The 124,061-nt window shown below is 55.6% G+C and overlaps 5 protein-coding genes and 2 long non-coding RNA genes across 40 annotated transcripts in view; 4 read left to right on the top strand and 3 right to left on the bottom strand.

Annotated features, from left to right (window-relative positions):
• The first annotated feature begins 6,445 nt into the window (after positions 1–6,445).
• Positions 6,446–70,325, top strand: CHKA (choline kinase alpha). 15 transcript variants are annotated; one of them, XM_045039642.1, is made up of 13 exons: positions 6,446–6,942; positions 32,546–32,657; positions 45,000–45,053; positions 52,962–53,075; positions 56,014–56,147; positions 56,400–56,504; positions 57,198–57,256; positions 59,103–59,190; positions 59,948–60,056; positions 62,778–62,884; positions 64,279–64,360; positions 64,721–64,807; positions 69,060–69,292. In XM_045039642.1, exons 1-12 carry the CDS (start codon positions 6,590–6,592, stop codon positions 64,778–64,780), a joined length of 1,377 nt encoding a protein of 458 aa, XP_044895577.1. In that variant the 5' UTR covers positions 6,446–6,589; the 3' UTR covers positions 64,781–64,807; positions 69,060–69,292. The 15 variants fall into 15 exon arrangements, 14 of the variants coding, with proteins under 14 accessions (XP_044895577.1, XP_044895576.1, XP_023095915.2 ...); XM_045039641.1 differs by having other exon boundaries at positions 64,670–64,807; XM_023240147.2 differs by lacking the exon at positions 64,721–64,807 and adding an exon at positions 43,946–43,975 and having other exon boundaries at positions 69,060–69,268.
• LOC123380662 lies at positions 7,941–10,338 on the top strand. The gene is made up of 3 exons (XR_006586730.1): positions 7,941–8,251; positions 9,067–9,129; positions 10,298–10,338. It is a non-coding gene; the product is annotated as an uncharacterized LOC123380662 (long non-coding RNA).
• A 1,310-nt stretch (positions 70,326–71,635) lies between the features above and the next one.
• TCIRG1 (T cell immune regulator 1, ATPase H+ transporting V0 subunit a3) lies at positions 71,636–83,022 on the bottom strand. Of its 3 annotated transcripts, XM_023240142.2 has the most exons (21): positions 82,899–82,977; positions 81,726–81,790; positions 80,396–80,516; positions 79,943–80,021; positions 79,067–79,287; positions 78,884–78,969; positions 78,237–78,363; positions 78,073–78,155; positions 77,826–77,919; positions 77,533–77,745; positions 76,878–77,022; positions 74,563–74,702; positions 74,328–74,485; positions 74,155–74,245; positions 73,466–73,584; positions 73,161–73,374; positions 72,756–72,884; positions 72,507–72,611; positions 72,310–72,427; positions 71,886–72,063; positions 71,636–71,787 (listed from the first exon to the last, which is right to left on the bottom strand). In XM_023240142.2, exons 3-21 carry the CDS (start codon positions 80,510–80,512, stop codon positions 71,709–71,711), a joined length of 2,496 nt encoding a protein of 831 aa, XP_023095910.1. In that variant the 5' UTR covers positions 80,513–80,516; positions 81,726–81,790; positions 82,899–82,977; the 3' UTR covers positions 71,636–71,708. The 3 variants fall into 3 exon arrangements, with proteins under 3 accessions (XP_023095910.1, XP_023095909.1, XP_044895560.1); XM_023240141.2 differs by lacking the exon at positions 81,726–81,790 and having other exon boundaries at positions 82,899–83,022; XM_045039625.1 differs by lacking the exons at positions 81,726–81,790; positions 82,899–82,977 and adding an exon at positions 80,859–81,303.
• On the top strand, positions 81,306–84,334 carry LOC123380661. Its single transcript, XR_006586729.1, has 2 exons — positions 81,306–83,464; positions 84,108–84,334. It is a non-coding gene; the product is annotated as an uncharacterized LOC123380661 (long non-coding RNA).
• A 1,232-nt stretch (positions 84,335–85,566) lies between these two features.
• Positions 85,567–89,955, bottom strand: NDUFS8 (NADH:ubiquinone oxidoreductase core subunit S8). Of its 3 annotated transcripts, none has more exons than XM_003993710.5 (7): positions 89,859–89,955; positions 88,719–88,776; positions 88,578–88,628; positions 87,656–87,745; positions 87,384–87,556; positions 85,821–85,949; positions 85,567–85,738 (listed from the first exon to the last, which is right to left on the bottom strand). In XM_003993710.5, exons 2-7 carry the CDS (start codon positions 88,774–88,776, stop codon positions 85,607–85,609), a joined length of 633 nt encoding a protein of 210 aa, XP_003993759.1. In that variant the 5' UTR covers positions 89,859–89,955; the 3' UTR covers positions 85,567–85,606. The 3 variants fall into 3 exon arrangements, with proteins under 3 accessions (XP_003993759.1, XP_006937646.1, XP_019668339.3); XM_006937584.5 differs by having other exon boundaries at positions 89,802–89,898; XM_019812780.3 differs by lacking the exon at positions 89,859–89,955 and adding an exon at positions 89,516–89,650.
• A 1,204-nt stretch (positions 89,956–91,159) lies between these two features.
• Positions 91,160–109,663, bottom strand: ALDH3B1 (aldehyde dehydrogenase 3 family member B1). 16 transcript variants are annotated; one of them, XM_045039635.1, is made up of 14 exons: positions 107,210–107,311; positions 105,880–105,932; positions 103,798–103,960; positions 100,988–101,065; positions 100,515–100,625; positions 100,284–100,404; positions 99,933–100,018; positions 99,355–99,436; positions 97,258–97,644; positions 96,039–96,205; positions 93,224–93,323; positions 92,976–93,038; positions 91,960–92,026; positions 91,718–91,859 (listed from the first exon to the last, which is right to left on the bottom strand). In XM_045039635.1, the coding sequence occupies exons 1-13, from the start codon at positions 107,216–107,218 to the stop codon at positions 91,995–91,997; spliced, it is 1,452 nt and encodes a 483-aa protein (XP_044895570.1). In that variant the 5' UTR covers positions 107,219–107,311; the 3' UTR covers positions 91,718–91,859; positions 91,960–91,994. The 16 variants fall into 16 exon arrangements, 15 of the variants coding, with proteins under 15 accessions (XP_044895567.1, XP_044895565.1, XP_044895561.1 ...); XM_045039632.1 differs by lacking the exons at positions 91,960–92,026; positions 107,210–107,311 and adding an exon at positions 109,511–109,642 and having other exon boundaries at positions 91,160–91,859; XM_045039630.1 differs by lacking the exons at positions 91,960–92,026; positions 107,210–107,311 and adding an exon at positions 108,371–108,472 and having other exon boundaries at positions 91,160–91,859.
• An 8,409-nt stretch (positions 109,664–118,072) lies between these two features.
• UNC93B1 (unc-93 homolog B1, TLR signaling regulator) overlaps positions 118,073–124,061 on the top strand; it is a 10,431-nt gene continuing 4,442 nt past the window's right edge. Inside the window, exons 1-8 of the mRNA XM_023240134.2 lie at positions 118,073–118,261; positions 118,467–118,608; positions 119,118–119,271; positions 121,555–121,716; positions 121,921–122,053; positions 122,385–122,478; positions 123,033–123,157; positions 124,013–124,061. The exon at positions 124,013–124,061 is cut by the window's right edge and continues 134 nt beyond it. Coding sequence (XP_023095902.2) covers positions 118,166–118,261; positions 118,467–118,608; positions 119,118–119,271; positions 121,555–121,716; positions 121,921–122,053; positions 122,385–122,478; positions 123,033–123,157; positions 124,013–124,061 — 955 coding nt within the window. The 5' untranslated portion in view covers positions 118,073–118,165. The remainder of the gene's footprint in view (positions 118,262–118,466; positions 118,609–119,117; positions 119,272–121,554; positions 121,717–121,920; positions 122,054–122,384; positions 122,479–123,032; positions 123,158–124,012) is intronic.

Here is a 124,061-nt window from a genome sequence, read left to right as displayed (position 1 = left end):
CCGGAGAGGGTCGGCGTCTCCGGCCCGAGCCCCGAGGCCGCTGCGCTTGGCGGGCGGGCGGGCGGGCGGGCTGCGCGGGTGCTCGGCCCCGGTCGCAGCCCGGAGTAGTCCCGCCCCCGGGGACCGGGCACCCTTGCCGGGTCACACGCTGGCGCCGCAGCCTGGGGGCGGTACCTTGTTCCTGCTCTAAGTGCTGCGGCAGCCTCGACAAGCCAGTCGGAGGGCCAGCCGTTAGCGGCTGCCAGGCCAACGTTGGGGGGCGATTCGCGCCGGGTCGGGCGGGCGTGGGGGACTTGGGGGCGCTGTCGGGGGCGGCCCTGCCGCGGAGGGACCCCAGGGGCCGGGGGACCATCCCGCGCTCTGCGCACCCCCGCCCTGCCCCTGCCGCGGGGCCCCGCACCCTCTCTCGAGGAGGGGGAGTGGCGCAGGAATCCCGTCGGGCCGGATTCCTCACCGCAAGGACAGCAGCTGGCCTCGGAATTTGGCCCCCGGCGGCGGCGGCGGCGGGGCTGGGGGGAGAAGCGTCTGGCCACAGCCTCCCGGGACCCAGAAGATCTTCCAAAGTTGCCTTCCCCTTTCTCCTTCCTTCTCTCGCTCTGCCCCGGTACTGGGACCGGACAAGGTCACACGGAGGGCCCCCAGTGGGGTTCCACCGACCTCTGGGCGGCTTCTTCAGGCCGGCTGGGGTTGGGGGCTGCCAGCTTCCTTGCTTCTAGGTCGGTGGGGACAGGGCTAGGGGCACGCGGGCTGGGGATGGGAGGCCCTCCCAGCAGGAAGAAGCCAGACCCTGGGCTGGGAGAATGGCAAGTGGGGTTGGCACAGCAGTGGCCATAGCATCCTGGGTCAGCACGGTCACTCACTCCCACCTGTGACGCTGGATCTCAGCTTACCCATCTGCACAGGGCATCCCTGGATCCTGCTGGTCTTTCTACACAGAAAGGAGAACTGTCCCAAAGCCGCCTGGCACCAGTCCAGCCTCAGAGCCCGGGGCTGACTGGGGAGACAGGAGCCCAGTAGGCTGCAGAGTCTGAACCAAGGCTTCCGGGCCTCTAGCCCAGAAGCCTCCTCTCCGTGGTATGACTTTCATCATACGTAGGATCTCTTTAAAAATGCATTTATGGTGTTACAAAAGTAATGCACGCAAGGCACACACACATACACACACACAAAACAAAAAACCACAGGGCAGGTTTGCACCAAATTTGGAAAAGTGAGTTTGAAAGGTCTGCTCTAAAACCCAGGCTCTGGGGGCACCTGGGTGGCTCAGTCGGTTAAGTATCTGACTTCTGATTTAAGCTCAGGTCGTGATCTCATGGCTCATGGGATGGAGCCCATGTCGGGCTTGGCACTCAAAGTGTGGAGCCTGCTTGGGATTCTCTCTCCCTCTCTCTCTGCCCCTCCTCCACTCTCTCTCTTTCTCTCTCTCAAAATAAATAAACTTAAGAAACCCCACCCCCACAGGCTCTGGGGACACAGCATGTGCTCTGGGAGGGCCGTAGGGAATCACTTCCCATAGCTGGATGGCCACTGCCCAGGTTCTCCCACAGGGATCTCGGGAAGGCTTTACCAGCCCGTAGGACCTCAGATTTAGATTTCTGCTGTCAGCTCTAAATAAGGACAACCAGATGCTCACAGAGACGGGTGGCCAGGCTCGAAAGACGTTCTTCACGCTATGCCCCTTCCCACGGTCACTCGTGAACAGTAAAATGATCTTGTACGGGAAGTTTTGCATGTGGGATACAAGCATCGATTTGTTCAGTACAAGGCCCATATTGCCAGAGTTCCCGCGGGCTTTGCTCTCCTGGTGGCACCTGGGATGGGTTGCTACAGGTGCATCCTTCCTGACCGCAGGTGATTATGGTCTCCTCCAGCCTCTGGGAATCCAGCTAACAATCAGTTGAAGAGCACAGCTACCCTTTGCGGGGCCCTGACTCTGTGGCCAGGCCTTTCTCTGCCTGCATCAGTGACGCTCCCCACCCCCACACCCCTGCAATAATGCTCTAGGGTAGGAACAATTATCTTCATCTGGCTTAGAGAGGTAGGTGACTTGTCCAAGGCCACACTGTGAGTGGAGGCACAAGATGCAAAGACAGGTTTTTACCCTTAATGCTATACTCAGGGTCCCTGCAAATGGAGGATGGCAGGAGGGAGGGCCTGTCCCATCCGCCAGACACGTGGGCATTCAAGTCACCTGCTTTCCTTAAACCCTCTGGGACCTAAGCCCTGCCTGTGGCCTTCATTCACTGAGGCTGGGTGCATGGCAGGAGGCCACCAGGGAAGACCACACTCGCTCTCAGTGCTCAGAGGCCTCCAGGAAGCTGCCAGGCCTGCCCAGTCTCGAGCTAGCTGGCAGAGCATCCTGGGGTGGGGTCCAACCCAGGTACTCCGTGAAGGGGCCCAGCTCTGTTACTCTGCTGGCGGGGGCTGAAACCCAATCGTGAGCATGTAGGATTTCAGCCTGTTGGCCTGTGAGTACTCACATCAATATTTTAAGGCTCAGAAATGAAGTAAGGGAGCCTGGTCCTGGGGACAGCCTGGGAGGGGGTGGTGAGCACAGCCCAGCCGGCCCTCTAGGGAACCCCCACTGCGCCCAGCTTCTGCTGCTTCCTGGGCCAAAGGTGCTTTTGGTGCTGACAGCCAAGGCTCCCCTGTATTCAGAGGAAGTCCTGGTGGGTCCCCGGGTTCTGCCCTTCCTAGCTGCCTGCTGGAGATGGAAGTGTTAATTACACTCACTTCATTGCTAGTTCCGAAACCTCAAAAATGCCGCATACAGGTAAAGGACACAGCATAGGGCCTGCTCCTATCAAGTGCTTGACAAACGGTCCCTCCATTTCCAGGGAGGCAAACTCAGAAAGCCCTTCCTTGGAACAGGCCTTGCGGTTGCACTTGGTGGCAGGGCGGTGGCCCGTGGGACCCTGGTCTGCCTAGTGGCCCTGGGGACTCCCCTGGCCAGTCCCTCAGGCCAGAGGAATCAGTCTGCGGGAATGCCTGGGACTGGACAGGGGCCTCGAGATCTACTGTCTCCCCGAATCCCTATTGCTCCTAAGGCCGACCACCCACACCCTCTTTGTCTGCTCTCAGAATTCAGCATCAATCAGAGCTTTTGGAAATTTTTTCTTCCTTCTTTTTTTTTTTTTAAGATTTTATTTTTGGGGCACCTGGTGGCTCCGTTGGTTGAGCGTCCGACTCTTGATTTCAGCTCAGGTCGTGAACTCACGGTTCGTGAGATCAAGCCCCACGTCGGGCTCTGGGCGGATAGCACGGAGCCTGCTTGGGGTCCTCCCTCTCCCTCGCTCTCTGCCTCTCCCCGGCTCGTGCTCTCTCTCTCAAAATAAACATCAAAAAAAATAAATAAATAAACTACAGTGTAGTGGAAACATAACTTTGATATATGGCACCGGGAAACCAAAACATTCATTTGAGTCACTTCACTGTGATACTTGCTTTATCACGGTGGTCTGGAACCGGACTTGTCATGTCTCTGAGGCATGCCTGTGATCCCCATTTTAGAGCCGCGGAAACTGAGGCTCAGTCCCAAGTCATACAGCTACTTAGTGAGGAGCCAGAACTTCATCCAGGCAGAAATATTTGACTGTCTACAATCAGGGCCTGCTGGTCAAGATCTCTCCTGGAAGTCCCATGTGGGGAGGAGACTGACAATACACAATAAACAAGCGGGGATGAGGGGAGAGGCACAGTGTGGCAGTGGGGGGGACAGTGTTGCTATTCTTGATTGGACCGGGAGCCAGGCGTAGCCGTTTTCCTCATTAACCCGTGCGGCCAAGCCTTATGACTGGTGCACTGAAGGCACTTGAGAAAAATGGAAAATGAACCCTTCCTACCACCTTCAACCCGGTCGCGTTTCACTTCTGTCTGATACACGGACATGTGGGCTCAACATCTTTTTTTTTTTTTTTTTAGTAAACTCAATGCCCAGAGTGGGGCTTGAAGCCCGAGATCGAGAGGTACACGCTGCACCAGCTGAGCCAGCCAGGCGCCCCTCGGACTCAGCATCTTTGATACCCCAGTCCAGGTGCCGGACAATCATTCAGATTGTTTCCAGCCTTTTCCAATTACGGATGGTGAGGCAGTGGACAGTTCAACGATGCATGGGGGCTTCATGCTTTGCATGACTGCTTGGGAGAAAGTCTTGGGAATGGGGTTGCCAGGTCAAGGGTCATGAGCAGACTTATCACTCTGGGTTTCTCTTTGTGGATCGTGATGGGTCTGGAACTTTTCTTGAGTGCCTACTGCACGCCAGACCCCGTCTTCGCTATGCATCCTCACAGGTGACTCTGGAAAGCGGACTGCGTGGAAAATGCCTTCTCAACCCTCTAAAGCCTTGCTCAAGAGGCAAGGCTGGGGAGGCTTCCCCTACTTCTATGGCAGAATTAGTCTTTAGCGTTACTCTAGGCCAAGCTTCCTCAGTCTCCCCTCCGGTAGTTTTGCCCCAGCCCTGAGGGTGGGCCCTGAGTGGCCAAACGAAGGATGAGCTAATGAGAGCTACATTCAGGACTTTAGCTTGCCTGCAGGGGAGGGAAGTTTTATATCCTCTTGGAAGTAATGCTCTTTCTTCACACAAAGGAGCGGGGACACCTGCCCTGGCCTCTCATCTTAGCCGAGGGGCCTCAGCTGAAACACGCAGACCCTGCAGGACTCAGTCTCCACATCTATAAACGGAAGCAATAACAGATAAAACTTTTCCAACACCTTTAATAAGGCATCGTTTTCCTCCCACAGGGAACGGCAGTCCCATAAAGGCGCCTGTGGGTTCTAACAGCTCAAACCAGCAGACGCCAGGGTTATTTCAAACAACAGAGACCCAACCCTTACTTCTAACGCCCTTTCCTCCCCGCCAGGTTTCTGGCATTCCTGAGATTACTAGGCGGGTGCCAGGGGGACAAAAGGTCTGTCACCTGGGTAGGCCATGGACACGGTCCCACCCCTGCAGTGGTATTTTTAGACAAAGTCCTTGGCTACTTTATCTAAATGGCCTGACTGAAGACCTTGAATTTTCAGCTTTTCAAACATCCAATGGGACTCCCACCCGGCTTCCCTTCTAAAACGCCCAGGCTACTCCCAGGTCCTCAGTTCAGTGCACAGGCCCACCTCTACAGCTGTCTTGTCAAAGGCCCCTTTTCATTATAATACTTTTGTTCAAAAAGTCCACTTTTCTTGGAGCAAGTTCAGCCAAGCACACACGATCTAAAAAGAGATGTTTGCTTCTGGCCGACTGTGAAATCCCACACAGAAGCCATTTTCTGTAATCCAGGCGCTTAATTTCCTAAGCAGCCTGGGAAACCTCTTGTCCCAGCTCACGTCCCGTAAAATAGGATCTGTAATTTTTATATTTATCTGTAACCCCCTACCAGAAAGGATCGGCCACGGGCTCAAACAGGAGTGAGGGGCAGAGGCCGGGGTGGCCAACTGGAGAAGGGGCCCTCGTCCCCCTCCGCGGGCAAAGGTGCGTTAGTCACGGTCACGCGGCTGCCTCCTGCGCGGGGGCGGGCGGGGCGCGTCCACAAAGCCAGCAGCCCCGTGGCACTCACCTTTGGCCAGTGATCCGCGTGGCTGCGGCGGCCCCGCTGCGGGATGCCGCCCCGCCTGCCCCGAGCCTTCAGTGCCCGGCGTCCTCAGCACCAAGGACAGGGAAACTGAGGCTGCGGGAGGGACCCCCCCCCCCCGGAGGGCGGGGTCCCTTGTTCAGCCTTGAGCCAATCGCCTCTGCCCTGTTTTCGGACCCGGGGAAAATAATTCCTCCGGCTCTGGGTTGTTCGGAGCGCGGCCGCGCCTCGCAAGGAGCCGAGCCGGCGCTGGGAAGTGTTATAAAAACACACCCACGGAGCAGCAGAGAGAGGTGCCTTGCCCCAAGGTCATGCAAAAAGAGAAGCCAGCCTGCAGGCACTAGCTTCCTGCCTGCACCCTGCCAGGCCCCGGCTTCAGATGTCCTGGGGTTCCCAGGGGTCCGAGCGAAGTTTCGGCTCCCAGAGCCAAGCCCGGGCTGCCCGAGGCTCAGGGGCCGGAGGCACCCACCGGGCCCCCGCGCCGCTCTCCGGGCGCCCCCGCACCTCAATTGCTGCTCTCCAACCCGGCGACCCCCGGCTCCGGCTCGACGCCCCCGCCCCCCGCGCCGGCCCCGCCCCCCGCGCCGGCAGCGCCCGGGGCGGGGGGCGGTGCCGCAGCCAATAGGGAGGTGGCGTGGAGAGGGCGGTGGCGGCTGTGAGGCCAATCGGCGGCGGCCGGCGGCCAATCAGCGGCGGGCTCGAGGGCGGGCTGTGACGCGGGCGGCGCTCCTCGTGCGGCGGCGGTATAGGAGCGCGCGCCGCGGCCAGCCGGGCCCGCCGAGCGTCTCAGCCGCCGCCGCCGCCGTCCGCTGCTCGCTCGCTCGCTCGCTCGCTCGCTCCCTCCGCGCCGCCGCCCCGCGCCCGCCCGGCGCGCCCCCAACCGCCGCTCCCGCCCCCGGCCGGCCGGTCAGCGAGCCGGCGGGCGGCCTCCGCGCCCGGCCTCCGTGAGGGGGGCGCCCGGCCGGACCCTGAGCCTCGCTCTCTCGCGCTGCGGCCGTCCGCGCCTCCTCGGCCGCCTGCCCGGCATGAAGACCAAGTTCTGCAACGGGGGCGAGGCGGAGCCCTCGCCGCTCGGGCTGCTCCTGAGCTGCGGCGGCGGCGGCGGCGGCAGCGCGGCCCCGGCGCCCGGCGTGGGGCAGCAGCGCGACGCCGCCAGCGACCTCGAGCCCAAGCAGCTGGGCGGCCCGCAGCCGCCGCTCGCGCTGCCGCCGCCGCCGCCGCCGCCGCTGCCGCTGCCTCCGCCGCCGCCGCCGCCGCCGCCGGCCGACGAGCAGCCCGAGCCTCGGACGCGGCGCAGGGCCTATCTGTGGTGCAAGGAGTTCCTGCCCGGCGCCTGGCGGGGCCTTCGCGAGGACCAGTTCCACATCAGTGTCATCAGGTCGGTGGCGGCGCCCCGCCGGGGTGGGCGCGCAGGGCGGACGCGGGGGAGCCGCTGGCCGGGGCGGGGGCGGACCCCGTGGGAAACCCAAGCCCCCCCCCCCCCCCCAGACCTTCCAGAAGACCGGCTGTTGAACGGATCCCGGTTCCATGCGAAGACAGGTCTCCTCCGAGCAGAACAATACCGTTGAATCATCACAAAGTGCGTTTTGTGCAGAAGCTCGTGAAACCTTGCCAGGGGAGGCCCTGCCTCTGGGGTTCAGGGCCTTGAGTGAGGAGGGATGTTGTGAGGGGCTTTAAAAGAAGACCCTTGGTGACTTCACTGCTAGTTCCTCGCGTCCGCGACTTGCTCCCCGCCCCCCGAAATTCACTTGTTCGTGTCGGGGGGGGGGGTAACATCTGCTCGTTCCCCGCTAACGCTGCTCAGACATAGGGGTGTCTCCGTGGTCCGAGTTTAGGAGGTGTGGCTCCAGGAATGACGAGGAGCGAGGTGGAAAGGGCCTCCCCTTTTCTTAAGCTAAAAATATGTAGCCATATATTTAAATGACCGGGAAAATGTCCGCGTGTGTTTATTCAGACGGAAGAGGAAAAGGGGCTGCCTTGATTTTTGGGGCCACTCTGGTCCCAGGAGATGACCGTTTAACATTTAGCGTGGGGCCTATTTATTTATTTATTTATTTATTTAAAAAAAATTTTTTTTTAATGTTTATTTTTTTTTTCAACGTTTATTTATTTTTGGGACAGAGAGAGACAGAGCATGAACGGGGTTGGGGCAGAGAGAGAGGGAGACACAGAATCGGAAACAGGCTCCAGGCTCTGAGCCATCAGCCCAGAGCCCGACGCGGGGCTCGAACTCACGGACCGCGAGATCGTGACCTGGCTGAAATCGGAGGCTCAACCGACTGCGCCACCCAGGCGCCCCTGTTTATTTATTTTTGAGACAGAGCGAGACAGAGCATGAATGGGGGAGGGTCAGAGAGAGGGGGGCAGGGGGTCCGAAGCTGGCTCTGCACCCGACAGCAGTGAGCTGGGTGCGGGGCTGGAACTCACGAACCTCGAGACGGTGCCCTGAGCCCCCCAGGCGCCCCTAGACCTTTAAAAGTGCATTTCTTTCTCTGCCCGTTTTCTTTTAGCTGGTTGACTAGGCTGAGTGTAGTATCTGGAAACTGGCCGGCTGCCACTGATAATCCCCAACTCCAGTTTTAGTCATTTGATTCCTTTTCTGTGCCCAGTCTTGCAGCAGAGCTTCACTTCCTTGTTGCGCCTCTGGCCCCTCTCACAGATTTGCTTACGAGCAGTAGGAGCCAAAGGTGGGAATCAAAAGAGTTTGCCCAGTGAAAGGCTTTTTATATTTTCATTTTACTTATTAAAATTTTTTTTTAATGTTTATTTATTTTTGAGGGAGACAGAGTGTGAGCAGGGGAGGTGCAGAGAGAGAGGGAGACACAGAATCTGAAGCGGGACCCAGGCTCCCAGCTGTCAGCACAGAGCCCCACGCGGGGCTCAAACTCACCAACCGTGAGATCGTGACCCGAGCCGAAGTCGGACGCCTAACCTAACCGACTGAGCCACCCAGGCGCCCCTACAGTGACAGTTTTAAGCAAAACACAACAGCTTAACCGACCAGTGACACTCCCCTGAAAGGGCCCACAAGGGAATGTCTTAAGGCTGGATCCCGGGTGTCCGAACATCCTCACAGGCGACAGGCAAGAGCGCTGGGGCAGGAGTGGGGTGCCAGAGACCCAGTCTCTCAGACTCTGACATCAGCGAATAGCCGCTGCCCTCCAGCCCCTCTAGGTTTCTCGTTTATACAGACTGATGATTACATGGCCTGGGATGATCTCTGTCACCCTTTTCTTTGAGAATTTTCAGGCCTACCTGAATGTCATCGTTTTGGAGACACTTACATTAAAAAAATGAATAGGGGCACCTGGGCGGCTCAGTCGGTTAAGCGTCCGACTTTGGCTCAGGTCATGATCTCGTGGTTTGTGAGTTCGAGCCCCGCGTTGGGCTCTGTGCTGACAGCTCGGAGCCTGGAGCCTGCTTCCGATTCTGTGTCCCCTCTCTCTCTGCTCATGTTCTCTCTGTTCCTGTAAGAGCATTGAAGATGTTTTCTTTTCTCCAGGAATTGGTACTCGCAGAAGTAGTCTTGGAAGCTCTCCTGTTTAGAGGACCTTTTAAAACTATGGTATACATTGCCTCTTAGTCCTGTTTTTTGCAATAGAATGTAATTATGGAACGGGTCTAATGAGAAAAGAGGTGATTTAGCACATGGGAAGCGGGTGATGCCTAGCTTTAAAAAGGGGCAAAAGAGGTGGGCCCCTAGGTGGCTCAGTTTGTTACACATCTGACTTTGGCTCAGGTCATGAGCTCTTGGTTCTTGAACTTGAGCCCCGTTTCGGGTGAGCTCTGCTTCTCTCTCTCTCTCTCTCTCTCTCTCTCCCCCCCCCCCCTCTCTCCCTCTCTCCCCCCCTCTCTCCCTCTCTCCCTCTCTCCCTCTCTCCCTCCCTTCCTCCCTTCCTCTCTCCCTCCCTTCCTCTCTCCCTCCCTTCCTCTCTCCCTCCCTTCCTCTCTCCCTCCCTTCCTCTCTCCCTCCCTTCCTCTCTCCCTCCCTTCCTCTCTCCCTCCCTTCCTCTCTCCCTCCCTTCCTCCCTCCCTCTCCCTCCCTTCCTCCCTCCCTCTCCCTCCCTTCCTCCCTCCCTCTCCCTCCCTTCCTCCCTCCTTCTCCCTCCCTTCCTCCCTCCTTCTCCCTCCCTTCCTCCCTCCTTCTCCCTCCCTTCCTCCCTCTCCCTCCCTCTCCCTCCCTCTCCCTTCCCCCTGCCCCCTCCCCCCTCCCCCACTCTCTCCCCCCTCCCCCACTCTCTCCCCCCTCCCCCACTCTCTCCCCCCTCCCCCACTCTCTCCCCCCTCCCCCACTCTCTCCCCCCTCCCCCACTCTCTCCCCCCTCCCCCTGCTCCTTGTGTGATTCTGTCTCTCTGTCCCTCGCTCACTTGTGCGCGCGCTCTCTCTCTCTCTCTCAAAATAAGGTGGGGGGCAAAAGAGGCAGTTCAGAGCGAGGAAAGGGATTCCTCTGGGTCGAAATCCAGTGGCCCTCCACAGGCAGGTGGCACTTCCTGTGTCTCTGGCTATCGTGTTAGTGACACTTCACAATCTTTCAGCTTTTTACTGAGTGCTGGTCTGTCCGCAGGGGTTTATCAGACCTCACCACCTCGACTCAGTCCGTCTAGACTGTCCCACGTTTAACCCTTTTGCTCCTTCCCACCCTGGAATATGCTTTTGCTGCTTTCTGTCTTGGAGTTGAAACAGCAGCTGGCCAGAGCTGCAGGACCACTGCCACCTTTGCACTCCCCCACAGGCCCCTCCTCTGCCTGCAGTGACAGCTGAGACCTGGTGAGCCGCTTTTGCCTTTTGCGTTCACACCTGCTGTCTCCTCTGTTTGCTGTTTCTGAAGCCAGGAGTCCAGGCCTGCGCCCTTGCTTAGACCCTGTACCAGGAGGCACCTGTGGATGTCCTTGCACTTTGGGTCCCCCCCACCCCCATCCATTCTATATCTTGTTGCCCGGTATTTCTCAAATATTGTTATTCTTGTTTAAAAAAATTTTTAAAAATTTTTTTAATGTTTATTTATTATTTTTGAGAGAGACAGAGCACAAGTGGGGAGGGGCAGAGAGAGAGGGAGACACAGAATCCAAAGCAGGCTCCAGGCTCCGAGCTGTCCGCACAGAGCCCGACACGGGGCTCAAACCCACGAACTAGAGGTCATGACCTGAGCCAGAGTCAGAGGCTCAACTGATTGAGCCGCCCAGGCACCCCTGTTCCTTTAGCTTTAAAAGTTTACCGTGGCTTCCTGTAGCTGGAGATTAAAATCCAAACTTGTTGGCGTGCTTTCAGCTTGGGCCCCAGCCTCCCTTTTTAGAGTGGTTCTTTCTTGTTGTCGTTGCTGTTGTTTAAAAATCGCTCTCCCCCCCTTGCCAGCAACAAGGAACAGGGAGCTAGTTACACTGGACCCTGCGTTTCCTGAATGCGCTTTGTGTTTTCAGTCTCCAGGCCTTTCTTTGCGCCACTACTCTGCTTGGCAGCCTGGTGTCTGCTTCTAAACTTCCTCCTTCGAGGCCTGGCTTAGGGAGAAACAGAATTAATTTCTTCCCTGTTTGTTTGTCCTCCATAGCACTTCATATACATACACACCTTCACGGCAGCAGCACTTACCGCATCTGTGTGTTTATTCTTTGACTCCCATGTTAGATTGAATTAATTCCTAGAGGGCATTTCCTGTTCATCCTCGTGTCTCCAGCAGTGGAATAGTGCCTGACTCGTGGTAGGCACTGGATTTTAGCTTAAATTGGCCTCTTCACTATCCTTTTAATGTGATTGATGGCAGGGGTCTCTGGAATCAGACTGTTGTTTGCCTGAGTTCTTTAGCAGTGGTATAGGGAAAGATAAGAATTACCATAACATAGGGGTGCCTGGGTGGCTCAGGCGGTTAAGCCTCCGACTTCAGCTCAGGTCATGATCCCACGGATCGTGGGTTCGAGCCCCAAGTTGGGCTCAGTGCTGACAGCTCAGACCCTGGATCCTGCTTCAGATTCTGTGTCTTACTCTCTGCACCTCCCTGCTCGCACTCTCTCTCTCTCCCTTTCAAAGATAAATAAACGTTTAAAAAAATTACTATAACATAGAAATTGTCATTAATAAACTGACCGCTCAAAAATTTTGTCCATGCCCAACTGTCACAGCTGAACACTAACTTTTGTCCAGGCCCATCAAATCAAGTGTTTGTTATTATCACTCTTGCTGCTGATTGATAAAAGTCACAGTCAGTTGTGAAATGAAATTGCAGATCTCTGCAAGATTTCCTGAAGTTTGCTGGAAGAAACGCTTGAGAGCTGTTAAAGTTTCACACATACCTGTTGACACAATATATCCCACAGACCCACTAACAGTTGAAAATTGATGGGGAGGATGATACCATGAGCCCTTCACAATAGAATCATTTAAACATCAAAAAACAGAGAGAAGCCCTTGAAAAGACTGGCCAAGTCCGTAGATGTATTTGCAGAATGATGCAATAAAAGTCAAACAGGGAGTGAATTATGGTTTATGGTGTCATCATTAACTTTTTGGTAAAATTATGCCAAAATTCCCTACCTAATTTCCTTTTTATGTGCACGGTTGCATTATAACTTATGTTATAAATAACTTAGTTTCATTTTCCAAGATGTTTCATTTATATTTTGTTTTTACTGTTTACTGTGAAAATTTGGTCCCTTAAGGGGTCTTACTTTTTTAAAAAATTAATAAACTTGGAGCATAGGACTGGCTTAGTGGAGCATGTGACTCTTGATCTTGGGGTCGTGAGTTCGAACCCCACATTGGGCATAGAGCTTACTTAGAAAAAATAAACTTAATTTTTTTTAGAACAGTTTTAGTTCACAGCCAAACTGAGCAGAAAGTACAGAGAGTTCCTGTATACCCCAGTCCCCCACCCCACCAAAACCTCCATCACTGTTGACATCGCCCCCCGCCCCCCACACCCGAGTGGTACATTTGTTAAAATCCACGAACCTACATCAACACGTCACCGTCACTCAAAGTCCATGAGTTACTTTACGCTAAGGTTCACTTCCAGTGTTGTGCATTCTGTGGGTTTGGAGAAATGTATGATGACGCATTTCCACCATTGTAGCAACCTGCAGAGTAGCGTCTGTGCCCTGAAAGTCCTCTGTCCTCTGCCTGTTTATTTACCCCTCTCTCCTCCCAACCCCTTTTCTCAGATGTCGTATGATGGGAAGCACGAAGCATGTAGCCTTTTCGATTGGCTTCTTTCACTTAACAGCCTGCATTTAAAAGTCTCCTTCGTGGCTTGATAGTGTGTGTCGTTTCAGTACTGAACACTATTTCATCCGGATGGACTACGGTCTGTCCGTTTACCTACTGCGGGACCCCTTGGTTGCCTCTAAGTTTCAGCGGTTAGGAAGAAAGCTGCTGTAAATATCCGTGTGCAGCTTTCTGTGCGGACATAAGCTTTCTCCTCTTTTGAGTAAATATGAAGGGGTGCGGTTGCTAGCTCGTGGGGTAAGGGCATGTTTCGTTTTGTTAAGATACTTCTGGTCTGGGGCGCCTGGGTGGCTCAGTCGGTTAAGCGTCTGACTTCAGCTCAGGTCATGATCTCACAGCTTGTGAGTTTGAGCCCCACGTCGGGCTGTGTGCTGACAGCTCAGAGCCTGGGGGCCTGTTTCGGATTCTGTGTCTCCCCCTCTCTCTGCCCTTCCCCTGTTCATGCTCTGTCTCTCTCTGTCTCAAAAACAAATAAAAACATTAAAAAAAAAAAAAAAAAAGATACTGCTGGTCTGATCTCCAGGGCTGCTGCTCCGTCGTGTCCCGGCAGCTGTGAGCGAGAGCTCCTGTCGCTCCGCACCCTTGCCCGCATTCGGGGTCAGTGGTCTAGATTTGGGCCACTCTAATAGGTGTGAGCTGGTGTCTTGTGGTTTTAATTTGCAATTCCCTGAGGACATGTGATGTATATGCTTTCTTGTCCTCTGCCTGTCTTCTTTGGTGAGGCGTGCGTTTAGGGTTTTTGCCCATTTTTTAAGTTGAGCTGTTTATTTCCTTATTGTCGTGATCAAAGGGTTCTTTGTATCTTTTGGCCGATAGTCATTTACGCAGTGTCTTTTGCAGGTATTTGCTTCCAGTTTGTGGTTGTCGTCTTACTTTCTTGAATGACGTCTTTTGCGGAGAAGTTTTAAATTTTAATGAAGTCCAGCTTATCAATTATTTCTTTCATGGATCATGCCTTTGGTGTGGTATCTAAGATGTAATCACCGTAACAGGGTTGTTTAGGTGATTTCCTGTTATAGTCTGGTTTGTCGTTTTGCATTTTACGTTTACATCTAGGATCCATTTTGTGTTGCCTTTGGGGAAGAGTGTAAGGTCTGTGTCTAGATTTCATTTTTTAAATGTGAATGTCTAGTCATTCCAGCACCATTTGTTAATAAGACTGTCCTTTCCCTACTAAATTGCCTTTGCTCTTTGTCAAGATCAGTGGACTGTATTTATGTGGATCTATTTCTGGGCTGTGCAATCTGTTCCATCGATCTGTTTGTCCATTGTTTTGCCAACACCACACAGTCCTGATTATGCAGCTTTGTAGTAAGTCTTGAAGTCAGGTAGTGTCAGTCGTCTGACTTTGTTCTTCTCCTTCAATACCAGATTGGCTATTCTGGGTGTTTCGCCCCTCCATGTAAACTCCAGAGTCAGTTTGCCAACATTGGGATTTTGATTGGGATTTGTTGGATCTACACAAGTAGGGAAGAATTGACATCTTGGCAGTATCGAGTCTTCCTATCCATGGGCATGGGCTAGTTCTTCATTTTATTTAGTTCTTTGATATTTTTCATTAGAGGTTTGTATTTTTCTTCTTATAGATCTTGTTCGTATTTTGTTACATTTATACTTCAGTGTTTCATTTTTTGGTTGCTGATGTATGTGAGAATAGGTCTTTGATTTTAATTTGTACTTGTTCATTGCTAGTATAGGGGACAGTGATTGACTTTTATGTTAACGTTGTATCCTGCAACCTTGCTATAATTCTTATTAATTCCAGGATTTTTTTTTTTTTTTTTTCAGTCTAGCCTCTTAGCTTGTCCAGCTCTGATACCGATGCCCATGTTCTCCTTCTGGGTTTTTCCCTGCAGTGGAACCCTGGCAGCCAGCCTAGCCCCCTCCACTATCTCACCATCCTCTATCAGCTGGCGGAGAATCTTGTCCTGCCCTTGGACAGCCCTTGTCTTTAGCTTTTCAGGGGTCTGTTTTGTATCTGCAACGAGGTTGTACTGTACATGTCTTTCATAAGTTGTGCATGTGTGTAAGCAAGCTCTGTACCCAACCTGGGGCTCACACTCACAACCCCCGAGGTCAAGAGTTGTATGTTCTACTGACTGAGCCAGCCAGGCGCCACTCCTTGTCATTCATAACATATTTACACATCTCACTGTGGCCGGTGCTTTTTCTGTTCAGTGTCCCAGTGACCCAGGGGCTGATGATGAAACAGTAAGACAATAAGGCCTGGGAGGTCCATGTGAGCTAGGAGTGATGTGGGAGCCCTTTGTGGAGAAAGTGGCAGCACCCCTGAACTCTGAAAGGTGCAAGAACCTCTCTGGTGAGAAAAGCAGGAAGAAGCATGCTACCTTCCAAGGATGCTAAGAATAGTGGCTTGAGGGGCGCCTGGGTGGCTCAGTCGGTTAAGCGGCCGACTTCGGCTTAGGTCATGATCTCACGGTCTATGAGTTCGAACCCCGCGTCGGGCTCTGTGCTGACAGCTCAGAGCCTGGAGCCTGTTTCAGATTCTGTGTCTCCCTCTCTCTCTGAACCTCCCCTGTTCATGCTCTCTCTCTGTCTCAAAAATCAATAAAGGTTAAAAAAAAAAAAAAAAGAATAGCGGCTTGAAATGGGTATTTTAGGGGGGGCGCCTGGGTGGCTCAGTCAGTTAAGCATCTGACTCTTGGTTTCGGCTCAGTTCACGATCTCACGGTTCGTGGGTTCGAGCCCCACGTCGGGCTCTGCACTGACAGTGCGGTGCCCGCTTGGGATTCTCTCGCTCTCCCTTTCTCTCTGCCCCTCCTCTGTCCGCTGTCTTTCTCACAATAAATAAGTAAACTTAAAAAAAAAAAAATCGGTGTTTTAGGAACCCTTTCTGTGGGACACGTGGATTACCACGACTGGGTGGTGGTTGTGGTGGTGGCACTAAGGGGATGTAGTGGGTGGAGAGCAGGGATACCGCTAACCATCTTACAGTACAAAGGACAACCCCTCCTCTTCCTCCAGCAGAGGATTCTCAGACTCCGAGTGTCAACAGTGCCAAGGTTGAACAGCCCTTGGAATGCGGGACTGAAGACCAGCTTTCCTCTTCCGTCCGTTTGGCCCACTCTTAACACACGCACCTTTGCTTTACCGTTGCTCCTGGTGAGCAGCTGGCATTACCTGATCATCACAAAAACCCCTATCAGATGCTCCTGCATTATTTTATGGTGAGAAGACAGGCTTAAAAGGCATCGAGTAACTTGCCCAAGGCCACACAGCTGTCTGGGAGCCAGCAGCTCACCAAGGTCAAAGGCTGTTCTCTTAACTCTGCCTCCAGGCTCGGGGTTAAGGCATCTGTTCCTGATTACCACACACTGATGCTGGCATTTCACTCTGGTTTTGTTTTTTTTTTCCCCTCCACCTGAGCTATGATTATTTCAAGTTGAGTTTTAGATGGTCAGAAGAATTTTGCAAAAATCCACCCCCCCCCTTTTTTTTCCTTATTCCGTTTGTGCTCCAAATTCATTGGCTGTTTTGGTATTTCACTGTCTTCTATTTTCTATGTATCCAGTCCTTTGTTCTTGCCAGTCCTTTCTCTGTGGAGATAGTGGTTGTGTTTGAATTCCCCCCCCCCTTGCCCCCCAGTCATTTGACTTTGAGAAAAAGTGAAACCTTTTGTTTCCAGGCGGCGAGCCCCAGGGAGACTGAGTCTGCATGCTGGACTTGATGCCCAGTTACTTGTGGATAATTTGCAGACATTTCAGGAGCTTTTTTGCTTTTTAGCAAAATACGGTTGGTTAGGTGCGGATCAGATAACTCCCCATCTTAGTTTGGCAGGTGAAAATCTTTTGTTCAAGATTTCTCTGGAGCAGGCAGGTTCTTGGGTTGATCATTCCCTGAACATTGAGCTGATACACCTGAATATGAATCCTTTTCCAAACAATTAAAGATATACAGATGTTTTTGATGGATGAATGGATTAGCAAAATGTCCCATTTACGTACAATGGAATATTTGTTAACCTTAAAGGAGTCTTTTTTTTTTTTTAATTTGAGAGCGCGCACTCGAGCCAGGGAGAAGGGCAGAGGGAGAGAGAGAAGCTTAAGCAGGCTCCATACTCCGTTTGATCCCATGACCCTGGGATCATGACCTGAGCCTAAATGAAGAGTTGGACACTCAACCAACCGAGCCACCCAGGCGCCCCTAAAAGAAGGAGGTTCTGACACATGCTACCACAGGGATTAACCTTGAGGACATGCTAATAAGTGAAATGCTTGCCAGTCACAAAAAAGACCTGTATTGTACGATCCGACTTCTGTGAGACCTCTAGCGGAGTCATATTCATACACACAGAGTAGATGGTGGTGGCGGGGGTGGGGGGAGAACGGAGCGCTAGTGCCCAATGGCTCAGTTTCAGTTTTGCAAGATAAAAAGAGTTGTGGAGACAAATGGTGGTGGTGTTTGCAAAAACAGTGTGAATACACTTAATGCCACTGAACTGTGCACTTAAAAACGGTTAAGGTGGTAAATTGATATGTGTATTTTATCACAATTTAAAGATTGGAAAAAAATAGGGGTGCCTGGCTGGCTCTTGACTTCAGGGTTGTCGGGCGAACGTGATAACCACTACACTACGGAAACCCTTGACTTCAGGGTTGTAAATTCAAGCCCTGCGTTGAGTGTAGGGATTACTAAAAAAAAATGAAGACGAAAAAAGGGGTGCCTGGGTGGCTCAGTAAGGTGAAGGATCCAAATCTTGATCTCAGCCCAAGTCTTGATCTCACGGGTATGAGTTCCAGCCCCGTGTTGGTCTCCATGCTGAGCTTAGAGCCTACTGAAAAAATAAAAATAAAAAATAAAAACTTAAAAAAATGGCTGTTGAAAAATTGGAAAAAAAAGGTATGTAGATGTTTGACATTAGGAATGTCATATTTCAAGACTTTGGGCACTCCACTAAGTTGTATCACCATAGCATGGAATTTTCCTGCTTAGACTGCTGTGGAATAAAATAGGAATTAAGTGACCTCTTTGAGACCTGCTAGGTCTACAAATAAAGGATGCGAGCCAGTTTTAAAGCTGTTTAAAAATGTGTTCCTAAAATAAAAGCTGTATTACACAATAAACCCTATCTAGCGAAGTGATTATACTCCAAAATTTTAGAAAAATACACTCTGTAGCATAAAGAGTTGAAAACATTGAAGCCACTCCTAGATGCAAATGCAGAGACTAGCTCAGAAGCTCTCTTATATGTTTGCCTTATAACTTGTAGTTAAAATTTGTTCTTCAGCAAAATCTCCCAACTACTTCTTTAAAAAAAATTTTTTTTTTTAAATTTTTATTCATTTTTGAGACAAAGAGCATGAGTAGGGGAGGGGCAGAGAAAGGGGGAGACAACAGAACCTGAAGCAGGCTCCAGGCTCTGAGCTGTCAGCACAGAGCCTGATGCGGGACTCAAACTCACAGACTGTGAGATCCTGACCTGAGCTGAAGTCGGACACACAACCGACTGAGCCACCCAGATGCCCCTCCCCAGCTACTTCTTAACCCACAAACTGGTACTTGAATCTCGGGATGTGACATTCGCCAAGTGCCCAAATCTGTACTGTGTATGCCAGCTTCCTGATGCTGATGTGTTAAAGTGGGTCACGTGATGCAGCCCAAATAAATCACATCTACTGGACTGTTAAGCTTTTTCCCTGGGGCTGAGAAAGTTTTGATGATCTCATTGACTCCAGTCTGTCTTCCTTTTATTTATTTTTATTAACAATTTTGTTTATGATTTCTTCTTTTTTTTTTTTAGATGTTTATTTATTTTGAAAAAGAGAAAAAGCGAGCAGGAGCAGGGAAAGGGCAGAGAGGGAGAGAGGGTCCCAAGCAGTCTCCGCATTGTTAGTGCAGAGCCCAACATGGGGCTTGAACCCATGAACTGTGAGATCATGACCTGAGCCACACCAAGAGTTGGTGAGCCACCAACTGAGCCACCCAGGGGCCCCTTCCTCCTCCTCCTTCTTCCTCCTCCTCCTCCTCCTCTTCTTCTTTCTCTTCTTCCCCTCCTCCCCCCTCCCTCCTCCTCCTCCACCATTTTATTATTTTAAGTAATTTCTACACCCAGTGTGGGGCTCGAACTCACAATTGTGACATCAGGAGTCACGTGCAGACACCCCTTGACTTCCTTTCACATGTAGAGTGTATTTAACACGCTATGTGAACTTTACAGAGCAACCAAAATTGAATAACAGTTTTCGTGGCCAACACCTGATGGTAGCATTTGATGTTTTTGGCAAGGTGGGTGGAAAGTCTGGACACATTTGCGAAGTGGCCTTTGTTTCCTCTGTTTGTGCTGTGGAACCAAGATGACAGCTCGCTCCTGTGACTTTACGCCTGGAGAGGGGGTGAGGAGTTTACGGGCAGCACTGTCCTGTCCCACGGGACGGTCCGGACAGTAGAAAGCAGAGGGGTAACTTTCCAGCTGTGGCAGCAGTAGCCGCCTTCCTTTGCTTCCTCTTATGGTTGGGTCACTTCAAGCGACTTGTTCCCTGTGTTTCAAAGGGGAGCACTTCGGCCACCGCTGGCCTTCCAGGTGAAAAACAGCTGTGCCCCAAATGGTGACGTCAGTGGCCTTGTCTCATTTACCTCGTAGCGGAGAAGTGTCCATTTTCTCTCCCCTTCCCTGACGATTTACACTTTGCCAGTATATTACGTCTGGGAATTAATTGTGCTTTGAGTAGCCTGTTTGAATGGTGCGGGCCTAGTAGCAAATTAAGAGGAACTTGATTTATTTTGTGCACTGCCGGGTTTTGCGGTTTTGCGGACTTGCCCCGGGGTGTAGGTAACATATAAATTTCCCTGAGCTGCTTTACTGTCTAGCAGCCTAGACTTCTGTTGGAAAGGGGTGTGCTACCAGCTCTGGAACAATGGAGCTGATGTAGAGAAAGACAAGTTGGGGGAGAAAAATATCTAGTTCTCTGAAGTGGAGGGTTGGAAAATTAATCAAGAAGCAAATGAGCTCTTATTATAGATAATGGATAAAAAACATTTAGGCTGTGTTAAAGGCCATCAGGAAATGCAGGGCTGAAAAGGAGGCCTGGGCATAACAATCCTGAAAAGCACCCAGAATATTATCTGTTAATGTGACTTGAGGCACGAAGTTTGCAGTAAAAGCTCAATGAGCTGGGGCCCAATTTACTGAAAATTTTCCTTATTCTTTTTTTTTTTTTTTTTTTTTTAACTACTCTCTTGTCCATAAAATCAAGTAAAGGGTTAGATTTGTGCTTATCAAACTAGAATACCTATGTTAGTACTCCGGCCACCGTGTAATCTTATAAATCTCCCCAGAAAGCTAATTGTATTAACAGATTCAGAGAGTAGTTTGCATTGACCAGCTGTGTTTGTTAAAACAGAAAAATGGTATATTATGGAGCAGAAGAGAAAATGCTGCCTGGATATGTATATAAAAGTTTGCACTTATGAGAAAGCAAACGTGTTTCTTACCTGGCATTCGAAACACTTTGATGGGAGAGTTTGAGAAGTTATGGTTTAAATGGTATCTCTGGGTTCTTCTGCTCTAATACTCTTTTCTTTTATGAAAAAGTTTTGTTTTTTATTGAAGTATAATTAACATACAGGGTTATATTAGTTTCAGGTGTACAACGTAAGATTCAACAATTATGCACATTATTCAGTGCTCACCATGATAGGTGTGGTCTCCATCTGTCACTAAAACATGTTATTATAATATTATTGACTCTGTATTCTCTGCTATACTTTTCATTTCGGTGACTTGTTTATCTTATTCTTTTAAAAGAAAATGTAAAAGTAAGAAGATGCAAGATTATCTAAGTTTAAAACATTCCCTGTTGTGCTTTGGAAGCCACTCAGGTCTGAGTTCCCTTGTTGTTCTTGCCTCTCTAGTTCTGCAGTGATATTTCATGTTTAGATCAGCAAGGGGCTCAGATCGGTAATAGCTACATCATATTTGCAAGTTATATTTAAGGCAGGAATGGAGGGAGGTATGAAGGAATTTTCGATTTTCAACAAGAATGTTCCGTTAACCTGTAATTGTCTTGTGGTTAGGATGATACTTCTTCGTACCTACTTGATGATTAACCAGGAAATTCAATTAAGTGGGCTAGCTCCCTCCCTGAGCATTCCTTTTCTTTGTGAAGTGATTACAGAAGACAATGGGAAAGAACAAGGGTTATTTTTGTTCATGTTGTTAAAAAAATTTTTTTTTTTGAGTAGGTAATCTGTGTACTGGTTTTCAAATTCAGACGTGAAGGGGTGTGCCGCAATTCTTTCTGTCACCTCTGGCCCCAGTGCTCCTCTCTAGAGGCAAGCAACGTTCTTAGGTTCTTAAACATTCTTCCAGAGAGATGCTTCGCCTGTGTTAGTATATTTGGGTGTACTCACTCTTTCAACAAATATTGAGAGCTGCTCTGGGCCAGGCAGTGTGCAGGGGGCTACGAATATGTAGCCTCCTCCTCTTCTTTAAAACTTACAATAAAAAAAAAATGTGAGCTTACAATAGATCACCTTTTTTTGTGTGCTGAGAGCAGCACTATATCTCAGAGATTGTTTTATATTGGTATTTATTGAGCTGTCTTATTCTTTTAAGTAGGGACATGATGTTGTATTTTAATTTAAATATTATTCTGATATTTTCATGATAGTTCAAATACCAGAGCTTCTGTTTTCTAAGGTAATCACTCTAATAAAAAGATTGCATGTATTAAGTGCCTACTATTGCCAGATACTATATTGATCACATTCATCTCAGTTAATCTGGGTAGCGGTCCTAGGAGAGAGGTGTTCTTAGCCCCGGGGTCCCAGAGAGGTCGAGTAGTTTGCTGGAAGTTAAAGTGTTAATTAATAGTGTTAATAATCAGCCTCCTGTCTGATCTTCTAGTCTCCTTCCCATTGCAGTTCCCACACAGTGTGATGGTTCTTTCTAATATTCACTCAGATATGCACTTCAGTTTTGGCAGGAGGTTATGGTCTCCTGTCCCTGTTATCGCCCAGATTTTTTGTGATCAGTGGCTCCGTATGACAGCAGCCATTGCTTGTCAGGTATGTGCGCAAGTATCCAAGGACTCCGGAGGACCGTGAGTGTGTTGCTCAGTCCTGTGTTTGAGATCGGTAATAACCAAAAGATATTGCCACCCTCACATCCAATCAGATACGCCGGAGCGTTAGAAACCTGTGCAGGCATACATCCTGTTACAGTCCAGGACCAGGTGACATTTGTGTACATTGAGACAGGGGCATGTGGGGAAGCCCAAGAATCTTGCAGGTGTCTCTGACCCTTTCCAGGGACCCCACGTCACTAATGAAAACTGCAGACAGATCTGGTGTATGGGTGGCCCTTTGTCCATTTGTGGACTGTGAATAAAGAAGCCCAGGGTTCTGCAGGGCGTGTGTATGATCAGTGGGCAGGCAACTCATGCCTAAAGTAATGGTTGTAGTTTGACTTTTCCCTGCCCATGTGCTATTGAAAATGCCGTCTTTTCTGAGTCTTCCTGTCTGACTCTCTTCCTTTTCCTGCCTTTGTGTTTGGCCAGCTGGCTCAGTGGCGGAATTCAGGATGATGCTCTGCGGAAGCCCCCTTGGGGGGGAGACGGCCATAGCTACTAAGGCAGAAGTGAAAGACTGAAAAGCCAGGAGAGTGTGGACAGCATGGGAGTCTGTAGGAGGAGGGCAAAGGGCAAGAGCGGTGGGTGTTAGCAAACTTCCATTCCCTGGACTTTATTCTGGAATGTTTCTCTTGACTGTTTTTACAGTGTCCTGGGTGCCAGGACGGTGGAACCCCGGCAGCGGGCGAGGGGGAGAAGAGAAGGTGGTGGGTTCTGTGTCTGTGTGAGAGTCCTCTCCTACTGGCCTCAGACTTGAAGGGAGGAAGGAAAAGTGGCAAAAAAGATCTGTGGGGAGGAGAAAAGAAGTATCTGGCCAGGACCAGAGAGGAAAAGACCCCTGGTAGTAGTGGTGGGGCAAGAGTAAGAATGGACATGTGAAGCTGGGACTCAGAACAGCCGTGGAGAGGTTTCCGGAAACTGGGTAACTTTCTCATTCTGCAGCTCTTACTGATGTTTCTTTTTCCAGATCCGAAAACCAGAGCTTGATTGCTCTTAGGGTCTTCCAGTTCCCCTGGAAGTGTTCAGTCGTTGGGAGCAGATTTTAACCAAATGATGGTGGCCGTAGTTAGGACACAGAAGTTTAATATTAAGAGGATGGTTCAGATAAATCCATGAATGTTCAGTCCACAGTGAACTACTTAAGGCAAGTTGGTTATCACTGGTTTAAAGAGAAAAATAGGGGCGCCTGGGTGGCGCAGTCGGTTAAGCGTCCGACTTCAGCCAGGTCACGATCTCGCGGTCCGTGAGTTCGAGCCCCGCGTCGGGCTCTGGGCTGATGGCTCGGAGCCTGGAGCCTGTTTCCGATTCTGTGTCTCCCTCTCTCTCTGCCCCTCCCCCGTTCATGCTCTGTCTCTCTCTGTCCCCCAAAAAATAAATAAACGTTGAAAAAAAATTAAAAAAAATAAAGAGAAAAATAACAGCTTTGTTAGGATACCATAAAGTGCACCCTTTTAAATTGCACAGTTCAGTGGTTTTTAGTATTTTTAAAGAGTTCAGGCAACCACTGTCTTTTCAGAACATTTTCATCACCCCAGAAATAAATCCTGTACCATTATAGCAGTCTCTCTCCATGCTCCCCTTCTTAGCTCCTGACAACCACTAATCTATTTAACATCTTATGGGCAGGTAGGGTCCTACAACACGTGTGGACTTTGTGACCGTTTCTTTCACTTAGTATAATGCTTTCAGTGTTTGTTCATGTTGTAGCATGTATCAGTACTTTGTTCCTTTTTGTGGTTGAATAATATTCTGTTGCATGATATTCCACAGCTCGTTTATTCATCCATCAGTGGGTAGACATTTGAGTTTTTCCATTTTTTGGCTATTGGGGACATCGTGTACAGTTTTTGTGAGGACATATGTTTTCAGTTCTTTTGGGTGTATATGTCTTAGGAGTGGAATGGCTGGGTCAGGTGGTGACTTGATGTTTAACCTTTTGAAGATGTCACTGATCTTTTGAAGCCTCTGTCAAAGAGGATCTCCATAGACCCCAACAGATATTCTCCATTGTGATTGAGAGGATACCCAAGATTGTTGTTGCTTTGACCTGTTGTGATCTTTACCAGCATCATGTTTTCCTGCTACCTATGGTCTTGGTTTTATATACACCCTAAATTGCCAACTGATTTTTTGAGAAGAGTTTGTTACAGTGTATGCTGTTGATTGTGTATTAGATGCCATGAAGTATGTGACATAAGCTCTTAATTAAAAATTACAAACATTTAGAAAGTAGTAAAGAATTCAAAAGTAGAAGAACTTTATCAAATTGGAACACTCTGCTTAATTGGCCTCAGGTTCCTTCCTTTGCCCAGAAATAACCATCATTCTGAATTGGTGTTAAAATTCTCTTTGTTTCATCCTGAAATAAGATGGTGATCTAAAGATCAGGTCTTTATAATTGAAATCTTATATAACCTGTGTGGTTTAAGTGCTAAAGCATTAGAGTATTAAAAAAAATTTTTTTTTAAATGTTTTATTTATTTTTGAGACCGAGAGAGACAGAGCACGAGTAGGGGAGGGGCAGAGAGAGAGGGAGACACAGAATCTGAAGCAGGCTCCAGGCTCCAGGCTCTGAGCTGTCAGCACAGAGCCCGCCGCAGGGCTTGAACCCACAAACTGTGAGATCATGACCTGAGCCGAAGTTGGACGCTTAACCAACTGAGCCACCCAGGCGCCCCAAGCATTAGAGTATTTTTTGTGGTAGGTGGAGTTGTAATAGAATAGCTGACATGTAGGAGAATTAGTAATCCTGTGTGTTTGGGGATATTGTCGTTCATATCTGACTACATGCAACCTGTTGCCATGTAGGCTTCTATGTCAGGAAGACCTTTCATGCTAAGAAGGCATGGTTGATGTTTTTTGCCATAAGGCACTTTGAGAGCGAGTAGCATCAGGTATCAGATGTTAGTGTTACATGGAGTGGTTTCTGTTTTGAAATGGTTTTGTAGGGTTTCTCAAGGCTCTTTTTAATAATTGTTGATAAAAAAAAAGTAATTGTTGATTAGTATGTTGCCTACTGTGACATAGTATCTTTGACCCATTTCTGAGTCAACTAAATTTTTAGATTAACCGCTAGTTTACATTTTCTGATTTTCTCTTCTCCTCACAGTGGTTAGTGCAATTAATTTTATGGCTTTCTGGGGAGAGTAATGAATTGACATTTATCAGTTTGGGGGAAAATCATTGATGCTTGTTGCCAAGAAGTCATTTAAATAAAGCCGCTAGCTCTCAGCATGTTTTATAGTTTATTTAATAACTTTTTTTGTCTGTATTGATGTACCTACAAATATTTCCTGTGCAAGTTTTTTAACTTTAAAATTTTTCATAGCCTTTGTTAACTTCCTGTATATTGTAGCCTTAAAAAAATAAGTTCTCACTAGCAAATTGATGTTTCTAGAAAGTAGTATTTTGATATATCAATTTTTCATTGATACGTCAGTCAAGACTGTGAGGCAGGAGTTGTGATGTGCTAAAAGGCGAGGACGAGTGAGTGGCTTATATGTAGGATACTTTGGCAATGGGCAGCAAGAATTTTAAGATGTTAGTGTCCTTTGACCCAGAAAAGCCAGCTGTAACTAAAGGGTCTCGTCAGATTGTGCGTAAAGGTTGATGTACAGGTGTCCATACTATAGAGTTATGAATAGAAGTAAACAGTTATGTAGAAGCCCGCCGTCTCCAGCAGTCCGCCCTTGGCTAAATAAACCATGCTCAGTCTTTAAGATGAAATTGTATGCATGATTAAAAATTGTGTTTTTAATGATGAATTGATGGAAAATGTTCGTAATATAATGGAAAAGGAACATTAGAGTGTGGTCCTAATTTTAATAACAAGAAAGAAGTACGAAAAGAGGAGCTTAGGAAAATGGCAAATAAAAAACCCAGAATGTGTAGGGGCGCCTGGCTGGCTCGGTGGATAGAGCGTGTGACTCTTGATCTCAGGATCCTGAGTTCACGCCCCATGTTGGGCATGGAGCCTACTTAAAAAACAAAACAACAACCCAGAATGTTCAAAGTCGTCATGTTCGAATGATAGGCTTTGGGTAACTTGTTATATTTCTTATTTGGGGAGTCTTTAAGATCCGTATTAACAACATTTTTTGGAACACGAATTCTGAAATCCGAAAGGCACACAATTTACTGCACGTCATAAGCAGCCTCCTTTAGTTGGTCCGGTAACACTGATAAAACCTGCATCTTTAAAAACATGCCCAGGTCACCTGAGTTCTTTATTGCTTGTGGTGGGGAGGTCGACCTTCAGAGCCAGTGTGATGGAAGCAGCACAGCGCTGCTTTCTAGAAAGGGGCTGCTGTGTGGCTTTCTTTTCAGAAACTACTTTCTTTAGCACAGAAACCCCCTAGCCATCGGGCTTCAGCTTGGTGGGGGTTTCTTTGCTTTGTTACTGCGTGGCTTTTCTATCCTTTTCGTTTCCACGTGTGCTGCCATTAGAGAAGTCACTGTTCTTCGTTGTAAGTTGTTTCTTGATTAGCTGTATATCAAGAGAAATTGAGATGGTTATTTTAATGTCTGATTTAAGCACTTTGTCCCACCCGTTAGTCCGTTGGCTCTGTGTCAGAGGCCTGCGCGCAGGATGGGTTACGGGCACGCGGCCTGGTGAGGGTGCCCGCCAGCGGCGCCGTCCAGGTTGCTACCTGCTGTGGGTCGCTTCCATGTGTCGACTGTGAGATGAGTGTGTTCGTTTCGTTTGATTTGATATTTTTGCTTACGTGAGTGTCCCCAGAGTTCGACTATGACACGTGTATTTCTCATAAAGCTGTTCTGCCACTTGTTTGAACCCTTGAGAGTTTCTGGGATTTTACTTTGGAGAATATCTTGACAAATTACACGGTCATGGGGCTGTTGTAGTCTTGCTGCCACGTCGAGGGCATATCTTCCCAACATACCTTCTTGTTCCTGGTCGTGTTGTTTGGCTCCGTTGGTAACTGGGTTTTTGTCTACGTGGTTTCTCCCAGTTTGGGTCATCCATGGTAATGACCTTGTTTCCTTTATCTTGCTAGTCACTACAAAATAACCAACGGTTTACTTCCTCCCGCTACAGCCTATTGAGCAACAGGGGCTACAGATAATTCAGGAGATGAAGGGTTTCCAGGTTGTGGACTTGTTTCTGGCCCAGCTGGCCGGCCTGCCTCCTCTAGGAGTACGGGATTAAACTTTGAAATGAGTCACACAGTTTAGAACAGTAGCTCATCTGTTTGCTCCCGCTGTTGACTGAAGTCTCAAGAGTGTGTGACAGGAAGGAAAACGAGGGCTTTTAACTGATGGAATGCCTGTTCTCTCGCCTGGTAGCCAGGAGCCTGTGTGGCAGGGCGGTTCTGATAAGCTGCCCATTAGAGGCGTTGCCCTGAGTCGAGAAGAAAGGTCAAGGCTCCTTCAGTCCTCTCCACACCTTTCCGTGTGCTTCAAGGTTCACTTGGGGGAAGTCCGAGCCTTGGGTTCCCCCGGTCTGTCTTCTTCCCTCACTGGGGTGGCAACTGATTTGCCTTTTTGGGAAAAGAGGTCTTTATTATTGTGAAGATTCCCAGGGACTCATGATTGTTTTCTGTTAAATAAGATACTGAAAAAGTTCTTAAATATGACTTTTGTTTACATGTGGGGAAATATTGTTTCTGTAGAAACACATTCAAGTTTTTAATTGGTTAGGGGAAAATCATTCCATAGGAAAAAAGTCATTTTTCTTTTTCAAAAAGTGCTTTATTGACATATAGTTCACATACCATACAATTCACCCATTCAAAGCATATGTATCGGTTGGTATATTCGCAGGTGTGGGCAACCGTCATCCCATAGTCCTTTGTAAAAATAGCTACCTTTTAAAAAAATGTCTTATTCACTTTTGAGAGACTGCAAGCGGGGGGGGGGGGGGGGGGCGCAGGGAGAGAGGGACAGAGGATCCGAAGTGGGCTCTCTGCTGACAGCAGTGTGCCTAATGTGGGGCTTGAACTCATGAACCATGAGATCATGACTTGAGCCGAAGTCAGATGCTCAACTGACTGAGCCACCCAGGTGCCCCTCCCACAGCCAATTTTAGAACATTTTCCATCATCTTGGAAGGAAACGCTGGCCCCTTCAGCCCTAGGCACTCACGGGTCTACTTTCTGTCTATAAATTTCCTGGTTCTGGACATTTTGTATGAATGGGATCACATAATATGCCAGGCGAGAGAACAGGCATTCTATTCACCTAGCATAATGTTTGTTTTTTTTTTTCAAATGTTTATTTTTGAGAGAGACAGAGTGAGAGCCAGGGAGGGGCAGAGAGAGAGGGAGACACAGAATCCAAAGCAGACTCCAGGCTCTGAGTCGTCAGCACAGAGCCCAGTGCGGGGCTTGAACTCATGAACTGCTAGATTATGGCCTGAGCTGAAGTCAGACACTCAACCAACTGAACTACCCAGGCACCCTTCACTGAGCATAATGTGTTTAAGATTCATTTATGTCATAGCAGGTGTCAGTACTTCATTCCTTTTTAAAAACATTGTGAGGGGTGCCTGGCTGGCTCAGTTGGAAGAGCGTGCAACTCTTGACCTCGGGGATGTGAGTTTGAGCCCCGTGTTGGACGGAGAAATTAAATAAGCTTTAAAAAAATAAAACATTGTGGTGAAATATACACAGCATGAAATTTACTCTTTTTAACCATTTTCAAGTGTGCAGGTCGGTGGAATTAAGGATGCTTCCACTGTTGTGCAGCCGTCGCCCCTACCCATCCCGGAACACTTTCATCTTCCTGGTCTGAAACTCTGTCCCCGGGTTACACACCCGATTCCTCATTCCCCCCAGTAACACTGTCCTTTGAAATTCAACTAGCTCAATCTGTTTTTAGTCATTTTGTATGTGTTTCTTGGAATGTGGAATGTCCCTTTGATATTCAGCCCTGCCGACATCTTGATTTTAGCCACATAAGACCTATTTCCTAGCATCTGAACTCCAGAACTGTAAGATAAGTCTGTGTTGTTTTAAGCCATGAAGTGTGTGGTCGTATGTTACAGCAACCACAGGAAACAAAGACCTTTGTCTTATGCAAGTTTGTACAGATTCATCCTGATGTAAGGCTCTTGGGATTGTGTGGCTGGCACAGCACCTACTATGTGCTTAGCATGACACCTGGTGCTCCCCCACTCTGTTTGGTCTCCCTATCTGTGAATGGGCGGCAGGATCAGCATCTACCCTGCAGGACTGCAGGGAGAGTGAACTGAGCTCACCTGTTGAACACTGCAGCCCAAGAAGCGCGCGCGCGCTCTCTCTCTCTCTCTCGCTCTCTCTCTCGCTCTCTCTCTCTTTTAAGTGTATTTATTTTGAGAGAGAAGGGGAAGTGTATTTATTTTGGGGAAGGGGTAGAGAGGGAGAAAGAGAATCTCCAGCAGGCTCCACACTGTCAACATGGAACCCAGTGTGGGGCTTGAACTCACAAACTATGAGATCATGACCTGAGCCAACATCAAGAGTCAGACGCTTCACCAACTGAGCCACCCAGATGCCCCATGGAGCTCTTAAAATGACTAAAGAAAGTGCAAGTCTTTTACAGAGGGGTGAATCTGAGGCTCAGACAGATTTAGCGAGGGGCCCACGACCACACAGCTGCCACAGTAAGCGGCAGAACTGGGATTTGAAGCCCTGGCTCTGAGCCGGTGGTCTTTCCTGCAGCATGATGCCTTCTCCCAGGACCGTCTCTTAGGGGGCCTGCAGTCTCATTAGTCAGGGAGCCACGCCTAACCCACTAGACCTAGTAGGACAGTGCACATAACAGGAGGGAGTTGGAGAAGAGACACTCAGTGGGACAAGAGTGCTGGTGCTTATTGTCATCTTCAGAGAAGCTTTATTGAGCACTGACCATTTGGGGTCACTAGCCTTGAGTATTGAAGAGAGATACTCCCCCTGCCTTCAAGGAGCTAGCAGGGAAGATGGGGAAGGCTTCTTGAGGAGGTTGGGCTTTGAACTCGGTCTTAAACCGTAAGGAGGTAGTTTTTAGCAGAGTAGGGAGTTTCCAGATTGGGAGAACACGAATAAGTGGATGTGTGATCAGCTGGATCGGTTGGTACTAGGTTTAGCCGCTTCTAACGGAAAACCCCGGAGTAACAATGACTTAACACAGAGATTTATTTCCCTTTTGTGTAAAGGGACACACAGGTGGACAGGCTGGGCAGGTGTGGCAGCTCCGTGGGCTTGATGGGGATGCGGGTTCCTCGCGGCTAACTGCTCTGCCATTCCTAGGACGTGATCCAAGAAACTGCTAAAGCCCTGGCTGTATGTGCCTGGCGAGATCCCGGCAAGAAAAGCGGAAACAACGCTAGACATTTCAACATAGAGAATTTAATGTAGGGAATTGGGAATCGGCTGAACAGGTATTGGAGAACGCAAACAGCAAAAATGGGACCCAGTGGCACACAGAACTGCAGGAAGCAGCCCCTTCCCTGGGCTGAGGGACAGAAGGAAGAGGTTGAGGTTACGAGACCCTGGAGCTGGAACCCCCAGCCCCCGTGGAGAGGGCGCTGCTGGGCTGCTACTGGCATCTGAGAACTTGCAGGCCCCCCCCCCCCACCCCGCCCCGGAGCCGGGGCCCAGGCCTGCGAGCTGCTACCCTGGGTGATGTCGGTGTTGGTGAAAGCAGCGGGGCTTCCGCTGTTGCTCCTGCCGCGCTCGGAGAAGAAGAGCCGGCAGACACAACGTCTCCCTCCTCCTGCCTTCCTGCCTCCCTGCAGGACCCCCGCTGGCCGGACCTAACTGGGAGCAGCTGGCAAAGGAGATTTGTAACCGGTGGAGCCCCAGCCCGGCACCACAATGGAGAACTGCAGGGTGGATGTGGACTCGGAGACCAGAGCTTAGTTACCACTTGACACGCTGTCGCCCGTGTCAGACGGCAGGAGAAAGGACAGGGAGAAAGGGGCAAGGCCCGTGCGTGTGTTTTAAGTTGACCTCCACAAGTCGCACAGACACCTCCTTTTATGCTGTATCTGTCAGCACCCGGTCGCATGGGCACACGTACCTGTAAAGGCAGCTGGTAAATACGGTCTTTGCGGCAGGCGCATTGCTGCCTGCCTAAAATCTGGCTTTGCTTACCGAGGAAAGGGAGGAGAATGCCACAGCTGAAATGCCGAAATTGCTAGTTAACGCCAATCTGCCAACATGAACCCCCAGATGAAAATTTCTCCCCGTTCTCTTTCCGCCCCACGCGGCCTCCTGGTCCGTATCTTGTAGCTCTTGGCAGCCCTGGTCATTGTATGCTCGTAATACCTGTGTAATTGTGCACATGATGGTGTAAATTAGGTTTGTGTTCTGGCCTCATTGGGGAGCGTAGCTTGACTGGGCTTTTTATGGGTGGAGCAGGGAGAGAGCTGGGGACTCCTGTGACCAGGAGATATCCTTCTAGAAACTGTGGTTCGGTCTGCTGGTCACTTTTCCTCCCAGAGTTGCACCTACTGCCACGAGATACCGCAGCCTCTGCGAGGCAGGTGTGGACGTGCTGCAGCCTGTAGCCTCCCGCACTGCCCTGTGACTTTGAATTCGGACAGTTTTATGTCTGCTTCCTTCGCTAGAGAGGATGTTTCCTGAGGGCAAGGCCCAGAACACAGTTGAGGTTTATGTTACCCTGGCTTCCGACAGGGGGCTGTACGCATGGAATAACTCCTTAAGATTTGCCAGGTGGATAAAACTAGGGCCGAGGGACTCTGACGTCTGCTGCAAATGGGTTGCTTCTTGTATTTCGTATTCCTTCATTGAGCTCAATTCCTCTGTTCACTAACCTTCTGCTTCTGTACCTGATCATGTCCAACCTGGGCAGGTGCGTTGTCCCAAAGGCAGTTCCTTTCCTGTTTTAAATGACTCCTGTGGCTTGTTTCTTGTCTCTCTCATAGAGTGCAAGTTTCAGGGTACTGAGATCTCCCATTTTGCACTGAGTGCTCCAAGGACCAGTTATGTTGCAAATCAAAAAAAAAAAATTTTTTTTTAATGTTTATTTTTGTGAGAGAGAGAGAGAGAGAGAGAGAGAGACAGAACGCGAGCAGGAGAGGGGCAGAGAGAGAAGGAGACACAGAATCCCAAGCAGGTTCCAGGCTGCAAGCTGTCAGCACAGAGCCCGATGCGGGGCTTGAACTCACAAACTGTGAGATCATGACCTGAGCCGGAGTCAAGAGTTAGACACTCAACCGACTGACACCCCCGGGGTACCCCCGGTTGAGAGATTTTTAAGAACATGAAACTACATATACTTCAAGTGGAAGGTCCTGGGGGAGGTGGTTTAAGTATTGCCCCGAGATTTTAACCTGCTCGTTGTGGGAATATAATGGAAATTTTGGATCATGGAAGAACATGGGCCTGAAAGAGCGCATCTGGGATTTGCTCTATTCCCAGTGCTGCGGGGGGTTCTCTTCCATCCAGGTCATTCCCTAGAGGCACCGACCGTGTGCAGGCGCACACATGCAGTTTAGACAAAACTCCCCCCAGCGCTGATCTAAGAAGAATAAGTTGGGAATTTGCCTGTTTTTAATGACTGAATTGGTCTAAAAACCGTGGAGCCTGTCATTGATATCGCGTGTATCCTAAGAGTTGATGGAGACTTCGATGAGAACCGTTCCCGTGGGACCCCGATTTCTCATCCGTAGTTGCCCAAGCAGGTTTAGCTGACCTTGAAAATACCGATGCTTACTGTCCTCTTCCTTCCAACAGAGGTGGCCTCAGTAACATGCTGTTCCAGTGCTCCTTACCTGACACCGTGGCCACCATTGGTGACGAGCCTCGGAAAGTGCTCCTGCGGCTGTACGGGGCGATTTTAAAGATGGTGAGTTTGTAGGCTGTGTGGGGTCGGGAGGGCCCTGTGAACAGTTTTCATCCTCTCTCTTGAATTACCTGGAAAGAGATTTTAAATACTTGAATGGTATTATTAAACCTATTTTTTACATACTGCTTTTATTTTAATTCGGCTGCACAACTGGGTTTTTTGCTTATATGCTGTTATGTTCTGAATTCCTGTTTTTGCTTATAATTCATTAGTATGCTAGTACAAATATTCTCAGCTTCATATCCAGAAGAAATATGATGTTGGTTAAATCTTTAGTAGTGGTTAGGATGCTTGGATTTTCCACACATTGAAATTTTTAGCTGAGACCTGGGTTGTAAAATTCTAATGTGGAAAAGGTATTGTTTTAAATTACATATCCAAAAGGTTTTACGGGTACAAGGGAGTTCAGTGGACGAGTGTGATCTAAGTGGAGCGCTATTTATTAACTACCTCCCATCGAGATTTTTTTGAAACTTTGAATTGGTTAGACTCGTAATCTTTCTAAATTTTTGTATTACTAAATTGAATCTAACTTTCAATTAAAGTGCTTTATTTTTTGAATCGTCTTAACTGATTATAGGAGATGCCAAATGTCTGGCTTTTTTTTTTTTTTTTTTTTTACTATTTATACTCTGAATTTACCATTTTACTGACCATACACACAGATGTTCATTTGCTATATTTCTGTGGTAGAATTTTGATATCCATTTAAATTTTCTTTGAAAGGGCCTATTTTGATCATCATAAAACGGGGAATAATTTTCTCATTGTTTTAAGAGACTAGTCTCAATTCAATCTGATAAGCAGATTATGTCCATGCCTACAATAATTTGGTTGTAAGGTTCAGAAATATTATAGTTAAAATCGGTACTCTGTGTCATAACGTGACCGAGCCTTTTCGTTGGATAGTTTTTCCTCGGCGTTTTCAAGCTGTGCAGTGCTGAGGATCTGAAAGTTGGAAGCCAGATGATATGTTCAAGTTGTGTGTGTTCACCCAAGGAGATCTGAGGCCTCTTTGTGATGGAGCACACAGCGGCCCCCGGCCCCTACTGACAGTACACAGGCAGCAGGGTTCTAATGTTGACCACCCAGCTGAGTTTTTCATTTCATCAAGTTGTACTTTTAAAGCACAGTTTTTGAAAAACCCAGTTGATGTCCTTTTGGTACTTTTCTCTTTTTTTTTTATTTTTTCTTAATTTTTGTTTATTTTTGAGAGAGAGAGAGCATGAGCGGGGAGGGGCAGAGAGAGAGGGAGACACAGAATCCGAAGCAGGCTCCAGGCTCCAGGCTCCAAGCTTTCAGCACAGAGCCCGACGTGGGGCTTAAACTCACAAGCCACAAGATCATGACCTGAGCCGAAGTCAGATGTTCAACCGACTGAGCCACCCAGGTGCCCCCCTTTTGGTACTTTTTTTTTTTTTTTTTAATTTTTTTTTTTCAACGTTTATTTGTTTTTGGGACAGAGAGAGACAGAGCATGAACGGGGGAGGGGCAGAGAGAGAGGGAGACACAGAATCGGAAACAGGCTCCAGGCTCTGAGCCATCAGCCCAGAGCCCGACGTGGGGCTCGAACTCACGGACCGCGAGATCGTGACCTGGCTGAAGTCGGACGCTTAACCGACTGCGCCACCCAGGCGCCCCTTGGTACTTTTAAAGAAATCAATCTGTAGCCATTTTTTCTTTGGGGGACTTTCACATTTTCTAACCATTATGTCCCATTTCTGTTTATTTGTGTGCCTCCATTTAAGCTGCACTTTTAAAATACTTTAAATATATATATATATATGTATATATGTTTATATATATGTTTATATATATGTATATATGTATATGTATATATACATATATATGTTTTTAAATGTTTGCTTTGAGAGAGAGAGAGAGAGAGAAGAAGTGGGTGAGGGGCAGAGAGAGAGAGAGAGAGGGAAAGAGAGAATCCCAAGCAGGCTCCACACTAACAGCATGACTGTTCACGGCTTGATCCCATGGGCTGTGAGATCATGACCTGAGCCGAAATCAAGAGTTGGATGCTTAACTGACTGGGCCACCCAGGTGCCCCTAAAATACTTTAATAACCAGCTGCTGGAATTGTGTATGATATAGACTATTGTTTAAATCTGATTTATGAGGCTTTTATTTGTATTTATAACTTAAATAAGGGTGTTTTAAACGTGTGCTATGCACTCTTCCAGGTGCTGGGCTAAGCCAGTTGCCAGGTTCTGTGCTCTTTCTGGAGCCACAGTTCGATGACGGGGGTGAGGGAGGTGCTCGGGATCTGTGCTGTTTAGGTTGCTGGTCACTGGTCGCACGTGGCTATCAAACATGTGGAAATGTGGCAAGTGTGACCAAGGCTTAGAATTTTAAATTTTAATTAATTTAAATTACAGTGGTCACACCTAGCTGTGGCTACCATGTTGGACAGCGCAGCTCTAGAATGTGCTGTGTTATCTGTTGGGTAACTTAGTAAAAGCCACCGACAGCACAGCCTGGAACTGAGCAGTTGTCTCTTTCCCCTAATAAAGATTCACTATCAGTAGTTAATATTTTGTCCTGTTTGAAATTTTGGCAGTGTAGAATTACTGCCTTATAGTACTTAAATGCAATAGAAATAAATGTCTGGAAATAGATATTTTTTTAAATGTTTATTTTTGAGAGAGGGTGAGACAGAGCAGGTGAGCAGGGGAAGAGCAGAGAGAGAGAGTGGGACAGAGGACCCAAAGCAGGCCCCAGGTTCCGAGCTGTTCGCACAGAGCCCTAGGCAAGGCTCAAACCCACCAACTGTGAGATCATAATCTGAGCTAAAGTCGGGCACCCAACCAACAGAGCCACCCAGGCACCCCTGGAAATAGAATTTGTTTTAACAATTCTATTTTCCTATTCATTTTTACAAAAACAAATAAAAAACCTCTTAGGTAACTCAAAATAAATAGAATAAAGCTACTCAAAGTGGAGTTAATCCTTACCAAACTAACAGAATGGAGTATGTTTTGCATATAATTCTAATTTCTGGGGGACACCCTACATTTAGCTTCTTAATGATGCTTATCAGCAAATGCCAGTTGCCGTTCCTGAAGGTGCATCTGCCATGCAGGGCAGAAGCTGTACCTGGAGGTGAGCAGCTTACTGACTGGACAGCAAACATGTGTTTACAGTCCCACGATTGACTTATTAGACAGTAATCTCATTTTTTGTTGGAAAAAACGCTGTTCCTTTGCATTATAGGAGAGAACCCATTTTCAGCATAAATACTCGTTTGGTTGAGCCCTTACTTCAGGAACACTTTTTTGGTTGAAGTTCAAGCTTACTAAAAATATGAAACCTACAGCCTCAAATATAAATATTTTTGGTTCCCAAAACCCAGGTTTTGGCGGGGGCACTGGTTGCCAGTGGAATTTTAGACATTAATGGCCACTGTTAAAGTGTTGGTCATTTGAATACCTTGAATCCGGGGCTCTGAGAAACGACTGCCCAAGAGAGAAGGGGGTAGGGACAGAGCTCGAGCCCGGGGGACACGAACCAGGCAGCAGGTGCTGGGTCCCGGGGCCGCAGAAGCTGAGCTGTCACCATGCTGTGCCGGGGACTTCACACAAACTTAAATACCTTTTCCAGTATTTTCAGCTCAGATGTGAAGTATCTTTATTTATTTTGTTGCTGGGCGTGGGTTCAGTCCTATCGCCGATCAGCTTTTCAGAAAGAACCTGGCCCTGTCGTGGAAGGACAGTTAGGTGGAGTCTACCAGGAGGTTCCTGTTCCCACCCCAACAAAGCAGTTGCCAGCGTTGACAGTGATTTGTCAGGATTTGCATCGATGAAGAGACGTGGCTGAGCAAATCTCGAGCCCGCCTGAATAACAAATGCCATTACTCTCATAAATGTGGCGATTAAAGACAGAAATGTCATACAACTCAAATGTCGCGCTCTCCCCGTCTGTACTCTGCCTGTGGGGAGAGCACACGCGTGCCTGTGCGTGGACGTGCAGTGTGCAAATAATCCGGGACCCCCGAGGTCGGCCGTAAACACAGTTGCGGCATCCTTGGAGGCGGGTTGGTATAAGCTCCTTCCTTCCGAATCGTTCACTGACAGCTACAGGTGATGATGGTCCCGTGTGTTTTCTCAGACTGTCCTTTTTTGTTTAATGACACGCTGGGCCAGGTGAGTTGAGTGTGTCCCTTCCTTCCCTTTCTCCTCCTCCTTATACGCTTTTGAGTTCTTTTTACCTCTGAGAATCAAATATTAAGTAGAAGTATTTCTTTGATTTACACTTACTATTATTTGCAAGTGACCCGGCTTAAAATAATTTGATGTTGCTCAGCTTTCCCATTTTTCTTCATCTTGGGGCTGCAGGACGTCTAAGATCCTAGCAGCGCCACGACGCTCTTTGGTGCAGCTCGTGGGGGTTCAGGCGGCACAAAGCCTACAGTTTCCGTCCCCAGACATCGTTCTCCCCAGCCCCTGTTTCTGTAACGTAGACACTGTGAGCATAAAAGTATCGGTCTGGTCTTAAAACAGCACCTGTCAATGTAATCGATATGATTCAGGGTCTGTTTCGCACGGCCTAGCTTTCACTTCAATGGGGCGGTCTCCTCAGTGGCACAGACGGTGAAAACCGGATTCCACTGTAAAATTACCCCCGAAGCAAAGTGGGATAGTTTAACAGAAGCTGGGCAGAAGTACCAGTTCAGCCGCTGCCGTTGTGGGAAGAGATGTAACTGCTAGAAGGAGCTTGAAACGACGACACAGGCTATAAATGTAACTTGGTTTTTTTCCTTTCTGACACTGGGAAGGAACACGAGCCCTGCAACGTCCAGCAGCGGCCTTTTCAAAGCAGCAAGTTTGGCTGATTACAAATAACCCGTTTGCTTATTTATCATGAATTGTGGAAGACACAAATGTCAGTACGTATTGTTCATTCAGTGTCACCTGTACCATTTGGCAGAAGTCTCAGGGGATTGCTTTGTCCCTTCCTCGGTCAGAACAGCGACTGTGTGGAGCCAGTTCCTTCTGTGCATGAATGGAGAGATCTGGCCTCGCCGTTTTGAACGGTCTCACAGGCATGAACGTCTGGGATACCCATCAAAGATCCCTCGAGCGTTGTCTGGGAAAATGTTTTTGTGTGTTCTTTGAGTGAGGGAAGGCTAATATTAATGCTTGTTTGAGTACTAACCATAATAAAATGAAAGGCATCAAGGCACAACGCAGATATGTGTTAATGACTCAAAAGAGTGCAATCTGGGACACGGTCTGTTTTAAAACCCGAAAGCAGAAGGTCGTCTTCCCTTAATGCCAGTTTAAATAGAAATTAAACCACAATAGAATATGGGAAACACCCGACACGGGAACAGCCCATAGATCGTTCACAGTCACCTATTGGCCACTGAGAAATTGCTCGCAAACAATTCTCCCCGGAACGAGGGTTGCATCGTGCAAAGACCGTGCGACTCACGTTTCCTCATGAAGAGCCCTGCTTGGTCCCAAGAGACTGTGAGAGCTCGTGTCGCCAGTAACTGGACACTGGGAACTCTGTGTATTTTTTTCTCATTATATTAGGATTATCGTGAGTTTGACTTGTTTTTACCCTGCTTCTGAAAAACCGCCTCGTACTTTGTGGTGTGATTTTACTTCTCCCTAAGGTGGTGAGACTTGCCTCTCCAAAGTACATTTTTCCAGTAGCGTGTGTTCCCATTTGGTCTCACCGAGTATTTCTTCAGCTAATGCTCGAGGGGTGGTTGCCAGATCACCCTCTGTAGCCCCTTCCATACCTGCTTTGCTGCCTTCTTTTGATAACTAAAGAAATCACGGACTGCTGTGTCTGATTTTGACGTATGCAACATGTCTTTGTCTTGCTGGTCTTAAATGTGTGGGATTTCTAGCACGAAGCCAGTCCGGGTTTCTGGTCCCTGGAGCGACGGCGTGAGCGCAGCGCACCCGCCTGGGGAAGGCATGTGCGCGCTGGGTGGCTTGAAGGGCACGTGGGGGGGATGTACCACTTGAGCTGTCTGTGCCTATGTGTTCTCTGCCGCAGGCTGCCCATGCGATCGTGCCTGGAGCAGTCTGCTTTCCAGGTGACAGACCCGATGCACGGTATAGTATGAGTCCTCCGAAAGTTGGAGCATTCTCTACAGCTTTAATTTCTTTCTTTTAGTTCTTGGTTTCAAGAAATGCCTTTGAAAAAGAAAATTGTAATGCTTTTGTTAAGTAGCACCAGCTACAGATTGTGCTGGGCTTAGAACAGTGCAGTGATGAAGATTTCAGAATGTTATGTATGGGCTCTATGGCCTTTGTTTCTTGGGGCCGGGCGGGGGGGGGGGGTGCGGGGGAGCTTGTTTTTGTTTTGTCCCAGGCAAATCCAATCCCTCTCTTCTGTTTCCTCAGTAGAAAATGGCTGGGTGATTGTAGACATTCATGGGGCTCGACTTGGAAACTCACTTCAAGTATTTAGCTGCTTCCTCCTGCATACTGCTCTATTGGAAACGCCTTGCTCTGTTGATATTCTGGGATATTCTGGTCGGAGTTAGAAACAGACTTTCTTCTTTGTCCTTATCAGGCAGTGCCCTCCCCTCCCCCACACCTTTATGGGGCGGGGTTTCGGGGGGGGGGATCAGCAGCAGCTCTAGGCCCTTGGGAGGCGCCTGCAGGCTGGGGAAGCGAGGGCGCTGTTCCCGGAAGCGGAAGCGTGTGGATTACACGTCAGCGCTTGGGGTGCTTATGCCTAATGCACTTGGAAGCCTAGGGGGTCTGGGGGCAGCAGGTTACCCTGGATCAGAAGTAAGTTTTGAGGAGGTCCTGGGAAGAGTCTGCCTTCTGCGGTCTTCCCCTTGCCTGTCCTCTGGTTTGTGCCTTCCGAGAGCCTCTTTCTTAGAGGGTCTAGTCTCCAACCCACATTGTTCAAGTCGTCCCGTCCCATTTTACAAAGTCAGAAGATCGAATTCTTTTGGAGTGTCTCTCAGGGCAATTGAAGATGCGCTAGAGAAGACCATAAAATGCTAAAAATCGTTTGTCCCTTTAAGTTCTCATAACTCGTATGTGCTCAGTAGGTAATCACATGGGCTATACTTTTTTTTTTTTAAGATTTTATTCATTTATAGATATATTTAGAAATTTATTTAAAAACATATACATTTATATAAATTTATAAAAACATTTAGAAGTATTATAAACATGTTTATTTTGAGAGATGGAGAGCACGAGCAGGGGAGGGGCAGAGAGAGAGAGGGAGAGAGAAAGAGAGAGAATCCCAGGCAGGCTCACGAACCACGAGATCATGACCTGAGTCAGAAACCAAGAGTCAGACGCTTAACCGGCTGAGCCACCCAGGCGCTCCTGAATTACTCTTTCTCAGTCTCTCATTTATGGGTCCCAAAGTGTTATCAAAAGGCCACAACCAACGTACTCTTTTGTACAGAACCTTTAAAGGAGCCAGCTGAAAATAAATAAAAACAAAAGAGCCAGCTGAGTGCTCTGTGTAGTTTTTTGTTTCGGTTTTTGGTGGAGAAGGGCTAGTAAGAAGAAGAGTTGTCCTCTGTGTTTCTGTAAAACACTCTTTTTTGTATCTTTTTATTTCTGTGGCTACTTCCTCCTTATAACAGTATTTACGATTGATGATGATTTGATTTCTTAAATGGCATTTCCAGTTCATTATACTGTTGAGGAGATGTCGTTCATGTAGCTGATTCAGCACTTTTCCCAGGCTGTCCCCTGGCAACTAGCTTGTGCCGTGCTGGGCTTTTAAAGATACTTTTTTGGGGGGTTAATGTTTGTTTATTTTTGAGAGAGTGAGTGCATGGGAGGGGCAGAGAAAGAGGGAGACCCAGAATCCGAAGCAGGCTACAGGCTCTGAGCTGTCAGCCCGGAGCCGGACGTGGGGCTTGAACCTACTAACCGTGAGATCGTGACCTTGAGCCGAAGTCAGACCCTTAACCAACTTGAGCTACCCAGGCGCCCTAAAGATACTTTAAAGACAAATGTTTTAGTCTTAGAGATGACATTCAAATAGCTGGGTGCCACTCCATGCCACTTTCTTTATACACTTTGACTGATTTATTTACATGCATAGCCACACATACACAGACTTTAGGGAAAGCGAGGTATGCTTTGTTTCATTGCACAAATGGGGCTTTCTTAAAGCAGTTCAGTTGTAACACTAGCTCCCTCATCATTAGAGGAATCTGTTAGTAAGAACTGGCCAGATAAGAGTTGATTCTGCACAAACGCTTAGACACATCTAAAGAAATAAACCTTGTGGAGTATGGGCTAACTTTGTTTTCTATTTTGATATTTTTTTAAGTTTATTTTTTTTAAAGGTAACACATATGCTTTATTTTTTTTTAATGTTCATTTTTGAGACAGAGAGAGACCAAGTGGGGGAAGGGGCAGAGAGAGAGAGAGGGAGACACAGAATCCCAAGCAGGCTCCGGTCTCTGAGCTGTCAGCACAGAGCCCGACGCGGGGCTTGAACCCACAAACTGTGAGATCATGACCTGAGCCGAAGTCGGACGCTTAACCGACTGAGCCACCCAGCTGCCCCTAAGTTTATTTTTTATAAGAGGGGTTTATTCATTTTTGAGAGAGAGAGGGAACGCCTAGGGGAGGGGCAGAGGGGAACCGAGGATCCAAGACGGGCTCTACCCTGACAGCAGAGAGCTCAATGCGGGACTTGAACTTCCAAACTGTGAGATCATGATCCGAGCTGAAGTCACATGCTTACTTAACCAGCCGAGCCACCCAGGCACCCCTCGGGTAACTTTAAATAGAATGTTTTTGAATCCTAAAATTATTTAAGACAAAATTTAGTCAAGCGATATTTTCTCATCTCAGCCTCTAAAGTCTACTGACTTCCATTTTCTTTTCAAAGCATATAATAAAACATTTAAAAATCTAATAACTTATAGTATCAATGTTAATTTTTTTCCTATTTAGAAGTTCTTGGCCCATGAAAAATCTGACTCTGCTTTTAAAATCTTGATCTCTAAAACGAAATATAAACCATACCCCTGTTAGTACTGCTACCCCCTTAGACAATTTTATTTCCTATATCACAGTCTAATGAATATGTGGATTATAATGAATCCTTTTATAGATTCTCTTGAAAAACAAGCCCAAAATAGGAAGAAAAGAGTGAGGAAGATGGGAAGCCAGTGGCAGTATATTTTAAATTATCTTCGGGTGTCTTTTGTTTTTTGTTTTTTTAAATGTCTTTATGTTCTACAGTTCACCCATTTAGAGTGTACCGTTTAATGGTTTTTACAATCTTGAACATATTTGATGCATTCTGACTTCTTAGGCCCTGAAATTTCTGTTTACTTAAAAAAGGAGTTTTTATTATGGGGAATTTCAGATACATACAGAGTAGAGCAGAGGAGTATAATGAACCCCAAGTGCCCAATACCCGCCTCCCCTCTGACCAGTCCTTTGTCTTCACCCTCGCTCCTTCGGTGAGGTGATTATGAGGCACACGCCAGACACCGTGTTACTACTTCCGTGAACGTCTCGGTCTCTGTCTACGTAAGATGATTTAAAAAAAAAAATGACCATAATCATGTTCACATCAATAGATTTTAGTAATTATTTGATATTAACCAGTGTTCAAATTTCTAATGTAAAAAATTGTAGTTTTCTTTTATATATTTTCATAGAGTTTTTATTAACTTGCAAGTCGGCAGAAAATTTGGGGTCGTGTTAAATATTTATACAAGATATTTTAATATCTGCTTCAAATAAATTTGTGCCTCTGAAGTAGAATCCCACAGATGCCAAGATCTATTTTACTTCCCATTTTCCTGCACAAAAAAAGTTCTCTGACCTCTTTTTTGGCAATGTGAGTCTGTCTCTCTGTGGCTTATCAGGAGGAGGCCTCTTCCCTCACTTTTTGTGAATATCTGATTGGTTTGAGACTTCCTGGTCTTTTTCTTACTCTTCTTGTTTGCAGGATTGAGGGAACCTGAACATTCTGTACTGAGGAAACAGAACAGAGGGTTGAATATGGCAGAAGTCCATCTTGCCTTCAGGATGGTGCTCTTATGGTATAAGTAATGCATTCATTTGGGGGTGGAATGGAGTGGGCAGGGGTGGGGAAATTATTAACAGAATTGATTTCCACTTAAGGGTACGAGTATTAAAAAGGAATGGCCGTGGGAACTAAGGCAATTTGTGACTTTGGAGGAAGTGACTCGCTTTGGAGAGCACCATTGGACAAGGGAAAGGGACTTCTGTTGGCTGTATAATCCATTAACTGTATCTCCCTAAGAAGATACAGTTTGAATAATAACAGTGTAGGAATAACTGTAGTCATTTAGAGTTCTGTACAGGTCAAATCCCGTTACAACGGATTTCAGTAGGATATCCACATTCCATATTTGTCTTTGTGACAAAGTATCGATATACAGTGTGTCACGTTACGGTACTTTTTTTGTTCTTCACTTTCCTTGGAGAGAACAAGCCCGGGAATTAACGTCTGGGGGGCACTTGGCCCCATTCAGCATCCTGATTAACACTGTAGCCGGTTTCCCCGCTGCGCTGCTCCGATCAGGGACGCGAGCTTGCCCAGTGCCCGCCAGCTCCGGCCCGGAGGCCATGCCTTGAGCTTCACAGCGCGGGAGTGGCCTTCCATCACCCCAACGACAGTGTAGTGAGCGCCCCGATTGCTTGGTGCTTTGGGGGAAGACTAACAATAAATAAAAGACGGAGTCCCTATTCATTAGGAACTTGTAGGCCACTGGGGAGAGAGGAGACGCTAAAGTCAGAGTCTGAGGTAACGGTTCAGTAAGGGGAGTATTTTGGAATTAAGGAAGGAGGAGAGCTTTAACAGTTCCCAGTTACTCCTTCCTAGAGCCCGTCATACCATACGTCACGCTGTCGGCAAACATCTAAAATTATTTCCGTAGCGTTTTCATTTTTGTAGCTTTGATCGTAACGGGATTTCACCTGCAGCATCTTTTCATCAGAGAAACGCAGATTATGCAAATGAAAATATATGTCCTCCATTTGTATTTTTCTGTACTTTGTACAAAATGAACTTAACTGGATGTTAAAGATGTTACCGAATACGTGTAAGTGCGAGGTTTTTGCAGATAGCTTCATGAACGTGGGTATTTGTTTACTTTTATATCGCATAAGCCAGCACGTGTACGGTTTGTGCAGAACACACATTAAGACGTCTGTGCACTGTTTCCGTCTATGATGGATGCGAGCCCCGCTTTAAATCACTGCAGTCTTTGAACGGTGCTGGAGTAGCTGGTGTTGCTTAACGTGGCATTTTTTTTCCCCTGTCCACACTTTCCACCCTCGGTACAGGTATTTTTGATAAAGCTGTGGAATGGAAAGGTATGTTTTTCACGGGATGTTCCAGAATCTTTTACCTTAAAATTTTTAAAAAGCTCCCTGTGGGCTTCCTTCTGTGTCTGGCTCAAGCCGACGTAGTTCAGTGATAACAAGTAACATTTCTGGAGGTGATATTTGAGCATAAAATTTCGACACGATCCTTAAATTTCTGACTTGCTTTTCTCCATCCCCTTATTAAAGATACTGTGAAGGCTTTTAGGCACTTGGGGTGGGGGGGGGGGGGGCTTTTAAAACATACGACCTGTGCCTTGAAGAAAGAACGTAGCCAGAGAGTCATTTAAGGTCGTTAATGATCTAGTTGTTACTTGCCAGATCCCTGGCTTCCAATAATTTGCAATTTCATTGAGGAAAGTGATACACGGATCCCTTAATCCGTGAACTAAGCTTAGGGGCTTTATTAAATTTGCACGACCCTCTTTTTGGCGGAGGAAGAATTCAGATCGAGCCAGGGACAGGCGGAGCGAGCAGGGCCAGTCTGTGAACGTACCAAGTTGGCAGGCCCGTCGCCCACGTTCGGTGCCACGCTTCCCGCCCACACGGGGCTTTCTTCTCTGTCCCAGTTCTGTGCTGACCACGACTTGCCCTGGGTGTGTATACACTGCCCGTTCTTGTAGGAAGGAGGCTTCCTCGGGATAGTGTTGCCTTGAAGGAACCGCCTACCTAAATCGGGAGACCACTTGACGGTCGGTCTCGGGAAGGCCTGATTGGAAGAGCGCCCCCTATTGACTTTCCTCGGACAATGAAATTGTGAAAAGGTACAAGGCTGTGGGGTGTCGACAGCACATTCCTTTTCCTGGAAAGAAATGAAGCGATTCCTTGGGTATCAGCATTAGCGTGGGCACTGGTGGGGCATTTTAGCCTGCCGCTGGTGGCTTCAGTGGGTTGAGAAACATTCATTAAAGATCTGTGATGTTTTATAAACCCTGACTGTTCTGGTGGTTGCAAAGTTAGTGTCTGTGTGGTGTTCCCCATCTTACCGGAAGTGTTTGCTTTTTCTCATTCGTAGAGGTCCTGTAATAAAGAGGGATCCGAACAAGCTCAGAAAGAAAATGAATTTCAAGTAAGTAATTAAGTCCGTTCTGCGTCTGTATGAGGTGTAAACAAACCCGTGTTAGCCCACTTCGGCGCTCCGGTCTCGCGGTGCCTCTTTCCCGCCCCTGGACGGCCCTGGTCTGTCGGTCTCGGGGCACGGGCTCTTGCCACACTGGGATTAAGACCGAGCGTGCTGCCAGTATTTTCAGTTCCTCCTGAGTGTAGGCAGTGGACGTGTGGTGCCCCTGTGGCAACCTAGACATTATTTGGGGTGCTGGGAGAGGGCAGTCTGGGGAGACGATTGTGCGTGATAGGCTTGTGCTGCCGCGCTGCGTGCCTCTGGCCCCCTTCTCTGGTCACGCACCCCTCTGCTAGGCAGGCACTGCCTGGTGCAGGCAGGGGTGCCTTTTCCCAGAGTGGCAATCCCGTCAGAAAGGCTTCTTCCCAATTAAAATGACCTCACTCTCTGAAATGCTGACACTCAGAGAAGAGCCTGGGGTCGGGAGCACTGCTGTGTCCACACCTGGCCCCTCTATGAGGCTCAGAAGTGGGGAGTCTTGAGAGTGATCTCCACGTTCCGGGGAGTAAACAACTTTTGAGCATACTGTCCCAACATGTGCAAGTTTGTGTATAAGTATACACCCCCCCACACACACACACACAACACAGACGTAAAACCTGCATCTACACACGCGTGTATAAGTACACTGGCTTCCTCACTGTGTTCGAATTACTCAAATGGTCTAGAGGTAGAAATTGAAAAGAGGTGGGGTCATGAAGAAATAAAGCACTGGTAGTGACTTCCTTCTCGTGTCGCAGTGGATTATTGTGGCTGCGCCCTTCCCTGGAGACCCTCGTCTAGTGGATCTGGAACTTGTGCTCTCTGGGTGACCGCTGACAGAGACGCCCTTGGGCAGGAAGTGATTGACAGTGAGTTTGCAGCCATTTGAGGCCTTTGCCTGTGGACCTTCGTGTGTGCCGGTGGTAGAAAAGGCTGGGCCACCAGGGCCACTGGGGCCTCCGTGACACAGACCCCCCGTGCGCCTCCAGTTCTGACTCCCCTTCTCTGCAGCACTCAATAGCACCCTGCCCTTTCTGAACGCTTTCTTCCCCTCCTCGGCCCCTTTCCAGGCCTGACCTCCTAGCGTCTCAAATGCCAGAATGCCCGTGACCTGCCCGAGGCTCTCCTCCCGTGCTGCCCCTCGTCCCTGGGTCGCTTCCCGGCCCTGACCCCTGCCTGGGGTAGCGCCACCCGCCGCCGCCTCTCAGTGGCGTCACCAGGCCCAAGACGAACGCACGGACTCCTCCCCACCCCGTCCCCTCGGCAGAGCCTCATTTTCTCCTTTCTCTGCAGACAGAAGGCGGGGAGTCCCCTCCGATATCCCCTTCCCTCCCTCGCCCCGTATCCGAACCCCGAGTCTATTTTCCTCTGAACTCTACCGAGGGTCTGTGTGCCCGTCTCCTCTGGAACCGCCCACCTCCGGGGTCCAGGCTCCCTCCATCTCCTCTGGGGGCGCCGCTTCCGCTCCCCCTCCCGCTCGAATCGCTCCTCTGGTCAGGTCAGCCTCTCGCCTGACATCCTTCAGTGCTCACTCCGCCCCAGGTCGGGTTGGGCTTTATCCCAGCAGGTGCCTGTCGTCTGATCCTGCTGAACCTTCCATTCTCCCCTTCGTCCCGCATCCACATTCCTGCTCCAGCCACGTTCTCCTAAACTGTGGTTTTCTTGCAGCCACAGAGCCTTTGCCGATGCTGCTCCTTCCGGCTGGAGTGCTCCCCACTGTGCCCGCTTCCCACCCCCACTTGTGCACGTGATGGGACCCCACTCGGGGTTGCTTCCCCAGGGAGCCCTCCTGCTCTCTGGACTGGGCGTGCGTGTCTGTTCCGTGCCCGCACCCCGAGCGCCATATGCCGCCGCTCCGCACCTTGTCAGGCCGGGGTTTTCAGTGTCACGCGGTTCACGTCTGCCTCCCCCTCTTGTGAGATTCTAGACTCAGGGCAGCACCTCGCCACCCCGTGTGGTCTCGCCACGGCTGTCCTGCCTGGTGTAGAGCGGGCGCAGTATAGAATTGTTGAACGTGGGCTGCAGCTGGAGCCAGTGGACAGCTCTGGAACATTCTGCCCCTTGCCCGCTGGTGCACACGCTCCTTGTCCCTTCCCCTCGTCCATCCAAGATGCCCTTGCCTCGGGTGACCCGTTGGTCACCACCACGCTTCTTCCTCCTGTGCCTGCTGGATTTCCACTCAGAGCCCAGCAGCAAACAGTGGGTGCTCTGATTGTAATTTCTTTGGGTGAAAAGGTAGGAATTTGGCTGCGGGAATGGGGAAGGTGGTTTTTCTTCTCGGAGCCCCTTTGGATGGCTGGCCTCTGTCTGTAATCTTGTCCTCTCTCTTCTGAACGTTTCCCCCGCCAACTGGCCTCTCCACAGGCTCACTGTCTCAGAGACTGCTCCCCAGCCCCCTCCTCCAGGCCGACTGGTTGGGGGGGGGGTGTCTTTTCGCTTCTTCCCCGTTCCTGCTTCCAAACCATTTCTCCTCTGTTGAAAACCATTGGAGAGCTGCCCTGATTCGCTGAAGATTTCCGTGTCCAGCTTGGTCTTTGGGCCCAGCCACCTGGCCTTCTCTAAGCCCACACCTGAGCAACATCATTGGCCGGAAACCGCTTGGCCGGGGAGGACCGCCCCCGGCAGGCCACGGAGCCCCAGTCTTTGGTGGCCGCTATGCTCTCGGCCCTCGTCTGTCCAGTTGCAAGCATGTGAACTGTCTGTGTTTGTACCTGCCCTTTCCATGGGCTGGTCCTTCCCTTGGGCTCCAGACTCCAGCTGTCCTCTCTCCCTGTCTGCAGGTGCGTTGCTCCTGTCCCTCGTGGCGGACAGAGCTTGCTGGCCTTGCCTGAGTCTGCTTCCTCTTGTAGCAGGATTTCTTGAGAGAGTATGAGAGTATTTATATACTCTCTGTTTCTCACTTCCCGATCAACCTTTTTTTTTTTTTTTGAAAAAGTTTTGAGCATGTGGAATAGCACAGAATAATTTAGTAAACACCTTTATGCCACCGCGCAGAATTTGTAGCTGACTTAATCATATTGCTGATTTCAGTCTTTTTTTTTTAAATTTATTCTGAGACCGCATGTGCACAAGTGGGGGAGGGGCAGAGAGCGTGTTAGAGAATCCCAAGCAGGCACCCCACTGTCCGCACAGAGCCCCATGTGGGGCTCGAACTCAAAACCGTGAGATCGTGACCTGAGCTGAAATCAAGAGTCAGCTTAACCGACTGAGCCACCCAGGCACCCCCTGATTTCAGTCTTTTCTAGATGCATTTATTTATTGTTAACTTTTTATTTCAAACTAATTGTAGACACAACAGAAGTGTGCTTTCAAACTAGTACAGAGAGCTCCCATACGACCCTTCCCCGACTTCCCCTGACGTTAACACCTGACACAACCGTGGAGACCGACGTGGCGCGGTAACGACGACTTGAGTTTCCCAGGGTTTTCCACTGTTGTTCTGTTCTGAGATGCAGCCAGGACCCCAGTGCCGCATTTGCTGGTTGTTCCCCCCTTAGTCCATGTATCTGCTTCCGTGCGCCTCACAGTCCCAGTGCTCGCTGGGCAGTTATTTTGTAGCACGTCCCCTCAGGTTTGGGTTTGTCTCGTCTTTTCTCATGACCGGAACGAGGTTATGCATTTTGGGCCAGAGTACCACAGAAACGCTGTTATGTCTTCCAAGAAGTTTGTAAGTTTGATATTCTATTCCTGGATTTTAATTTCTTTTAATACATCTTTTAAGTTTAGTTTTGAGAGAGACAGACACAGTGCAAGTGGGGGAAGGGCAGAGAGGGAGGGAGAGAGTGGGAGGAGGGGCAGAGAGAGGGAGAGAGAGAATCCCAAGCAGGCTCCGCGCTGCCAGCGCCGAGCCCGGTGTGGGGCTTGAACCCACAACCCATGAGATCACCACCTGAGCCAAAACCTGGGGTCGGACGCTTAACTGACTGAGCCACCCAGGCTCACAAATTTTAATTTTGTAAAAGAGAATTATCTATCACAGATAAAATGAAAAGTCTGCCTAGACACTTCTGCCCCTGTACCCCTCAGTCCCCTGGAACCATTCTTGTTTTGGTCACCGACGACTTCCACGTGCTCGGATCCAGTGGCCACTTTGCTCCTCCCCTGAGTTTGCCATCAGCAGCACACGGAGCGCCACACTCTCTCCATCACGGCCGTGCCCTCTCCGCCTCCCCTCCTGCTCCCTCCTCCTCCTGCTGCCCCCGTCTGAATCGGTCACAGACATGAAATGTCAGCGTTTTTGTTGCTTTTTCATTTTTTTTTTCAACGTTTATTTTTTGGGGGGGGGGACAGAGAGAGAGCATGAACGGGGGAGGGGCAGAGAGAGAGGGAGACACAGAATCGGAAGCAGGCTCCAGGCTCCGAGCCATCAGCCCAGAGCCCGACGCGGGGCTCGAACTCACGGACCGCGAGATCGTGACCTGGCTGAAGTCGGACGCTCAACAGACTGCGCCACCCAGGCGCCCCTTTTGTTGCTTTTTAAAAGGAAATACATTAGAAAATGCTTTTTAATTTTTTTTTTCAACGTTTATTTATTTTTGGGACAGAGAGAGACAGAGCATGAACGGGGGAGGGGCAGAGAGAGAGGGAGACACAGAATCGGAAACAGGCTCCAGGCTCTGAGCCATCAGCCCAGAGCCCGACGCAGGGCTCGAACTCACGGACCGCGAGATCGTGACCTGGCTGAAGTCGGACGCTCAACAGACTGCGCCACCCAGGCGCCCCTTTTGTTGCTTTTTAAAAGGAAATACATTAGAAAATGCTAGAAAGTCTGGCACAGTTGTGAGCATATAAGGTTTAAGGATTGAGTGGGTCCAGAGTGTGCTCCTCCCTGTCGCCGGGAATTCTCAGGCCCTTTGTGGGTTCCTCCCCTTAAATGCTCCACACGCTGAGGTTTCTCCGGCTGGGCCTCCTCTTTCCTGGTGGCTGGGCTCCCGGCGCCCGCCCCTCCCCTCCCTTGAATGTGCCAAAGTCACTCCCGCCTCGGGGACCTCCGTCTCACCCTCAGGTGTCCTTGTCATTTCCTGGAAGCAGCTCTGTCCTGCCCCTGCCGCAGGGCTTGTGCGTTGTCTGCTTCTCTCCCCGGGATACGGGTCCCTGCAGGCTTTTCCGGTTTCCCTGGGGCCAAGTAAATGGTTTCAAGCGGAGGTAGGACCTTCTGTCCTAAGAAATTAGAGCCAGTGTCTGGATGGCCAGTGGCGGCGCCTGGGCCAGTGCTGGGGCGGTGAACTGGGTCGCTCTGGTCCCATCCGGTTCTTTACTCACTTAAGTAGCAAGCAGCGAGGTGTTTGGAGACCTGGCGGTTCCCAAAAGGCTGGCACAAGTCGATGCACTCATCCTGAGATGGCCCGCTCCCCTTTTTTTTTCTTTTTTTGAGTAGGCTCCGTGTCCTGCATGAGCCCAATGTGGGGCTCAGACTCATGACCCTGAGATCAAGAGTCGGTTGCTTAACCGACTGAGCCACCCAGGCGTGCCACCTGCTATCCTTCTTAACCTATTTTAACCATGTTTCTTGCTTGTGATTGTTTTCCTTCATTTCTTCCTCCAGACTTTTCCCTCCACACCAGCTCCCCTTCCTCCCTACCGGGAATAAATATTGAACTGCGATACTACATATGAACAAAGAGATTTCTTGTTTATAGTGTTTGGAGCAATGCCAGAGAGAACTGCAGAGTTCTTAAGTCTCTTTCCATCTTCTCTCCATCCTGGCGATGGGTTGAGTCAACTCTAGAGGATTCTGGACAGTGTGTGTGTTCAGCGACAGCACGGCCTGTGAAGTCAGTCCCCAGTAGCCTTTGTACTGAGTGGACACGATGCGCAAAATGCTAAGGCTACTGAGGTAACGCGGTGGGTCTTAACTCTGTATAAAGTTTGTAACTTCAAACGCGAAGGCCTGTTCAGGATCGGGCACTCGGATGTTTTATACGGCGCCAACCCTAAGGCCCTTAGGCTTAGTCACTCCACACAGAGGGAAGCCAGAAAACAAATTTTGATTCCGACAAAATCTGGATACCTAGACAGAAGAAATCCTGATGCAACTCTTTGAGATCGTGAGACGGGAGGGTGTGCAGAGGGGAGGGTGTGCTGGGGGCCGCACAGAGCCACCACGGACAGCCTGTCCGCCTCCACACCCCCGTCCCCCGTCCCCCGTCCCGCGGTGCCCGGCCTGCATGCGCCTTGGCATTTCACCCCACACCGACATCCAGGTGAGAGTCTGAGAGGCGCCTTGCAGATCTGCGCACACTCTCCTGCGGAGTGTCTCTGGTGCGGGTCGTCGGGCCGGCAGGGACTCCACCTCCTTCGAGGGGTTCAGAAATAAAACCTGTCTGACCCTCAACCCTGTTCTCCGCGCCGTTAACCTGACAGGGCAGTGCCGTGTGTGGTCATTGTCTGCGTCTGCCCACGTTGCCATAACAGGCTCCGTGGGGGTGCGGACAGCACACGTTTATTTCTCGGCGCTGCGGGCCGGACACCTGAGATCAAGGTGCCGGCACGGTTGGGGTCTGGCGGAGCCCGCTTCCTGGCCTGCGGGTGCGGTCTTCTCCGAGTCCTCACATGGCAGAGGGATGGAGAGACAGAGGGAGGCACAGCGGGCTCTCTGGTGTCTCTTCGTATAAGGACGCTGATCGCGTGGGCGCCCCGCACTCGTGACCTCATCTGTGCCCGTCCCCCTCCCAGAGGCCCGTCCTCACACACCATCACGCTGGGGGCCAGGGCTTCGGCGTGTGGATTTGGGGAGGATGCGGTATCGTTCACGGCAGCCGTAGGTGCGAAACTGCAAGTGAGTAAGTAAAGAGCGGGTCTCGCGAGGTGGTCGGCCCACAATTGTGGGAATAAATGACACACACGAGACGGTGGCTAAACTGGAATTACGAGGGACCACCAGCAAAGCCGCTTGCTCCCCAAAATGTGAAGGTGATCAAATGGCTGTTTACTCCAGTGTGGTTCCGTGTCTTTTGGAAAAGTAGCTTCTCTGTTTTCTCCTCTGTGACGTCAGCGCCCTGTCATTGCCTGAGTTGGTCCCGTTGCGCGTGTTTGTAACATGAACGTACAGAGCTGCTTCGCTTTGCTCCGTGTTGGTGCGGGATCGCACTCCCCACGGCACGTTTCTTACCAAGGGGTGAATAAGAATCCTCTGAGAGCTCCCCCCGCCCGCTGGCCCCTCCTCAGACACAGTGACTTAGAGGTTAATTTGCTGTGTAATGGCAAAGGACCGAGGAGTGAATTTGAACTGAGGTCAAAAGATGATTTTTGTAGGCAGGATGGTTGTAGATCCCACCTGAGTCACTGGGACTAGAGACCTTTTCGGAGCCTCAGGGATTTTGGCAAGAGACAAAGTTAAACCGGCAGCAAAGACTAGGGATAAGAGCAGGGCATCGAGGCCGGGGACGTGCCGCGCCAGGGCGCTCTTTGGACCGAAAAACAGGCCCGGGTCTGTCAGTTGTCCTTCAGGATGGGTTTGGTGGCAGAAGGCCCCCGCGCTCCTGCTCCGCGCTCGCGGCTGAAAAGCAGGCCAGCACCCCCCTCTCCAGAGTGGACGGCATTGTGGCGGCCTTTGAGAAGATGCCATGGGTGGAGTTCGTAGAAGTTTTAAGGTAGATACGAGCAGTAAAATACCAACAGATACTCCGCTTTTGGAATCAGCGACCCAGTTAAACTGGAATTTTAAATCTTACTGATGTAGCGTGACCCCTACAAGCACGGACCCTGCACGTTACAAGATGTTGATCTCTGTGTCTTCGCGTTCAAGATGGGGGTGGCGGTCACGACGCCCAGTCGTAGAGTCGCTGGGGCCGATGCCGCCGCTCCCGCGGAAGCGCTCGTGCCTGCGCACCCTCGGCCCTCAGGAAACGTGTGCTGTGTTGCTGTCTGTTCTAGGGGGCCGAGGCCATGGTTCTGGAGAGCGTTATGTTTGCCATTCTCGCAGAGAGGTCGCTGGGACCCAAGCTCTACGGCATCTTCCCCCAAGGCCGCCTGGAACAGTTTATCCCGGTAAGATGTGTTCTGCGCCCGTCGGCCGGCACGCGCCGCAGACAAAAGAGGGATTCTTGCCCTTGTGGCTGCAGGAGCCCGAGACGTCGCGCTCGGACGTAGCAAACGTGACACGCTATTCCACTGCATCAGAAATAAAGAAAAACAAATTTCTGTTGCGTTTACAGTAGCACCTCTGTCTTTCTGCAAAGATGTTCATCCGAATGAAAACTCTGTATGAAGCCTACATTCCACTGACCCCTAAAGCTGCTTACCCCGGCATTTTCCCCCTTCACCTTGTTCCCGTGGACGTCTGGGCCTCCTTTAGAAGTCACTGCGGGTCCCCGTGGCCCTGGCCGCCGCGTGCCACACCCGGGTGTTCGCCCCGTGGGGCCACCACTGCTCTTTGCCTCGTCTCCCATTTCGCTCCCTCTGTCTGAGTCTCCCCAGCTCCCACGGGCCGTCAAGTGCCTCTGGCGTCTCAGGGCCCGGCTCAAATCCCGTTTGCCAGAGTTGGGAGCGTTTGCCCTTTCTTGCTGTCCTGAGGCATTTCGGATGTTGCTCTAACATCCAGACCAGCGTGTCTTGCTTAGAGTTACGTGTGAGTAAACCCACGAAGGGCTTCGGGCCCCGAGAGCTCGCGTTAGAGGGAGCGTGGGGCGGCTCCGGGCCGTTTAGGTGGAGCTGCTGAGCCTGGCCGGCCTGCCTTCCCACTCAACAGCCGAGCTCACAGATGTGGTGAAGGGTTCCTCTTCTTCACCCGTGGGGCCCCTCGGAGACAAGGTCACGAATGGCTGCCTTTTCCTGCCCGGCCTCACGTGGCCACCTGTACGGTTGGCCTGGCCAAAGGGAGGCCCTGCTCGCCAGGACTCAACCCGAGTTCGGCGAGAGGCTGGAGGAAGGGCTGCTGATGGTCTGATTCCCCACAGCCCAGGGATAGGAGCCTCCTTGTGACCTGTCTCCCAGGAGGGGGACCCTCTTTTAGGTCATGCGGTGGCGCCATGCGAGCGGCCGCCAGCCGACAGGCCTCGGTCTCTAGCCTGGCACCTGGCTTGCCACCTGGCGGTTGTTTTATTTATAACTGTCCCAGTAAGGACAGTAACATCTGGCTGCATGAGCATCACATGAGATAATAATAAAGCACTTGAAAGAGTTAAAAATCTAAAGCACTTCCTGTGGTTACGAGTAGCGACACGGATGCACCTTAAGGAGGTGACACTGAGCCACAAGACCAGGTGATGAAGGCTACAAATAGTACGGGTCATTTTAATAAAGCCCTGGAAGCACACCGGAAGCTGTGTGAAGTATACGCATGTGGTGAAACTCCTTGTAGGGAAGGGAGAGGAGCAGGGACCACAGCTCAGAATAGCGAGGCGTCCTGTCCCGGACCAGGATGCGGGCGTCGGAGTGTCCGTGGGTGCATGCGGTTTGAGTTCTGTAATTCCAGTGTCTTTATATATAACGTTTGCTATGTCGTGAAGATTTTTAAAAATTCTGTTAAAATGCTAGGTCGAACCACTTGAAGCTACCGAGATCCAACCGCTTTTGACCCCAGAGACGGTGATTGCGTTTGGCTCGGCCTGATGGCACGTCTTACTTGCAAGTTTCCTCGGGACTGCCGCATGCGCCCCACCCCATCCGGTCCCCGTAGCCACGTTCCAGAGGGCACAGGAAGTGACCTCTGCGAACGCTGGTCTCCTGCTGCTCTTTCCGAAGGAACTTAGAACCCTGCAAGGGGCTCATTTTTGAGCGCGGTTAGCCTTACACTTTCCACGGTGCCAAACAGATCAGTGGCGTTTTGTAACCGAGCCGAGGGAAAGCCGAGGGAACGCCCTGCCCTCGCCTTGGTGCCACCGCTCAAGAAGCTGCAGGGCCCCAGGTGCAGGAGGAGGGCGAGGTTGGGCCTGCGGCTTCCAGGGAGCCCTGAGCTCTCGTCGCCGGGCTCCCACCATTTGTCAAGACCTGCCCGGCGGGCTGCTGGCCCAGGGCCCTTGCCTGCAGCGCCCGCCCTCGTTCAGAGCAGCCCCGCCAGGGACTTGATGTGCTTCTCATTTTGTGGAAACCAGAGAGTCAGACGCAGAGGTCTGAGCAGCGTGCCTTTGGCCCTATGCCTTTGACATGAGGATTAAAGCCAGGGTTCGAGCTGGGTTTTTTTTCTCTAGCTTGGAGACTCCCCCGGTTCACCCCTGTGCTGTGCCGCTCTGGATTTTCGGAGGAATGCCTCTTTGGGCTTCTGGAGGGGAGCAGTGCGTGTGGGAAGGACGAACAGGTCTCAGTGGATTGTGCTTTCCTCGTGAGGAGCTGGGATGTGCCTCCGGAGCAGGCGTGGCCTCGGGCCACAGTAGTGGGAACTGGGAGCTCTGGGGGTGGCAGTGACGGGAGCCGCAGTGGTGGGAGCTGGGCACCTCTGTTTCTTCGCTCAGCTTTGCGCTCTGAGAGCCTGCTCTGTGCCAGGCGGGGGCTGTGGACACCACCGTGGGCGAGGGGGCCGTGGCTCATGCTGAATTCCTGGCAGTGCTCCCGATTGGGACCACCTCTTGCCTGAGCTGTGTCCGGGCGGGTGTCCGAGCTGCTGAAGGAGTTAGACACGGGCTCATGTGACAGACCGCTGGAAACCTGGAGCTTTTACCAGGGAAGAGGGCACGCTCTGGCGTCAGGCAGAGGGCAGGGAGCACAGAGTCCGCCTAAACGCTTGTATGCGGGGAGGACCTTCTCACGATTAAAAGGGTTCAAAATGATACTGAGCTGTGGAGCAGGCCCCTCCCCCTTGCTGACAAACGCCATGGCGGTTGCTGGGGCACTGTCCGCGGGGCACGGTGCCCGTTCCTACGGGACTTCGGTGCGCCGGAGGAGACTTAGATGCCCTACAGAACGGACTCCTAGTCCTTAGGCTTGTGTGATCGCACACCTCCAGGTTCCCTGAACAAATGCTGTTTTCTAACTCCCTTTTTTATTCCAGAGCCGGCGATTAGACACAGAAGAATTAAGTTTGCCAGATATTTCTGCAGAAATAGCTGAGAAAATGGCCACATTTCATGGTATGAAAATGCCATTCAATAAGGAACCAAAATGGCTTTTTGGAACAATGGAAAAGTAAGTGGCCAAACCGCTTGGCTCTGACTCAGTTTTGTGTTAGCGGCCACCAGAGGTGCCAGCGTGAGTACTCGTTTGCCACGGTGGTCGGGGTCCTTCCTCTGGTCTGCCGGACGGGTGGGTGGGCAGGAAGTGAGTTTTCTAGAGAGCCCGGGGCTCCCCGCTGGCATCCCATGGCTGCACTTCACGGGAGCTCCAGGAGGAGGCCACGGGGGACTGAGCGGTGGTTTCCGTTCTCCCCTTTCCTGCAAGGTATCTGAATCAAGTCCTGAGGGTCAAGTTTGCCGGGGAGCCCAGAGTGAAGCAGCTCCACAGACTCCTCCGCCACAACCTGCCTTTGGAACTGGAGAACCTGAGGTGAGGCGTGGTCCGTGGCGACGGCGCGGGTTTTCTTCTGGGACGGAGGTCGTGGGGGCGGCAGGCCGGGGGTGTCCGCAGAGGAGGGGAACCGTGCGCCACAAGCTCTGGGGGGAAATGGAGTAGGAAGCTCGGCGCTGGCCTCCGAGCAGGGGCTACCGCCCGGCCTTTGGGGTGCAGCGGTGCGGGCCTCCGGCATTCGCCCCGAGTGCGAGCGGTCCCGGCCTTCCTCAGTCACATTTGCACGTGGTGCCCAGCAAGTGGTGACCGGGACCTTCTTCGAGGCGCTTGTGTTTTAGTAGGAGAGATGGAGACCAGCAAACACGTCCCGTAATGTCAAGTCGTGGTAAGAGGTGTGACGGAGACCAGAGGCAGACTGATGAGGAGGGTCATACTGGGGGGGGGGGGGGGGGGGCGCTGCGGGCCAGGACCCACAGCCACGTGAGGAGGGTCCTCCAGCAGGGGGCCCACACGGGAAGAGCTGGGCACCCCGGGGGCTCACGAGGGTCTCTGGGTTGAGCTGCTGCGGAGCTGTCGTCGCGTGATGGCGGCGCTCCCGGAGGCCACGAGGAAAGCACTGCACGGAGGCCGTGTGGCGCCGCGGAGCGCCTGTGCAGCGCCGGGCACAGAGGTGGTGGCGCTCTGTCTCTGGCCTACAGTGTGGCGAGTGACGACAAAACCTTCCTTTCCCAGGTCGCTGCTGGAATCCACCCCTTCTCCAGTTGTGTTTTGTCATAACGACTGTCAGGAAGGTAAGGATTGCTGCCTGTTTTGTGGAGCTGGCTTTGTGTGTCTGCTTGGAAGGCTGAGTGTGTGTGTGTGTGTGTGTGTGTGTGTCCACTGTGTGATGAGTGCCAGGGCCGCGGAGAGGGGAATGGCTGTGTGAATAATGGCAGAGCCGCACAATGGAGTGCTGTGTAACTGTTGAAAAGAATGAGGTCGAGTTTTTATACAGAAAGATCTCCAGGATGTGTTAAGAGAAAAAAAGCAACTTTTGGAAAAACACAGGGGTATCCTCCCATTTTTGCAAGAAATACATTCACAGAAGAAAAAATGAGAATGTTCGCTAACCTGGGAGGATAAAGGACGGAAACTTCCAAAGTCACTTACTCGTTTAGTGTTTACTCTGGTGGACACAGGACTTCGGGAATCTGAGGGCACAGTAGGAGATGACCGTGGCCGGGATCGGTCCCGGGGCCTCGTCCCCTCCACCTGCAGCGCCTCGCGGCTAGTCGAGGTCACCTACTCTCAAGATCAGTTCACTCTGCATGGCCTTGAGTCTCTCTGCCTTCAGGAAATTACGACGCCGGATACCCCTTACTGTGAGCCACCTTTGCCCACCGTGACTTCAAACGGAGGCCCGGTCTAGCTGGGCAGGTCCCACGGGTGCTGCCGCGGTGCTCTGGCACCCGGCAGGCTCCGCCGTGCTGTCCTTGTCCTCTCCGTCGCTGCTGGCTCATGCCCACCCTCGGGCCGTTTGCCAGGCTCAGCGGTTTGTTTTTAATTTTAACAGTAGTCCGTGTTGAGGGTCAGTCATCGATAAGACATCAGTTTGAGCCAAAATACGTTTTATTGAAGAGTTGATCATTGCTGGCCACGTCTCGCAGTGTAGACGTGTCAGCCACAGGTTTGCGTGGCAGCGGGCGGTAGCGGCACAGACGTCACCGGGGGCGTGAGGGAGGCCGGCTGCCGGCGGTGGCCATGTGTGCAAGGGCCAGAGAAGCTGGGGGCGTCTGTCTCCCTTTTTCTGCCGCTTTGGGCATCTGCTTCCAAGTCTCCTTTTGCTGGCCACCGGAAACAGAAGATGGGTGCCGAGAAGCCTAGAAAGTGCACCTCCTGCAGAAACCCTGGAGAGAGAGGGGCCGAAAACCTAGCAAAGCCTGGCTCGCTGGTGCCACCCCCCAGCCCCGTAGTCACGCTGAACGCCGTGTAGAGTGTGGGGGTCTTGGAACGTGTGTCTGAAGAGCCAGTCTGGCAGTCTGTTCACTTGTGGCCCGGAATTCGGCCTCACGGGACCTGTGGCGGAAGGCACGCCACCTGTGGCCTCCTCCTCAGGAGGAGAAGTGGGTGAGGCGAAGCAGTGGGGCCGAGTATGGTCCCCGGAGCCATACGCACGGTAGCTGCCCTCACCGGTGACATCCTCGTCGGGGGGGACACCAGGACGCAGCTCCCTAGCTGGTGGGCCACAGCCGGCCCGTCGGCCACCCCGCCTCAGCGCTGCTGGGCTTGTTGGGTCAGCCAGAACTCTGGCATGCCAGTCCAGCGTCGTCTTCTGCACCCCTGTGTGAAACGACTGGGGAGTACTGCCCCAGCAAGCGAATGGCGGGCCATTCTTGTTCGGGGGTAAGCCCGGGGCCGTGTTACTCTTGGGCTGCTGTGAACAGGGGCTCTTGTGTCCGCACGGCCCGGGCCTTCTGTTTTGGGGGTCGGGGGGGGGGTGTGACAGTGCTGCTCCTGGGACTCTGTGGCCTGCGTTCACTCGTGTGGTTCGGATTCCCGGAGAGGATCAGAACCGCTCTTGGCCCTGCCGGTCGGGGGCTCGTGCCTTCGACTGTGATGCCCACAGTAAATGGCACGTCGCCGAAACCTTTTTTGCAGGTAACATCTTAATGCTGGAAGGCAGAGAGAATTCTGAAAAGCAGAAACTGATGCTCATCGACTTCGAATACAGCAGTTATAATTACAGGTAACACGTTACAGTAAAATGTGTTTATTTCCGTATCGTTCTATTAGGTTAATGATACACGTAGGGAACAATTAGAGCAGAAAATAGGTAGCAGTGCCAACAAAATACAGCGGAAGCTGGTGCGTTTGTCCCCGCGGCCTGCAGTGGTGCGTGAGGCAGCGAGGCCTGTTCTCCATGGTTCGTGGGGAGCAATGGTGTGAGGAGTCATGATGCGCAACTTGGTATTTTGTTGGTGTCAGAGGTCAGAGCCCTGAGTGCAGGAGGCTCTAACCATTGCTTTTTTTCTTTTTTAAGTTTTTTTTTTTTTGAGACAGTGAGTGCACACGCACGTGCAAGTGGGGGAGGGGCAGAGAGAGAGAGAGAGATTGAGATTGAGAGAGAGAGAGAGAGAGAGAGGATCCCAAGAGGCTCCACACTGGCAGCACAGAACCCAGTGCGGGCCTCCCTCCCACAAACCGTGAGATCATGAGCTGAGCCAGAATCTAGAGTCCGGTGCTCAATCGACTGAGCCACCCAGGCGCCCCTTGAACAATGGCTCTTGAGTCATGGGCACTTTCGTGGCTCCGGTCGGCCGTGGCTCTGGTAACTGCCCCGTTGGCTCTCCCTGTCACTGACGCTGTCATCCCCGGGGAACCTCGGGAAGGACAGTTTGTTGCCGGGAGGGGTGCTCACGACTCGGCCTTTGTCCTTCTCTGGCCAGGGAGCCTTGTGCCGTGGCAGCGTGCCCTGTTCGCAGCGTCTCTTACCTCTCTTTCAGGGGATTTGACATTGGGAATCATTTCTGTGAGTGGATGTATGACTATAGCTATGAAAAGTACCCTTTCTTCAGAGCCAACATCCTGAAGTACCCCACCAAGAAACAGCAGGTAGGAGACTACTGGGTGGAGGCTTGATAGGAGGTAAATTACATGAGTCAGTTTTATGCAGTTAGAATTGATTACTTCTTCACTTTTCACAAGACCCTTGTGAAAGGGTCAGAATGGTTCAGCAGACCCTTTTGCTCTAAAATGTTATTTTGTGTCAAGACACAAACTTGACATTTTAATCCCCGTGCCGGCGATAACCTGTGTTCGGTTAGAGGGTGGTCTCTTTTGTAGCTCCTTCTGGTTTTTTCCAAAAAGCCCAGCCTCTGTTCTGCTCTCTGGCCTTCTTTTTGGGGATCACGGTGTCTCCTGTGTGTGTTTCACTCCCTGCAGACAGAAGTAATCTTTTGGGCAGCATGACTTAGGAGCCGCTGTGGTGTGAACCAGTTCCCTGTCCTGTCCCGAGTGTGGGGGCCGAGGGGCCGCGTGAAGAATCACCCTGTGGGAATTGCCCCCTTGGGAGCCCCTCCTCCATTCCTCAGCCCGCTGCTGGAGCGGCTGGGGATAAGTGGGCAGCGGGGTGGAAGCAGGCCGGGTTGTGGAGAGGGAGGGCCGAGCCCGCTTCCCTGAGCCTGTGCAGGACAGCGTCTCTACCCGCTTCGCGACCCCCCTGCCACAGAACCGCTCTTCCCGCGGAACCCCTGCCAGCGAGCAGCATTTCAGAGAGGTCAGAGCGGCGCGAGGACGGGGATGCGGCCAGTTGCTGCTGTAACTCCCTCGGGACATGTTTCTCGGTCACTCGCCTGCGCCAGGCGCGGTGACGGTGTCTTCGGTCGATGGCCCACACGCCGGGGGCTGCCGTTCAGATGTTGACTTGCCGTGGGACGGAAACCGCGTTGCCCTCTTCTCGCCACGTCGTAGGGCCAACTGCGATGAACTTGAGTACCAGTTGGCCAGGCTGGTTCTGGCCCTCAAGGTCAAAAGGAAGGGAGGGGAAGAGTAGGCCCTTTAGCCTGAGGAAGAAGAAACAGCAGTCTTCAGGGACTTGAGTTTTTGCCTCACTGAAAAGAAAGCAGACCTTTGTAAAAACTGGGCAGCCCTAGAGGTGAGAACCCTCAAGCCGGGAAGAGGGGCTTTTCAGTAAGAAGGCAGGTTTCCTGTTAACCCACAGAAGAGCTGTGTGGCCGCCAGCACCGCCCAGCAATGCGAATAGTCATCGGTCTTTTTTCGATACCCCTTCTGCACCGCTGAGGTAATCTCGCGCTAGTCTCACTTTAGGCCGTTAATGAGATGTTTTAAAATGTTAAACCATCTTAGAGTTTCTAAAATAGACCACTCGAGTGAAGTGTGTTATTTTGGAGCGCTCTCTTGGATCCAGTTAAGCAATCTCTCACTTAGAAGTTTGACATCTGTGTACATATGTGGATTGGGCTCTTAACGTTCATTTTAAAAACCATTATTCATATCTGCTTGTGGAATAAGGATTATACTAGTCTAATAAAATGAGTCGGGTGTCCCTTTTTAATTTTCTGGAACAAATTTATATTAAACATGACGTTCTTTGAAGATTTGGTAGACTTTGCCTGTAAGAAAACGTGGGCCTAGAACTTTTTGGGAGAGAAGGCCATGAATGGTGACCCCATCTCTATTCAAATTTTCTGCCGACTTGAGCATTTAATATCTCCTGGAAATTAACCCATCACGTGTGGTGGTTCACGCATGGGTTTTAGAAACTACTGTGCCATTTGAATCCCAATCTGCTACTGACTTTACTGTCACCTGCTGTGTCTGTGCTTCCATTTCCTCATCTGCAGAAATTATTTTGTTACCGTGAGGGGCGAGGTAATATGCAGAAACAAATGCTCAGAGTAGCACCTGCTGCATAGAATTTACTAGGGGCCAGCGGTCACCTTTTCTGTGCAGATTTACTCCTTCTGGAACCCCCTGCTAGGAAAGTGCTTGGGCTGGAGGGATGCCTTCTGGTGGGAGGGGGTGCACTGTGTGAAAGCTGGTTTTGGAGAAGGGCTATGGCAGAGCTGGTCAAGAAGCAGTGTTGGCATTCCCAGTAGGTAATCGCTTCCTGGCGTTCTTCTAGGTCACGTTACTGATGCCGTTTCCTTATTTACCAGAGAAAGCAAGCGGTAGTTTGCTGTGTTCTGTATAAGATGAAATACTGAAGGACATGGGATCTCCCAAATCCTAATGCGGGTGTGGACTATGTGGGGGGCCTGGTAGACCCTCTTCTCCCAACCAAAATTAGACGTGGCCAACGGACGGACATAAATGTGTAGATAATCATGGCACCGCAGGGGGAAGGCCCTTCTGCACGGTCTGGTCAGCTCTCACCCTCGGGTGGCGGGGGGGGGGGGGGGGGGGGCACCTGCCAACACCTTTGGGCTCCCTGGCGCCTGTGCCTGGGCTTCCTGCGGTGACCCCGCACAGAATGCCAGCCAGTCTGGGGAGACGCATGATGTAGGCTTTGCACCCAGACCATGGGAAACATGAGTGTGGATTAGATTCTACCTGTTTTCGCTGGAAGTCATCGTAATTTCCCGTACTAGTCTTGCCAACAAGACAGCATCGACAGCAAGCTGGAGCTCCCTGCCGGATCAGCGAGCTTCCACACTCCCCACGCCTGGCACAGAGCTGCTCGGGCTCGGCTGGGCCTTCTCCAGGCGTCTCTGGCGATGCGGGGTGTCCACTGGACGTGTAGTGCTTCCTGACAGCTGTCGACACCATCTGTCTAACCATCACTGACTCTGATGTAATTCCTTTTTTTTAAAGCTCCACTTTATTTCCAATTACTTGGCCGCATTCCAAAATGAATTTGAAAACCTCAGTAATGAAGAAAAGTGCATTATAGAAGAAGAGATGTTGCTTGAAGTCAATAGGTAATTGTTTCCTTTCATTGATTGATAAAGATAGCTGTCCTGTTCCAGAATATGATTGGGGTGACTGCTCGCAATCCTGAGTATTTTAGGAGCTTCTCTACAAACACACGTCTCTAGGATTTGTACTTTGTCCAAAGGGGAACATTTGACACCTCTCCAGATTGCAGCTCACGGCAGGGGCGGGGAGCAGGGTCAGTGCACAAGGTCAGGAGGCTTGGATGGTGCCCCAAACTGTAATCCACGTGTCAGACTCAGCGGAACAAGGCCGTGCCATCCAGCAGGGCCTGCACCCTCTTGTCGCCCGATGCTCGTGAAATGGTGGGCACCATCCGTTAATGTGTTTCTTCTAAAAAATAATGACAGATTGTGAGCATTGGTTCTGAGTCTTGCTTGTTTAACTTTGTTTCAGCAGCTCTCAAAGCAGGGCTGAGAAACTTCTGGATTTTGTAAAGGTTCAGACCCCTGCGTATCATATACACTCGTCTCCCAAGTCTGGAGGCTTGAGTTACTCCCATCCTTTGGGGTCTGTTACAACAGGAGATTCTTGCTAAAAATGTCTCCGTACCTCTGACCCACCTTGTTCTGTCCAGCCCACTTAGCACAGATCATGTCTTCCAGATCCTGGTCTTCAGAAGTGTCCACACCCCTGTTGCTGAGCGTGTGGCCAACCCTGCCGTCCCCAGGGCTCCCCCTGCAGCACGGAGCTTCCCTCTCTGGTTCGGGAATGGATAGAAAATAGAAAAATGGAGAGCCAGACAGGAAGGGGAGCCCCAAGGGACGTGTAGAGGGTCAGGGAGTACAAGCAGGGGTGAGGAGGATACTAGAGCATTCAGTGAAGCCCACAGGCACTGTTGTGAGGGGGCACGTGCGTGGGTTCACGGTGACCGAGGCCATGGTGCGGCGTAGAGATGGGGACTGTCACACCCTCCTCTGTTTCACCGCTGTGCTGCGAGGGCAGGGGTGAGGGTGGGGCGGCATCCAGCTCCAGGAAGGGTGGTGAGTTATGCAGAGGCCCGCATTTTCCCCCTCTTGCTGCACAACGCGCCCTGAGGGTTGCTGGGGCCGTGAGCTCACACGTGTAGCAGAGAGCGTTTCTTTCCCAGCGTAGCCCGTGCCTGCCTGCATGGCCCCCAGGGCCCCCGTTGAGTCCCGTGACTGTGTGACTGTCGCCGTCCCACTCGGCAAGTCCACCCGCCCCCAGCCAGAGGTGGGCGGAGCCGGCAGCCGTGCTCCCAGCTGCTCGCTCCCTGTGGGGTGTAATCCCACCGAGCTGGCCAGGGCAGACCCAGTTTGCATCCGGAGGGGGTAAAACGCCCACCTGCAGGAAATTCCGTCATCGGGCCTGTGGCTGGTGCCGCCCATCTCACGTGCGTCTCCTGCTCTTGTGATTACAGGTTTGCCCTTGCGTCCCATTTCTTCTGGGGACTTTGGTCCATCGTACAGGCCAAGATTTCTTCCATTGAATTTGGGTACATGGTATGTTTCGGGGGTGTCTGTGAATGCTTGGTGGTAAATGACCGCTCTTTGCAGAGGGCTCCCTGTGCCCCCGCAAGTTGTGAATGAGGCGACCCGGCACCAGGACAGCAGGCTCAGCCCAGGAAGCTGAGGGTTAAAGGCTGCATAATTTAACCCACGCTCACTGGCTCCGCATCTGCAAAGGCAGGTGACCAGCAGGCCAGGCCTTCCCTGCTCCAGAGAATGCTATGTGGTCCTGTGGTTCGCCTGGGGGATGTAGAAATGGGACCCTGGAGGTCCAGCCCTTGACCTCAGTCCCTTCGGACGCAGGGGACAGCGAGTGAAGGAACACGACGGGGTCTGCCTCTGTGTTTTCCTCAGCTGTCGCGGCTCCGTTCTCCGGCCTGCAGCACCCCACGTCGTGCGGGCGGCTGGTGCTGACTCAGTGAGCCGTCCTGGTTGCTGCAGGCAAGTTTGACAAGCCAGGCCGTCGTCTTCTTCCAACTTTAGGAAGCGTCCTTGACGTAGACAGTTTTAACCCCGAGTTAAGCCCTCTGGTGCCCCATGGTGAGTGCTGGGGGCGTGTTCCAGGGCAGGGGCATGTAAAGTCTCTAGTGAGCACCTTGCTTTGAGACAGGAGGTGGGAGTGACTAGTTCTCTGATCCCCTAGTCCTGTACGAGGCGGAAGGGTTGGTACTGCACAGGTGGTCTCAGGCCAGAGAAGGGGAGTATGGAGTTTTGAAGCAGATTCGGTCACGGTCAAGTGATTATTGTAAGGCAAAGTAGACATCAAAAAAACACTACCAGAGATAAAGAATAATTTTGGAATAATAAAAGGATCGATTGATCTAGAAGACATTAAGAAAATCGTGAATGCGTCCATACCTTTCTTGCTTCAAAAGACGTAAAGCAAAACCTGAGAAAACTGATGGAGAGAGAGGCGGACCCACAGAGCAGACCTCCCCCTCCCTTGGTGACAGCAGAGCCAGAAACACAGCAGCAGGAGGGACGGAGGAGTGGACAGCACTCTCCCGGCTTGACGTAACTGATGCCCACCGCAGAAGGTACGTTCTTGCCCATTGAATATGGAATGTTCATCAAGTTGGACCATATGCTGAGCATTAGAAAATAGGTCTCAAGTGGAAAAGAATTGAAATGCAGAGAATATACTCTGACCCTGGTGGAATTTAATAGGATATCAACAACAACAAAATCTTGAAACTTCTTAGTTATTTGGAAATTAAACAGTACATCTGAATAAGCCCTGGATCAAAGAAGAAATGAAACAAAATATTTCAAAGAAAATTATAAGGGAACACAGTATATCACAATTTGTGAGATGTAGTTCGAGTAGTGTTTAAAAACTTGTGGCTTTGAAGGTTACACATTTGTATTAGATAAGAAAGTTTTCAAACCAGTGACCTTAAGAAGCTAGAAAGAGAAAAACAAGCTTAAGCCCAAAGTCAGTAGAAGTAAATAAAAATAAAAGCAGAAATCGTTGAAATAGGAAATGAATGGGAAAAAAAAAAGAGAAAGTCAGTGAAACCAAAAGTTGGTTCTTTGAAAAGTTCAATAATATTTATAAACTTTTGGCTATACTGAGCAAGTAAGAGAAGACACATGACTGATACCAGGTATAAAGAAGACATCACTACAGATCCTATGGATGCTAAAAAGGGTAAGAGAGGGGCGCCTGGGTGGCGCAGTCGGTTGAGCGTCCGACTTCAGCCAGGTCATGATCTCGCGGTCCGGGAGTTTGAGCCCCACGTCAGGCTCTGGGCTGATGGCTCGGAGCCTGGAGCCTGTTTCCGATTCTATGTCTCCCTCTCTCTCTGCCCCTCCCCCGTTCATGCTCTGTCTCTCTCTGTCCCAAAAATAAATAAACGTTGAAAAAAAAAATTAAAAAAAAAATAAAAAGGGTAAGAGAATATTATGAATAACTTCATGCCAACAGATCGACAGTGTGCACGTGCAAATTTCTTAGAAGATACAAATTACCAAGACTGACATAACAAATGACCATATATTTATTCAATAAATTGAATTCATAATCAGAAAGGAAGAAGAAAACTTGCCTTTATTTTATAGGTGACATGATCATGTACATGAGGAAATATAAAAGAATCAATAGAAAAGCTGAACTATGCAGGGAGTTTACTGAGGTCACAGGATACAAGGGCAGTGTATAAAAGCCAGCTGCATTCCTATATGGTAGAAAGAGTTACAGATGAAATTTCACTATATTGACAATGGCATAAAGTATGAAATACTTAGGGATAAGGCTTTTAAAATATGTGCGTGACCTGTGTACTGAGAGCTGTAGAGCATTGCTAAGAGAGCCTAAATGGAGACAGAGACCACATTCATGGCTTCAGAAGACTCAGTATTAAGAGTCTGTTCTTCCCAAACCGATCTCCAGAGTCCCCACGATCCCGGTCAAAACCCCCACAGGCTTTTTGGCTGAAACCGATAAGCTGATTCTAAAATGTATGTGAAACTAAAACTAAGGAACCAAGTCGGAAGACTCATTCTGCCTGATCTCGAGATGTATCGACACAGTGTGGCATTGGTGGAAAGACGGACGTCAGTCAAATGGAGCAGAGTCCACTGCCCAGAAATAGACTCACACGTAGAGCCAACCAGTATTCAACAGAAGGGCCACGATAATTCATTGGGGGAAAGAAAGGGTTATGTTTTCAAAACTGATGTGGGAAGGGGCGCCTGGGTGGCGCAGTCGGTTGAGCGTCCGACTTCAGCCAGGTCACGATCTCGCGGTCCGTGAGTTCGAGCCATGCGTCGGGCTCTGGGCTGATGGCTCGGAGCCTGGAGCCTGTTTCCGATTCTGTGTCTCCCTCTCTCTCTGCCCCAACCCCGTTCATGCTCTGTCTCTCTCTGTCCCAAAAATAAATAAACGTTGAAAAAAAAAAAAAAAACAAAACTGATGTGGGAACAACTAAATAGCCATATGGAAAAAATACTGAACCTTGATCTCCTGCCATACACAAAAGTTAACTTGAAAGAGAGAACAGAGCTAAATGTAAAAGCTCAAGACCACCACGTGTCTGGAAAACACAAGAGAGAAGCTTCCTGACCGAGGCAGAGATTTCTTAGGTTACATAAAGCACTGACCATAAAAGTAAGTTGGGCTTAATCAAAATGAAAAACTTTGGCTCTTTGAATGACATCCTTAAGAAAATAAAGAGGCAAGCACAAACAGGAGAAGATGTTGCAAATTTGTATCTGACCAGGACTTGTATTTAGAATATAGAAAGAACTCACAACTTAGCAAGAGACCAAACCTCCTTTATAAACAGGCAAAAGATTGGGACACGGCACAGAAGAGAAACAAATGGCCAGTACACATCTTTTTGTCTGCATGATGTAATTAGTCATAAAAAGAGATGCAAATCAAATCTTCAGTGTGATTCCCTACACACCTGTGATGGTGGCTAAAACTTTAAGACCCTGACAATATCAGACGTTAGCAGGAATGTGGAGCAGCCGGAACTGGCATACGTGGCCGAGGGGGCTGGTGAGAGGGTCTGGCCGGTCTGGAAGACAGTCCGGCCACACATTTACCGTACAGCCCAATAGTCTACTGTGGCATCATTGATCCAGGAGATGTGAGAGCATGCATCCACGCCAGGACTTGGGTTCAGATGCTCACAGCAGCTTTCTGTGTGAGAGCCCTGAAATGGAAATACCCTCCATGCCGATCGGATGAACGGATAAATGTGCCGTGTGAGGTCCAGATGATGGAAAAGTACCCCGCAGTAAGCCAGAATGAACCCAGATGCTCACCACAGCACGGATGTCACCACAGCACGGATGAATCCCAGAAACGTTACGCCGAGTGAAACAAGCCAGGCAAAAGGGTACAGACCGGGTGACTCCATTTATGGAAAAGCTTTCTATTAGCAATCCGTACCGATCGAAATCGGTTCAGAGGCTGCCTGTGGCCAGGCGGCGGGGGGGGGACCCGTGGAAACTCGAGTGTGCCAGAATATTCTTTATCGTAACTGTGGTGGTGCTGCTGAACTCGATGTATGCGTTTGTGAAAACTGCCCAACCGTGTGCGTGAAGGAGTTAATTTTTGTGGCGTAGAAGTTACACCCCAACACCGAATTGTGAACAGCGACGCTGTGATCTTCCGGCAGTTAGCGTCACACGCTTTTCGGTTTGGAGCAGGTGCTTAAGAGATCGCGTCGTCCACCCCGACGGATGGATGGGGGAGCAGGCCCAGAGACACACGGTGGCTTGACCGTTCTCGTTCTCGAATGCCCAGAACGCGAGACCAGCTTTTCTTACTTCCCTCTCTCGTTCTGGGCGGTAATCATGCCGTAGGGGGTTCCAGAAAACCCATGGCGCGTCCTTTCTTGCACCTCTGTCCTCTGCTTCCTGACACCCCCGGGACCTTTTCCTTTGAGAGGGGAGCCTTTGTTTGCATCATTGTCTGCAGCGTTCCGGTCGACAAGATGGCGCGCCGTGGCCGCGCACAAATACGTAGGCGGGGGTCCCGTCTGGATTTCAGGGCCAGGGTGGCCGGGGTGACTGAGCTTGGTGCCTGGGCTCCCGGACAGCCTGCGGCAGCCGGAGCTGTTCTGTTCTGTGGTCTCGGTGGTTGGGGCCCTGCCCTGCGGGGGCGGGGGGGGGGGGTGCGGGACGTGGGCGGCTCTGGGCGGGAGTCCTTGGTGAGCCTGCCCTTCCTTGTGTCTCCTAGGACTATGCCCAGGCAAGGTTCGATGCCTATTTCGACCAGAAGAGGAAGCTTGGGGTGTGAGTGTGGGAGGCGCCAGCGGCTTCATCCCTGGACCGCGCAGGGGCGGCCGAGCCAGAGGGGCCCTCGGTGCTCCGACTGCCGTACCTGCGGCACGAAGGCTCGGATGTCTCGCTGCCCAACACAGATGTGTATGATACGAAAGACTGTATTAAAACTGAGTAACATTTATTTCATATCTTGTTTACGATTTCACTAGGACTCTGCGATGAGATCGGGAAGCAGAAATATAGTACAATAGTGCAATATCTCAGAATCCTTTTAATCTAGGCAAGGCATCTTGTGTCCGGGGCCTGAAGTGTTCAGTCAGATATGGCAGACAGCAAGCGTGAACCGTGTTCCTGCGGGTACTTTTTTTGGTTAACGTTGGTTTTCTCAAGGATGTGAATTAACGGCTGTGAGCACGGCAGCCAGGCTCTCTGGGGTAGCGAACGATGTGTGTAGACGCCGCTCGCTCCCGAGGGTGGCCCGTCAGCCGGGCCGGACTGTGACGTCGCTCTGCGGCCCGGCCGCGAGTCTCCGAAGCTGCTCCTTCACCTTCTGGTCCACGTGGCGGATGCACGAGACCGCGGACGGCTCGGGAGGGGGGCGAGCCGTTGTCTGCGTCCCGTGACCGTAGCCCCCGGGGACCCGTCAGGCCGGCGCGTCGCCCCCTCACCGGGCGCTTCCCCCGCCCTGCTCTCCTCCGTAACTGAATGTGCTTCTCCAACCCCGGCTTCGGGGCGGGCAGGCGGCTGTGGCCCACGCAGAGCCCACGGCCGGCCGGGGAGCAGTGTGGGGTCCTGGGGACACACACACGCCTCCCGGCCGCCTCCCCGTGGAAAGCGGGGCTGGCCCGAACGTCTGCAGCTTTGCTTTTCTCTTCCTCCTCTGCCTCTGCTCGGGGATCCTGTGACCGGGCTGGCTGCCCTGGCATCGTCCTGCCCGGGGGCTCCCTCTGCTGGGGGCCGTGGGGCGCCGGAGGCCCGGCTTTGGCCCTCGGCCAGGTGCCCCCGCCCTCGCTGCCCCCCCCCCCCCCCCCCCCCGCCGTGTCCCGACGGGTCATTCTGGTGGGAAAGAGCAGCCAGTATACGGAATGTGGGGGCGTGGATGGGATGATTTTCTTTTACTCTGAACTCTTATTTGAATTGTTATTTTGTGCACACGTTTCTGCTACCAGAGATTGTACTATACAAACAATAAAAGCATACAAACCGCTCCTCACTGTCACCCTTGTCAGGCGTGTCCTAAGTGTCAGGCAAGGCTCCCAATGCACCCCCATCCCCGTAAAGACCCCTGGAAGGATGTAGAAACTGGAAGCAATGGTGTATCCCGGAGGAAACTGAACGGTTGCTTGGCCAAGGCAGGAGGGACATTTCCCGCTATTCACCCTTCTAGACATTTAAAATTTTAACCAGGTGAATGTGTTTTGGTATCTGAGCAATAAACGGTCCCTCACGCCTGCGTAAACTCTCACCCAGAGCAATGCTCCCCCCCCCTTCCTGTGCCCACCCAGGCTCTGCCCTGTGGCCCCGCCAGCCACGCCCTCCCCACCGTGTCTGGGGACTCCGAGCAGGGCAGTCCTGGACCCAGGGGACGGGCTCCTCCCAGCAGCTGGCCAGATGAGCGCCAGGCCACCCGGCTTGCTGTGCCCAGGGCCTCGCTGGCCTCAAAGCGGCCTTTGTTCCCGGGGCCTCCTGCCGGAAGGACCACTTTGCAGCTCTTCGGCCCGAGCAAGCAAGGCCTCTGAGAAGCACTGGTGCTGCCTTCTAGCCGGTGGGGGGGACCCAGGCCAGAAAGACATGTGAAATGCCATCATCCACCCCACCAGCCGGAGGATGGCCTCAGGGGAACAGGACCGGTCACCCAGGGAGGGATGGGAGAGACCACAACCTCCCCTGAAGGGGCGGTGGGGCCTGGAGGCCAGTTCAGCCTCACCCGCGGGGCCCTGGACAGCCTCAGCCCTTCTCTGCAGGACGGTGGCATGTGTATGTATGTGATCACTGCCCCGTGTGGAATGCGTGCGTGCGTGTGTGTGTGTCCTCGCTTTGGACCATCGTGAGTGCCTGGGGTGGGGCTGGCACCAGGGCGTGGAAGTATTGGCCCATCTGTGCCAGACATCACCCTTCATGCCCAGAGTATCCGGAACGTTCTCTTACAGCCAGTTTGCGCATCCCGTGGATGAGGAGCTCACTCCCTACCAGCTCAGCCTGGTAAGACATTCGGAACTAGAATGTGCTGGAAACATCTCTCCTGGGTCCTAGTTCTGCCCCTACTTCACCCCAAGGCTCTGGGATTACTGCACATGTGCCGTGGGGCCTCCCCCCAACTTCTCAAGGCTCTAGATCCCACACCAGGGCCTCCCACCCCGCCGTACCCTGCACCAACCTCAGCTGCAAAGGAGGGGACGAGGGACACGAGCATAAAGCAGGGTGCGGGGCCCACAACACCGGGAGTCCCGTGGGGGTGGGACCGGCGCATGCCCAGAGCCCGGGCCTGCCTGCCCAGCCCCCCGCACCGCAGACAGGACTGACACGCAGTTCCCAGTCCTACATCTTTATTTCTTGTCTCCGGAGCTAAGGGCAGGGACCGGGGTGCGGCCACAGACAGACACTAGCCCTCCTCTGAAGCGAAGGTGAAGGGGCTCAGCTTGTAGCCAGTGCCTGAGTAGAACTTGTTCTGAAACTCCACCCTGGGGGTGAGCAGGGGAGAGCCGGTGAGGGGAAGGCCCTGGCCCTCGCGCTGCGCCCCCCCACCCCCCACCCCGGGCCGGCCAGGCGGGCCGCTCACCAGTGCAGCCGCAGCGCGTGCAGGAAGGCCGAGAGCCCCTCCATCACCAGCAGGATAGCCACGGTCAACACGGCGAAGGCGGCGAAGATGGGGACCAGTGCCACGGCTGCCACGCCCAACTTGCGGCCCAGGCCCAGGCCCGAGCGCATCACCATGGCCCACAGGACCTCGGACAGCTCTGGGGGGTCGGGGAGGCAGCAGTGGAGGCCAGGGCCAAGGGGGTCCCCGCCCAGCCCCCCGCGGCAGCCCGCCTTCCTGTGGAGCCGGTGGGGGATCTCCTCCAACATCCTCCCTTTATAGAGGGGACGCCGAGGCCCGGAGAAGTGACCCGCCCAGGCCACCCAGCCAGCAGCTCTGAGCGTCAGAGGCAGCCAGGACTCGAGCCGCGGCCGGCCAGCCCTCCCGCCGCGACCGGGTCACTCACGGGCGTGGGCCAAGCTCAAGGCCCAGAGGCGCAGGTAAGAGGCCGTGTTGGAGATGCAGCCCAGGCAGAACTCGATGGTGTGGATGGCCTGGTGCATCAACACCTCGGACAGGACAAACTGAGGGGCGGGCAGCTGTGAGGGGCGGGCCGGGCGGCGGCCGGCACCCCACACGCACACCCGGGGAGACCACACCCACCTCGGCCTCCTCTCCGTCCTCCGGGCACCCCGCTTTCTCCTCATCAGGGCCCCAGCCGGCCACGGATGCATCGGAGGAGTCCAGAATCCCGGACTTGTCCTCATCCTGGGGGTGGGGAGCAGGTGGCATGAGCAGGGACGGGGCCCGGGCCACCGCCGCCGCCCGCTCGCAGCCCCTCGGGGGCCGAGAGGAGGCCGGGGTGGGGTCAAACCTCCCGGCAACCCCCCCCCGCCCCCCCGCCCCCCCTACCGGCTGTCGGCCAGCGGGCCCCCTCTGCGAGCGGCTGCGGTGCCGCCAGTGCAGGAACAGCGGGGTGCCGAGCAGCAGGACGGGCACCATGACCAGGGCCAGGATCACCAGTGCTGACTGCACCGCTTCCTGCGGGGGAGGGGGTCCCAGTTACCGGCCCTCTCTGAGCCGCGCCGCCGCGCACCCAGCCCGGGCCCAGAGAGCCTGCGGCCGGCCCCTCCCCCGGGGACGTGGCTCCACAAGGAGTCCTCGGAGGGGGGAAGCTTCCAGCACCCACTGCGCCGGCCCTCCTTCCACCTCCCCGGCTCCCCGGCGGAGGGAGGTCTGACTCGCGTCCCCGATTCTCAGATGAGGCTCCGAGTGGCCCCGTGGTGGGTGTGGGCCGGCACCCCCGCGCCTGCGCACCTGCCCGTGGAAGAGGGGCTGGTTGGTGGGGCTGTGGGAGAAGAGGAACATGTTGATGAAGTGGATGAGGATGCTGGGGGCCGAGGCAGCCCTGGCGGCGTAATCTTGCAGCCACTTGTAGACGATGAGGAAGACCAGGTAGCCGAAGAGCCCCAGCAGGAAGACCAGCTCCGGCAGGGTCTCTAGGAGCAGCCGGTGCCACTGGCCGAAGTGCCTGCGCCGGGAGAAGGGCGGGGTCGCCGGGTCACCCACCGGGCCGCCCCGGCCCCGCCTGCCCCGGTGTCCCCCGGAGCCCGGGCCCTCACACGTGGTTGAAGACTCCCAGGACCACCCCGAAGGTCATGTGGGTGACCCCTAGGATGACGGACATCTTCATCTTGAAGGAGTTGAGGAAGCTCAGGTGGTTGACGGCCAGGCTCCAGATCTGGGGTGGCAGGAGGGACGGGTGTCACGCGGGGGGGGGGGGGGGCGGCTCCCCGCCCGAGTCCCTCAGCAGCCCGTCTGCCCCTGTGGGGCCTTGGCACGTCTGTGGCCCACCTGCCCGCTGTGGGGCAGCAGAGGGGAATGGCCCGGACCCCAGCTCTTCCTAGCTAGGGGACACAGCCTGTGATCTCCTGTGCCTCTGCTTCCTCATCTGTGAAATGGGGACGGTGCTGACGGGGTTGTCTAAGTATCCCATCACATCACATCAAGGGCACGGAACGGTGCCCGGCGCAGCAGGCCAAGGACAAGCCGAGGGCCGCCCTCACTACCATACGCTTCTCCGCTTTCTGAAGCGAGGGGGGCCCCCTCGTCCTTCCGGAACCCCGCACCTCCTGTACCCGGCGGCAGGCCCGGCACTCGGGAGGGGCTCGGCGAGCACGGCTGAAGGGCGGGGGCGGGGGGTTAGGGTTAACGTCAGGGTCAAGGTTGGGTCAGGGTTAGCGGAGGAGCCCCGGCCCGGCCCTCCCACCTGCCCCCCCCCCCCCCCCCGTGGCAAGTGGCAGGGACTCACGGGGTCGATGCCGAAGGGGTAGGGTCCCAGGAAGACGCCGCTGACGTTGGGGTCCAGGGCGAGCAGCGGGTGCTGGGCCAGGAACGCGTCACTGTGGCAACAGAACGGGGTGGTCGGGGGCTGCGGGGGGCGGGGGGCGGGGGGGGGGCTGTGGTGCCGCGGCCCGGCCTCACCTCCAGTCCGACTGGGTGGCCATGGCCGCCACGCTCCAGCCGGAGGAGAAGATGGCAGTGGCGCGGCTGAAGCACTCGTTGTAAATGAAGCCGGTGTAGACGGAGAACAGGCCCATGAGCAGGAGCAGGTAGCGGCCGCTGAAGAAGGTCTGCCAGATCTGGGGATGGGGGGGGGGCGCCGTGAGGGACCGCCCCGGGCCCCCAACCCACCCGGCCCCCCCGGGCCGGCCCTCACCTCGTTCTGCGCCGACTTCACGGCCGGCTGGTTCTCCGTGAGCACCATGGCCAAGGCGAAGAGGAACATGAGCAGCCCGTGGCCCACGTCGCCGAACATTACGGCAAAGAGGAAGGGGAAGGTGATGATGGTGTAGGGTGCTGCGGGCAGAGGGGCCAGGCGGTCAGCCGGGACCCCCAGGGACAGGCCCCGGGACCCCAGGAAACGTGGACGGGTGTTGGCGAGGCAGGGGCGCCAGGCCGTGTGTCTGCGTTCCAGAGCCCTGGCTGTGTGACGGTGGGCTAGTGACTTAACCTCTCTGAACCTCCGTTCCGACATCTATAAACTGGAGGTTCAATACTGCTGCTTCGTAGAGCTGCTGCCCATGAATTTATCAGGGCAGTACTGGTGGGCCGCAGCACTCGATGTAAACCGGGTCCTGCTGCTGTTAAAAGAGCTACAAGCATACACGCGGAAAGAACAGAGAGCCCGGTGGCAGTCCTGACCCACACGTGGCAAGTTCCGGAAGGCCCAGCTGGTCGCTTAACCTCTGACGTCTCACTCTCCCTTCAGCGAAATGGGAAAAACCCCTAACGGGCGTTACGAGGACCACAACGCACATCCCTGTGAGGAGTTGAGTCATGTCCCTTCCAAAACAATACACTGGAGTCCTAACCCCCAGTCCCTCAGAAAGTGGCCTTAATTTGGAGGTAGGGTCTCTACAGACGTGATCAAGGGAAAAGGAGATCAGCAGAACAGGCCCTACCCCGCTAGGAACGGCGTCCCGATAAAAGGGGGGAAACTTGGGGCGCCTGGGTGGCTCAGCCGGCCAAGCGTCCGACTCTGGATTTCGGCTCAAGTCATGATCTCGCGGTTTGTGAGTTTGAGCCCCGCGTCCGGCTCTGTGCTGACAGCGTGGAGTCTGCCTGGGATCCTCTCCCCCCCCCCCTTCCCTGCTCATGCTCACGCTCTCTTTCAAAATAGACTTTAAAAATTGGGGGGGGGGGGGATTCGGACACAGACGCATTCCCTGGGAGAGTGCCGCTTAAACGTGAGGGTGGCCGTCTCCAAGCCAAGCACAGAAGTCGGCCTGGAACGGAGTCTCCGTCAGAAGGAAGCGGCCCTGCGGACACGGGGATCTCGGACTTCCAGCCTCTGGACTGGGAGACGAGAAATACCCGTGGTTTAAGCCCCCACCTGTGTGCTTTGCTGCACCAGCCCTGGCGGACTGATACCCCCAAAGTGACTGCTCCGAGAGCTGGGGGCATTTTGTCAACTGGCCGCCTGGTGGTCAGGCTGCCCTAGCTGGACTGGCATCTGCCAACACGGAGGAGCTGTGAGCACGCGAGACGGGAGGGGCCCAGGTCGAGCTCCAGGATGCTGACCCCGCGGGACGGCAGGTCCCAAAGGACTGCATGCGGCCCTGATCACCGTTCACTCGATGGTTCCATTCTCACGTCCTGCCTGGGCCACCTCGGGGGGTCCCAGCACCCTGCCTCTAGCCCCCTGGGTGAGGCAGGACCCTTCCTTGGCCAACTACTAAGTCCTCTCGAAAAACGGGCCCCACCGTGGTTCACCTCCTACACCCATTCTTTGGGCTCAGAGACCCACCGTGGTCCCCACCCGGTGACACGGGGGCCGCTGGGCCACTGGCTACACTGCAGCTAGCCTGCTGCAGGGAGAGCCGTGTCTGGAGGGAGAAGAACCAGGCAGGTGACAGACCAGGTGCCCCAGGAGTGCAGAGGGGGCTGGGGAGGGAGGAGAGCCAGCCCCCTATGGCCCCCCTGACTCCCCAGCCCTCAGTTTTCCCCCCTGCCCCTGCGGTCCCTGACTGGTTTCTCCCAGGAGCACCTCTCTTTAATTGAGTCCCCACCTCAGGGTGTGCTCCTGGGAGAGCCCGACGGCCCCCAATTCACGCTTCTCACAAACACGGTGCGGCCTAAAAGCGCATCAGTGGGCCGGCTAACTCTGACCTCAAGGACTGCTGCCCTGCGATGTGATGACGGGGCAGCCTTCCCAGCACCGCTCTGAGGGCCGAACTATGCGTCCCATTTTACAGATGTGGAAACTGAGGCTCAGAGAAACGACGAAATGTGCCAAGTTAAGTGGGACCTCAAACCTGAACTGTTTCTACGGCAAAACCTGTTCTTTGCACAGCCCCGCGCTGAACCCCTCATAAGACTCGCTAGGGGGTTTGCTGGGGATAAACACAAAGTTCCCACGCGGCCTCCCCTTGCCCCCCACCCCCACCCCCACCCCGGAATGCTGGGAGCTTGCTTCTCAAGAGGGCGGGACGGGCCCAGTGGGGAGACACCACGGGGCTCCATGGCTCTCACCGGGATTGACCTCCTGGTAGCGACCCACGCCGTAGGCGTCCACGATGCCTTGGAAGCTGGCCGTGAAGCAGTTGGTGCGGATGAGCGTGGGGGGCATGTCCCGGCAGGGGATGCGGTGAACCACGGCACTCACCCCTGCCTCGCTCTGGGGCCCCGGGTGGACACACACAGGGATGAGACGGAGGGCGGGGACCTTCAGGGACCCTTTGACACGCCCAGCCAGACCCGGCTAGAGAGGCGGGGCTCCCTGGGCGGGCGCCTGGGGGACCGCTCCTCCCCTCTGTGAGAGAGGACGACCAGCCCCACTGCCCCAACCGCGGGAGATCCGGGGAGAGCCTGAGATGAGCTGACCCGGGAGAGGGAGCCCCATCGCTACACGTGAGAGCCGACGGGGCGCCAGCAGACGGCCGTGACACCCATTTCACGGAGGCGTAGCCCGAGGCTCCCTCCCGACGGCCCAGGATCCCCCGAGCCAGGGCCTGTGGAGCTGGCCTCCAGGGTGCTCTGGCCCGTCCCAGGGCTTCTACGACCTCGGGATGGCCGAAGCCATCAGGGCAGCCCCCCCGGAGGAAGGGGGGGGGGCCTGGCCAAGGCACGGCACGGGGAACAGGCACCTGCCTGGCAGAGGGGGAGGAGGGAGACCCGCCGCACTCACCGAGCTGTCCTGCAGCGCCTGCTGTAGGGTGGGCAGGTCGCGCGCGGCACACCAGCCCTCGGCGATGAGGCACTTGTGCGTGGCGCTCACGCTGCACTGGTTGAGGGCCAGGTACACGGCCTTCATCTTGCGGATCTGCACCTGCCAGGGCGGCAGCAGCTGCTGCACGCGGGCCAGCACCTGGCTCAGGAAGCGCTCCGTCTCCCCCAGGACCTGCGGCCGGCGCGGGGTGGGGGTTAGGAGGAGCAGGGGTGCGGCGGTGCGGGGCGTCCGGCCCGGCCCCCGGCGCCCACCTCCTGCAGCTCGTGGCTCTGCTGCTGCACCTGCTGCAGGGCCGCGAGGCGGCCCTCCTCGTGCTCCGCGTACGGAAAGATGTGGCAGTGGAAGCTGGCAGGGAGGAGGGGTGACGTGAGGGGAGCCCCGGGGGGCTCCGGCTGGGCAGAGGCGGAGTAACGGGGCAGAGCGGGGGACAGGGTGGTGACAGGCAGGGGCCCGGGCACAAGCGCGGCGGGCGCCCAGCCCCCCCCCCCCCCATCTCACCAGTCCGTGATCTTGCGGATCTTCTGCCCTATCTGCTCGCCCCAGTAGGAGATGAGGAAGGTCATCCACGTCGAAGGCTCGCCCTGCGGGAGGGGGGCCCACTGTACCTGCGGTCCTGGCCCCGCCCGGGACGCACCCCCAGCCCGGGCCTCCCCGGCCCTCACCGTCACGGGGTCCTCTAGCTGTTGTTCTGTCTCCCGGAAGCTGGCGATAAGGAAGCCACGACAGGCCCTCCAGAGCAGGCGTTCGAGGGCGGCGGCCTTGGAGGGCTCCACGGCACCTGCCACAAAGCTGCCGGGCCGGCCGGGCTGGGCGGGGGCCGCCCCAGCTTCCCCCTACCTAGCCCCGGCCAGGCCCCCTGTTCAGGACAGTCTGCCAGGCACGGGTGCCCTGCTCCCAGGGAGAAGGCCGGAGCCTCCCCACCCCGGCAGGGCCCAGAAGAGGAGAACCCGGCGCGCCTGGGTGGCTCAGTCGGTTGGGCATCCGACTTTGGCTCAGGTCGTGATCTCACGGTTCGTGAGTTCGAGCCCCGCGTCGGGCTCTGTGCCGACAGCTCGGAGCCTGGAGCCTGCTTCGGATTTGGTGCCTCCCTCTGTCTCTGTCCCTCCCCTGCTCGTGCTCTGTCTCTCAAAAATAAATAAACATTTAAAAAAAAAAGAGAGAAGAACCCGCCCCGAGCCAGGGAAATTCTGGGCCAGAAGGAGGAGGCCGGGGGGGGGGGGGGGGGCAATCTGAGGGTGGGCGAGGAGAGCACCGGACAAAGAGTCAGTCAGGACCTCCGGCTGAGAAGCTTGAAGCACCCCCTACTCACTTGACTCTCAGGTCCTGGTGCGGGCCCCCGGGGGGCTGGAGCAGGGGGATCCTTTCCGAGGGCCCATCGGCGTGGGCGGCTGCCAACTGGGAGCCGAGAGGCACCGTGAGCCCCGCGACCGGACGGGGGCCTGGCACCCCCAGCCCCACGCGAGCCTCCCCGCCTCCCCGGGCTGGAGCTGACCGGCGGGCTGTGGCCCTGGCCCAGCACGGCAGCGTGCAGCCGCAGCTGGTGCAGCTGGACCTGCAGGGACTGCTGGTTGCCCCGCACGTCCCGGAGCTCCTGCGCCAGGCGGTCCGTCTCCTCCTGGATGCGCAGCAGGTCCCGGGGCGGGGGCGCGGGCAGCCTCCCCTCCGGCCGGGACAGCACCTGCCCGGCCCGCCGCACCTCCTCCTGCAGGAACACTGGGTGCGGAGGGTCGGGCGTCAGGGGAGGCCGTCCGGGGGCCAACACCGGCTAGTGGCCACCGTTAGCCGAGGGCTGCCCGATGTCTAGGGGGTCCCGAATGCCGCCCCAAACTCCGCCGGCCACCAGCTAATCGATTCACTGGATCCGAGACCCCCAGAAAAACCCCAGGCCAAGCCTGTATCTCCTCCCAAGCTTGTGTGGACCGCTCCAGTGCCCTGGCCACGGCCCGCGCCCAGGGCCTGGGCCCCACAGCGGTGGTCCAGGGCAGGGGTCCCTCTTGTCCGGGTTAGAGAAGCAGCAGCTCCTTGGGGCACCTGCTCCTGGATACTGGCCTCTGCCCACCCCAGTCCATCTGTAGCAAAGAAAGCTCTGTCTGAGCCCCTCCCCTGCTTAGAAACCATGGTGGCTCCCAGCAGCCACTGGATGAATTCCTAGGCCCTCACGCGGTATTCGAGGTCTCTTCCAAGCAAGCCCCATTGTCAAGAATGCCCCCACAGACCCCAGCTGCCCTCTCCTGGCTCTGCAGGGCCTGGCCTGGACCTCTCTTCTCTGCCTTCCACCTGGGGCACCAGGACTCTTCCTTTCAGCCCAAGCTCGACTGGCACCTCCCCCAGGAAGCCTGCCTGGGATGTGGGCCTGGGGCCAACTCACAGAAGGTTTTCTCCAACTCTTCGCAGCGTCGCACATCCCCCACGAAGCGTCTCTGGAAGGCGCTCACCGAGGCATTGAGCTGTGGTTGCCGCACAGAGGCGTCAGTTTTCTGGGGAGGGGGCCGGGGAGGTCCCCACCCAAGGGCCCAGGCTTGGCTCTCTACAGGCCATGGCTGCCTCCCCCTCCCCCCACCAAAAGGTGTGAGGACACCATGAACCTCCAGATGCCCGGCTGGAGACGGACCAGGCTCTGCGTGCCCCGGGGACGGTGTGACGGGGCCCAGGAGGCGAGATGGCCTCAGCCGTGCGTAAGGCTGGCCTTTCAGGGAGCAGAGGACCTACGGCAGAGGCTGCTGGGATTCAGGCACAGCCAGGGGCCGTGTGGGGGTGGCGGCGCACCATCTAGGATGCCTAAGGACAAGCCCCGCCCCCACGCGCGTCCGGCCCCACTCACGTCTCTGAACTCCACGAGACCCAGCTCGCCAAGCTGGCTCACGCAGGTATAGGCAGCGGAGGTGGGCAGGAAGAGTTGCACCAGCACGACCTCCTCGCTCCGGAACATGGAGCCCATGGTCCTGTGGGACGGGCAGGGGGTGAGGGCTCAGTCGGCGGGGACCACAGACGGCTCCCCTTCGAGTAGGGATTCCGTCCGCCGCGGCTCAATCCATGGAAGGTCCCGCTACCAACCCCATCTGACAGACGGGGAGACTGAGGCCTGGGGAGCCTCAAAGGGGTGCTGCGGTCACACAGGAAGTAAGCGTGCAACTGGGAGCCTGAGCCACAGCCCGACCTCACTCCAGCTCTTTCCCAGCGGGCTCTGCCCTGTCCCGGACACCCACCCCTGACCGCTGGTGGCACCGGCTCTTCTCACACTTGCCCTCTGCTCCCACTGTCCCTCTTCTGTGGCCTGCCCTCACCTGGGATCCTGATCACCCTCGGCGCCCCAGGCCAAGGGTCACCTCCGGCAGCCGGCCTCCTAAGTGCCATGGCCCTTGCTGGCCATGAGCCCTTGTCCTTCTACACCAGGGAGCGCCCATCCGTGACCCAGACACCCAGCACTGAGGTTGGGCCTGTCCCCAGGGGCAGCTGGAGCCCTGCTCCCTCCCTGAGGTGTCTGGGTGTGTGCTGAGGGGGTGGGGTCTCCACCGGCTCCCCTCACTGAGGCCCGAGATGCCTGGCGGCAGACATGCCCCTGAGGCCCGGACTGCTTGGCAGCTGCTGTCTACACTGGGGCGGAACAGCCTCCCAGGTGTCGAAATCCACAAAATGAAACTGGAAACTGACACGGGCAGGAAGGGCCCGCCGGGGCCCTGCCCAAATGCCGAGGGAGGAGGCCCCGCAGATGCCCTGGCCCACAAGCCAGGACTCCATGGCCCCTGCTCTGGGGGCCCAGGGCCAGCCACTTCCCCTCTGTGGGACTCAGTCTCCTTAGCTCTCAAACTGTGGGGGAAGGGGTCAGACACGAGTGAGGTCCCCAACTGAGAGGGTGACCAATTGGCACCAAAGGCCCTGCCGGCTGTCTGGGCCGGTTGGGGCCAGCCCAGCTGGTCACTTCTGCCCCCCGGGGCCTGGGTTACTTCAGTCTAACGAGGGAATGCAGCCCCGGCCCCAGCCTGGAAGAGGAGAAAAGGCTGAGAGGCAGCCCGAGGCCGCAGAAGCATTGGGCCCTGGACAGGGAAGGGTGGGCAGGAGGGGCTGGGTTCCATCCCCAGAAGGCCAGGGACCAGGGTTCAGAGCCCTGCCCAAACTGTGACTGGCTGTGTGACCTTGGGGGAGTCTCTCACCCTCTCTGGACTTTCACTTCCTCTTTGGGTAAATGGGACTTGGCCAGCCCCAGGAGAGACAGGACCTGGGTAGAGAGTAAAAATGAGAGTTTACCCACACTACCTCTAAGCCTAACGGCAATCCTGGGGGGAGAGGACCCTGTAGGCCTGTTTTACAGACGGGTCAATGCCCTTGGAGAGTTGAGGTCTGGGATCAGGTGGTCAGCAGGTGGCCGAGCCAGGCAGGAGCCCGGCCCTGGGGCTGCGGGTCTGGAAGTCCCAGTGCACAATATGTGCTCAGAGGAAATATGTGTTCTCTGCCCTGAGCACCCTGAAAGGCTGGAGGGTTGTAGGGAACCAGGTCTGGGGATCCAAGGGTCCAGCGGCCCCACGCTGCACCCTTCACTCACAGGGCCTCACCCTCGGCAATTCCCTTGGCGACAAGGACAAGCTGGGTGGGCCCGGTGTGTAGGGAGCTGGTCAGACCCCTCCCTCACATTTTAGGACTCCACTGGCTCACCCCTTCCCCCCATCCTCCCTGGCCCCTACCCAGGCCAGGGGCCACCCCAGTCCCTTTGATGGAGCAAATGAAGTTTCCTCAGTTCTGTGGCCTTCAGGGTCCAGACTGCAGCCCTCTCCTCACTCTATGTCCCCTCCTTCTGGTCCCTCAGGGACTGAGGCCAAGGCCAACTCCAGGAACCCCCAGATCTCTCCTCTAAACCCCTGACCCAGGGATGAAAGCTGGACTGGAGGGGAGGGCCTGAGGCCTCTTCTATTCCAGACCAGTAGGCTCTGGAGCTGGAGTGACCCTATTTGCCTCTAGCTCTCCCTCTTTGTAGTTGGGTGGGCCTTAATTTCCTCATCTGTAGAATGGGTCCCGCCCTCCGAGGAAGATGCCACAGAGAAAGCTCTGAGCGCCACCAGCGCGCCACCAGGCCCAGCGGAGTTGGGCTCAGTAGTTAGTGGCTGTTAACTCCCCATCTTCCTCTTCCTCTTCTCTTTCCCCCTCCTCCTCCTGGCCACTGTGGCCCCCACCAAGGCCTGGCACCCGGCGGGCGGCGGGCGGGCCGGCAGACTGAGTCTCATCCACTGATCCAGCTGGGTGGGGGTTCCAAGATCCCCTTCCGGGCGCAGGGCGAAGCGAGGGTGGCAGACGGGGCTGCGGGCTCTGCAGACCCCTGCCGGGGCACTCACCCCCGGGCCAGCAGCACGCGGCGCCCCTCGGCTCTGCGCTCCGCTCCCGGCACTGCGCTCCCCGCCGCGGCGCCCACGCAACTCACTTTCCCCGGCGGGCGGGGCCGCGAGGGGCGGGACCACGGAAGCCCCGCCCCGCCCCGTCCGGGCCCCGCAGTCCCCACCCGGAGTCCCGCGAGCCGCTGGGAGGGTCGCCGGGCTCCGGCTGCGACCCCGCCCGCCCTAACTTCCTGGGGGACCATTGGAGGAGTGTGCCGAGGGGCCCAGAGACCAGAGCGCGGACACAGAGCGGCGCCGACCGCGCACGCCTACGTGGCCCGGGGTGCGGCGGCCGGGGTAGGGCATGGGACGCCCCCCCCCCCCCCACCTAGAGGCCTATGGCTGAAGGGACCCCAACACGCTGAGGTCTGGGCTCCAAGAGCCGTGTGTCCCCCGCACGCTCCCTCACCTCCGGGACCGCCGCCGCCTCTTATGAGAGCACAGTTGCACCGGATCCTTCCACCTTCCTGCCTCTGACCACCCCGGGTAGGGACCTAAGCTCCAGGCCCAGTGCTCTGTGCCCTTGGGTAGGTGCTCACCCTCTCTGGGCCTTTTTCCTCAATGGCAACAGGACATGGAGGGCCAGGCCACTCAGGGCTGGGCACCCAATGTTAGCTGTCGCTCCCCCCCCCCTCCCCCCCGCTGCAGCTGGGGGCGCCCTGGAGACTTTGGTCCTGCCCCAGCACCCCTGAGCTGAGGTTCACACCTGCCCAGCTGCCTGCACTTTGGACGGGCCAGGACCATACCCACCGGGGACAGGAGGTGCAAGGGGCCCCTCAACTCTAGTGATCCTTGAATCCCACATGGCAAGGTCCTCTGAGGGGTGGAGTGGTGGGCAGATGGAGCCCCAGAGCTGGGGGTGGAAAGTACGGCCAAGGTCAGTGTCCTCTGAAAAGCGGGGGCCCCCATCCTGGGGCACTGTAGGTCTATTTCCAGGGTGGGGAGGACCCCTCAACACAACCAAACAGCACCAATGGGGGCCTCAGGTCAATACCTCCTGGTGCAGGGGAGACCAGGACCCCACTGTTACAAAATGGCATTAGAGGTGCTGCACACACACACACGTGCGCGCGTGCAGTTTCTGACAAGTCAGAAGGGGGAAGAATCCAGTCAGGAGCTGGATAGCCTGACTCATTTTTAATTTTTTAATTTTTTTTTTTAATTAGAGAGAGAACGCAAGAGCGGGAGAGGGAGGGCAGAGACAGAATCTCAAGCAGGCTTCACCCTCAACACGGAGCCTGACACAGGGCTCGACCCCGTGACCTCGGGATCGCATCCTGAGCTGAAATCAAGAGTTGGACGCTCAATCCACTGAGCCACCCAGGCGCCCCCTGATCCATTTTTAGAAGTGTTCTGTTTCTCTGTGTACAAATATAGGCTCCATGACAATTATCTAATGCTGGTTCTACCTGGGAAAAGTGAAATTAGAGGTGATTTAGGAGTTTTAAGCCTGCCTCATTATTGCAGAGCTCGGCATCCCACAGCCACCGGGGCTGGCCGGGGGCTAGGCACACAGACACTTCCCGGGGGCCGGTCTTCCCTTCCAGGCCTGCACTCACTCCTCAGCTCTGCACCTTGTTCCTTAGGCTGTGGGGGCCCAAGCAGGTCCTGGGCCACCTCAGCACCAGATGGCCCAGCTAGCAGCAGTGAGGAGAAAAAGGGGTGTCCTGGGGAATGAGTTGGGGAAAGGCTGGGGTTCTTTGCTACAGGCCTTCTCAGAGCCTTGAACGTGGTCACACGCGGTGCCTATCACAGAAAGAGGGCACTTGGGGCATTTCCCGCACTGACTGGTTCACAGAACATCCTCCTCTCCCTTCTTTCCGTGAAACATCATGGGTGGTTAGTGTTTTGTAAAAAGTACTTTTGGAAATGACGGAGAAGGGGGACTCAGATCTCCGACCGAGTTAGTTTTCATCAGACGCATGCTGTGTGATTCTGAGCCGGTCACTTCACCTCTCTGAGCTGTTTGCTCACAGCTGAGAATATACTGAAGTCCCTCCGCAGGCCCTGGCACTGAGTTCGAGGGAGCCGTCTCTGACGATTCTGTCCACACGGGGCTAGCGTGTGGCCCCACAGGGAAACCACGCCGCTGCCGGGATTGCGAAGCCGGAAGTTCTGAGCAAGCAGAAGCCAAGCCGGCAGCCTGGCCTGGGGAACTTGGGGAGGAAAGGGGATGTGGCTGGAGATGAGACAAGGCCAGCTCAGACGCAGCGGGGTCTGTGTCACCTCCTTGTGACAGTTACCCACCACCCCCAGCAGGCCTCTCCCTGCCCCCAGGGAGGACAACGCCCTGGCCTGAGTTTCTGGGGTTGATTGTACTTCTGCCTGAGGCTCTGGCAGGCTCCATATCCGTAGGGTGGAGTCGTGGGAGGCCCTCGGGCAAGGGCAGGTCCAGCCCCGACCCTGTGGGCACCCAGGATTACGGGAATAGCAGACCCCAGGCCGAGCCTAGAGGCATCGCCCAGAAGACGGGTGTGCAGCAGGGCCGCTCTGGGCTGACAGCCACAGGGAGCCCCAAAGGGGCCCGTAGAGTCCCACAGGGAGGCCGGGCCACCTCTGGTGGCCCCACTGAAGGACCTGTCTTGGGGAGGAGTCCACAGGCCGTGGCCGGGATTCAGGACAGAGGCGGTGCGGGAGGGCAGAGCATTTTTATTGGGCCGCGGGGGGCGTCAGCGGTACAGGTAGTCGGCCTGGATGTTGGCGGCGATCTCGGCCTCCCACTTGTCCCCGTTGTTGAGCAGTTTCTCCTTGTTGTAGAGCAGCTCCTCGTGTGTCTCCGTGGAGAACTCAAAGTTGGGGCCCTGCAGGCGGGGGCGGGGCGGCCACGTGAGGTGGCTCCAAGGCGCCGCTGCCCCGGCCTCACCCAACTCCATGCCCACTCACCTCGACGATGGCGTCCACGGGGCAAGCCTCCTGGCAGAAGCCGCAGTAGATGCACTTGGTCATGTCGATGTCGTAGCGCGTGGTCCGGCGGCTGCCGTCGGCCCTCGGCTCGGCCTCGATGGTGATGGCCTGGGAGAGGGGCACGGGGCACTCCTTACCCTTCGTTCCTGTCCCCTGTCTGCCCTGTCCTGGAGGGGTCGCTCTGGGGCCACGGAACAGGTCCTGCCACCCACTTTCAGCCTGATGTGCCTTCCCTGCCGCCCCTCCCAGGAGGCCCCCGTCACACAGCCTAGCATGTGCCCTGGCTGACATTTTTCTTGTTTGTTAACTGCCACCATCTCCCGCCTGAGAACCTAAGTCCCACGAGGGGAGGACTGTTGCCTACTCCGTTCACTGCAGGGCCTGTAGCCCGGAGAGGGGTCCTCAGGACGAGCCCAATTGCTGTCGGTTGCACGCTGAACAGCTCTCCCATTTATGTCTGGTTATCCCCCTTTAAGGGATGAGAAAATTCAGGCTCGGAGAAGTTGAGGGGCTTCCCAAAGCCACACAGCAAGTGAGGCTCAAAGCCCAGACCCGAAGGTAGGTCTTTAACCCTCAGTTGCTGGGTACGGCTTTGTGCCACCAGGGAAAAGGCCAACCTCCCACAGCCCGAAGGACCTTCAAAGGCCTTCACGTGCCCCCCAGCAGTGTAATGCCCACATTCAGTGGGACCCTAGACTGGTAGCCTTGCTTCTTTGTGACTCAGGTTCCCTGTCTATAAAGACAGGGATGATCACCTCTGCATCCTAGATTGATGTAAAGATAAGTCATGAGCTGGAACAATGCCTGATCCGTGGACGCTGCTCACTGCCCGGTGACTGTCACCACCTCTGCTGTTTGGGGACTCTTCTCTGTGCGCCGGGGTGGCTGGATCAGAGACATCGAGGCCACCGCGCATGGCCTGGAGCAGCCTCGGCAGGGGGGGCGGGATCACTGTGTGGTGACGAGTGACCACGGTGCCCGCTGGGGCTCCAGCTGGGCACGCCCACGGGCCTGCCCAGGAGCCTCAGCTGGATGTTTCTGTTTCTACACTAACGGCCCCCGCCTCTGGGTGGTCCATGTGGGACCCTCCAACAGAACTTGGAGCCGGGGGCTCCAAGGAGCAGCGACCAGGGGCAGGGAGGGCCTCTGCTGCGGCACGCGTGTCCTCAGGGCTGGCCCTGTGACAGGCACACGTGCACAGCTCCTGAGACTGCTGCTGTGTTCAGGGCAAAAGCGGAGACCTTCAGGGGCCGCCCCGTGGCTCCCAAGCCCAGGTTTCACGCCCCTGACCGGATCCCCAGGCGCGGGACCCACGTGGGTCATGTCACGTGGGTCACGCGGCCCGCTCAGGGCCACAAGCCTGCCTCCGATGACTCACTAACGCTGAACCGGCCCGGCAACGGGACTCAGAGAGGGAAAGGGGGCTTTCCTGGGGACACAGCCAGCAGGGGGACCAGAGTTTGGGCCCCAGGCTGCCCAGCTTCCCCCTCTCCGCAGCAGGCTGCAGCCTCCTCCTCGAGGGCAGGGGCCGCAGTGGCTCACCTGGGCGGGGCAGACGGCCTCACAAAGCTTGCAGGCGATACAGCGCTCTTCTCCGGACGGGTAGCGGCGCAGTGCATGCTCCCCCCGGAAGCGTGGGCTCAGCGGGCCCTTCTCGAACGGGTAGTTAATGGTGGCCGGTTCCCGGAACAGGTAGCTCAGGGTCATGCCCAGGCCTGTGGGCAGCATGGGCGTGGTGGTGGGTGGGGGCCCCTCCTCCCCCAACAATCTGTGCCCACGCCCCGCCTGTGCGGCCCCTTCCCCCCAGGGCCCACCTCGGATGAGCTCAGTCCACAGCAGGGTCTGAGCCGCCCGGTCGGTCACCGACTTCATGTCCATCGAGGTCTCCCGCATGTTCACGAACTCTGCAGGGGAGGTGAGCGGAGGGGCCTTTGTGATAGGGCTTCTCACAGCTGCACATGCTCAAGTGCCCCATGAACCCGACTCAAGGAGAAAAGGCCTGGTCACGGGGTGCCTGGGCGGGGAGGGGCTCAGCCGGTTAGGCATCTGACTTCGGCTCAGGTCACGGTCTTGCAGTTTGTGGGTTCGGACCCTGCATCGGGCTCTGTGCTGACAGCTCGGACCCTGGAGCCTGCTTCGGATTCTGTGTCTCCCCTCTCTCTCTCTGCCCCCCCCCCCACTCCGGCTCTGTTTCTCTCCCTCAAAAATAAACATTCAAAAAGAAATTAAAACAAAAAAAGGGCCTGGTCTTCCTTCCAGCTGGACCTCCCCCCAAGGGCCTGTTCGCTCACCAAAACTTCCCACCTCAGCAAGCTCGGAGAGGCCTGCCTCTGGCCCTGGCCAATCCTTGCCCACCTTTCCCTGTGTCTGGGCAGCCATCTGAGCCCAGGAGTTGAAGGGGGCTGGAAGGGGCTTGGGTGGTGGGGTCCTGGTGAGGAGGATGCACACCCAAGGCTCACACCTGGCAGTCCCCTGCCCCAACACACCCCCTCCCACCTGTGCCACGCAGGGTAGCTCTGAGATGCCCCTGTGTGGCCACAGGGAAGGCTCCCCACCCCCTAACTGACAGACCCTGCCCCCATGAATCATACTCAAACTTGATCGTCATGACAGAGCAGAAACGGAGGCTCAGAGAGGGGGAGCCTCTAGCAAAGCCAGGACTAGAACCCAGGCTTCCTCCCCTGCCTCTGGCAAGTTCCTGATCAGGAATGAGGCTGAAGGTGCCCCGGGACTCACTGTAGGTTGCTGCCACCGTGCTGCTGTGGAGGCTCCGGCCACTGGGGTGCCCTGGAAGGGGGGGGATGACGCTGTCAGCGGCGGCCTCACATCGGGAGGCTGGGCCCCCCTGCGCCCCAAGAAAGGCTCCCCTGGTCCTACCTGCACGTGCGGCCTGGGCCAGGGCCCGAAGCAGTGTAGCTGTAGTCAGGCAGTGCATCTGCGGGCGTGAAAACGGAGGGAGACACGGGTGGGTCCCAGACCTGTCCCCGCGGGAAGTCTGGCACTGCGGGAGCCCTGACCCCAATGTGTCACCTGGTCTCCTATTCCCCCCATTCCTGTCAGAGGCACACAAGGCCTCCCTGTTCCCAGGTGTGGCACCTCTCAGCCCTCCAAACCTGACTCCGCTCAGCGAGGCTAAGATTTAGGGAGTATCTGTGGGCCCAAGTTCCATCTAGCTCACCTTCTAAGAAGTCTTTAAAATCCATCCCTCCTCTCTTCCCCGATCGGTGCTCCTGCCTCCCACCTCTCCCCTCCCCTGTTCATCCTCCCCAAAGCTGACCCAAATAAGCTGGCCAGCAGCCACCAGCACCGACAGCACACCGTGTCAGGCACTGGGCCAGGGGGTCACACACACTGTCATATGGTCCTTACAAGGATCCCTCGTGAGAGACACAGAGAAGCTGAGGCTCAGCCATGTTAAGTGACTTGTCCGAAGTCTCACAATGGGGGTTGAGGGGTGGAGAGAGTGGGACCAGTATGGAACTCCTGCACACCCACAGTCCACCCCCGTTGGAAATCCTTTTAAAGGCTTAAATAACCCTCGGGACCAAATTCTTTTTCCCAGCATCAAGGACCGGTCTCCTAGCCTGCCAAGTGACCTTGGGCGGGGGAGGTCATCTGACATGTTTTCTCATCTGTGGAATGGGGGCCACGAGAACGAAGGGAGGTGTACATGCCCAGAGCTTGGCATCTGGCCGAAGCTCGAAAGTGCCCTTCCCGTGATCTGTGACTTGTCCCATCTCTTAGGACCGCTGACTCCAGCGCCAGGCACCTAGCCCAACATCTGCCCAACCTTCGCCGTGACCTCTGACCCCACAGACGCGGGCGGGGCATGCGCCTTGACGGTGCCGGGTCACGGGTCCGCTCGCGGCGCGCTGAAGGGCACCCGGGCCGCGCGTCGTGAGTAGACCGAGATGAAGCCTGGCGCAGAGTCGACGGGGCCGACGAGAGCACCGCACTCACCCCCCGACGCCGCGCCGCCGAGGTCCGGCTTCTAACAGCTGACCCCTGAGCACCCACCTTGAAGCGCTGCCTCTCCTTCCCTTGCTGAGCGGCCTGTCCGCCGAGAGGCGGAGCCTACACTCTGAGACGCTGCCATTGGGCCGGCTGGTTTCACCTTTTCCGCGCTCATCTTTTACGGCGTACTCTGATTGGCCAATCGTGCCCCTGAAAGAGGCGGGATCCAGCAGCATCTTTCCTCTGATTGGCTAGGGGAGAGCAGGCTCTTGAAGTTGCGTAGGGCGCCTCCATGTTGGGTTGGAGAGGCCAATAAGCGAGGAGTCCCCACCACCGCAGGCGGGACATCCGGGGCGTGGCTTAGGAAGTGGCTCCGGGTCGGACCGGACGTCCCGCGCTGGAGGCCGGCAGCTCACCGCAGCGGGTTGTGTGTGATAACGGTGCTGAGAATTGCGGCCGGCAGTGATTCCGCGGGAGCCGTGCCTGCTCGGCGCTAAACCTTTACCCAGGAGCTCTGTATGGAGGATTATTCTCGCCTTACAGCTGGGGAAATGAGGCACGGGCTGCAAAGTGCGGCCGCCTGAATCCCACCTGGATCTGTGTGACTCGGGATCTTTGTCCCTCAACAGCCACCAAACCTGTTTCCTCCCAGTGGATTGATGGTGTGGCAGAGGGCCCCCGGAGGTTGCGGGCACCGAGAAGGCCCTTGGGACCGCCTCTGTGTTTTGGGGAGAATTGGGAGGTGGTCATGGAAGGCTTCTTGAATGATGTGATGTCCAGGCTGTCCGCGAGGAGGAACAGGGCAGTCCAAGGGCAGAGCAGGCGTGCCCACGTGCGCGCAGAAGTCCTCTTGAAAAGGAGCACGCCGGGTGTGGGGGCACAGGGCCATGGCGGAGCCCCCCAAGGACTCGTGTGGGTCCTGACTCGGCGGGCCACTGAAGGGAGTCAGGCTGGGGGGTGGAACGGTCCAGCTTGGGAAGCTCCTCGGGTGCCCTGAGGTCGGGCCCACGGGGAAAGGGGAGGTGATAGATGGCCCCGGGCCTGGTGTTCCGTGTGTGCATTGGCAGGTTCTACGGCATGATACAACCCTCAGGACTTTTCTCAAAGATGGGACTTGGGAGGTGAGCAGGGAGTGTTGAGCAGGGATCCCCCAGGGTTTAGTTTGGTGGGTGAGCGGATGAGGGACCCTTTCATGGCGTCAGGGCCCCGGAGGGTGAGCAGGACAGGGAAGAGGGTGAGTCCGATGTGGGATGTGGCGAGGGGAAGACACCCAGTCCCCGGGGATGAGACTGCTCAGAACTCCCAAGGGGCCTGAGGGGAGACAGACTGACCCCACGCAAAGGAGGAGACAGGATGCCGGGAGCTTGGGGTCAACAATTCATTTATTAAACTGCAAAATCGAATCCTCATGACGATCTCCAAAGGTGCCAAGACATCACCTCCACTGTGCAGATAGAAAAACAAACTCAGGGAGGGAGGGCAAAGGTTTTTTGCCCAGGGCCTGGGCCGCTGCAGGTCTGCGGTGTGGCCTGGACCAGACTCCGGGGCCCCTTCTGCACCCTTCACAGGAAGGGGGGTGACTCAGAGGCATCCCTGTCTGCCGGCCTCTCCCAGGACACGGGTGGCTACATCGGAGGTAGGAGAGGGCAGGTTACTGCCTTGTTTCCCATGCTCCCTCACCATGGCCCGTCCTAGCTGGGGGGCAGCCAAGGGAGGAGGCTGAGGGCTGGAGGAGAAGGCCCCGGGAGGGAGGAGGGCAAGGCCGGTCCGGGCTGTGGTCTTTTCCTCCTTGTGTGTGGAGCCCAGGCCACATCTCCAGGAGCTGCAGGACTCAGATGAAAGTTGGAGGGACACCCCAGTGCCTGAGGCGGGCTCAGAGCAAGGTACAGCTGCAGCCACGGGCCTCCATGGCCATCAGCAGCACCCTCAGCTTGCGAGGTGAGTAGGGCGGGTAGCGGATGGAGTAGATCTTCTCCATCCCGGGGCAGCGCAGCAGGCAGGCGCGGTGGTGGGAGAAGGTGTCAAAGGAGAACTTGCCGTGGTAGCTGCCCATCCCACTGGCACCTGTACAGGGGCATGGGAGACAGCAGTCAGCCCCTCCCTGGCCAGCCGAGGGGTGTCAGACAGACCTGGGCTCTGCCAGTCACGCACAGTATGACCTCACCTCCGAGCCTCAGTTTCCCCGTGTGTAAAACGGGCTTAGCCCCGAGCCTGCAGCAGCTCACCAGAGGCTGTGGCAAGATAGGTAGACAGTGGTCAAAGGTGTGGATTCTGGAATGACTGCCCAGAGTCGATCCCTGCTCTGAATCAGTTCTGTCACCTTGGGCAACTGACTTTGCCTCGGTCTCCTTGCATGTGACATCGGGTGACCGTGGCACCCACTTCCTAGAGCTGTGGGGGTCGGGCGGGTGTTCAGGCCCGTGGACGAAAGTAAGTCCTGGGGTGTGTTAGGAGTCTGAAGTATCCAGGTGGGGAGGCAGTCAAGGACCAGGCTTTGGCACCGCAAGTCCAGGAGACCCAGGTTGGGTGGGGTGGGGGCGGTGAGGGAGGGCTTCCTGGCGGGAGTGAGGTCTGAGGGACGTACAGTTGACCAGATGAAGAGGCAGGGCTCGGTGTGGGCAAGAGGGGCCCAGGCTTGGGGACAACCCAGCCCTGGAGGTGGGTGGCCTGGGCAGGGCTCAGTGTGGCTGGGGCAGCAGGGAGAGGAGGTGGGAGCAGGACCCCATCGCCAAGCCGGGAAGAGCTGGGCCTCCGGAAGCTGTGAGTCAGGGCCTTGCTCAATCCTGGGGGGAGTAGCAGGATCAGGTTCGCCCCCAGAGAGACTGCCCCACTTCCCTGGGGAGGAGGGGCTGGGACTGGAGACGGGCGGGCTAGGTCGGGGCTCCAGGGTCAGTGTCTGGCCCTCCCAGTCCACTGAGGAGGAGGTGGGCTCAGAGAGGGGACGTGGTTGCCCCAGGTCACACGGCCAGTGGGCTTGCTGGGGCCAGCCCTAACTAAGGTTTCCTGCCTCGGAGGCCAGAACTTTGCAGTGGGAATGGGGGCTGCCGGGGCCGGGGATCCCCGCTCACCCGGCTTCCCTCGGGCAGGGAACAGCCCCTGTCTCCTGGGGGAGGGGGTGACATACCAAGTGCTGGACTGAGGGGACACAGGAAGGGTTAAAGGGGCAGTTGATAGCCTCACCGTGGAATGAAGGGGACACACGAGGTTGCCCCGCGTGAGCTCGTAGGCAGATTCCGAGCCGTGCTGTTGGTGAGAAGGGCAGGGCCAGCGACCACAGTGGGGCTGAGAACCCTGAATTGTATATCCATGGGCCCACCCACACGTGTACATGCAGGGACAAGTCTGGAAGGTTTCTTCAGGATGGAGATGTCGGGATGCCCCTCAGTCTGGCAACAGCTAGGGAAGGCGGGGCCGTGCCGGCTACCTACCCACTCCTCCAAAAGGCAGGCTGTCGAGGGTCAAGTGCATGAAGCCATCGTTCCCGCAGAAGCTCCCACTGCTGGTCTGGGCCAGCACTCGCTTGACCACCTGCAAGGGAAGCAGCGATGAGGCCCCGTGGCTGGGCAGCAAGAGGCCACCAGGAAGAGTGGCCACCGTGTGAGCCGCAGGGGGGTGTGGTCGCGTGGCACCCGACACTGAGCCCCCAACTTGGGATGTGTCTCCTGAGCATCTGCTCCGTGTGGCCCCTGCTGGGGATCCAGGCTTAGAGCCGAGAGGGAGGCGGGAAGCCCAGCGGTCGTCTGGGGACACGGAGAGTTCAGGGTGAAACGCCAGGTCGTCAGGGAGGCGTCCCAGAGGAGGGATGAGCTGCACCTGCGGCATCTCAGGGGGAAAGGGGGCCCCTCAGGCAGAGGGAGGGACAGGTGCCGAGACCCAGGGACTGGCCCACGCGTTGTGCAGCACAGGGAGGACATTGACCCAGGGCGACACAGCCAGATTGGTATTTTAAAAACATTAACTTGGCCCTTGCGTGACTTCAGGAAGATCTTTTCTCTAACCTATAGGTGTATTTGAAGAACGAGAGGGAAAGATTAGTAAACGCTAAATAGTCGTTGCCGAAAACTTGGCTGTATTTAGTTTCAACACGTGATCCTGAGCTAATGGCTTGTCTGGACGGTGGGTAGAGTGAACCCCCCCATCAGGGGCTCAGGAATCACGTGGAGGCCAGCAGCAATCGCGACAGAAGATGGGACAGGAGTGTCACGGTGCTTCTCGGGGAGTAGGGGCATGTCACGGGGGCAGCCAAGCCTCATAGGTGTGATTCTCTGTCTCCCAGGCAGTGCTGGGCCTTCAGAAGAGCTTGAAAGTCACTCTGCCAGACAACCCCCTTCCAGAAAACCCGGATTGCATTTTCTAAAGTTCAGTCTTTTAATTTTATGTTTTACCTTATTTTATTTATTGAGAGCACGTGCGAGTGAGCCAGGGGCAGAGAGAGAGAATCCCACGAGGTGCAGAGGGAGTTTGGAGCCCAGAGCAGGGCTTGAGCTCACCCGATGCGGGGCTCGAACTCACGAACCGTGAGATTATGACCTGAGCCGAAGTTGGATGCTTAACTGACTGAGCCACCCAGGCGCCCCACTAAAGTTAATCCCATCCTTTGGGGCGCCTGGGTGGCGCAGTCAGTTAAGCGTCCGACTTCAGCCAGGTCACGATCTCGCGGTCCGTGGGTTCGAGCCCTGCGTCAGGCTCTGGGCTGATGGCTCAGAGCCTGGAGCCTGTTTCCGATTCTGTGTCTCCCTCTCTCTCTGCCCCTCCCCTGTTCATGCTCTGTCTCTCTCTGTCCCAAAAATAAATAAACGTTGAAAAAACAAATTTAAAAAAGTTAATCCCATCCAGGTAAAGCAAGGCTCCTTCGAGGAATGGCTGATTCTAGGGCTGGGCGAGGGAAATACAGGATGAGCCAAAGCACCTTGTAGACCCTGAAAGGAAGGAAATGGTCCGAAGACAGAAGGGTGACTCGATGAATGATGAATGGAGGGCTGGATGTCTGAGGGACCTAGCAGCTCCCACTGTGCAGAGCAGGACAGCTTGGGCAAGGAAACAAGCCAGGTGTTGCCTTGTAACCCAGAGGATAAGGCAGATACGAGCAAGTCCACGCTGATACAAAGAAGTGATTCCAGAGCGAAACCTTTCTGGCAGATTCCAGGTGATCTGTGCACAGATTCCCCTCCGGCAGGTGGAGCTGAATCACCCCCCTCCCGTGGAAGGGGGGCTAGTGACCGTTCCCAAAGAGGAAGTTCTCTTGGTGGAGACGCCTGGCGGACAAGACCTCGGCCAAGTGGTGAAGGTTAACCTCACCCGCGATGTATGGGTCCCGCGGATCCCTGATAGGACGTCAGAGGCCAGCCCTTGCTTCCGTGGTAATTCTCTCACGGGCAATACCACAGACCGCTGAAAGTGGGGACGGTGTGCCGGAGACCTTGCCAGTAGCTCTCAAGCTGAGAGATGGTCACAGGCCAGAGGAGCCATGACAGCTGAATGCAGCGTGGGACCCTAGCTTGGATCTTGAGGCTGGAAAGAAAGCTGGCAAAATCCGTATCAAATACGAAGTGGAGTTAACGGTAACGCACCAGCCTCAGCTACTTAGTTTGGACCAACACACGGGCCCTTAAAGAAGGACAACTGGTTGTGGGATATAGTGGGACTCCCTGGACTGGCTCTTATCTTCTGTAGACCTAAAATTACTCCAAAATAAAAAGTTTATTGAAAAAAAATCCTGTCCAACCTTCGAGGGATCTCGTGGGAGCTGGGCGAGAGGGGAAGGTGGGCCCCGAACTGAGGACGGCCACCCAGTGCCCTGGAGGCTCCCAGGCTGCCCACAGCGGGTGAGCCGGTCAGGGGGCGGGGGCTCATTGTCCTGCCTGTGTCGTCTGGTCCGTCACCCTCCACTGTCATTCCACCCCATGCCACGTGTGCCTTCGATGAGCCAGGTGCTGGAAGGGGACCCTTGTCCACCAGCCCAGATAATGAGGAAGACCGAGGTGGGGACTGATAGAGCAGGGACACTGAACCCCGGGGGGAGGTTCTGGGGGCTGCTCTCTAAAGGCCCAGGAGACAGTGGCTTAGATGGGAGGGAGATGAGGTCTGACTGTCCCAGAGAAAGAGGACCCCTCACCCTACAGTCCCTTTGGTCCACTCCAGTCCTAGAGCCACCTCCCCTCTGCTGCAACCACCCCACCATCCGCTGCTGGCCTCTGTCTCTACCTCTGTCCGACCCCTCCCCAGCCCCACCCGAGCCCCCACCTGTTTGTTGTTGGAGAAGGCGTACAGGGCCAGGGGCTTCTCCCGACGGTTGATGAAGTCGATGGCCTCGTCCAGGCTCCTCACGTTCACGATGGGCAGGATGGGTCCGAAGATCTCCTCCTGCATCACGGGTTCCGTCTCCTCCACGTCCACCAGCACCGTGGGGGCTGCGGGCACAGGGGGCGGCTCAGCCCTGGGGAGGGGGGCCTCGGGCAGGGCTCAGGGACCTTCTGGGGAAGACAGTGTCCCCACGGCCCCCAGGAAGGACCGTGAGGGGTTCTCCAGCCTGGCCGGGGCTGAGGCGGAGCGCCCGCGTCTCCCAGCGGTCTTCCCAGAGCCGGGGTCCAGGCTGGGCGCGGCCAGTGCAGCCGTGGGAGCCTCGCGGCCCAGACTCGCGGCCCAGACTCGCAGCCCAGACTTGCGGCCCAGGTGGGAGCCTCGCGGCCCAGACTCGCGGCCCAGGTGGGAGCCTCCTGGCCCAGACTTGCGGCCCAGACTCGCAGCCCAGACTCACGGCCCAGGTGGGAGCCTCACAGCCCAGACTCGCGGCCCAGGTGGGAGCCTTGCGGCCCAGACTCGCGGCCCAGACTTGCAGCCCAGACTCACGGCCCAGGTGGGAGCCTCACAGCCCAGACTTGCGGCCCAGGTGGGAGCCTCCTGGCCCAGACTCGCGGCCCAGAATCGCGGCCCAGGTGGGAGCCTTCTGGCCCAGACTCGTGGCCCAGACTCATGGCCCAGGTGGGAGCCTCTCGGCCCAGACTCACGGCCCAGACTCGCGGCCCAGGTGGGAGCCTCCTGGCCCAGACTCGCGGCCCAGACTCGCGGCCCAGGTGGGAGCCTCCTGGCCCAGACTCGCGGCCCAGACTCGCAGCCCAGGTGGGAGCCTCTCGGCCCAGACTCGCGGCCCAGACTCGCGGCCCAGGTGGGAGCCTCTCGGCCCAGACTCACAGCCCAGACTCGCGGCCCAGACTCGCAGCCCAGACTTGCGGCCCAGGTGGGAGCCTCGTGGCCCAGACTCGCAGCCCAGACTCGCGGCTCAGGTGGGAGCCTCCCGGCCCAGACTCGCGGCCCAGACTCGCGGCCCAGACTCGCAGCCCAGACTCGCGGCCCAGGTGGGAGCCTCGCGGCCCAGACTCGCGGCCCAGACTCGCGGCCCAGGCAGGACCCGCCTCATGGACGGGCCTTCCCACGGGGGGTCGTGGCAGGACGGCAGGCTCACCGATGTAGCGCTCGCTCTCGTCGCTCTGGCCGCCAATGGCCACGCGGCCACAGCCCAGCAGGCCTCGGAGCCGCTGGAAGTGCTTGTCGCTGATGATGCGGCCCAGGTTCGGGGAGCTCCGGGGGTCCTCGCCGTAGAAGCGGGTGATGGCGCTCTGCAGGGCGGGCAGCAGCCGCTCCTGCGTGTCAGGGCTGCACAGGACGTAGTCGGGGGCCACGCAGGTCTGACCGGTGTTGAAGTAGCGGAACCAGGCCAGGCGGTTGGCCACGGTCTGGGGGTCACAGTCGTCGTCCACGTAGCAGGGGTTCTTGCCCCCCAGCTCCAGCGTGACGGGCGTCAGGTGCTTGGCGGCGGCAGACATGACGATCCTGCCCACCCGAGGGCTCCCTGGTGGTGGACAGAAACCAGAGTGGCCCTTAGTCACCTCAGCCAGGCGGGACGGCCTCAGCCTGGGGATCGGGACCCCTCGAGGAGGGCCCACTCCCCGGAGAGCTGCACCAGGACCCTGCTCACGTCCTCCGCCAGACCAGCCCGAACAACGCAGGGTCTCCGTGGAGTCTGTGCAGGGCTCTGCGCGGGGCAGCCAGCCAGGCCCCTGCTCCCTCTCCCGAGCTGCCCGGTCAGAAATCCAGGCGCCCCTTGCCCTGCTTCTGGTCCCAAGCTCACCCTGCCAGTGACTCTTGGTTCCACGCTGCCCTGCACCCCTCCCCACCTCCCCAGGCTCCTCCAGCACTGACTCTGACTGCTCTGGCCCGAGACCAGACTCCAGCTCCAGGGCCGGCACCTGGGTCTCCCTCTCCGACCAACATGGCCGTCCTGCCCCCCTCACCACCCACCCTTCCCTCCGCTCCTGACTCTTGGTTGAAGTGGCCACCTGCTTGTCCCCACCTCTCTCCTCTGGCTTGATCTGCAGGGCCTCACAGTCCCCTCCACCCACCTTCCGCCCCCCCCCCCCACCTTCTTCCTTCAGGTCCTCCTGTCTTTCAAAACCATCTCTTTGTCTGGGAGGCCTTCCTGTGAGGTCCTCCCTGTCTGTTGAACCCCGACGAGCTTCCTGTCATGGGCCCTTCCAAGAGATGCTGTTCCTCTCTCTGTCCCCTGTGCCCTCGTTATGACGTGACAGAGTCTGGACAGGGCACGCTCTCTCAGAATGCAGTGAGCAAGTGAACAACACATTCCCCAGGCCATGTGCCGTGACAAAGGCTCCCATGAGTTCATGTGTCCTGGAGACAGACCTGTGACCATCGTCAGATAAGGAAAGGCCCGGAGAAGCCGGGAGGTTGTGGCAGAGTATGTCCGGGTCAGTCTGCCGGCCCCTACACAAGCTGCCCAGGTTCCTGGCCGCGGTCACGGGGGCCCAAGGCCCAAAACCCGCCGAGCCGCGGCTGGGATGCTAGAAGGAGGACCGCCTCCTCCCGGCTGTCCTCTCGCCCTCACTAGGAATCTGTAGGACCAGCTGAGGACCCTGCCCCCTGCTTCTATAGTCACCCTCCCTGACCGCCAGGGCAGGGGGCTTCTGGGCCCTGTCCCGGGCTTGTGGCAGGGTCTGGGGGGGCAGAGAGGCAGAGACGGCACTCTCCCTGCTCTGACGTGGACAAAGGGTGCAAGGCAGGAGGCCAGTGAGCAAGATTCCCTCTCTTCCAGAACCTTGGCCAGGTAAGACTGCCACCTACCTGCCTCCTCGGCTCTTTCACTCAGAGAAACTCCCTCCTGGCCACTTGAAGCCAGGTGGTGCCTGGGCCTCGTGGACACATGTCAGGGAGATGACAAGTGACCTCTGAGAACAATTCGGAGGGCCATGAAGGAAAATCCAGCATTCCCCCATCCTGGCCCCAGGGGGTGACCCAGGCTGGGGGCCTCATTTCTTTGTCACCTTGGCCTCCAATCCCTCACCTGTCCAGCCCTCCACAAGGCCTCTGGGTTGGCGGGGTCACACGTACAAGGTCCTGAGGCCAGTGGGTGGTACGGAAGGTCGTGGGGGCACAATGAGAGCTCAGCAGGGACAGATGCTGTCCTCTGTGACACTGTGACCAGTGAAGGGGCCTGCGCCAGGGGATAGGACCCAGCCCTCCGAGGGTCCCGGGGGATCAGCCTCACCCGTGAAGAAGATGTAGTCGAACTTGTGCTCCAGCAGCTGCCCCGTCTCCTGGGGCCCGCCCGGCACCACGGCAAAGCAGCTCTGTAGGGCGGGATGGCAGAGGGATCCCTCTGGGACCCCAGCCCGGAGACCCCAGAGGCTGGCCTGCCTGCGTGGGGCCGCCCCCCTTTGCCTGGCCTGACCCCCCAGTTGCCAGGGCTCTAGGTGGACCAGGTGGGACGAAGGTGGGAGCAGCGAGCTGCCCGGGGACACTGGGCACCTGCCAGTCGCAGCCCCACAGGCGCGTGGTTAAGAGCCTGGCTGGGGTTTGGGGGAGCGGAGGCTGGGGCGTGGCAAGCAGGGGTGACCAGATGACAGATGGGAGTCCCCAGGGGACAGGCCCCTCAGAGCACAGCTGTGATCCCCACCCCTCTGCTTCACCCAGAGGGAAAGAGGCCGAGGGGGTGGTGACCCGGCCACGGCCACACAACCCAGGGGAGGCAGGATTGAGGGTGGAACTCGGGTCCTGCCCGAGGGGGCCTGCCTGGCCCTGCTCGGCCCAAGGGTAGCTGTTCGGTCCCCTCCCTGCCTGGCTCACCTGGTCCACGTATCGGGGCAGCACCTCAGCCAGGACCTTCTCGGTGCTCCTGCTGAACTCCGATGGCTTCAGCACCACGCAGTTCCCTGCAGGCCAGGGCAGGGCAGGGCAGGGGGAGCGCTGGGAGAGGGGTGGCCCCTCCCGTCCCGCCTCACTCTCCTTTCAGTTGAGGAATCTGGCTCAGAGAGGTGACCGACGGGCCCAAGGCCCCACAGCCCGGGCATGGTGGGCCAGCTGGGAAGCAGGTTTTCTTAGCCAATTATTGCCGGCTCCCTGCTCACTGGCTCTGTGGGCCACCGTGAGGCCCGAGGGCGGGGACAGCGGCAGCGGGAAGGTGGAAACTGCTCTCACCTGCGGCAAGGGCGCCCACCAGGGGCACGAGGGTCAGGTTCACAGGGTAGTTCCAGGGGGCGATGACAAGCACCAGGCCGAAGGGCTCCTTCCGGATGAAGGCCGAGTCCAGCTGCGTGGCCTGGGCCCCCGCCAGCATGGTGGTGAGTGACGAGGCGTAGAGACCCCCCAGCCGCTCTGTGCCGCCCTCCACCTGGCTGCCCGCCCGCCCTGACCCCCAGGCTGGCTCACCAGATTCTTGGGCACTTTCTCATCCTTCATCCAGGCCCTCAGATTCCTGAGGGCCAAGTTGATCTCACTCTGGGTGATGCTGATCTCAGACACTTCCGACTCGAAGGCTGACTGCGGGGGAGAGGCCAGGGGACCAGCGTTGGCAGCTGGCCAGGGCCCTGTGGCGGGCACAGCCTCCTCCAAGCAAGCCCTCCTCTTATTTGCTGGTTCATTCATCCACTCAGTGGTCGGTGAATGCTTACAGTGCCCGGAGCGCAGCCGTGACCGGATGCACGGACAGCCTGATGACCCGGACAGAGCCGATGTTGTAGAGGAACAGCCAACATGCTAGGGAGAACACTGATGTGACAAGAGCAAGGGAAGGCGAAACACGGTGAGAGGAAGGGGCGCCTGGGTGGCGCAGTCAGCGCTGGCCTCGGAGATGCGGGGACATTTGAGTAGCGAAGATAGGGAGGAAGGGAGCCCAAGGATACCTGGAGGCAGAATCTTCCAGGCAAAGGGCACAGCATGTGCAAAGGCCCTGAGGCGGGTGCAGGCTGGCTATGTTCCTGCTAAACAAAGAGCAGAGTGGGTGAGGTGATGGGCCCAGGCAACGGGGGCGAGGACTGTCGAGCAGGCAGGGACAAGATCTAATTCAACTGTCAGTGTGGCCGCGCTGTGGCCTGCTGTGTGGCTATCAGTCTGCAGGGGAACACCGGGGACAGATGTCCCTGGGTAATTGTGGATAGTTCCCACGGCCCAGGGGACAGGGCAGGAGTGAGAGAGAGGCAAAAATCAATAGGGGGATTATTATCCTGATTTCTGCCTGTGGGTATGTCTGTTCCACTCCTGCCGGGGAGAAGAGACCCGGCCGAGGGCTACAGGAGCTGGAGGCCCAGGCCTGGGGTACAGAGTCAGGCCGTCCTGATGCCCGAGACTCGGCTGTTATAGTGCAAGCTCTCCCCCGCTAGAATCGAGAGGGGCGAGCCTGAGGTGTGCCGGGACAGTCCAGAGAGTGAACCGAAGCCTGTCCAGGGTCACTCAACGAGCCAGGGGCAAGGCCAGGGCCAGAGCTGAGCCTTGAGGAAGAGGGAGCCGGGACCTTGGGGAAAAGAACCACATACACCGGCGCTTCTAGGAGCTGAGCCTGGTTCAGGCATGCCTTCCGCTGAGCCCGTGTCCAAAGCTCACGTTCCTGCCCAGCAAGGTGGCCCTTGACCTGAGCGAGGTTTGGACCAGTTTACGAGCAGGCTGGACCCAGCTGAACTTTGGAAGAGGAGGCTGTTTTCATCCAGGGCTGTGTGCCCTGAGGCAAGAACGCGCCCTCTCTGAGCCTCCTGTGGGGATGACTGGGGGTGACTGTCCCTCCCTGGAAGGACTGTTGGGGGTGAAATGAGAGAACTGGTTCAAGGAAGGCAGGGCAGATGCTGTCTACCAGAAGGGTCAGGGGCAGGATTGATTTCCTGTGCTCCCGGAGCCTTGAGGAGTTGGAATGAGAGGCAGTAGGTAAAATCCGAGCCCAAGGGAGAAAGGGACCAGCTAGACGGGTCAGGTCTCACAGAGGCGGCCAGGCCAGGCCAGCAGGTGGGCGGTGGCCGAGGCTCACTGGGGGTGGGAGATGTGAGCCCCTCCATCCTGGACCAGGCCCAGGGAGTGGGACACTTCCCACAGAAGGCAAAGCTGGGCCCCTCAGGCAAGGGCACACCAAGGGGGGGGTGGTCCGGCACGCTGGTTTCATAGAGAGACGGACGATTCCAGAAATGGCCGACAAGGAAGCCTGGGCCTCACCTGGCCACAGTCCCAGCGCATCCTGGTGAATGGCAGGTCGGGGACACTGAGAAAGGGAACAGGCATCGCCAGGCCACACCCTCAACATGAGTCCTTGTGGCCGCACTTTGCCGTCCCCAAAGGACGGGGGTGCCCTGATCCATGACCCCGGGTGCCGTGAGGCACTGTTCTCCGTGTCTCTGCTCAAATGCCATCTTCTTGGGGGAACTGTCCCTGACCTCCTGACCTCCACATATAAGAGAGCACCCTGATCCTGGTCCTCTCCCGCCCCCTTAGCCCCGGGACGGTCTCTCCATCCAACGGGCTATACAATTATTTATTTATTGTTCTGTGCTTCCCTCTAGAAGGCCAGCTCCCTGGGCACAGGGACTTTGTTTTTTCCCCTGTTGCACCCCCAGAGCCTAGAACCGTATACCTGGCATGTAGTAGGTCCTCAGTAAATAGTTGTGGAGTGGGTGAAGAAATGAGTGGATGGCCCTGCAGAACAGGCCCTCCAGGCACAGGGAAGGGGGTGGGGCTTGATGGGCTTTTAGTTTCCCTTCCTGGGGGCCTAGAGGATGCCACTGTCCCCTCCTGGCCTCCCCAGCCCTGCCCCCCAGCCCCACCCCCTTCCCATCCTTGCCCCCCAGCCCTGCCCCTTCCCATCCTTGCCCCCATCCCTGCTCCCCCTTCCCATCCTTGCCCCCCAGCCCTGCTCCCCCAGCCCTGCCCCCCCTTCCCATCCTTGCTCCCCAGCCCCGCCCCCCATCCTTGCCCCCCATCCCTGCTCCCCCAGCCCCGCCCCTTCCCATCCTTGCCCCCATCCCTGCTCCCCCTTCCCATCCTTGCCCCCCATCCCTGCTCCCCCAGCCCTGCCCCCCCTTCCCATCCTTGCCCCCCTAGCCCCGTCCCCTTCCCATCCTTGCCCCCCATCCCTGCTCCCCCTTCCCATCCTTGACCCCCAGCCCTGCTCCCCCAGCCCTGCCCCCCCTTCCCATCCTTGCCCCCCCAGCCCCGCCCCTCCCATCCTTGCCCCCCATCCCTGCTCCCCCTTCCCATCCTTGACCCCCAGCCCTGCTCCCCCAGCCCTGACCCCCCTTCCCATCCTTGCTCCCCAGCCCCGCCCCTTCCCATCCTTGCCCCCCAGCCCTGCTCCCCCAGCCCCGCCCCCCCTCCCATCCTTGCCCCCCAGCCCTGCTCCCCCATCCTTGCCCCCCAGCCCCACCCCCTTCCCATCCTTGCTCCCCAGCCCCGCCCCTTCCCATCCTGCCCCCCAGCCCTGCTCCTCCAGCCCCGCCCCCCCTCCCATCCTTGCCCCCCAGCCCTGCTCCCCCATCCTTGCCCCCCAGCCCCACCCCCTTCCCATCCTTGCTCCCCAGCCCCGCCCCTTCCCATCCTTGCCCCCCAGCCCTGCTCCCCCTTCCCATCCTTGCCCCCCAGCCCTGCTCCTCCAGCCCCGCCCCCCCTCCCATCCTTGCCCCCATGCATCCCTGGTCCCCCATTCCTGCCCCCTCACCCCTGCCCCGCCCCCCCTCACCTTGTGCAGGTCCTGCGCCAGCGCCTCCTGCAGAAGCTGCTTGTGTTCCTGCAGGAAGCGGCCCAGGCCCCTGAGCTGCGCCGCCCGGAACTCGGCCGGCCGCGTCCGCCCTGCGCTGAAGGCCTCCCGCAGCCGCCTCAGCGTGTCCGCGAAGGGGTCCATCCTGCAGGGAGGGGGCGGCGTGGGCCGGGGCTCCCCCACCCTCACGGCCAGCCCCCCCGCCCCCGGCCCTGGCCGCAGCCACGAGGGCTCAGGACACTCCCGCAGGGACACACGTGTAGCCCCAGAGGGCCCGGGCTGCCCCCGCGCGCACACGCACACCACGCGGGGCACACTCACACGTACGCGCGTACAGTCACGCACCCCAACAGGCTCACAGTCCCCTCCCTTTGGCCAGGGGGCAGGAGAGCCCCGGACCTTGAGGTGCAGGACGAGGCGTGGGCTCGGGAACAGCCACCCCACTGCCGCTAAGGGTAGGCAGGCAGCCAGGGGACCCCGCTTTCTCCTGCCCCCAGGCGGCGCCCCCGTCCCACCCTGGTGCCCCTCGGGGAGATGGGGCAGCCCTCGTCCCTGCCAGGCCTGCACGGAGTAACCAGGAGGAGTTTGGTAAGTAGAGGGACGATCCACCAACAGCCACCGTGGCCATCACTGTGGGACGGTCCAGACACAGAATGCACTGTCCCCTCCGGCTCCTAGCCTGGGGAGGCCAGGCTGGCTGGTGGTGGCTCAGGGGGCTGAGTGACCTGGGCAGTGGCCACTTCTGTGCCCCGTACCCGGTGCCAGGGATGGAAGAGCAGAGAACAGTGGGGCGCAAGGGCTGAGGGGCAGTGACGCTGCCCTGAGTGACAGCCACAGTCCCCCGGGCCCCCGCCTGTTTACTCGAAGCTCATCGGAGGAACACGGTGACGCACTCACTTCTTGCCCTGGTGCCAAGGACCCGTGGGGACCCTTTCTGCCTGCCCGCTCTGACTCGCTTCCCTTCAGGTCTCAGCTTGGCTAATGCCTCCTCTAGGCAGCCTGCCCTGATTATTCCTTCACACAAGGAGTGGGTTTCCCCCTCTCTGTCCCCCTGACCCCTCTCTGCCTGCCTCCCTGAGTTCGGTCCCAGTGCCCCAATCTCCTCATCTGTTAGGGGGTCATGGGAGCGCCCGCCAGCTGACACGGTCCTTCTCAAGGATGAGACCGTGCTGTCGAGTTCTGAGCCCAGGGCTGGACATCCGTGCACCCAAGGCTGCCAGCTACGGTTAAGGGGCTACCCCACGGCCCTCGGTTTTCTGGAATGCTCCATAGTCCTGAGAGCCGAGCCTGCTCCAGCCAATTGGATGGCCCAGCCCATAGGGCGTTCTGTGCTAAGAGCCTGGCTGGAGCCCTAGGCATGATGGGGCCAGACTGACCCCACAGGCCTCCTGCTCTGATTGAGATTAACTGAGCAGTTGCCTGGGGCACAAGGCAGGCCCCATGGCCCCCAGAGAGGGTGACAGTGTAGCAGAAAGGGGACATTCTCAGAGCCCCTCTCGGTCTCGGCCTTGACCCCCAGACCCCGCCCTCCATCTTGGCCCGTGCCAAGACCCAGGAGCCGAGAGCCCTGCCTGCCATCCGGGCTTGTCCCCTGGCCGAGACTCATGCTGGCCTTGTGACCCCGGGCAGCTAACTCATCTCTCTGCCTCAATTTCCTTGTCTGTAAAGTGGGGACGATAATGGCACTTGCCACCGTCCTGATGGCTAAATGGCATAAAGCCATGTAGAGCGTTGGCCTCTGGCCACTTGCTGCATGCTCAAGAAAGGCCAGCAGTGATTATGGGTACTAAGTACCTATCAAGCATTTCTTTCTCTCCACCCTCCGCCACTCCCTTCTCTGTCTCGCTCACACCTTCGGACCCCCGATGACGGATGTCGAGGGCAAAGCACGGCACCCCCCCCCCGTGCCTTTTCATAACAGCGTGTGAAGAACCCACAAAAATGTAAGGCAGGTAACTATAATGGCACAGGTCTGGGCAAGTGAGGGGCAGGGAGCTCCGTGGGGGTGCAGCTCTGGATGGAACATTCCAGCAGCCTCTCTTGGCAACACTGAGGTCAACTCACCTGACAGCGTCCCCGGCAGGTTGGTCACTCTGGACTGAGGGACCGAGGGGTGCCTGTTGGGGGATGGGAAGCTGGGCACAACCCAGGCGTGCAAAGGAGCCCGGGCCACCTTCTGCCTGGGATCTGCGGGACCCTGGGCCTGTGACCTCACAAACGACACCCAGATGAGGGGGTTCGTGTATCGGGCTGGGCTGGAGTCCTTGAGCCCATCCCCGTCCCCCGCCCCTCACCCCCGGGGTACATCTGACGCTGTGGAGGCTCCTAAGGATGCTGAATCACATTTCCTGTGCCTGTGTGACTCATCTGACCACCGTGACAGCCTGCTGAGGGCATTGTCCTCTCCCTCAACGAGAGGGATACCTGGGCCCAGAGACGGCAAGGAGGTGGCCCGAGACCGCTCAGCTTCTTTACATTGAAAACTGGAATCCAGAGGAACACAGGGCTGCCACCATCCACCCTTCATCCCCTGCGTGGCCGGGTGGGGAGCAGGGTAGCCCGACCCCTGGGGAGAGGGGACACCTCGGGGGCTGGCCTGAACTACAGATGTAGGGCCCGGCAGGCGGGCTATGTGGCTGGGCTCGGGAGGGGCCTTCGGGGGGGGAGCAGGCGTGCTGTTTGCTCCCGTTCCCTGCCTCCTTGCTGTTCCTGCCGGCCCCCACCCTGCTTCCCCCTCTGGTCCCCTCGGGCTTGGTGCTGAGGGCCCCACTTTCAACTACCCACTCGGCCGCATCTGTTCCTGACCTGATGCTTCTGGGTGAGGGCGGCAGGGGGGTGGGCTGGTGGGAGTGGCTACATCAGTTGATGATGACACCAATAAGTGGATGGCCTGGAGGCCGGGGGAGGACAAGCCGCGACCCCTCAAGGCCGTGGGCCCGGGGGTCCCCTCACCATCATGATAAGCAGGCCCTGACTGCAGCGTGCCAGCCTGGGTGCCCGGGGTGGTGCAGTGTGGGTGTTAGCATGGTGACCCTGAAGGCAGCTGAGGCCCGGAGAGATCGCGTGGAGTTAAGGAGGGGTGAATAAGGTGGGCACTCAGGTCTGCTGGCTCCAGAGCATCACTGGGAATCTACTGCCCTGCCCCCACCCGCTGCGTCCTGGCCAGCCCCTCTGGCGAACAATCCTCAGTGCAGACCCTACTCTCCTCCCACCCCAGCCTCTGCCCGCTCTGTCAATCTTTCTGCCTCAGTTTCCTCGGCGGTCCCAGAGGCCTCCTAAGGGCATCCTTTTGGTATAACGTGTCAGGGCCCGATGACCCGGGGTTGGGATCCTGGCAGTCCTGTCTGTTGGCCAGGAGTCCTCGGGCGGGTGGCTCGGCTTTTCTGTGGCTCACCTTCCCCATCTGTGAAATGGGGATGGTTCCTGTAGCTGCCCCGTGGTTGGGAGAATTCGGGCGCGCAGTGTTCTGTGCAGGGCCGAGCCCTGTGAGTGCTCGGTGACTCTGGCTCTGCAGGATCGTTATTCAGACGGACTGTGAAGGACACCTGTGCCAGCTTCAGGGCGGAGACCCCGGGGGAGGAGCCCGAGGAGACCTTGGCCCAGTGTGGGCACCAGGGAAGCAAGAGCCACGTAGGGGCAGGGATATGGAACTGGCCACGGAGACAGAGATAAACGTGGTGGTCTGAGGGCCTGGGGGACCCCGACCAGGCTGCCGGAGGCAGACGTCACAGGGCCGGCCTTGGTGACCCCATAGGTCCTAATAGCCCAGACCTCCCCTTGTAGCCTGAGCTGGATTTTCATAGGCTCTCCAGAAGCTCTGGCAGAGTCCCCTCCCTATAATGGGGACCAAAGGAACTGGGGACCAACCCTTGGCCTGTGGGCTGAGCCAACCCCAGCCCCACCCTACAGAGAGGTCGGGCTACCCGTTCCCGAGCAATGTCCCTCTGAGAATCAGTCCCTCCTCGAGGCCGGGTGGGTCTGGCTGGTCCCACCTTCCTGGACTCTGGCAGAGCCCGTTCCCAAGGATGAGACGTCCCAGAACCACTGGGTACCCCCGCCCCAGCACCGGGCACGCACAGCAGTGCCCAGGAAATACGTGTTGCCAGGTGGATGCTTGACGCCCCCACCCCTTCCCCAATTCACTCCCCCCCCCCCCCCCGCCCAAGGATGGGATTCCCTCCTGGGGCAGCCAGCACCGGAGCTGGGGCCCTCGGACCCATAAAAGATGCGCAGTAACACCAGCGAGAGGAAGACGGTGGTCCAGCTCCCACAAAAGGAGGGTGCCTGCTGACCACCAGCCTCAGGAACCCCAGAGCCTCTCCTCGGCCCCTCCCTTTCCCGCTCTCATTCTTAGATCGGGGCGGAGGGAAGTTCCTCCCTCCTTCCCCTTTCTCCCCAGGCAGTCAGGAAGACAAAGCCAGCCTGTGTCATGTGGCCGTGAGTGGCCAGGCCTGCCCAGGCAGCCAGCAACCTGGAGTCCCCGAGCAAGCCCACCAGCCGGAGCCCTGGCCCTGACTGCCAGCTGCTCCAACCCCACCTCCCTGGGACATCGTACCTGAGGCCCTGCCAAGCTGCCCTTCCTCCTGGCCGTCCCTGCTCTGCCTTGCTGCCCTGTCTTTTATGAGTCACGAGCCCTTATGAAATGTCCGAGGCTGGGCCAGCCCCTGGGGCGGGGCCGCCCTGGCCTCCTGCCTGACCTTGGCTCTGGGCCAGCTGGAAGCTGCAGCCTGAGATTTCACCACCTCCTCTCTCAGGGGCCTCTGGATCCTCTCCTGGACCACAGAGAAGGAGTCAGGCAGGGCCCAGAGAAGGCCAGCACGAGGCCAGGGCCACACCGCAATTCTTTAGGGAGCTCTGATCGGAGGGGTCCAGCCCAAGGTCTGGTGAGCAGGGACCCAGGCCCAGGAGGAGGAGGAGGAGGAGAGCCCAGGGCAGTGACCCTGGGAATTATGGTGTGGGGTGGGGGTCCAGTAGTCCGGAATCACAGGGAAAGCCCTGCCCCCACACCACCCCCCAGCCCCTGCGAGCGTCAGATTTTCCATGTGCAAAACTAAGAGATCGGCGTCAAAGACGGCTGGAGTCCAGAAAGACGATCGCAGGGCTCACGCCCGCCGGCCCCTCCGTCCCCTAGCTCTCCCCATCTTGTCGTGTCTGTCAACACCACCTCATCCAGCACCGCCCCACGGAATCATATGTCACCCTGCAACCTGACATTTTACGGCGAGAAAACACGGCCCTCGAGAGGGGACAGGACTTGACCACCCAGGGCAAGAATGTCAGGGCCGGGACCCACACTGGAAGCTTGCGGCTCTGGAGCAGAGGGGCCGTGTCGTCCCCAGATGTCCCCTATCGCCTCCTTAGGGAAGAGCACCACCCTCTGCCCTCAAGGACAGCTGTCATGATGTGTCCCCATGGTGGTTCCTGTGAGCTTGCTCCTCTGTCGCCTGAGCTGTGCCGAGGGGGATGGTTCCCGAGCAGCTCCTGGTGTCAGAGAGCCAGGCGATTAGGTTACAGGTGCAGGGGCAGGACCATCCTTTGTGCCACCGCCCCGGGCCCGGGCCCGGGCCCTGGGCCCACCGCTGCCTCTCTGCCTCGGTGCCTTGGGTCTGCCCGGGATCCTGGCCTGGGGCCCCTGGGCCGACCCGGCACCTGGGAGTCTCCTCACCTCCCTGCCCTCCCCGCTGCCCCTGCCTACCTGGGGGGCAGGAGAGGTCTCCTGGCCCACACCTGCTCTGGTCCCTGGAGGCTTCAGCCAGCTGGGACCGGGGTGATGGGCTGCGGGGCCCCCGTCCTCTGCGTGGGATGGAGCCCCCGGCCGCTGCCTGTCACGTGGCTCAGCATGTGACAGCCCTGCCCTGCTGTCTGGAGCGGAGCCAGGCAAAGGCAGAGGCAGAGCCGGCACCAGGCGGGGCTGGGCTGGGGCTGAGCCTCACAGCCCTGAGTCAGGAACCGGGCCCAGAGAGGGGCAGCCGCTGGCCTAAGGCTACACAGCAAATCAGGGACCCGCCTGGGGAAGTACTGGTGGGTGAGATGGGTGTTGCAGGATCCTGAAGGGACCCTCCCTGGCCAGGGATCGCTTTGCAGGGGCTACCCGTGGACTTGTCATGAATTCAGGAACAGCGTGGGGCATCTCCAAAGAGGCCTGACCCCCTGGCACAGGCGTCCCAACCTGGCCTGGGAGCCTGAGTGGGCACTGCCTGTCGGGGAGGAACAGGTACCAGCCCTCTCCCCTCTCTGGGTTGGATGCCTCTACTGGTCCTCGAGGTTCCAGGTCCTCAGGGGTCTGGAGGTCATGTCTGTGTTGTGGAAACCTCGAGATAAATGGGGAGAGGTCTGCGTGGGGGTCCACTGAGGGGCTCGCTTAGGGTCAGCTCTGGTGCGTGACAGACTCTGCCAAGGACCCGGGTGGGGTGGATGTTGGGGGAGCACGGAGGTTGGAAGAGGGGACACAGAGGCCCTCAGTCGCCCTGCCCTTTGACAGCTCCTTTGGGTTTTAGTTTGGAGGCTTGGATGAAATGACCTTCATCATCGTCACCTTTGGCCCCCTTCTCCAGGGTAGAGAGGTGGGGGAGGGTGGGCTGGCCCCGGGGGGGGAGGGGTGATGGCATCGGGCAGACTCATTAATTCACTCATTCATTCCCCTCCTCCCTCCCTCAGACACCCGGTGAGCCTGGTGCACGGGGCCTCAGGCCTGCTCAAGAGCACAGCCCTGCCTGGCCTGCTGACAGACTCCGGCCGGGCTCCTTGGCCCATCTGTAAGCGGCTTGAGCTGGTCATGGCCCCTCTGGGCCTTCGCTTCCACCCCCCCCCCCCGCCCCCTTGTGAAACGGGGCTGACTCTTCCTGCCTCGTGGGCTGCCAAGAAGATGAAACAGGAGCCCATTTGGAAACACCCGGTATACAGTAGGTGCTCAATAGGCACGGATGCCTTTCTGCCCCTTTCCCACCCTCCTGAGGCCGTGGCCACCCCTGCTCTTGTCCCTGAGGCCCTTCCTTCCTTGTCTCTGCCTTAGAGGTGAGACCACCCTGGCTCCTCTCTCTGCGCTCCCCCCCGCCCCCCAGCTTCCCCTCAGAAACCAGGAGGACCCATTCCAGGGGCAGAGTTAGAAGCCGCTGGTGCTAACTTGTCGCCAAGGGCCAGCACGCACTCAGCAAACCCGGACTAAGCACCTACGGTATGCTAGGCCCCGAGCCGGGCGCTCAACGCAAATTCTCACGTAAGTCTCAGACATTATGGTCCTAGCTTTGCAGGACAGACAACAGGCTCAGAGAGGTGCAGTGGCCAGGACAGGCCCACACAGCAAGAGTGACAGATGGGGACTCCAGTCCAGCCAGGCCTGTCTCCCTGGCCCACAGCGTTTCCAGGGTGCCCCGAGTCCTTGCTTAGGAGCTGAGGGGAGTCACCCCAGCGCCCGGGAGCCTCATCTCTACGCCGAAAGCAACAGCCACCGTTTCCTGGACATTTGCTCTGCCAGGCACCGGGCAGTGTCCTTGGCACATCTCAGCTCGGGGACACGTCCCAACAGCCCGGGGTGATTGCCATCCCCAATTTTTAGTTTCTTTTTTTTTTTTTTTTAATTTTTTTTTCAACGTTTATTTATTTTTGGGACAGAGAGAGACAGAGCATGAACGGGGGAGGGGCAGAGAGAGAGGGAGACACAGAATCGGAAACAGGCTCCAGGCTCCGAGCCATCAGCCCAGAGCCCGACGCGGGGCTCGAACTCACGGACCGCGAGATCGTGACCTGGCTGAAGTCGGACGCTTAACCGACTGCGCCACCCAGGCGCCCCTCCAATTTTTAGTTTCAAAAATGATAGAGTCAACTCAATGCCAGGGCCAGGGAAGCGCGTCGGGTGAGTGAGTAGCGGGCCCAACGTGGCCCTCTTTGGGACACGATGCAGAGAACATGCTTTTGTTGCCCGAAGGTATCCCAGGAGAGGTTTCAGGGTGTCCGAATTGAGAGCAGTATTTCTCTCTGCTGTTTGCTTTTCCCTAGTTATTGTATCATAATGAGAACAAACAATAAAACCTATTATAGAGAAAATAATTTGAAAACTGGGGGGGGGGGGGAATGGCTGCTCATTCCTGGTGACACCTCTACGGGGGAGGGAGAGGGGTCGGTTCTCTGTCCCCTAGGCCATCCTGACTGTGTTTATCCGGCCCCACCCCCATGCCCGTCTAGAAGGCAGTCCCAGGCTTGAGGGTCAGCGCGAGGAAACAGTGTCATCAGCCCCGGGGGTCAGGGTCACCCAGGGAAAGCTGGCCCACTCTCTGGGCGCTGGGACCCTGTCAGGGCCAAGCCACTGCCCACGTGCCTCCCTGGGGAGAAGCACCCTGGCCTCTCTCCTTCTCCCCACCCCGATTTCCCGCCAGAACCTCCCATTGGCTGAGTCTACTCAGGGAGCCCCTTGGTCAAGTAGTTGAGAGCTCTGGTCTCCAGGAGCGGCTTGCCAGTCCCACCCAAACCCACGCCTGGACCGAGCCAGAGACGATTTTTCCTGCTGGTTCTGCATTAATAGACTTTAGGAGCCCTGGGGCCCAAAGTGCCTGCTTCTCACATTCCTCTGGTGTCACCATGTGGGAATGCTAACAAGACCAAAGCTACTCATTACTCACCTTGGGACATTTATATGTGTATTCTTTGTGTCTTTGTTCTTTTTCTTTTAAGGAATTTATATTTTTTGTCGTTTAGATGTAAACGTATTTCCTTTTTTGCTTTTAATAAGGTTAGAATAGTATCATCAATCGCGGGGTGACATAATGTCAGGTTTTGAACCAAGCTACCAGGACCCCCCGCCCCAAATATTCTGAAATGAATCCATTTTAATAAAGTAGTTGTTTGTTTTTTTTATTTTTTTAAACATTAACAATTTTTTTAATGTTTATTTTTTGAGAGAGAGACAGAGACAGAGACAGAGACAGGCATGAGTGGGGGAGGGGCAGAGAGAGAGGGAGACACAGAATCGGAAGCCGGCTCCAGGCTCTGCGCTGTCAGCAGAGTCTGATGCGGGGCTTGAACTCGTGAACCGTCAGATTGTGACCTGAGCCCAAGTCGGATGCTTAACCGACCGAGCCACCCAGGCAACCCTAAAGCAGTTTAAAATTAGGGGCACCAGCGTGGCTCAGTGGGTTCAGCATCTGCCTCTTGACTTCGGCTCAGGTTGTGAACGGCTCAGGTCATGATCTCACTGTTCGTGAGACGGAGCCCTACGTCGGGCTCCTGTGCTGACAGCGCGGAGCCTGCTTGGGATTCTCTGTCTCCCTCTCTCTCTGCCCCTCCCCTGCTGTCTTGCTTTCTCTCTCTCAAAATAAATAAGTAAACATTAAAAAATAATTTAACTACATTAAAAGTCACCAAGAGGCCACAGAAGGAGTTCCATGTGTAACGAGGGATCCTAAACTGTACAGAAACCTCTTTTATTTTTATTTTTATTTATTTATTTTTTTTAATGTTTTATTTTATTTTATTTTCGAGAGAGACAGAGCGTAAGCAGGGGAGGACAGAGAGAGAGAAAGACACAGAATCAGAAGCAGGCTCCAGACACCGAGTGTGTCTGCACAGAGCCAGATGTGGGGCTCGAACCCACGAACCGTGAGATCATGACCTGAGCCCAAGTCGGACGCTTAACCGACTGAGCCACCAGTCGGCACTGAGGTGCCCCCAGAAACCTCTTTTAGAGGCAGGGACCGTGACCCCAGAGAAAGCGCGCACTCTCTTAAGTCAGCATCTAAGACGCAGCGGTAATGCGTGCGGGCAAGAACGCTGTGGGTGTCCGCTCGGCTTTTTCCTTAAAGGGTAGACCGCCGACTCCCTGGAACAACGTTTCTGCTCCCCGGCTACCTTCTCTTTGGTTTCTGGTTGTTTCTTAAAACACGCTCTGCTGGATTTCCTCTTGGGGACCTTCTGGCGGGAGATAAAACACCGGGGTGGGGGGAGGGTGGCGGGTTCTGAGCCTCCCTGAGACCTTGGGTGTTTAGCAAGCCTTGACCCTTCTCGCCTCGAGCAGACAAACCCACCCTGGAGACCTTTCCCCTTGGACGACACCCACGCACTCAGGGTGTGGAGATACCTGGTCGCCTTGAAACGTACCAACAGTCTGTGAGTTCCTCCCCCGCCTGGCCCAGGGCTGTGTGGCCCGTCCTCACCCCACTCCCGGCCCGCGACAGATGGTGGGCTCTTGGGCCACAGCTTCGAAAGCCTGCATCTCAGAGCTTCCTGGTCCCTTCAGGGGTCACTCATCATCCCTCTCTCCATTCATAAGATTTTGTGGGCCTGCCCTCTTCCTGACGTAGTGACAACTAAAAATCTCCCGTCCCGTCTCTCTCCACAAGAGCCATCTGGCGGGGGCACCCCCTCTCTCACGCCCCTAGAGGTGTGGTCCGGCGTCCCGGAGGCTTCTGTTCCTCCTATCCCCCTCCATCCTGCTTTTAGTGAGCAGAAGCCCTTTTCTGCTTATTCCAGTTTTGCAGGTGTGGGAGTGTGGGGGTCCGCACAAGGGGAGGGGCTGGGGTTTCCCACACTAATGCCAGAGGAGACCGGGCACTCGGCTTGGGGGGATGCCCTGGGGACCCCGCTTTGGGGAGACAGGACCCTTCCCCAACCTTCTCCTTCCTGGCTTGTCCTGAGTCCTGGTGGAGACATGGCTGCAGCACAGTGCACTTGGCTGGATTCTTTCTTTCTTTGGCGGCCTCAAGGGAAGAAGGGCTTTATAGACCACAGATGCTAGTCTCTCCCCAGGCGCCATACGGCTTTGGAAGGGGTAAGGGCTCATTCTTGGCATCACTCTCCTGCAGAGCCTCGGAACCCCCTGCCTCCCACCCCTGCTCCCCCGAGCTCACACTCTGAGGCCACACTGCCCACCCACTGAATTCTACAGGACTGCATCCTCCTGGGGGTGTTGAAGTCCCCCCTACGAGCCCCAGGACCTCCTGGGCCTCCTCATCCCTTCCCACCCTGGGCCACCGCCACACCCAGGACTTGGTCATCGCCCAAGGTAATGAACCCCAGCATCCGTTCTCTGACCACGGCCTCCTGGCCTCCTAGCCTCCCAGCATGCACTGCAGTCCTGCTGTGTCCTGTCTCTTCTGCCTCTAGACCTTGAGGCCGCCCTCCCTCCTGCCGCTTTTGTAGCTCCTACTCTGGGCGGCTCCACCTGTCTGCTCTCCGCGCACCTGCACCAGGATGCAGCCTGAAACCTCTGCAGATTCAAGCCCTCGGCACCCCCAGCTTCCCGCCTGCCCAGCAACCGTGCTGGGGTGGATATGTGTCATCATGCACTCACTTATCCATCCGTTCACATTTATTGAGCACCTACTAAGGGCTGGTGCGATCCTCCGCGTGAGGGGTGCCTGGTGAGGATTTGCCCGGGAAGGAGGGGACGTGGGGAAGAGACCATTAAACCACAGAAAACCAAAAGGGAAATAGTCAACGGTGGGGGTTGTACCTGTCATGGGGTGGCTTCCTATTCTGAGAGCGGAGGGTAGGAAGGACACCTCCTGGGAGGGGAAGGAGGAAGAGGGCTGCAACCAGGAGGGACGGGGGGGGAGGGGGGGGCGGGTGCAAAACGGGGGAGGGAGGGAAACTGGATACTTTTGAAAATAGAGACATAACTGACATAGACCCTTGGGTAAGATTAAGGTGTACAACGTATTGATTTGACACATTGTTGCTGCAATATGATTGCCAGTGTAGTGCTAAAGAAAACCTCTATCACATCACATCATCATTTCTTCTAGCGGTGCGAATCATTGAGATCTAGTCTCAGCAGATTTATTGTTTATCGTGCAATTTTGTTGTCTGTGATCTCTGCTCTGTGTGTTACGTCTTTAGGATTTATTTATTCCAGCTGCAGGTACGTATCCCTGAACAAGGCCGCTCGCATACCCCCACCCCCACCCCCAGCAGCCACCATTCCACTCTGTGTTGTTTTTATTTTTAATGTTTATTTATTTGAGAGAGAGAGAGACAGAGTCAAGCGGAGGAAGGCAGAGAGAGGGAGACACAGAATCCAAAGCAGGCTTCAGGCTCTGAGCTGTCAGCACAGAGCCCCATGTGAGGCTCGAACTCAGGAACCGTGAGATCATGACCTGAGCCAAAGTCAGACGCCCAACCGACTGAGCCACCCGGGCGCCCCTCCACTGTGTTTTTTTGAGTCAGCGTTGTGGTTCTTTTTAGTTCTATTTTTAATGTTTGTTTATTTTAGAGAGAAAGACAGCATGACCAGGGGAGGCACAGAGAGAGAAAGAGAGAGAGAGAGAGAGGGAGACACAGAATCAGAAGCAGGATCCAGGCTCTGAGCTGTCAGGACAAAGCCCGAGGCGGGGTTTGAACTCTTGAACCACGAGGTCATGACCTGAGCCAAAGTCGGACGCTTCACCAACGGAGCCACCCAGGCACACCCTTGTTGTGCTTTCTAGATTCCACATATAAGGTGTGTCATATCATGTGTGTCCTTCTCTTTCTGACTTGTTTCCCTTAGCATAATGTCCTCGAGGTCCATCTACGCTGTTGCAAACGGCAGAATTTTCCCTTTTTTCCTCCCAGCTGAAAAGTATGTCATTGTATCTATATGCATCACATCCTCTTTACCCTAAATTCATCCACTGGTGCGCACTTAGGTTGCTTTTGTATCTTGGCTATTATAAGACTGCATTAACATGGGAGTGTAGACATATTTTTGATAACCTGTTTTCTTTTCCTTTGGATGTACATCCAGAAGTGGGATTGCTAGATCATGTGGTGGTTCTACTGTGAGTTTTCTGAGGAGCCTCCAGACTATTCTCCAAGATGGCGGGACCAGTTTGCCACCCCCCCAGCAGGGCACAAGGGTTCCATTTTCTCTGCATCCTCACCAACATTTGCTATCTCTTAACTGTTTACTTTTGCTGTGCAGAAGCTTTTAAGTTTGATGTCGTCCCACCTGTTGATTTTTTTTTTCTTGTACTGTTTGTGCCTTTGGTGTGATATGCAAAAAATCTTTCCAAGACCCGTGTCAAGAAGCTTTTGCCCTGTTTTCTTTTAGGAGTTTTATGGTTTTAAAGCTTCCATCCATTTCAAAATTTTTTTAATGTTTTATTTATTTTTGAGACAGAGTGAGACAGAGCATGAACAGGGGAGGGTCAGAGAGAGAGGGAGACACAGAATCCGAAGCAGGTTCCAGGCTCTGAGCTGTCAGCGCAGAGCCCGAGGCGGGTCTCGAACTCACGGACCGTGAGATCATGACCTGAGCCGAAGTCAGATGCTTAACCGACTGAGCCACCCAGGTGCCCCAAGCCTTCCATCCATTTCAAATTAAATTCTTTGAGGGTGTCAGATGGGGATCCAGCTTCATTTTTCTGCGTGAGGTTACCTGTCCAGTTTTCGCAACACCATCTGTTGAAGAGACTGACCTGGGAACTGTAGATTTTTTAAAGCTTCCCAAGTGGTTGCAACCAAGGTGATAGCCAGCGCTGTGGAGCCTCAGCTCCTGCAACGCAAGAACTTCCGGGGCTCCGCTGCAGGGCGGACCCCACGGGGAGGGTGCAGGAGGCTCCGGGGCGCAGCCAGCAGCCTCCCACCGGCCCTGCCAGAGCTTCTGCCTGCAGCCGCCACACCGCAGCTGGAGGGCGGTGCATGGGAGGAGGGCACCGGCTGTCAAGTCCGGTGGTGGGATCCCTCCGTGGGGCTGCTGTGGGGGGCCCTTTGCTGACCTGCAAACACACCGCATGGGGCGTGGAGGTGGAGCTGAGGGCGACAGTGGTAGCCCTGAGTAGAGCCTATTATGGCCTGGCACTCTTCTAAGGCTTTGCGTTAATTAAAAAAAAAAAATTTTTTTTTAATGATTTTATTTTTGAGAAGAGAGAGAGCATGAACAGGGGAGGGGCAGAGAGAGAGAGAGGGAGACATAGAATCCGAAGCAGGCTCCAGGCGCTGAGCTGTCAGCACAGAGCCCGACCTGGGGCTCGAACCCACAAACCGTGAGATCATGACCTGAGCCCCCCAGGCCCCCCAAGGCTCTGCATTAATTTAGCAATCCGGTGATTGCCCTGGGAAGCCGTGCTGAGTGAGAAAACGGAGACCCAGAGAAGTGGAGTTGATTCCCAAAGCTACCAAGCCAGGAAGTGGCTGAGCGAAGAGTCGAACTTGCCCCTCCCGTCTCCGAGGCCAGGTCCCGGCGGCCCGGGGATACCGGCCCCGCCCCCGCCCCGCCCCCGCCCCGCCCCCGCGTTCGCGGACACCTTAGGCCCCGCCCCTCGCGAGCCGGCGACCCGCGGGGCGGGGCGGGGGCGGGTCCCGCCGCCTGGAGGAAGTGTCCGGCCCGCCGCTCGTGCACCCAAGGCGGCCGCCGCCAGTGCTCCCTCGGGGTCGGGCCATGGAGGCGGTGCCGCCGCTCTACCGCGTGGCGGGGGCCGCGGGGCCGCAGGGCGACGAGGACCGGCTCGGGGTCCCCGACGGGCCAGGGGCTCCGGTGAGCGGGGACGGGTCTGTGAGGGGGGGGGTGCGAGGACCGGGAGCGCGGGGGGGGGGTCTCCCCGGCGTGGGGGAGGGGGGGAGGGGGGGAGGCGCCGCCCCCGGGTCGGGCCGTGGCAGCGGGTACCGGGAGTGGGGCGGTGCGATGCGACCCCCGGGGCCCCCAGCCCGGGTGCGACGTGCACGCCGTGCGTGCCCCGCAGCTGGACGAGCTGGTGGGCGCGTACCCCAACTACAACGAGGAGGAGGAGGAGCGCCGCTACTACCGCCGCAAGCGCCTCGGCGTGGTCAAGAACGTGCTGGCGGCCAGCGCGGGCGGCATGCTCACCTACGCCGTCTACCTGGGTAGGCGGCCCGCAGCGCCAGAACCCGCGGCTTCCCCGCGGCCTCCCTTCCCAGCCCCGGTCAGGGAAAGAGAAACCTTAGGGGCCGGTTGGCTTCCCTTCCTCTTTCACTTCCTCCTCTGCCGCGCTCGCGGCCGCTGCAGCTGTGGCCTCACCACACGGAGGTGGGGTCAGGTGCAGTGTTCTGGATTCCCAGGCCGCACCTTCGGGAGCGCGTGGCCAGGGTCTGGGCGCCCTGGGCGGGTCTGCCGCCTTCCAGATCTGGAGCGCTGGACGTGTGTATGGGGGAAGGGTGGGGGGGTGCGGGGAGGGTCTGGATTCAAGTGGCCGACGCTGCCACGGGCTGTCGGGACGCTTGGCCCAGCCTGGGCATCCCTCTCGGTCCTCATGGGCGTTGGAATCGGGGACTCCTTTGGTGACTGGCGCTCCCTCCAAGCTCGCGCGCCGGCCTCTGTTCCGTTGCCGCGGGAGTTAGGCTGCCCCCTCTGTGCCCACCCCCTGCCCCCCCAGGCCTCCTGCAGATGCAGCTGATCCTGCACTACGATGAGACCTACCGCGAGGTGAAGTATGGCAACATGGGGCTGCCCGACATCGACAGCAAGATGCTGATGGGCATCAACGTGACACCCATCGCCGCTTTGCTCTACACACCTGTGCTTATCAGGTGCGTTGCTGCTGTCCCCAACAGGGCTGGACTGTCATTCAGATACTGAAGGGTGCAAGGGCTCTTGGCCCATGGGGTCTCCCCCTGCCCGGTGTTCTTGGTGGTGGGGAGCTGGGGAGGGGCCTTGCCCGCCTGGAAGGGTGAGAGAGAAGGGAGGACCCAGGTTTAGGGAAGGGAGCAGGAACTTGACCCCAGGACACATTTCCCACAACCGAAATCCACTCCTGCTCCTTCCCTCACCTTGCCTGTGCCCCACATGGCATTGTCTTTGTGCCCTCCTCCGTGGTTTGGAGCTACAGGGACCTTTCCAAGACCAGGGCTGTGGAATCTCTGGAGAGGATCTGATCAGCCCTAACGCCCAGGCAACCAAGCCCGGCCTGATCAGCCCCATGGCCGGTATTGAGGGAAGACATGGCCCGGCAGGTGCCCCAGAGGGTCTACCCTGGACCTGAGCCTTGGAAGCATCTGGTCCAGCCTTCTGGCCAGTGCAAAACCCCCCTCCACATGCACCCTCCCCACCAGGAGGCGGGTCTCCGCTCAGATGAGACCCAGAGACTAGCAGACCAATTAGATGGGTTTTAGTTCCTCTATCTTAAAACAAACAAACAGACAAACAAAAACAAAAAACCCCAAACCCCCCAAACCCCAAACTCCTTTAACATCATCGCACAAAGACCATTAGGATCCTAACTGAAATCAGAAAAAAGAAAACCCTCCCAAGCCCTCCAGTAAATCAGCTAACTTTGTTGTCCCAGCAGCATGCAGGGATAAACGTTTACGTCCTTGTCACCAGAGCATGTGCTGAATTCACGTTTGCTTGCTTTCTTTTCACTGCACGTATCTTGGCCTTCTCCTCAGTCTTCACATTGAGGACTCTGTGATGGTAGAATCTTCTGCAGAGATGGGGGCACCCAACCAAGGCTCAGAGTTGGACATTCAGCCCCCCTCCTTTTTTTTTTTTTTTTTGCATATTCACTTTATGCTTGTAGCTCTTCCCTTCTTAAAATTAAAAAAAAAAATTCTACAATCAATTTCTAGCGGTACCTTTAGCAGATCAGAGCCATATGAAAGACTATGGCTCTGAAAACATACCACTGTTGATAAGAACAGCTAATTCTTTATTTCCCATGTGCTGGGCACTTTCTGAGCGTTCCCTCATTCCCTAGGATCCCAGGGAGATCTAAGAGACGAGGAGAAAACGAGACATTCAACGGCTTGCCCAGGTCCCACCGGTAGCACCTGGCAGTCGGAAAGTTTGACTCCCTCGCCCTAAGCTTGCCCCTTGCCCAAACTATGAGGCTGATTTCCTAGAGGGCTGTGCCAGTTTGCATGGCCTCGGGCTGTGCGCATCATGTTTTAAACCACAGCCTCACCAGCAATGAGTGCTGACATTTTTACTTTTTGCTCATTTACTCCATCAAAATGTGACTTGCCCCCCCTCCCCCCAATAGATCAGAGTGGGCTGCCTATCTATTGTTTATATGGCAGAATAAGGATAATAAAAAACTGGGGCCCTGTAATAGAGAAAGTAATTGTGATCGGAAAATCAGAGTCATTTGGCTTTGAGCTTCCTGGAAGCCAAAGCAAGGTAAAGGAACTAATGAGCACAAATAACTCAAAAACACCCCAAAGCTCCTGGCAGTGGCTTTTAGCCTGACTAGCCTCCGTGCCCTGAGCGGGCCCTTATCCGGTCAGTGGTCAAGCACCTTTAAGCCCAGTGTGGCATTTTCCCAGAGTCAGCAAGCCTGTTGTCCTAGAAGCCAGCGAGGACGGAGCTTCCCAAGTGACCACAGTGGACGGCAAGAGCGATGGGCAGGGAGGAAGGGATGTTGGTCCTGCCAGGACCTCTCTGGTCCTAAGTTTCCTCGACCCAGTTTGACTTGTGTCCCTGGGCCCTGAAGCCACAGCACGTGAGCTTGGAGGGAGAAGGGGGATTCGCGAGCCAGCCCAGGACACAAATGAGGGCTGGATGTGCACACAGGCCACTGACCGGTGACACCTCCCCTTCTCCCCCCATCCTTGCAGTGGCCACGAGAAGCTTGTGGTTTGGGCTCTGTGCTCCCCCTTAAGCTGTGGAAACTGATTGTGGGGACCTGGGACTGAGACCACCAGCAAGTCCCTGTCTCTGCTACTCTTAGAGCCCCTGACTCCAAGGCCAGGGATTACTCCCCGTCTCGCACCGCCTGGTTGGTGAGCCGGCACCCGGGTCTGTGGCCCCTCTGGTTTCAGGCCCCAGTGGTCTGGGCAGGCTCGCGGTGCCAGCATCCCTCCTACTGCCTGCAGGTTTTTTGGCACCAAGTGGATGATGTTCCTGGCTGTGGGCATCTATGCCCTCTTTGTCTCCACCAACTACTGGGAACGCTACTACACACTCGTGCCCTCAGCTGTGGCCTTGGGCATGGCCATCGTGCCTCTTTGGGCCTCCATGGGCAACTACATCACCAGGTGAGCCTGGGGGGCCGCAGGGCGGGAGGCTGGAGACCTGGCTGTGTCTCTGCCGCACTGCCAACCCCAGCTGGCGGAGCTCTCTCTGCCTTTCGGGTCTCAGTTGCCCCGTCCGTGAGACGCAGCCCATAGCCCTGGGTGCAGGAAGCAGAGACATCTGGTAGAGGTTGGACTGGGGGAAGCTTTCTCTCCTTTGTGGTCCAGGATGGCTCAGAAGTACTACGAGTACTCCCATTATAAGGAGCAGGATGATCAGGGCCCCCAGAAGCGCCCGCCGCGGGGCTCCCACGCGCCATACCTCCTGGTCTTCCAAGTGATCTTCTATAGCTTCTTCCATGTGAGTCAGCTCCACGTTGGCGCCATGGGGGGAGGGTGTTGCAAGCCCAGAACCCACACGTTGGAGCCCATCCCACAGTCCTTTCGACCCTCTAGTCCCACTGCCCTTTCTTGAGCCACCCTCTGCTTACTGACCTCTGGTGACCGACCTCCTCGTCTCCTTGTTGAGGAGAAAGTCCTCCTGCACTGGGCACTCCCTCCTGCCACCAGGCTGCCCCCAGAGCGGGGGGAGGGCTCCTCTTCGGCCAAGGCTGTGCCCAGACCCCTTTCAGATCATGCCTGTGCCCCGTGCCTGCTTCTGAGCCCAGCCCAAGCTGCCCTCCTGCCCACAGCTGAGCTTCGCCTGTGCCCAGCTGCCCATGATCTACTTCCTGAACCACTACCTGTATGACCTGAACCACACACTCTACAACGTGCAGAGCTGCGGTTAGTCTGCATGGGGTGCGACCCCCAGGCCTGTTCACCTCCCCCATTGAGTCATCCAGCAGACACTGGGCTCTTGAGAGTGCCCAGAGAGGATGCCCTTGCCCACGGGTCCAGGGCTGAGAGCCTGGTGGCCCACACCTCTTATGGGCAAGGCAAAGGACCCTGCAGGAGTATGCAGTTAGGACATCTGACCCAGCCTGGTGGGGACAGGGTGCATCAGGGAAGGCTGCCTGGAGGAGATGCCATCTGGGCTGAGCCACAGATATCCTCAGAGCTCAATCACTGCAGGGTGAATGTATGCAGTTGGGGGATGGACTGGTCCCCACCTCCAGCCTCCAGGCACTAGGGCAGGAAGGGGGGCTAGGTGTTCCTCTCCTTGTGGCCCCTCCAGCCCCAGCGGCCCTCTCCTCCAAGCTGCTCCCCAAATGAACCTTGCCTTTGCAAGCACTGTCCTCACCCACCACCTCTGACTCTCCCCTGCACCCTCCCTCCTTGCTCCATTTCTTTGTGGTTGAGTTGACAGTGTGCTCTACTCCCTGCGTCCCACTCTTCAGGTACTAACAGCCAGGGCATCCTCAGTGGCTTCAACAAGACAGTTCTGAAGACGTTACCACGGAGCCGAAACCTCATTGTGGTGGAGAGCGTGCTCATGGCAGTGGCCTTCCTGGCCATGCTGCTGGTGCGGCCTTGGATGGGGTGGCGGCGGAATCAATAAAGTCTGGGGACTGAGGCGGGGAGAAACGGGTGCCATCTGGGCGCGTTGCTGGCAGGCAGCCTGGGCAATGTCCTGGTCTGAGGTGGGAGCCGGGTCTGAATCCTGGGGAGGAAGCCTGAACCTAGGAGCCAGGCTAGAGGTTTGGGAATGAACCTGGAGTTGGAATCCCAGAGAGCAAGGGAAGGGGGACCAAGCCTGGTCTGGGGTGGAGCTGGAGACGGGGTCCTAGAGAACTGGGCTGGAGGCAGAACCCGAGAGGTAGGACTAAGGTGCAGGGGGCGTGGCTTGGGCGTGGCTTCTTCCTGGAGGCGGGGCTGGGAAACAAGGCCGAGGTCTATGGGTGTAGCTGGGGACAGGACCCGAGGCTGAGAGGCTGAGAGGCTGGGCTGAGGTCTGTAGGTCTGTGGGTGTGTCTAGGGGCGGGGCCCTGAGCTGGGAGGCGGGGCCGAGGTCTACCGGGGAGCCTGCGGGCAGGGCCAAAGGCTGAGGGGTGGAGCTTAGGTCTGCGGGTGTGTCTAGGGGCGGGGCCCGGGAGCTGGGAGGCGGGATTAAAGTCTGTGGTGAGTCTAGGGGCGGGGCCCGGGGGCTGGGAGGCGGGATTAAAGTCTGTGGTGAGTCTAGGGGCAGGGCCCAGGGTTGAGAAGCAGGGTTGAAATCTATGGGTGTGTTTAGGGGCGGAGCCCGGAGGTGAGGCCGAGGTCTGTGGATGTGCCTGGGGGCGGGGCCTGGGGCTAGGAGGCGGGGCTGAGGTCTGTGGGTGTGTCTAGGGGCCGGGCCTGAGACACGGCAGCCCGCCCCCCTCAGCCCGCGGGTCCGCAGGTTCTGGGCCTGTGCGGCGCCGCCTACCGGCCCACTGAGGAGATCGACC

This window comes from Felis catus, chromosome D1 (genome assembly GCF_018350175.1).
Source record: "Felis catus isolate Fca126 chromosome D1, F.catus_Fca126_mat1.0, whole genome shotgun sequence".
In the NCBI taxonomy this organism is placed as follows: domain Eukaryota; kingdom Metazoa; phylum Chordata; class Mammalia; order Carnivora; family Felidae; genus Felis; species Felis catus.
Note: the sequence above shows the minus strand (reverse complement) of the source record. Positions and strands in the feature narration are given on the sequence as shown.

Coding starts and splice junctions, on each gene's coding strand:
- CHKA (XM_023240144.2), top strand. CDS start 6,590: ATGAAGACCAAGTTCTGCAACGGGGGCGAGGCGGAGCCCTCGCCGCTC. Junction 45,054..52,961: donor AGAAAGAAAATGAATTTCAA/GTAAGTAATTAA, acceptor TGTCTGTTCTAG/GGGGCCGAGGCCATGGTTCT. Junction 56,505..57,197: donor TTGGAACTGGAGAACCTGAG/GTGAGGCGTGGT, acceptor TTCCTTTCCCAG/GTCGCTGCTGGAATCCACCC.
- TCIRG1 (XM_023240141.2), bottom strand. CDS start 80,512: ATGGGCTCCATGTTCCGGAGCGAGGAGGTCGTGCTGGTGCAACTCTTC. Junction 80,022..80,395: donor GTCTCGTGGAGTTCAGAGAC/GTGAGTGGGGCC, acceptor CGGCAACCACAG/CTCAATGCCTCGGTGAGCGC. Junction 78,156..78,236: donor AGCTAGAGGACCCCGTGACG/GTGAGGGCCGGG, acceptor CCCCTCCCGCAG/GGCGAGCCTTCGACGTGGAT.
- NDUFS8 (XM_019812780.3), bottom strand. CDS start 89,578: ATGGGACAAGTCACAGATCACGGGAAGGGCACTTTCGAGCTTCGGCCA. Junction 88,777..89,515: donor GGCCAGATGCCAAGCTCTGG/GCATGTACACCT, acceptor TCACGCCCGCAG/ATGCACTGCCTGACTACAGC. Junction 87,746..88,577: donor CACGGTGGCAGCAACCTACA/GTGAGTCCCGGG, acceptor CCTCCCCTGCAG/AGTTCGTGAACATGCGGGAG.
- ALDH3B1 (XM_045039626.1), bottom strand. Junction 103,961..105,879: donor CCTGCCGGGGACGCTGTCAG/GTGAGTTGACCT, acceptor CCCTCCCTGCAG/GATGGACCCCTTCGCGGACA. Junction 99,437..99,932: donor TGCCCCGATACGTGGACCAG/GTGAGCCAGGCA, acceptor CCCGCCCTACAG/AGCTGCTTTGCCGTGGTGCC.